Source organism: Rhipicephalus sanguineus, chromosome 2, assembly GCF_013339695.2.
Source record: "Rhipicephalus sanguineus isolate Rsan-2018 chromosome 2, BIME_Rsan_1.4, whole genome shotgun sequence".
In the NCBI taxonomy this organism is placed as follows: Eukaryota; Metazoa; Arthropoda; class Arachnida; order Ixodida; family Ixodidae; genus Rhipicephalus; species Rhipicephalus sanguineus.
In genome coordinates, this window is record NC_051177.1 from 37,320,545 (window position 1) to 37,454,580 (window position 134,036).

The following is a 134,036-nucleotide window of genomic DNA, read 5'->3' on the forward strand; positions in this document are numbered from 1 at the left end:
TGCAATACGGGGGTGTGATGAGGTGAAGCATACTGAAAATCTAGGGGCCACTTCTAATCGAACGTTGACGGTCTCTTGGCTAAGTTCGACCGTAACGGAGCTTGAAAGGCAGCTTTGCCGCAATACAGGGGTGTGATGAGGTGAAGCATACTGAAAATCTAGGGGCCACTTCTAATCGGACGTTGACTGTGTCTTGGCTAAGTTCAACTGTAACGGAGCTTGAAAGGCAGCTTTGCCGCAATACGAGAGTGCAATGAGAAGAAGAATATCAAAAATCTGAAGGGGTCACTTTCAATCGGACATTGACTGTATTTGTCTTTGGGAAGTTCGAATAGTTCGAATAGTAAAATTCGAGTGCGAATCGAATCGAATAGCAAACACTATTCGAAAAATATTCGAAATTTCGAATATTCGTGCCCTTACTTAAAACCAATCGATGAGCAAACTGCATTCTGCTTTCAAGATTTGTTCACTTATGAAATTTCCTTTGCAGCACTATTTGAGTTGAAGCTAACGTGCGTGGGTGAGCACTTTTTCCACATAATCGTGCACTGTTGCGCAATTCGCCAAGGATGACCAGTACAAACGTTTTTGTACCCAGCTAGAACTGGGAGGTTAAAACACAGTGAGCGATGCAACACATGAGGGGTCATCAATAAAGCTGAATATTTTTAATTGCAGCATTTTCTCGTGCACTGACCACATAAAGCTGCACTTGCCTTGGTGCTCGTCGAAAAGCTTGCTGTAGTTGACCACTTCCTCAGCCTCCTCTGCCTTCCTCTCCTCAGCTTCTTTTTCTGCCTTCATCTTTGCCTCACGCAGCACCTAAACAACGAAGTCAACAACACCTTCAAAGATTGTCAAAAAAAGCGCAAAAAGTGCTTTAGGTTGGAGATGCCAATGGCTTGCACTCTGCCACAGAGAGCTCTTGCTCTTGTTGAGGTAATGGTACTAATAGCAGGTAGTGTTATATGACTCAGCTAAGCGATATGTGAGCATCTGCAAATTTTACTTACGATTGTAAAAGGTTTACTTCGACTTCACACAACAATTATTAACAAAATGACATAGACGTTTCGCTACCTATGCAGATGGCAACAAATCAGCGGAGGTCAATTAGTCCACTAGTCACGTATATCCTTGTAAATGTCCGGTAGGGGGCCGTGCTTGTTGTTGCAAGCCGATAAAATCGTGGTTCATTCGTCGTAACACATCAGCTTGCAACGACAACCGTGGCCCCCTACCGAACGTTTACAAGGACGTATGTGACTAATGGACTGGTCAACCTCCGCTCATTTGTTGCCAAATGCATAGGTGGCAAAACGTCTACGTCATTTTGTTAATAACTGTTGTGTTAAGTCGGAGTAAACCTTTTACAATCATGAATCTACCCTGCTTTTGGAACAATTTTGCCAATTTTACTCAGTCTGCATTTGGCAGTCATAACTCTCGAACCCACCGAGTTACTGAAAATGGAGAAAGAAAATTTTAACACGCAATTTCTAGACGAGAAGGGGAATCTAAGGGCTTATTTTTTTTGTTAAACACAACATTAATGACAACCAACAGACAATCAAGCCAAGGAAAGTATAGGGGACGTCATTTGTAGTAATTATGATATAACTGTGCAGAAATTAAAATGGACAAAAAGACAACTTGCCGCCAGCAGGGACCTAACCTGCAACTTTCGAAAACGCGTCTGATGCTCTACCAATGGAGCTACGGCAGCGGCCAGTCCTCTCATACACTTTATCAGGCATATCTGTGCATTTAAACCTGGGAGCGTTAGTCAGTGCCGCTCGTAGCCATGATGGTGCTGGAAGTGCTGGAAGAACGCTCCCATGTTTAAAGGGAGTGTACCTTTTTTCGAAGGCGAGTTTACTCTGCCATACAAATCTCCTGTATGCAGAGATGGCTCTGAGAAAGTGTGAAGCCCATCAAATGTTTATAAGATATTTTAATTTGATTGTAAAGTCAATACCAGATAAAGTGCACAGGAGGACGACCACTGCTGTAGCTCAGTTGGCAGAGCATCGGACGCGTTATTCGAAGGTTGCAGGTCCGGTCCCTGCTGGCAGCAAGTTGTCTTTTCATCCACTTTAATTTCTTCACACTTACATCGTGATCTACAAATAACATCTCCTATACTTTCCTTGGCTTGACCGTCTGTTGGTTGTCGGTAATCCCAAATAGAGTTTCACATTTCCTCTGCCTGAAGCAGCTGTTCTGCTGTACAAGAGCGATCGGCAAGCAATGCTACCTCGGAGAGACTTGTCTTCCCCTCGAACACGCCCCGTTTTTTGCGCAAGCCAGGGTCTCCTTCGGTCAGAATGTCCATGGTCTTCTTGCCGATCATCTCCAGTGTGTCAAGACCACCGCTCAGCACTTTAGAACCCTGATGCAAGTGCACGTAAACACACAAACAAACAATGTATGAAGACCAGTGAGTGTTTGAAATACGCTTTCTATCATTATCTGAGAGGCTGATTACCAAGATACTGTTAGGCTAATCAGTTATCTATGACATAAAGCAGCATAGTACTTGAAAAACGTGGAGAGACACAACAGAAACAAAGCTGATCAGAAAAAAGCACCCATGCCGTCAACTCCTACTGCATAAAATGTAGGTCTCAATAATGCACAATTGAATGAGCCAATGGAAGGCACAATGCCACTATTTGTTTCAGGTAATGTAGTTAATGTTTGCATTCTAACTGTCAATAATTTCCTTGTTTTATGTACACTACAGAACAATGCTGCTTGAGTACATAAGCCACCTAACAAATTTACCTTGAATAGTGTTCAACAGAATATTGTCTCATTTTCGAAATAACTCTGAATCTCTATCAGCTTTCTTTTCATTATAGATGCTTTGCCATTTGAAAACTCAGAACAGTAACACATAATCTGGAGAAACTACATTTGCAAGAAAGCAACTGGGGTGCCCCTTAACTACTACAGAGTGCCCGACTACAGCTACGGTAATTATTATAGCTAAGATATTTATACATTATGATGGTATTCAATGTCATTCAATGCTTTCGGCTGATCTACACACAAGTCCCTCGTGTTGCCTTGAAATAATTACCCATGTCTGCAAGTGTGAAAATTACCAGTGCTCATGTAATAACATTTGGTATTGTATTGCTATTAATAACATATTCAAGAGATAATTCAGCAAACTAAGCCTTATACGTGGCAGATCAAGTGCTAGACACCTGTAAACTATGCAGTGTCATCTAAGCGTATAAGACCAATAAAGAACGGTGGTTAACAACGGTAATTTGAAATGCAGTACACAGTGTTCACTTACAGTGGCTTCAATGGCTTTGGTGAAGGCTGTGACACCACTGAGGATACCACCCACTCCTGGGCTGTCGTGCTTCTCCTCAGTCTGACCAGCCTTGGACTGATCTGCAACGTGAATTCAAAGAGCATTTCATTTCCATGCAACCAAATTTCAATTTAACAAACATGGATGTAATAAAATATTAATTATAATCAACTAAACCTAAAACTCGTTAACTTTTATTCCATTGATGTTACCATGTATGGCAATAACTAACAATGGATATGACAAGATATTTTCGTGTCAAATACAACGCTGTTATACCAAAGTTCAATATATTGGATTAAAGCATGAACTCTGTGAGGCATCATTTAAACTAAGTTCAAGAGTTAGCATTTTGATGGACATAATCAGTTCTGTCTACATACTGCGTTAACATTTACACGCATGATTGGTGGCAATAAACTTCTCATGTAGTGCGAGAAGTTCCTTTTTTTAATATCAGTGATTAATCATGGCAGACTTGTACCTACCTGTGTCTGAAGTGACTTGACCCAAGGAGGCATCTGGCTGCGTTTCGAGTTTTGCACTTTCCAGTTCCTGAGCAAGTTCTTCTGGATTCGGAGCACCGAGAGTCGACTCCACAGTCTCGATGACAGTTCCAATTCCTTGTGCTAGAGTGAAAGTCCACAGAAGTTGGTAAGCAGCATTCCTTTGAGTATGTTTTACATGTTGGTTAACATATAATCATAGCAGAATCCATTACTCCAGAATCCATGCTACATGTGCTTTAGTCAACTCATGCACTTTATGGCATGTGTGCCCAGTAATTGCCAAACACCTATAATGTGATGATTCTGTCTACGTGTACCATCACACTGCTCTACATGTTTGCAATGCATATCCCTATGGGGACATGGGGATTCCATACAATGCCTGCCGCATGTGCACTTAACAGCACTCAATATCAAAGCATGAAGGATTCACAGCTGTAGTTGTCTCTGTTCTGTGAAACAGGAAAATGATTCTCAAGGTTGCTTTTTTTTTCTTTTCCTTTTGTCCCTTTTGTTTGAACCCCTGATAAAAGAATTGACAGCTTTCTCATGCATGGTTTAATCAAAAGACAGATGAGTACAAGTCATGCTGCCTCTTGTTCACTTACAGACTTGGTTGGTGAAGGTGCTTACGGATGTTGCAGCTGTCGACAGAATGGACGATCCCCACTTTCCAAAACCCCAGTTGATTGGTGAACTCTGCAAAGCAAGTTCATCATAGAATGCTGATAAAGCCATTACATTTGACAATGGCAGCATATTAAAAAAAAAAAAAGAAGCAAGCCAACTGTATAAGGAATTCAGTAATACAGCAATCTTAAGTAAGTAACGTGCCTTTGTTCAGAAAAAAACAGCGATAACATGGAATACTATACAATATCGTAGTCGCACAATTTTGATATTGTTCTTGTGGCCTGTGTTAAGGCATCATTATGTCTGGCTATGTGTACACCGCGATAGTTGAACACTTCATACCTACCTCCTCTAGGCCCAAATGTACATATTAACTAATATAAGTATGCCATCTAGGATCTACCATGAGTTCTAAGACTTTGTCATGTCAAAAATACATGCTCACATATGAAAAACATTCAAACTGCGCTGTGAAGAAGTGTCAGCTAAACCTCAGTACAAATACGTGAACTCTTAGAAATACGTGCGCAGAAAGTAAATAAGCAATTGCCTCATTTGTCTCGCTAAATGGCAAACCACACAAGTTGGAAAATCAGTACGTGTGCACTGGCATCAAGACAACATAAGGATCGAGTCCTCATCACAATTGCTAATCGTGGCCAAAATGCACTATATGTTGTAACCATAATGGGGATAAATGCTCGCGATCTCTAAGAGAGATGAAATAAAATGAATGTATAAATTTTTAGTGTTGTACGAGTTTATCAAAACTCTGTAAAGTGAGATTGTTTTCCTTTCTTATTTCGCTATATACTCGTCTTATGTCTAGTCAATTAACACAAGTCCCTGCTAAACTCATGCTGGAATGACGCCTACAGTTGCAACTATAATGTGGTGTAAATGACACTTCACAATTTCTCTTCCCATCTTCGGACTTCAAAATGAAGATGCGAAGTGAGTTTACCTTCTCATCTCTAGAAGCAACCTGCGCAAGGCGCTCTAGGACGCCCATCTCCTTTGCCGGTGGTGTTTCCGCCGCATCGTCTTTACTCTTCGGTTCGGAGCCAGCCCTGACGTCGGTGTCAGCTGCCGCAGCGGTACGCTCATCGCTGGCACCATCGTTTTGAGCGGAGTCGCCGACTTCGGGAAACGACCCGTCCCCCTTGCCTTTGCAGTCGCGCACGGGCGACTCGGTCTCCTTGATCTCACTCAGCTTCTCGGACGTCGTTCGGCCGCGCTTCTTCGGCTTCGATTCGTCCACATCCTCGTCAGCGCTTTCGAATGCCTCCTCAGACTCGGACATCTGAAACGGAAACGCTCCGATTAAACTATCGACTCCGTCCACCTTCGGCGGATGAAGCGAAACTCAACAAGTGATGCTAAGCATGGCTGCTTCGTCTTCTTCTCGCGTGTATGCACTGAAATCTCGCGTAACACGGGCGAAACGCTCAACGTAAAGTTATTACTCGGGGCAAATAAGCGTGCTGCATAGTTAATCATGTCCAGTAAACCTCATGGCGACACGTCAATTCCAACCTCGCTGCAGCATCCGCAGTTTTTGATTACCGAGCATACGGATGGCGATCGCGGGCGCTCCGCGAAAGGTACGTTAGTGACGATCCTACCTTTCCTTTCGTCTCAGTGAGGACTTCTGTCACAAATGGAGACGAGTACAATAGCGGTTGGACCTGCGAAGCACAGGTCCGTTATTTTCAGCACTTTCTAATGCAGCTCTTGCTCTTCTGCTGCTGCACCAAATGGCGCAGTGCTGCCCCATTACGGATGAAAAGAAAAACAGGCTGCGGCCACCCAGTCCCTGTAAATCTGGTCGGAGATGTGCCGATTTTCTATGATGCATAGCCCGGCTGAGATAGTATGAACATTCGTGGAGGATTTTCATGAAATTGATCAAACCCCACGTGCTCCAAGACAGCTGCGTGCCGCAAGTTGCGGTACATGCGTTTGCCCATGTAACGGTGGAAACCACTCCATGCGGACGCCCGCTGCGCACGTTGCTTCAAATATCTCTGCCTCTTCCATCTCGATGGCAGCTTTAATTAACTGAATGCAATATAGGTCACTGTAGGTAGTGAGATACGTTCAATAATGTCGATCAACTCAGTGTTTCCCGAGGGCTTTAGACACAGGTAACTTAAAACATTTAATTTAGCATGTCCAAACACGGTATAAATACTACAGAAACACAATAGCAATTAAGTGGATAGTAAATAAAGAAAAAAAAAACTTTATATTCCATTACCAGCCGCCCCTGCCTCTGCACAGATTTGTACAGAAAAGCCTGCTTGACTTTCAAACTCCTGGCACATGTAAATGTAATGACAATAATTATCTTGGTTCATGTATGCTTTGCGCATTTCTCGTGTGTATTACGTTGGCTGCAACTAAAACTTGAATATATAATTTACTGACCACTGGCGATTATTTACCAGTGCATGGTCAGTTTCATTGCTCTTGATATGTTGATTATTCAATTTTACCATTTATTCTTGCCACTGTGCTGTTGGTTTGTCTATTTTTATAGCATGAAACTATGGTGTATTGGTTTTACTGGCTTTGTCTACTGGATAGTACAGTGGGCTAATGGCACGTAAAGATCCTACATACACAGCCAGAGGGCCCTACGCACGAGTGTCTTGCTTTGAGTTTCTGAGTAGGTACGGAATGCTGCACATGTGTTTTATGTAAGAGTGCAGAGGATATGGCACACTCTATTTTAATCCTATTCTCACTAGGGTCTGCCAACCATTTTCCAAGTGTATGGTGTTCTCTTAGTCTGCTCTAATACAATCAGTGAAAGTAAAGTACTTATGTGAACTATGTAATACGAGATGCTCCCACCTGATTGTAGTGTTCATATTTGGGTGTTGCCAAATGATGATGCACAAAAGCAAGCGAAGTTTTAAAAAATTATCCCAGCTGGCTGTAATGCCACCTTTAATGCTACAACCTCTGTGATGAACAAATCAAGAGGAAAATATTTTATCACTTTGCATTTGACTAAAACAGAATGAATGAGTGAAACAGACAACAGCAGCAAACATATGTACGCAGTTCTTTTTTTAATATAGATTTCAATGACTGACACTGGGCATGACTCATTGCATACACAAACTCTTTCACACAAATAAAGAATGAAGAGCAATCACACACAATGCAAAAAAGCCAGTTTTAGATCATGCAAGCTGGACAGCTTGAAGTCCATGTCACTTCACAGGTAGAGCATGAGCATTGGTAACACTTCGAGCAGCAAAGGCAGCAAAAATTTGGAATGTTGTGAAATATTTCTTTTTTCCTTCATGGAAGAAGCGTTTTCGCGACACCAATGATATATGAAAACTGCTGCATGCAAAAGCCAAACACAAACCGAGCCACGCAGCGAGAAACGTAACTGTCACTGCTAAATAAATAAAGTCTTCATGTGGGTCTTCTATATAGGTGATGAAAACAATACAATAACTTGAATGGAATATGCTTTGCACACATTTCAATATCATTTTCTTTTGTTAGCAAAAACAAGATTGCACGAGCAGCGCTTGGTGACTGTTTCTGCATGTGGTATGAAAGCCTCAAAGCTATGATTGCAGGTGCGCATAGAAACACCATAAACTATTCATTTTGAGGGTTGGAGCCAATAGGTTGAGTAGTGGTTCTAAGTGCCACAAAGTGTTTGCACATTGTTCATGAGCTGACTTTTTCAATTCAGGGGTGAAAGTGGTTACACATTTCTACGAACCCTGAATAACACTACATTACACAGATCGCCGACATGTTTCATTGTGGTGACTTCACAAAGGTCTTTTATGGCTATCACTGATAACTGGGCTCTTAATACATGTTCAAGAATTTTTTATTCCTGATGATAGATTTTTTTTTCTTATGTAAAAGAGGAAACAACCCAGGTTTCTAATAAACATTGTAAAACATTTGAGAACATTAACACGAGGTAACCCAGACTCCATTGCCAGCATAGAATAACTGAAAAAAAAAATAGCAAGACAAAGATTATGAACACACGCAGTAGAACATTCCTTAAATAACCGGATTGGCAACACAAAATTACTGTTACATCTCTCGTGAAGCCACTTCTCAATAGAAGGAAGCATGTACAATGAAATAAATTCATGTGTTTGCTTGTTTCCCAAAATGCAGCTCATTTGAAGACATTTTTTAACAAAGTAATCTCAAGGAATACTTGAATTTATTGCATGTGGCACAACCTACTCATTATGGCCTAATGCTTTTGGCTTCAATTCTTCAGCTGTCACAATTACACTAATGTTGTTTAAAAAGTTTGTTAGTTAACATTTTAATTAGTTAACTGTTCATGGTGACCGGTATTGTTCGCCAGTTTAAGTAGTCTCTCTGAAGTGATGGAACACTGAAAATCCTCCAGGCATTTGCCACAAGTGACTATGTATTAAAATTTGGTGGACATACTCGCCTCCTCTATAGTGGTTCCCAGCTATTACAATAACGTGCATAGGATGTACACATAGAACAGCCTAGAGGTGGATTTTGTATTCTGCTAATTTTAATAGTACAACAAAAAACCATTAATTTCATGTTTAAGCTATACAAAGGGCGTGCTTTTGTTGCTCGCACTGTAGCTGCCTTTTATGCACATTTTCAGCAGGAATGCTGTAATGCGGCCTGCTTTGCATGTCAGCGTTAAAATTTGTGCCTGCATGTAAGGCTCCATAATAATATGGTAAGTAGTTACTTTTAGTTCAGTACTGTGACGTGAAATAGGCAGCAAACTGAAAGCAATCACTTGCCCACGAGAGAGAAAGAGGGAGAGACCAGCTTTCTTGTAAATGAGTTTCACGTTTTCACAACACTATGAGGCATTGGAATATGAGGTAAAGAAAGGTGTAACAGTCACTTTTTGCAGCAACACCAACTACCCTGAAAAGAAACTGAGATCTCACATATAGACCAGATCTATTGTGGGTGTTTCTTCTATGGTTTCAATGCAAAATGAACGCTAGCCACAGCAAAAAATTTGGTAGGGACAAAACGGAAATAAACAAAAAAGAAATGTTCTATTATATTTGCTGAGGCTTGCTCTGGAACCGCTGCAATCAAAGAGACTAGATCAGCTTGTCACCGTTACACATTGCTATGAGCTAGACCAGCCTTGCATGGTCTATATGGCGATATGCAATCTAAGGGTTTAGGAAAAAACAACGAAGTTATGACTGCAGTATTTCGTAGCGCAACTATTAATAGCAAAAATGTAACAGGTAATAAAAGAAAACAGAAATCAATTGACCTATGTCAAGAGAACAGCCTCTGGAAAATTGTACATGCGGGACTAAACATGAAAACTGAAATCCAGGAACTGCAACTTGCACAGTTGTCATGTTGAGTTCATAGAATTAACTCCAAGCTTCAAAATATGCTTTTCAATAAGAGCAGAAAAATTTCAGTTGCCAATATAGCATAAAAAAAATTATGCCTAGCTAATTACGAAGGATTAGAGCAACCAGACAAATATAAGCACACAAAATAATTTTCAGTTACAGTAATGATATTCTTTCTTAAGGAAAAAAAAAGGGGGTGGGTGGGGGAGGGGAGGATTATGCAGCTAAACTAAAAAAACGACAACAAAGGTGTATAAAAAAGCAAGAAAGTAAGGCAGTAACTGCTATAAATGACACACACTTACATTTTAACCTCTGCCTTGAGACACACAAAATCGAGACTTGGCGAACCTATTCATTAGCCACTTCCACTGGCTTCTGTTCAAACGCTGATAAGTAGCAACAAAAATAGGCTTGCGATCCACTTAAAAATAGTGGGGTAAGCTTGAACATTTTTTTTCTGGGCAACGTGACACACATGTAAAGATAGTTGGAAAGGTTCTGGATATAAAAATAAATAATGACAAGAATAACAAAAACGAAGGGATACATTGTTGACTAACTTTTGGGTCTCACAGCAACAAATACCAAAATTGCACTCAAAATATAAAAATATTGCACTACTAAACCGGCCATGCTGACATGGCCTCAGGGCTGTAACACCTACGAGCAACCAGAAAAGACATGTGCTTCATTCTCAGTAATACTGGCATGTCATTACACAGTAATCAATTTTACTGATGACAGGAACCTTAGTGTGGATTTAATTTATAAGAACAGAGTACATATTACTAGTATGAGTTCAAAGCAAAAATTCAATTAAACATCCCATGCAGGTATGTCTGCATTGCCACTACAATATCTTTCAATCTGTTCACTTTTTGATGTTGCTTGAACTTTTGCAAGATTTTACGATATCCTGGCCATGATAGCAAACCCAAGGGCTTTACTTGTTAGAGAGCCAGCCTGCAATAACAGCACGAATATTAAGGTAACAAAGCGCATTCGTATTGCAGTGCTTTAATTCAAGAACATCCTATAGAACAAAAGTGCTGCAGACGTGGGTCAAACATTTCCACCACATATACTCCTAAATACCCGAAAGAAAACTTAACAAATAGTATATAGTATATTACCTAAAAAGGTATGCTGTGACTTGAGCAGTGAGTATTCTATAAATCAGAACTATATAGAATGGTAAGTAGTAACACCTACATAAAATAACATTTGAAAAACGTTCCAAACATTTCCCACACAAAGAACATTGCCTGCTTGCACATACTGTATACAACACACCTAAAATTTTGTAAATAAATAAAAGAGAGAGGGGAAAAGAGAAATGATCGTGAAACAATGACTTAGCAGTGCTTTCTCTACCAAACCGGATTGGTGAAGCTAAGAGTTTATGATGTTTTTAAAGTGTCCACGCGTCTGACGTATTCGTGCACGTAATAAGTTTATGCACCATCATGCAAAATGCTTCTGCAGAGCGTGGAATGTTGCTCCACATACAATTCAGTAAAGAACAAAAGGGAGAGGAGAACATGAGTCAACAACATATACAGCATAAAAATAAGTTATAACATAACTAGAAAAAATAGAACACCTTGTAGATGAAGGGGAATCGTTACAGAAAGTGAGGCAGCGTATTCAAAGTAACATACCTCCTTGTTCCAGCCTCTCTTTCGAAAAAGAATAGCTTTAGCTTAGCAGGGACATGTTAGTGTAGAGGCATACCAGAATGCCAAAAGTTTTATCTGAGAACAGGCAGTGCTATTGGCGACAGCTTCTAAAATACTGATCAACCACAATGCACCACAACTTTCTTGAATTCCACGATTCCTTCCTCCTCCAAAAGGTGGAAGGGCACCAGAGTACTGTAGCTGCTGACCTTTCAAACTTACTGTTTGTAAAAACCACCCAGACAAATCATTGGAGGAATGGGAGGGGCAGGGGGCAGGAAGACAAGAAAATAGCAATAATCTTTCTTTTTTTTATGTAGGATACGTAATTCGATGACAATGACCTTACCTTAGATGGAGTGCGCAGGGGGTAGTAAAGATTGACAAGCATCATCATTGACAAGTATCATTTAAATCATTTTAAGTTGTGACAGATATACTAGAGAAGTTTTGCAGTTGCCGATTTCGCTCCCTTCAGGAACCTGCATGCAATATAAACGTGCTCATAGTAGGTACCCCGTGGTGTCCAGAAGACTTGCAATGATAGGTTTGAAAAGTGATGAGCACAACTTCACAAACAGAAACTATTTCTTGTAAGACCTGATGCAACATTTGTGAAATCGTAAAGTGAGCCCAAATTCGTAAGCTTTGTGGGAAAAGTGAGTAAATTTGAGTCACTGCGATTACGTCAATTCCAACCCAATTGTACCAAGGGCAGAGTAGAGAGAACTGGCCATATTTCAATTCAAAGTACTATGCACCTCAATTTAGACAGTGTCACAAGATAGTACTTGCAAGGACACTGCTGTTTGCTTTTACGGCTTTTGGTATTCTGATACACGTCGACACTAATACGACCCTGCTACAGGAATACACTCTAAAGACCATTAAAGAAACCTCAAGCTTGGTTTCAATGAGCATAAGGTCATGTGAATCATTAGAGCTCAAAAGTGTCACAGTCAAAGTCAGTGCCTTGCACTATGGTAGTGAACCGTTTCGTCTCCACGGCATTTAGCCAGCCTTTCACACATGAGCAAGCCAATGGTGCAGCTTGCAAACCAGACTTGCCACAAAAAATATACTAGTGCCAACTTGGCTGCATGGTAGACAAACAGTCACACTCCTTTCTCATGCACATTAACGCTAGAAAACTCCCGCTGCACACTATAAGAAACAAATGTTTGCTAATGGAAATAAAGCCTTTTTTTCCATTCCAGACCTACCAACTGTCTCTCGCACAAAATTCCTCATCACACATGTTCATAAAGCTTTTTTTTCCATTCCAGACCTACCAACTGTCTCTCGCACAAAATTCCTCAAAACGCATGTTCAAGTTGAAGCTGTTCAGAGGCTGTTGCACCAGAGTTACAATGATTTGCTCCACTCTGAAAGCAAAGCTTTGAGTAGGAGAAGAGTCGAATGCTGAATGAAGGTCACAGGATCCATAATAGCCTTGATGTAGTGACGGGCTAAACCAACTGTGCCCTTGTCTACCTTTTATCAACACTGGGGCAAAAAACACCTCTGAAATGCTTCCGACATCAGTGACCAAAGGGCAGTGGGTTTGTGCTTCATGAGTGTGGGCAATTTCTTCTCCTGCAACCTAAAAAAATGTTGCTCTTTTTACGGTTAAATATTTGTCCAGCTCCAACAAAAATTGTTGTTGCGCTTGTGGGCCCTTTCCTTTTCTAACAATGCACGCAAAGTACCTCACTGTTAGGAATGCTACAAGTTACTGCACTGTTCCTGATTAGAAGCATTGAGCACGTAAGTTTTGGAGCAAGGAAGGGCCCAAATGAATGATTTCAGTTGTTGAGTAAACTTACACCGTAAAATGTGCAACATCTCTACGTGTACCCCGTTCTAACCTGCAAGCCACGAAGGCTGCAGCAATCCTTTTCATTCAGTGCTTCTAACCTTCTAAAAGAAGGTAGACTGAATGTCAGACAGACACATTCTGGCTGACACACTGTCGTCATCTAAACATGTTGATCTTTTTAGTTTTCTAAAGGTGTGCGATGAAAACGCAAACATTTTACATGTTCACTGCAGCAATGCAGTAGGATGTCGACTGTGTGTGTGTTTCGTATTACTGCTAAAGAAATGCTATCCTGTGTGTGTGTGTGAGTGCTTTTCTTTGCAAAATATGCGCTGAGAGGCGCCTGTTAAAAACCAAGCGCACACATTAGGCTAGACATATTTCCCAGCCTTTAAGGGAAAATGGGGCGTGTAAAGTGATCTCTGTAGCTACACGTTTCACCTTTTAAAAAAAGTAAAAAGGCATGCTCATGAATGCACCGCACGGGTACAGCTTCACACAGTCCAGCGCGTCCTGCTTCATGAGACCGACAACTGCACGCTTGTTCCACGTAATACCAAGCGGGCAGTTTGCACCAACCGTAAAGACCTCTCGAGGGTATTAGTAGCCGACTGCAACATCTACACGTGCTCGAAATGCATGCGAGCACTTTCGAATGTACAAAACCACCGAAGATCCCCCCTGAGTTTCGGGGAGACCTCTGCAGACTAGACAATCAGAGGGGCCTTGGAGTGTGCAGCCCGTACACCTTGCGGTCAATGGGTGGCACATGATTGGTCGCCGAGGGGCCCCAGTCATGCAGGCCGCCCGTGAAGGAGACCCGGTGGGTTAGGCGATGAGCAATAGAGAAGCCACCGCTGCCTTCGAGTTGCGTGAGCACAATAATGCACTTGCCTGCATGGAGAGCAGACAGTGTTTCACTGCAGTGTAAGGACAAACAGTATGTGCAAATATTAGTAATTTTGCATAAGGTTACATCTTTCTTGGTAATCAACATTTGAGAAATTGGTACACTAAGAGCTCATTTAATTTGGATTTCACAGGACTGGAAGAAAATATCCCAATTAACCGAATGCTGAATTATCGAAACTACCAAGAAAACAATAAACAAGTGTCTATCGGATCAATGCATCTTCATTTTCTTGATGTATACGTAAATCCAGTACTTATTTGCATAAGAGCAGTGTAAAAGCCGCAATTTTTGTCATTCGTGTCTCCTTTCGCAATGTGACCGGGGTCACATTGCAAGAGACCTGGGGGTATTGAATACCCCCATGTCTAAAGCCAAAACATGCTCAGAACCCATCCGTTATTACATACTGCCACCACCAACACCACCACGTTGTTGAGTTGAGTTTATTTATCACATACAGTTTTACAGTAAGTGGTTGGGACAGGGAAACAAAGCTGCATGAAAACAGCTTGACAATGCCCCACATCTCAGCTTCTGGCGATAACGTGCACCTGGCGATAATTTTTTTCACCAGAAAAATGGCTGGCAACTGATCGTTCGTCCATCACAATATATAGCAAAGGAGTTTTATGCCAACATGCGGAATACGGCTAAAGCTCTTCATCTTCAACAGCTTCCACCATGTTTCGAGTTTTGTGACACTGCATGCGCACTGCCCGAAGCCAAAACGAAGCTACTGGGTGCCGTATCCGCTGTGGACGAAACTGTGGTCGCTGAAGACACAATCATAGCATCCACGCAGTTCTGAAGGCATGCACGCGAAGTCAAAATGAAACTGCTCAGCGCCGCACCTGCTGCTGGATAAACCTGGCTCACTAATGCACAATCATGGATCGCGGCCACTCCTTTCTGAAGGCTCGCAGCCGTTTCGGCTGTTCACAAATGCTGTTTTCACTCCTTCATGTTGCACATTTGCGGTGCTTCATGCTTGGCGTGTTCTGAGGATCGTCCGAATAAATTGGGTTGTGGCCAAATATGACAGAATTAACGAGAGTTTGATGCCATTAAACAAAACATATGCTTGCTGGGACCAAAGAACATGAACGAATGATCCAATTTTCCGAATTAACAGGAGTGGAATTAACTAGCTTTTACTGTATAGGCAAATAGAGAGTGGAAAAGGTTGAAAGTGCTACTGCTTGATAGAAAAGACACCCTGCCTGAGCGTTCATGACATTTGCTGGGAACGCTCGGCTTAACAGCTTAAGTAGTTTGTTTGAGGCCCACCTGTGCAGTGGTGGTATGCTGTCAACGGTCCTGAGGGTTGCTCTGGTGGAGACGACGTTGACACTTTCAGAGCAGTCGCAGATCACTTGGACAAAGCGGTCGGGCAAACGGTTCTCCACAACCACCACCAGGCCAGCCCAGCCTTTCGTCAGGTAGTACGCAGTCATGCCCTCACGCCCCTGGGTGTACGTAGTATATGCATACAAACATAAAAAATAAAGTAAATGTGATGTGGCAAAGGTTGCTTTGTAGCCATTAAATATACTGTTCATTAGGGGCGTGCGAATATTCGAAATATCGAATATTTTTCGAATAGTGTTTGCTATTCGATTCGATTCGCACTGAAATTTTACTATTCGAACGTCCCAAAAACAAATACAGTCAACGTCTAATTGAAAGTGACCCCTTCAAATTTTCAATATGCTTCACCTCATTGCACTCTCGTATTGCGGCAAAGCTGCCTTTCAAGCTCCGTTACGGTCGAACTTGGCCAAAAGACGACGTCCGATTGAAAGTGGTCCCTAAGTTTTCAAAATGCTTCACCTCATCACACCCCCGTATTGCGGCAAAGCTGCCTTTCAAGCTCCGTTACGGTCGAACTTAGCCAAAAGACAGTCAACGTCCGATTGGAAGTGGTCCATAGATTTTCAGTATGCTTCACGTACGTCATCACACCCAGATATTGCGGCAAAGCTGCCTTTCAAGCTCCGTTACGGTCGAACTTAGCCAAGACACAGTCAACGGCCGATTAGAAGTGCTCCCTAGATTTTCAATATGCTTCACCTCGTCGCACCCCGGTGTTGCGGCAAAGCTGCCTTTGAAGCTCCGCTATGGTTGCAAATGTATTAACTCAAGAAAACGCTGGTTCCATCCAACATGGAGATGAAAGATGTGGCAGAGGTGGGAGCTCAATTAACGCTGTTTTGGACCTGAAACTTGGGCAGGAAGTGCGAAAAAGCTGAAGCTTTTTAGCATCCAAAATTTCAGATGTTCTTATATATCGACGTCTACGAGGCAGATTTGGAACTCCGGACTTGAAGGGAGCAGACCCTTGTCCGCCACATCAGTTGAACTTTCACAGAAGTTGAAAGAGTAGGAGAGGATGAGGAAATTGCATCTTTGCCTATCACGTGTAAAGTGTTGTCGGCAACACTTTGGTTGCACCAAATCATGTACATAAATACAATTCGGCCTCTACATTGCCTCATTCTTGATAAGAAAACTATGAAACCACCCAGCCAGCGCTTTCAACCTAGCGAAAAGAAACTTTCATGTTGCTATCTCATAAGAATAAGCTTAGGAATCCTCTCTAAATTTTTTTTTCTGCAATTTCACTTCGAAGTATTAGAAAAATATTCTAGAAATATTCGATTCGATTCGCACTCACACTTCAATATGCGAATTCACTTCGCACCCAAAATTTTGCTATTCGCACAGCTCTACTGTTCATGCATGCTTGTGTCGCAGACATCAACCAAAATGCACACCCTGTACAGCTTGCATGCGCAATCATCGACGTAATCAACAGACCACGTCAGGGGGCTAACCACCTTCTTTTGTCCTGACTGCAGGCAATGCTTCTGTATTGTCCGAGAAATGAATAAATGAATGAGAATCATAATAAGTCTGCGAAAAATGGCACCACGGAGTAAAAATTTGAGCAAGATACACCTGACAACTAGTTTGTTCACCTGGTTTGCTACAGAACAGGTTTCTTGAACAGAGGAACTTGCACAGAAATATACTTCGACACATGGAAATATACTGCACAGTACGGTAACTCAAGGGACTATCAGTAGAAAAAAAAAGAACCATAAGGTTGCATATTTATGTTATTCTGTATCAGCATGTAAAAGGCATCTTTAGCTTATGGCACTCTGTGCAAATGACATTCTAAGAGCAGATTTACAAAGGTTGGCCTCTTTAATGTGAACATAGAATTGTAATTCTAAGCTAATTCTGTTAGTAACTCAGAAACACCGAAGAAAGTATCGGCAAGATTAATTTTCATTTGAAGTGCTGAACCAGGCCTTCTAGGTTCATAGGACTTGTTTACCATGAAAACTCGCGACTCGGTTACCATCATTATCACAAAAACTTGCGATTGCAATGGCACACCCAAGCAGGTAAACGTCTAAAAGGAAATGCATCACACAGAGTTCTGGTCCACTCTGCCGATTTTTGCAGAGCAACTTTTCCTGCTCAATGGAGTGAGTGCTGCTTTGAATTCATTCCGATTCTCTCACTGAAATATGCGATTTGCGACCTCACTCTGTCATTGGAACAATCTTGCTTCAAAATGAGCAGAAAAGTTTCATGCTGCCATAGTGCCAAGAATCACAAAATTGCCCAAGCTTCAGCTTTCCAGCTAGTTATGCAGCTGCTATGTGCAAGACTATGGGTGCAGTAAACTCGTGGAAGCAGCCTTGTGCAACATCAAATGAACAAGGCACCACTTTTGTGAAAGTGAAACTAAAGAGAAAAATGATTTCACTTCCACAATACCACATTACCCTTCCACAATGCCAAAAAACACCACTCTTGCCAGGAGAAGAGACTTGGTAAGCAAGAAAATGTGCAAAAAAAGAAAAAACTTGCCTTCAAAGAGTAGAACGCGATAGTGTAATCAGGCCCCGTGCGCATCGCCTTCTCAACTGCTAGCCTGGCTTCGGTTCACGGTGCATGCCTCAACCGTGCCGCAAGGAAATGGCAATGTCTGTGCATGTAACATTGACCGTTCCAAACTATCCTAGAATGTTTATGCAATTACAGTTAAGGCAACACACGAAGCTACGCAGTTGCTCACTTTGTTGATGCTTTTGCAGCTGATGATGGTTAAATACGTCTGAGCGCTTTGTAATGGATGGGCCTTTAAAAACACCCACTTGTTGTGTAATTCACATGTTATGACGCCTGGCGTGATTCTACGCTTCTGCCATGCAATATTAAATGCGTTAAGGAGACTCCTTCCCCTACATGACATTCATATAGTGTTTTTTTCCAAAGCAGTTTCAAGCAATAGTGTTGCTCTGTGGTAGAACACCTGCTTGCCATGCAGACGGCCCAGGTTTGATTCTCACTTGAACCTAAGATTTTTGTTATTAATTTTATTTGCACCTTTCTCTATTTTTCGGTCACGGACAAGATGGATGATTTTTCGCTCACAACCAACAACGCCGACGCCGACAACAACACCGGAAATTTCGCGAAACGAGCTCATTTAATGCTATCATGTTAATACAGGTGGTAATGATGCTTTGAATTTCCCCACCAACTTGCCATTACGTTATATATTTTGACGACACCTGCTAGGGCCTACATAATTATTTACCGTTAAAATTAAATTCCCCTGTGTTCTGAGTGAGCCAAAGAGCTATTATGGCAACCTTCAGTACATCTTTTCGAGTCAATGTGCCAAAAAGGAAAAAGAAACAAAGTACCTTAAAAGCTGTAACGTCATGTTGACACTAAGGTACTGGCGTTCCAGTGCAAAATTCAGAAATGAAGCTTTGACCTTCGTTTTATCTTTTAGTAATTGACCTATAATTGCTAAATTAACAACAATAGAGATTTCAAAGAATAATATAGCAGTCTAAACTGATTCAGTATTTTACTTTAGTGTCTTTTTTTTTTTAGGCAAAGGGCTATGTCTGTGAATGCTACTGAATCGAAAGCAAACAAAAGTGGCAGTGTACGCACCTCATGCCTCCTTCCCTTGGCCACAGTCAGGTTTATTATGGCATCAGCCAGTACGTTGGCATGTGGAATCACTGTCTCGACCAGCAGTCGCTTGGAACTGTGAATGGCTAGCAGGAACTTCGGGTAATTGTCGATCTTGTGGAGACTGGTGTGCCAGTGGTTGAAGGCAAGGCACACAACCATGTAGGAACCTGGATCGAGCACTGCGTTGCAGCCAACGAAGCTGCGAACCTGTCTCTTGGAGTGCTTCACCAGTGGGCCCACAAGACCCGCAGCTGGGTCCTGCGCCCGGAACACAACCACGCACAAGTCCAACTGGCAGCGCCTGGAACGCTCGGAGCTCCTGCATGAGATGTCGTGCCACACACATACAGCATCTGCACACACTGCTTGCAGAATCCTAGCAGCTTTCTACATTCATTTATGCATACCATGCACTTGGATATTCATCTTTCCTCTCGCTGCCACTGCTGCTTGCACTTGGTTCGCAAGCACATTCATGAACCATACCATTTTCGGTGCCATCCATGGCATTGGAAATTCTCGTTTGTATGCAGCGAAGTACTCATGGAGCGAAAATCCACTAATGTGCATGTGCATTATCAGAGCACCAAATGCAATTGATTTTCCACTGCAAATATTGTCCACAAATTTGGGATGCCAAGCTGGGGGTGCGGCACTTACACGGCTCTATACAGCATAGTTCACTTGGACCTTTGTTTTGCACATGCATAGTACTTTCTTTATTTTGCTGTATTCAGACAACGCAACAATTAGGTATGATATATTTATGAAAACGATTGGCACATAACCTTGCACAATTGTAGTGTCCCCTGATTTCATATTGTATGTCCACTGATCGTCTAGAGGAAAATAATTTGCCCCGAATTGAAGAGTCCAATTTTTCCACTTACCTTTTCAGTGAAACTAACTGCTCATACATGGCAGGCTGCTCTTCTGCTCAGCCACTGTTAAGCTAGAAATCTATAAACATGTCACATAGCTTCTGCCCAGAAGTGGAAAAATTGGACTCTTCAATTCGGGGCAAATTATTTTCCTCTAGACGATCAGTGGACATACAATATGAAATCAGGGGACACTAATGTATGACAATTTCAGTGCTGGAAGTGACTTTTTACTTTTTGGAGCATATTTCAGAGCTGAAAAATAACCTTTTGGAGCAGCCATAAGAATTTTGGAGCAGAAAGAATGGTAGTTTTGAGCAGCTGTTGGTGTTTTAAAAAACAGATGGCACAATGTGCCGTAAAAGTCCTAGCATTCAAATCATTGCCAAAGCGTCTCGTAAATATTTCACAGACAACCATCAATGTAAATTGCAAGAAACAAAAAACAATTAAAAATATGGTTGGTCATCGCATGCGCCGTGAAATGAGCTATATACTTAAGATAACAGTACTTGGGGCAGAAATGAGATCAAAATGGTAAAGCTGAGCGCAGCATTATAGAAGTAACCACAGCCACATATAATTGTTGCCAAAGCAGCAGTTGATAAATTGTGTGAGATCAAAGCAATCTCTGTCATTTTGTCATTTTCACATTTAACAGGGGTGAGATGGCTGAAATTGATTTGGGAGCAGTTTTTGGAGCAGCAAAATTTTGGTTTTGGAGCAGAAGAACCCTGATTTGGAGCAGTTAGCGGAATTTTTTATGTCATCTAAAAAGCTTGAAAAACAGATTTGTAGCAACTTGGGGGGACAAGTACATATTTAAATTAGCCTAAGATAGACGTAACACTGAAGCAGCCTTTGGAGAAAGTATCACCAGGTATTTGAAAAAAGGTTCTGCCAACTAGGTTCACTTCATGAAAATTTGAAAAAAAAAAACAATAACAAAAAGAATGTGATTGCACAAGAATTGCAGTTACATAGTAGTAGGCCTTTTAAAGATCAGTGATATAATTGAGCAGATTACTGCTTTGGCTTTTATTGCGATAGCAATTATATGGACATTCTGAACAGGTTTTTGCCGTAGGCATCGCAGTCATGTTCGGTATAAAGTCTAAATCGATAACATCCCCCAGCACATCGTATGTTTTACCCCCGGGTAAAAGCACGCGAGCGAGGGCAACAAACGTGGCTGAGGCAGAGATGAAAAGAGCCGACCGATCCCCGTTGCACGGAGGGCGCATGCAATAACATAACACCGCATGGCAGGTCTGCCGTTGATTGCTACTCATGCAGAGAGGAAACGCGCCGCCCGTCTTGAAGGATTACGAAGGAACGCGAGGGGGGGGGGGGGTCGCTCGAGCAGCAACTGTGGACTTTGACTTAAAGAGCGCGGTCCCGATCGCTGGCGCGCGCGCTATCTCGGTTGGCATCACAGACGGCTCGTATACCCTTCTAAGTGATCTCAAAGCTTCTCTCCTTTGAGTAGCCGTATTCTCTTACACCAGCGTTTTGTAGTTACGCGAGATCGGATCCATAAGTTTTAGTTAGCTGCCAGCCTTACTGTATAATATTACAATATGATGCTATCGCATTCATTGCTTTACTTGCGGTGAAAGTGATTTCTTTGTAGATCTGCTTATTTAGCTTTTCAAGCTTCTCCAGAGCTTCCTGTAGGTCAGTGTTTGTAAGGAGGACATCACAATAGGCGCCTTTAGCTCGGCCGCGCGGTAGGCGTAGCGTGAAACCTACTGCACGCTTTGAACAGGCGAGAACAAAGGCGCGCTACCGCCGTTCGCTGACCCCTCGTGCGGGACCGCCTTCAAGAGCGCGGTGCGGGCGCCAAGATACCTCGCCACATTGACTATCTCATAAAGCTATCTTCCACTGACTATCGCGTACCGTACTGCGTGCTTTTATTGGGGAACGACACAAAGGCGCTTCGTATCAGTCCGCCACTGGCTTCGGCGTGAAAAACCGCCAGAGCATCGCGGAGACCCGCAGCATGCAGGAAACTAGTTGTCGCCGCGTTGATGCAACAAGGGTGATGCCTCTCCCGTGCACGGTATGGGCCGTAACGGTACAAACGCTCCCACAGCCAACGCGTGCGTAGGTGACCACATGCAGCAGCTTCGACGCGAAAACCATTGCGACCGGAGGAACACGCTACGCACAACGAAGAACCTGAGAGCCATTCCCGCTACGCATGCCACTTGACAGCGCCAAAAGACACAGCCTAGCGAGAAGCAGCAGCGCGCTCGGGGCACGGCAGAACATTTTTGGGGCACCACACATATTTACAAAAACCCAAAGAAGGTTATGGCAGCATCATGGGAGCCCTCATTAGAAAGGTGCATAGAAACACGGTTCGCGTCTACGCGTTTTGCGAACGTCTCATTTTCTTGGTACCCCAGGCGCTGCTATAGGCGAAACTTGGAAAATCATGTTGTCAACTCAGCCTTTTTCCCACGAAGCTGACGTGGGCATCGAAATTCTGGCTTTCGAGGCTGTTTTGGAGCAGTTCGGCGCAATTTTTGCGATTTTCATGCTGTTGGAGCATCTTGGCGCAGGGAAACGGAATTGTATCAAAAATGCGCAATGTGCGCAGCTGTCTCACCCCTGATTTAACCAAATAGCCTGCATGTCCATATGAAAAAAAAATAATAAAAGAACAGCTAAATGAGCTATATGCTTGATACGCCAGTTCTTGTTGCATAAATGAAATCAGAGCCGATAAAGCTGCGTACTAGTAGCATACTAGGATAATAGTATACAGATTGTTTTCAGTTTCTCTAGGGCTTGCAAGTTGGTCACACATTGAAATTCCTTGTCTAAATTTTTGCAGTTTCAGAGCAAGTTGGGAGCAGTTACTAAGAAAAATCACAGTTTGGAGCAGCATGTAGTAGCAATTGTCTTTTAGGGCAGTTTGGAGCAATTGGTGCAGCACTTCCATCACTGCAATTTCTGCTGACCAGTTTAGCACAGAGCTCTATGCTTACCTGTACAATTGAAATAATGCCTAAGTGCTTGCTTATGAATTCAGGAAGCTTCTAAACAAAAAGATCAGTGAACTCTGCCATAGGGTGCTGTCTAGTATCTATCTAGTGGGTCAATTTCGGAGGTGACAATACTGGTTATGCAAGCACGGAGATCCTGAAACTGACGTGATGAACTTTCAAAAGCTAGCCGCCATAATAAAGAACCCTCACCTCTGGCCTTCCTGAAAAAGGCCAAACTCCACTTCAGTGCCTTCGAGAACAGTGAGCAAGGTGACAGCTTGACTGTCTTTATCCGTCTGTGGTGGAAGCACGCCTTGGAGGCGAACCTCGTTCCAGTCGGGCCGCACTTTGCAGATGTCAATGCAATCAAAAAACCTGCAGATCAAAATAAATTCTCTGTGGCTAGGTGCTTCCTGTAAAACTCAAAAGCTTAGCTCTCCCACTTGAGAGCGCTTGAAGCACAAACAGTCCAGCTGTGTAGTCAACAGCTCGGCGAAAGTACGTCTGGTCAAGCAACATGACGATGAAGAAGTTGCAGTCACTGATCAAGTCAAGGTGAAAAACAAGCTAAGATGTTTCGGGACCTGTACATGTTTCTTGACCACACTAAAGTGGTCAATGCCTTATGCATTTAGCTTTTTAATCATGGATGTGGCGTAGTAAATGGTTGTAGATTTCTATCAGTCCTGCTGAAATATCTGTGAGTGTTTTTTCACCTCAACTTGTTCAGTGACCAAAAAGTCCAGTTGTGTGGCAATCCTGAGTAAAAGCTTACAGCTAACAGACTGCCGGAACTGCATGTCGCAACTGCTGCTATCACGATTTGACCAGCCAGGCTACAACAAGCTAGTCAAAGCAGGACTAAAATTGTTGGCTTCTCTAATGAATAATTTAAAAGAAACTTATATGAATATCATATCAAGATACAAGTGAATGACTCATGCACAGACCGGCAATGCTTTTGTATACACTCTTTACTCTCCTCCTACTAACTTACAAACTTTACTAAGCGTTCAGACTAGGGGTTAATGACCAGCGCATTAGAGGTTGACGCAGCTTGGGCTGCAGCAAAGGCAATGAGAAAAACAAAGGTTGTCAGTTGTTGGTTGATAACCATCCCGGTTGCGTTTGGACTAAGCATAAACGTACCTCGTAAACAGCCTTGTCCTAGTCCCCGAGTTGCTTACAGTTATATCATGTGCAGTTGTTTTGATAAGGTGAAAGCATGCTAACACTGAAAAATAACCTTCCTGTACTCACTTTAGAACATCGCTGAACGACATCCAGAATACACCATCATCAGCCCCGTGAGGCATTAGCGCTTCCCGCATTTCAGGTGTCCAGAGAGGAGAGTTGTCGGACCAGTCACCTCTCCAAGCATAGTGGCCCCATGGATTTCGAAGGCGCACCAGTCTGGAATAGCAAACAGCAATATGAATTATGAATAACAGCAAAATGCACCGTCAGGCGGAGCATCCAGACGACCCCGCATTGTAGTAACAACCTGCGAAAGCACGGTTCGAAAAAATTGCGGGAAGTTTGCACTAAGTCGCGCAAAGCTCGGCACAGCGAAGCACAGACCCGTCGCCGCTCGTACTCCCCGTCGATTGACACGTCTAGCTTTGAGATGCGCGGCTTCCTCCTCGGGAGTACGCAGCCAGGCTATGCACTATAGAGTAGAGGTTGCGCGCGATTTCTCCGTTGGTGGGCGTGGCTTAACTACTGCGCATGTGCGTCTTAGCCAGCTGGTGCAGTATCTGGTCGCTAGATGACGCGATGCTTGCTTCCTCTTTCTTTCTTTCTCTCTCTTTTGCTGATGTTCTCTCTGTCTCTCTTTCTTTTTCTTTCTGCATTTCTTTATCTCTATTTCTCTCTTTCTCATTCTTTCTGTGCTAAGCTTTACTGTCTCCCCTCCTCCTTTCCCTCCTCCTCACACTCACTTCTCTTTCCAACACCCTTGCTACACTATACTATACAAGGCTACGCTATGCTCTGCTAGCGTGCCTGGATAGCCGAGTGGTTAGACACTCGCCTTCGGATCGGGGTACAGGAGTTCGAATCCTGCCTCACAAATAATTTTTTTCAGCAAGAATTTTTCTCTTTCTTTCTTTTTCTCTCTCTCTCTCTCGGTGTACGCATTCTCAGGTAGCCACACAGTGGCACATACCTGTTAAGATGATGATGGTTTTTCTACAATCGACTCACAAGGAACGATTTGCTAACAGCTTCGCTGTTAGAAATTCACCGTCCCCATCCTTCGTCTGCCCCTGAACTGCTTGGAGTGAATTCTTATAGCCTTGTGAAAAACCACCATGCGGTTACGATGAAAGTTGTGCCATTTTAGTGTACCCTTCTGTACTCCCACACTTGATGACCTACTAATTATAATCACGTGTGAACGTTGTGATACCACTGTATCTCTGAACAGTTATGTTATATATGCCTACTTAGTACTCCATTTCCAGCAAATGTGCACCATGTCGTGCAGCTGATTTCAATTATATTCATCACCCTACATCAAGCTACATTGTTTTGAGTCAGACAAGAACTAAATGAACCTTTTCGTTACTGTGCACATATTCCTAGAACACTGAATGCACCTACAGACACTAAAATGGCCACTACAACCCTAAAAAATGTTGACATTTCAAACAACGTCATCATATTTCATGTCGACTGTTATTTTAGTGTGATACTTTATCATTCACACAGTAGGATAAGAATCAGTCTGTGAACAATTATTTTATCGATTAATTTTCACTTATCTCTAATGATTTGAAACACAAGAGCATCAGCAATTTCGTTCACTAACCTATGAAAGGGAGACAGAGCTGAAAAGGTTGTGTATTTATGGCATGTCTGGAAATGGGTGAAGATAGGTAGCAAAAAAGAAAAATTCTCCGTTCTTTCGTGTAAAACTTTCTTTGTGTTGGACAATGGTCCACTTAGCATAGAGAAAGAAAGCCATGTGTACTTTGTGCATCACAATCATCCAGTACAACAAGCAAGAAATTTAACCACTTACATGCAAATTACATGCCTAGGAGGAAGAAAATTTACAGGCGCAGTTATCCATACTGCTAAGGAGTGACAAAGAAAGAGGACATTAAAGTGAAGAAATAAGATTGGACTGATGCACCAGTGTGTTCGTCAGCCACTTGACTCCTCCTGTATATAATGTGTAAATACATGCTTACATACTACCTGCATTTATGTTTACAGTAGAGCTGTGCGAATAGCAAAATTTTGGGTGCGAAGCGAATTCGAATATTGAAGTGTGAGTGCGAATCGAATTGAATATTTTTCGAATATTTCTCGAATATTTTTCGAATACTTCAAAGCGAAATTGCAGAAAAAAAATGTGAGAGAGGATTCCTAAGCATATCGTTATGAGATAGCAACATGAAAGTGTTTCTTTTCGCTAGGTTGATGAAGCACTGTCGGGGTGGTGTTTCATAGTTGTCTTATCAAGAATGAGGCAATGTAGAGGCCAAATTGTATTTATGTACATGATTTGGTGCAACCAAAGTGTTGGCGGCAACACTTTACACGTGACAGGCAAAGATGCCATTTCCTCAGCATCTCCCCCTCTTTCAACTTCTGTGGAAGCCCAACTGATGTGGCGGACAAGGGTGTGTTCCCTTCAAGTCTGGAGTTCCAAATCTGCCTCGTAGATGTCGATATATAAGAACATCTGAAATTTTGGATGCTAAAAAGCTTCGGCTTCTGATTTTTCGGACATCCTGCCCAAATTTCAGGTCCAAAACAGCATTAATTGAGCCCCTAACTCTGCCACATCTTTCATCTCCATATTGGAACCAGCGTTTTCTTGAGTTAATACATTTGCGACCGTAGCGAAGCTTGAAAGGCAGCTTTGCCGCTATACCTAGGTGTGACGAGGTGAAGCATATTGAAAATATAGGGACCACTTCCAACTGGACGTTGACTGTCTCTTGGCAAAGTTCGACCGTAGCAGAGCTTGAAAGGCAGCTTTGCCGCAATACCAGGGTGTAATGAGGTGAAGCATATTGAAAACCTAGGGACCATTTTCAATCGGACGTTGTGTGTTGGCAAAGTTCGACCGTAACGGAGCTTGAAAGGCAGCTTTGCCGCAATACGAGAGTGTAATGAGGTGAAGCATATTGAAAATCTGAAGGGGTCACTTTCAAGAGAACGGTGACTGTATTTGTTTTTGAGAAGTTCGAATAGTTCGAATAGTAAAATTCCAGTGCGAATCGAATCGAATAGCAAACACTATTCGAAAAATATTCGAAATTTCGAATATTCCACACCCCTAGTTTACAGGAATTTCTACAGAGTATAAAGTACTGTTAAGTGCAACTTCGACGGTAACAAGTTATGGCAACAACTGCAACGTCAATGCTTGCGCATGGAGGGCAGTCATAACCAGCTCACCTAACTGCGTCAATGTCTTGGACATCTAGAACTGAGTATGCATGTCGTGGCCGCAGTCCCACCGCGTGGTAGTCCTGGTCATTCACTTGCATATTACCGGAACCACAGGAAGCACCCATCAGAAACCTTTGTGCAAGGCAAAATGCACAATTAGTATGGAGTGGCATTCTTTGGCACTGACTTTATCATAATCTCTCAATTAATTTCAACATCTTAAAAGGCAAGCCATTAGCTGCAAGCTCACAATGACAGCAAATACTCTTTCAAGTGTTTGTTGATCTAAAGATTCATCGTTAAGAACATGCACACACTGCCAGTGGTAACTGTACACTTCATATTGTCATTGTTCTCACCCAGCAGCTCTTGAGCTTAGCAGCTGTGCCCAAATAAGGTCCTCATCAATGCCTTCTTCATTTGGAGAAGATGAGTCTGTAAGAAAAGTTGAACAAGCAGCTTCTACCTCAAACTGACAGCGGGAACACCTGAGCAACTGAGACATAAACCTTTCATACAAGCATTTTTATTTATTATTCAGATTCACATTCACACTGGCGAGCAGTGTGCTGTGATGTTTTCAGGCGCATTAAAATTAGTCCCTGAAGACCAAGTGCAGCCTGACAGAACATGAGAGAATTGTTCTGTATGCTTACAGAATGAAAGTGGGAGAGAGATAGCAGTGACCTGTTATAACTGTAAAGTGAGCACTCGCTCACTTTTGATTCATGAGAGATGATATGCATAAAATTTAGAGAGGGACAATGAAATGAGTTGCCTTTTGTTACCAAAGCATTAAGATTTCTGCTCTCAGTGCATAACTGTGCACACTCCCACTTGGCGTAGTTGCAGTTGCCGGCGTTCACTGAAAGCCAGACTAAAGTCCATACCCATTGCAGGGAAGTGCCAATAAATGCAGTGAGAATATAAAAGAGAACCAGCATGCTGCGGTGAAGAAAGCAATGACCCTTACACATTTATGATGAACTATATGTATGTGTGTAAAGATAACATGACATTTTATAAACTCACATTGAAGAGGTACACTTTCACAAGGTGCTCCGGTGAACGTTGACAGCCCCTCGATGCATCGACCAGACACGAGTGCTTCATAGCAGCCATGAAGCTTGGCTACGGCCTTTTCAATTAGTGGCACCCACAGCTGTTTCCGTTTAGCCTGAGTTCATACAGGTGCAAAAGAAAAGCTGCAAAATCATCACACGCAGGACACTGCATGATTATGCTCAAAATAAATTTGTAAGTCCTTTCACAATTCTTTCGAATATCCGTAGCTCGCTGCACGCCAGCTGAGAGTGACAGGATACCGCTAGCAACACTGTGCTCATTATTTAATCAGAAAAAATTCACAACGCAAATTACGTGGTACATACCAACAGTTATTTGGAAGTAATGCATTTACAACAGGAGTTTCTTATATTTAATGTGCAGCTAAGTGAACAGCGCAGATTGCTTTGAAGGCAATATAGTACAGTAGTGTTGAGGTGTCTGCTACAGGTAAGAATGTCCTACCCTTTCAGTTCAATTCAATAATGAATGTTCAACATAATAAAAGAGATCACTGATATTCTGCTCCTCAATGGGACCTGAGCAGCGTCAGTGAGCAAACCCCTTAGGTGACAAATTTTTAAGAGTATTAGAGTGATTATCGTTTCCTAGCATTCAGATTTCAGCTTTATTGCTTTCAAAAAAGTAGTTACAGGATTACAAATATACAAGCGAGGGTCAAAAAGTAAAAGAACTGTAGTGGCACCATTTCTTTAAAGCTATGCTAGAAAACATCCTAGAATAATAGTTCCATGTATATTTATGTAAAATATGAACAGAGGCTTGATTCAGCACTTCGCGAAAGGGGCATTGCCTGTTGCGCATTTGTGGTGTCCCAGCTAACTTGCGCATTACACTGCACAAAAACGCACACAAGGCATGTGTGTGGAGACGCAGTCTAAATGATGCCAACATAAAGCGCTTAGTTGCTGCACATAACAAAACCACAGAGGTTGTGATCAACCCTTTTCAGACGTGATAGACCCTTTTCATAATTGTAAAGCTCGCTTTCCTGCTGTGCAGTTTGCCCAACTAATGGTGGCTAGGCACTTACTGTAAACAGCTTGGTCAAGCGCAGTTTGCTTGTCCTATGACGTGGGAAATGTAGACTCGGCTCTCTTGACATAAGCCCGCATAACAGACAAGCCGTAGCACGTGCAATTAGGACCTCGCCTCCACTTGAAGCATGACAGGTGCCACCATTAGTTGGGCGAACATGCAGCGCAGAGAAGTGCACTTGCAGGATTATGAAAAGGGTCCATTGTGCATTACCTGTGTGTCTCATTGTGCAATTTTGTTTTGAAAGGTCACATAAGCTCTCATTTGCCTTGATGGCCATTGCTAGGTTAAGCTGTTAAAAGAAGTTATGCTAGGAGCACCTGGGAGTACACAAGGCAGCCCTTGGCGTCACATGGCAGCAGGTCGTCAAGCAGCACCGTCGTCCACTGACCATCCTTGCAAAGCCGCACCTGGTACACGCCCTGGTGACAGATGGCACGAGTCACCATGACGCGCTCCACCAACTCTGGCTGCTCGGCCAACACAGCGAGAGCCGACAGGAGCCAGCAGTTGCCAAGGATGCCTGCGGGTCATTATTGCAGAAAATGGTCACAGAGGGGGCAAAGAATGCTGCGATGCCTCAATGTGAATTAGAGGGGCGCCCGACCAGGTCCGCGGGCCGGGCTCGGGCAGGCCGACGTATTTTCACTTCGGGCCCGGGCCGGGCTCGGGCTACTTGGAGTTTTATCGGGCCGGGCTCGGGCCCGGCGCAAAGCCCGACTCAAGCCCGAAATATAGAGAATGAGCGGGAATTGTTTTCCAGCACGCATTCAGCGCCTTTTCCGCGACCGCCCTTTACCGCTTTTCCTTTCTATTCGCTGCTTTAAACAAAAGGGGAGCAGGTAAAGCACTGCCTCTGTTGCACTCCGACAAGCAGAGAAGTAACAACACCTGAGCTAGTGACGGCGCCACGCGACTGTTCGCGTTAGATTTAAGGCCAAATCCCATATGAGTGAAAATGCATGCGACAGCGACGAGCGACCCGACGCAGATCGCCTTCGTACAAGCTGACACTTGCATGGGCATACCCAAGCGCCCAAGCCCAATACACGTGACGGCTCTGGCGAGCGAACTCCATTGTTGCTGGCATGAGGCCGTCTACTTGTAATTTGTAATCTGTGTAATAGAGACTGTTCGTCGTGTGTCGTGTGATCATATTTGATATGCTCAATAAAATGACAAATTACTGGAAAACGATGTTTTCTTTTCGCAATGAACCTTCAAAAAGCCGGGCCGGGCCGGGCCCGGGATTGTGTTTTCGTACGTCGGGCCGGGCCGGGCGGGCTCGCAGCCCTTTGCCGTCAGGCTCGGGCGGGCCTTCGACAAAGTCAGCGGGCCCGGGCCGGGCTCGGGCTCTGAAATACGGCCCGTGCACAGCTCTAATGTGAATGCAACATGAATATCATTCAGATGAGAAGTACTGTCAATTTTGTTAACCATCTTGTCACAAAAAAGGAATGCAGACACCAGACAGAACTGAAGCAAGAAGCCAGTAGGAGGTAAATAGTTAGCACACAGAAAGATTAGCATGCTTCCAGGGCATACACAGTTCTAACACGTAGTGCATGGCTATTGTTAAGTAGGCTTCCTTACATGTTAATAATGACCAAGAAAACATCTTTACGGAAGCAACAACTCAATGTCATAACCACATTCACTGACAATAGGATGTGCGCATAAAAATAGCAAGGCTAATCTTGTGAGAGTGCAGTTATGAAAGTGGAGAAGCATGTCTATAGAATCAGCTGCTCCACAGCTGGTTTTAAAGGAGTGCAAGGAGACGAGGAGAGAACGAGAGGAAAATATAGTGACACGACCAACCTTGGGATATGTCAGATGGCATTGGGGTCCGGAACACAGTCCACGAGATTTTGGATTCCTTGGGGTCACAGGTTATTTCAAATGGCCGAAGCCATTTGACTGCAATTTCTTCCCTTGGCTCATCGGGGTTGTAGTACAGCGACTTCAGCAAAGGTGGAAATGAGTCATCCACAAAGGGCTCTCGATTCTGCAGCGCAATATGTAGGTAGCAAAAGAAATTTACCATAAATTTTGCTATGGCACAGTTGTTAATACCAAAGGCTAACAGGACATGACTTTAGTAAAACTGGCTTCGCTAGAGCAAATTGGGATGTTTATAGTTTGCAGTAGGGGATAAGTGTAGTAATTTGAGCTCTTCCCTGATTAAGTTTTGTTTAATTATTCTTCTGGAAGACTGCTGGATCTACTAATTGAAAGCAACTATCTAACAAGTGGGATAAAGACATAGCCAGCACATTTCTACAATGCTGAGGGCAGCTTACAGACATTCATCAGACTCTACTTCTAGTATCGTGTTTCTAACAAAAAGTAAATCCCACTGGTTGCTTGAACTGATGTTTCTTAGCCATCTATTATCTCATTGATGTTGTCCTTAATGACGCAATTTTAAGACATGTCTTACTAACAAAGAGAAACTTCAAAAGCTGCGTGGCATTTCTGCACTCACCGCTTTGCAAAATGAGACGATGTGGTCCCACCGCTCTCGTGCCTCACTTTCTTCAATGCGCCGCAACTCTTCCATAAGTTCACTTTCGCCACGCCCCGTGGCACCCCGTGGCCGCGCAGCCTCTGGCCGAAGGGACACCAGACTACGCGATGTACAGCACATTTCACAAGCTGCGTGTGGGCCAGAGTTGAGAAACGTACACGATGGGCACTCCCAAGCATCTTCGCCGGGCTCTCCAAGCAATTTTGTCATGCGTCGGTTGCGAGTACTGGCTCGTGCTGTTCCCACGTTAATAAGTGATGGCCGCTGGGTGCTGCAAGCACAGCACTCGGCGAGGTGGTTTGGGTTACGCAAGGTGCAGTGAGGACACACCCAACTCTCGTGAGGTTTCAGTGTCTGGTAACGTTTCGCTGCGACACTATTTAGCTTGGAACCACCACAGGCGCTGCAAAATCGGTCCTGGCCCGGGTTGATTAATGTGCACTTCACACAGACCCAGCGCGAGATGGTACCACGACCATCAGAGGTCCCACACACTTCACAGTTCGAGGCCGAGGATGGGTTTTGAGTGAATGAGCACCCCGAACACGTCCACGTATCCTCCTTTGGAGCAGCCAGGCCATTACCTATAGCAGGGCTTGACGGAGAGCTCTTGCGTCCGTCCAACGTCTGAGTTCCTTTAACTTCGGAAAGGGAACGACTTCGTCGCGCTGTAAAATGGCGCTTCTGAGAACCCAAAACTTCAGCCAGAAAACCGAGGCTGAATGCATTGCGTGGTAGCAACAGCGGGAAGGTTGCCGCTGGCATGCGGGACAGCCCACAGCCGGGGCACTTTGCACACGATGCTTCATTGTGCCGCGAGCAGCGCTTGCACACCCACGGGGAATCCAGAAGTGTTACATCGTCTGCGGAATGGGCATTGGCAATCGCCGAGACGAGCGCACCACCCTCTGCGCTCAGCCTGAAGAGCCGGTTCAAAGCTCGTCGAATGAGTGGCTGTTGCCTACGTCGTGACGGCTCCTCAATTGTTGGGACAAGAGACGATGGGCTTTCTGGTGGTGTTGCATAATCTGCTGAACTGATCGTTGTGTCACGACCGAGCGTTTTTCCATTTAATGTTCCAGTGGCAACAATGTCATCACAGAATGGCTCTCCACAAGCCACACAAACCTTGTTAGACAAGGAATTCCATTCTTGGCACTGGAAGCAGTACCACTTTTCGCTGAGCCGCGGTGGTGTACCCGGATCGCTGGGTTCATCTTTCTTTGGCTTCTTCTTCTTGATGCACTTGACAAACGTGTGGTCCAGATAGTTTGCCGGTAAGTTTTCGTTGATAACAACTTCACCTGCTACAACGCCATTGCTATTAAGACCACTAGCATCCTCAGACAGGCACTGGGAAAGCTCCACATATAAAGGCTCATCATCTTTAGCAGATTCTCCAGAAGAATCCGTTGTATCATCCGCATCTTCTGGCGGTGGTGGTAGGGGTAGATCGTCGGGAATATCATCTATGACAGAGTCATCTTCGTCTTCTGGCAATCCATGCCAGCTTATGCACCGGGGCTTCTTCTCTGGTTTTTCAGAAGTTGCAGTGTTATCATCACAGGGTAAGTCATAGATGTGCTGTTCAGGGTTCTCACTCGGGTTCCTGATATATATTTTTAGGGGGGAACAAGGAAAGAAAAGAGAGAGAGGGTATAAGGTGTGTGAAGAACAGCTACCGACAGCAAACAAACATGACTGTTCATAATATGCATTTGAAGCGAAAATCTATACTGCGCTCAGTTGCTCCCCAATATATTGAAGGGGCGCTGCAACACTTTTTCAGCATGGTCAGAAAATGCTGCCGAACGGCAGTTGAAGCTCCTGAGAACATGCGAGCCAAACATATTATAGTGCAGCTCACAGCCTGGAATTTACAATTAATTTTCAAAGTCAGTTAGAAATCGTTCCCTCTTTTCTCGACAAATGATGCCCTAAACCCAAATGACCCTGCCATAAACCCAAACTCTACGGCCAATGGCTGATTTAAGCATCGTGAACTGCATAGTTACCGTGGCTACCGCGGCATTATGCCACGTGCCCGCGCGATCACACTGAAAGTAAGGCGCACGTTCGAAGGAAAAAAGGAAAAGAAAGTGCGGTCATGACGCGTGCTGATGAAGGCATGCATCTTCTTGGCCCCTTGTCATCCCTCCCCTCTGCGTAGCTTTCAGCATGCTCACTAGTGCGACAAATCCCTGTAACTCCACTCGTACTTGACGGGTTCTAAAAATTTTTGCTACAGTCGATTTGTGAGGCAATAAGCTCTTTTAATGAAGCATTCGACGATTACTTGTAAATGTGTTGCAGGGCCCCTTTAATTACACTACAAACTACATTTAAAAAAAAGTTGCATAAAGCTTCTGGCACACAATGGTATTGATGCAAAGGGAAATTGATTTACATATACTATTGAATGAAAACATTTAAGAGTTAGCTATAGAAACAATATTATGATGTTAACAAATCAGAAGTTTATACTCTTGAAGTGAAGGGTTGGAATAAGGAGCTATGTGTTCCTTATCACTGCCAATTTTTTTCAACAGACTGCATACAAAGGCAACTCCCACACAATTTGATAAAGGAACATAAGGAACTCTCCCCCTTTGCCTTGGCTAAAATCCTTTCCTGCTATGTCCCTTTTACAAGATACGAGGGACCATGTCACGTTACCGTGGCGACCCCTGCCTTGTTCTTTTTTAAATTTTTTTCTTCCTCCTAACTTCCTGTATCGGGTTCTGGTGCATTTTCAGTGGAGACATTTTGCATCATGCAATAGGTGATTAACTGAAGTCAGGTGCCACAGTTGGTGACATGGCAAGCCGTGCATTTTGCGTCGGGGATTTGAGCACGTGAGTTTCACTCTTGCTTGATGTGCAGCTTTCAAAGGGAATAGCGTGCCACCTTGATTGAAACTTTGACTACTGTCACATCACGCAACTGTTTCATGCTCTGCAGATACAATGGCCATCACGTGACCCATGTGCTGTACTTTTTCGTTTGCAATGGCCAAGCCTGGTGAGGGGGCCATGAAGTAGTAATTTGCAATATTCACCTTTTAGACCTTTTATTCATTTGCCTATTATTAGTATTTGAAGTACTGCCCTTATGGCATCATGTGTAAAAAAGTGGCACTCTATCAGTGATTTCGGCAGCATGGCCCCTATTTCAGAAACAAGAGTTTCTGTGCCTGCGCTGTCAGAACAGATTACAGACCAACTAGGCACCAGAAGACATAAGTAGTCTGTCTTGAGACAGCCAATGAAAATATGTTATGCATAGGGTCCTCCGTTTTCAGGTAAAGCCCAATAACTCCTCTTTCTGCACCTCAAGCAAGTTTAATAAAAATCGGGTTAAAACCGATTTTCATAAAGCTCATGCCCATACGAAGTAAGCACGAATCACCAAGCACCTCTAGCTCTAGCTGTTCTTGGTTTTGTGGCTTCTTTAACTAGAAGTAATGCTTGCAAATGTGAATTTGCACAAATAAGCTTGTCACATTAGTCTCTCTGTCACTGTATTTTCTCATCAGAAATACCCCTTGAGCCCCAAAAAAGACCATTGCATGTAGTATTCCTTTTCGAAAATTGCCACAAAAATTTCGAATTTTTGCTGCCAGGAAACAGAAACCTACATTTCTCGCCAATTCCCCTTTAAAAAAAAAAATATATATATATATATATATATATATATATATATATATATATATATATATATATATATATATATATATATATATATATATATATATATATATATATATATATCTTGAAAACGAGGTATCCTAGTGATGTGCATTCGGAAGAGAGCTTTTCAGAGTCTACTAGGATTTCATTCACTGTTTGGGTGATAGTAATGTCACGTAGGCGAGCTTTTCTCGTGTTTACGTGAAGCGCGGCGCTCTCAAGCGGGCGTGGGCGGGGGCGACGTTGCCGTCCTATTACGATTCCCAACCGTCGTTGGCTGACGCGCGCACGCGTGAGTAATGCATCGTGTCCTTCGTGTCGCCGATACCGGCGTTTGCAAACCCAAAAACAGATACCCGCAGTCTCGCGGTTGGCGGTTCCGCGTGGGTGAGTATATCACCGCCCTTCTATCTGGGAACTCGCCGATGTGAACTACGCACCCGTTTTAGTTTCAACAATTGCTTCTTGACGTGCGATACTGATAGGAAACCGAAAGGACACACGCAGCACGGAAACGCGGAGCAGCAAGGCGCCAAGCATTCCGGGGAGCCGACGAAAACAGAGCCGACTCGGAACCATAGTAAGTTGATCAGCTGTGACGCACAATCGATCCGCTCCGTGTCTCGCGCGTGCGTTTTGTGGATTTTTTTTTTTTCGTTTTGTGTGAGTCTTGTTCGACGGGACATGCGCCCAAGTGCCGTTTCCCCCCGTGCATTTAACTTGCATTGTAAGGTGCGCGATCAATAAGCCGACTACATCAACTGCCTGCTACTGCGGGCCTCTTGAGGAATTGTTTACCGTTATGACGAAAAAAGAAACGCTAAAATAAACGTCTGTGCGTGCGCACTTTGCTTCGCTAGAATACGCAATGCAACATGTAAAAAGCTTTGGTGACGTTTTTTGTGACGTATAGGGCACTGACGGCATCTATGGCTCAGCAGCTTTCAAGCCGAGCTTGCTCAGCTGTTACTACCTGTGACCCATTGCAAGCATAGTGCGTGCTTATTCAGTAGACCCGAATAACTGCAACAGAAATAATCATGCAGTAGTTTTCTCGATACAAGGTTTATTGAATGCGCGATTAGTTCGCTGTATCTTTTATTTATTTCTCTTGAAATAGAACAGTCATGCTGGGTGGCATGCGGATTCGAAGCACTACATTTACGGATTACCTTGCAGGAGCAACGGAAAGAGCTCCGGGCTCCACACGGCTCTCCACGCGACGTGATGTAAGAGTGAATTTCGAGGAGCCGTCCTTGGAGTTTTGGGGCAATGGTTCCCTGGATGCATCGTCGTCTTCGGGCACCGTTCGACTTGCGCCGCAGCGTATGCAGGATCCGCTGTCTGTCGGGTTTATGGAGGTACAGTTTTTGCAGTGCCATTGCAATACGGATGCGTTGGAGCCCATCGCGACCCGACTGAGCGCGTCGAGTAGCGGGTAGGAAAGTTACTACGGAAACGGTTTCCGACGACCTCGCATACAGTAGCCGAACGGGGCCCGCATTCTCTCGATCATTGCAATCTTAGGGCAACTATTCGACAATTTCAGGGATTACACAGCACGACCCATGTTGTATGTTTCGTTGGTTCTCGTTCCGTGCGGTGCGCGTCGCTAGCTCGCTAGTTCGCACACTGCGCGATAGGCGGCTTCGCGTGTGCTGTTTTCTTCTCATATTTTGACTTTTAGAACACAAAATATAGCTCGAATTTCGCATCTATGATTACAGAAATGTTTGACCGGACAATGCTTTTAAGGGATGCTTAGTTCAGCAGATATCGTCGTGATAAATTGGGTGTGCGTGTGTCTTGTGCGTGATAACTTCCGGCATGATGCATCAGAGGGGGCGAGGTGGGCTAGGGGTAAGTTTGCGGGCAGCGCACGGACTGATCGTGGCGCAAATGAACTGTCGGTGCCTCACCGGGCGCATAGAACGCGTGACAGTGCTTCGACGATGAAATACGTGCTCCCTTCGATCCTCTTCACTCACACGAACGATCGATTGTAGGAAGCTCAAGAGCAACAGCAAGAGTCTTCGCACCCAAAACGGTGCCATGGAGGTAGTCTACGAAGGATGGCTCGTGAAATCGCCGCCGGAGCGAAGGATCCGACGTGCGGTAAGCTTTCCGCAAGAACTTCATGTGTTTTTTGCCTGCACCAGCCTTTGTTTAAGCTTTGTTTTTCTTTCAAGTGGTGTATTCGTAGCGTGTTGAAGCCATCGACACTCATCGGCACTCTCGATGGTTCTGTGGGGGAGAGAGCGGAAAAGACACGAAATAACAACTGGTTTCGGTCGGCCCGTTTCGTTCGCGTGTTTGACGTTGTTTCGTCGTCTACGCCTTGTATTGTTTGACGGGCACCTCGTTTACCTTGAAGTCACAGTCGCATACGTCTACACCTCTGATTCATCGCGCTAGCGAACTCGCGCAGTTCGTGCTCCGACTCCGTGGCGGACATGTCAGCTGTTCGTCGTATTGTTCTAATAGGCGAGCTGTCAATCATTTGCAACTTATGCGAGTTATATTTTCACTGTTACAGACAAAAAAACACTGAACGAAAGGAAGCCGCAACAAAATTTTCAATGCGCGCGGCCTTTTTCTTACGTGACAGCTTAATTGTATACATGACAGGTTGTCACCGACTTTGCCAAGTGAAATAAGGAAAGCGCGTGCACTGTAGCTGCGCTTGTTTTCCTTCATTGCTTAAGGTTTAAGTTATGTAAGAACCACTTAGCTAACTTTCCAGACTGCTGCCTTCTCTTCATTATTTTTTTCTTTTTGCTGCAAACTTCGTGCCGATGCGCGTGGAATGCGCACGACGAAGCCGTTAAGAAGGAAATGAAGCGTGCGAGCGAGTTCAGCGCTCGGAAGGAACGGTTCACGGAAACGTCGTTCGGCAAAGGGCCGTGTCGGAACAATAAGTGCCTCCCTGATAAGACAGTATCAAAGCGGAACCATATAGCGGCAGTCTTGACGCGCCGTGGGCGCAACGGCCTGTTTGCGACTGTCGGGGTCTGGGCTAGCGATAAAGCCCCGCAAAAGGAACAGTTTACCCGGCTCTCCGTATCCGTGTAAGCGCGACCGCTTGCGCTATTGCTTACAGACAATTCCACAACGTGGAAAAACCAAAAGGGAAGTGTAGAAATAAGTGGAATTAAACACCGCGTTTTTCCCGTTTTTACTGTTTCCCTAGATTCTTATCTAACTCATGTAAAACAAGTCATGCTACCGACTATTTTTTTTTAAATAAACATGTAGCGAACTTGTTGTTTTGCATTTATATATACATGTCATCGAGTTTTAAAAACTGTTAGGTGGACTTTGATATGAGGCACATGTTGTGAAACATTGAAAGTATTTCGGTTTGCCAATTCTGCAGCAGGAATGATGAGATATGCTGTACATGAAATGACTGTGGGCAGCTTGTTGCTGTAAGTTTGGCAAGCTGTTTAATAATACTGAAACATACTAAGCCCTTAGAACAGTAAGAGGTGTCTGTGTTGTTTCTCCTCATATTTTCTACTGTCCATTGATGTTTGCTTTACATGTTATTGTAACAGTTCATGTGCATGTTACAAATTAAAGAAGCAAATTGTATAAAGAAGACATGCTGATTGTAGCTTTTTTAGTAAATTGCATCACATGCTTTGTACATGACTCATATACTGCGTGTGAAAGAAGTTTGGCATTTGCTTTACACAGTACACCAGTAATGAAACTTTTGCTTGAAAAAACAAAAAGGAGAATTGAGGGGGCAGAACACACTTGTCTCTCATGTTAAATTTCTTTTCTTGATGTGCAGTGTAATACTATATGCCACATGGTTTCTTCATGTGAAGCGAAAACATTTTCATGTCTGTGCACATGAAAAAGTACTGGCATGCTTTCCACCTCCTTCAGAGGCACATGGCAGAAATTTAAATGTGGACATGTGAAAGACCACTATATGCATTGTTGCGTATCCATGTTTGCCAGCAGTTGTAACAGTGACTTGAGCGTGATTGAAGCAAGCAAAAAAAAAAATGGATTTCTTTTAGAAAATAAAATTTTTCGATTTTGATTGCTAAATTGTGCTTCAGAATTCTATTTCTACGTCCAAGAGATCAAAAGATGCTTCACCAGATTGAGAATGCAAAAAATGATACTGAGTCGTGGTAGCTTTAGCAGCTTCATTTTTTTTTTTTTTTTCACTCGTGCTGTACTTATGAGGCTCGCAATCACGAGTTTTGCCTATATGATGAGATTTCCTGGTGTAACAACTAGTGAGCACTAGCCCAGACTGAGTGGGTGCCAGCTTATTCTCCACTTTTCATCAATGCTACGGCAAGGGCTGAACTTCTAGAAACGAAAGATTGACAAGCAAACTCTGAACTCTAGAAGAGATGTCCCAGAGTCAAAATCAAGGTTTGCTTGTGGTAACTCAAGACATGATTTATGTTCTTAGTAGTCCACTTCCATAGCCATACCTTGATTCAACAACGACTTTAAAATTGTGTTCAAGAGTTGGGCATTCTTCCAACCTGGAAGCTGATCACTCTGTGCAATCAGGAGCCGAAGAAGGATGAAAAAAATCTCTAGAACTCCGAGAGCTGTAGCTATATCTCATCATTAATAATAATTGCTGGGGTTTTATGTGCCAAAACCAAAACCACCATGTGATAATGAGGCATGCTGCATTTGAAGACTCTGGAAATTTTGACTACCAGGGCTTCTTTAATGTGCACCTAAACATAAATACACGGGCCTCTAGCATTTCGCCTGTATCGAAATGCAACCACTGTGGGCTGGGATCTAACCCACATCTTTCGGCTCAGTAGCTGAGCACTGTACTACTGCAGCAAGCGTCATAATTGAAGCGCACTAAGGAAACCCACGCTGGAGAAGGAAGCTGGCGAGGGTTCTGGGGGTATTATCTGTGCGGCAGGGGATTTTTATACTTCTATGCTTCCGGAAATACTGGTCTGCATTTTGGTCGCATTTCTTGCAAACTGGTTATCTGCCGTAGTAAAAAGCATCTATTTAGAAGCTTTCAATTTCTATTCTTTCTTTTTCGTTTTTTTCTTTTTCAATCTTGCATAATTTGTACTATCTTGTGCGCAAAACTTCGCACTCAGATGACGCACAAGGATGTGTGGATTAAGAGTATCTAGGCTTCATTGTAGTTTGCTGCAATATTGGTTGTGTGCATTTTAGAGAATTAATCATCAGTATTGTCTCTAAGTAATCGAGAATAAATTTTAAGTGGAGAGAAAATAACATTTAAGGTCATCTGCAATTGTTTGTTTATTATAAAGGCTATCTTTTAACACTTTCTTGGGGGTCCTGCTACGAAGCCCACACATTGCTCAAAACACTCTGTTTTTTGGCAATTTCCTATGACACACAAAAATAACCAAACAATATATAAAAGTGATAATACTTTAGAAAATGCAACAATAAGCTCTATATTAAGCATAAATTCCATTCAGTTATCTCAATTAATAACAAAAGCTTTTCTACGAGATGCATCTACCTTTAAGGCTTCATAATAGGGAGTTTTCAAATAGGGGCCCCAATCGTTTTGGGTCCCCAAAGAAATAGCGTTGAGGCCACTGCACATGCACGAGACCCAAACAGCGTTTGGGTTTGACGTTGTGGACGCTATTTCTCGAATTTAGCGGGAGCCTTCAAAGCCTGCCCCAAAAACTTTGCGTCAGACAAACATGACAGCACCCACTGAAGCGACGGCTCTTGGCCAAGACTAGAGTGACCTAGAATAGGCGGAGCGTCCAAAGCGCCTCAGACCCTATTTGAAAACTCCTAGCTCCTGCTTGACCCAAAGCGAGCACACGCAAAGGGCTTTGGGGCCCCAAACCTATGGGGCCGTTATTTGAAAACTCCCTAATGTATATTTCGGGCTACATCATGCCTAGAAATCAGCTGCAGAATGATTGAATCTCGCACTGTAATGTACTTATGCTTTACACGAGTCCTGTTTGGCCTTTCTCAATTTATTCTGATGTTTATAGCAACTTTTTATCTATTTATTCGTGATACCCTCAGAAACCGAATTCCTTATGAAGCATTATTGAGGGTAAAGGCTGTAATGATTGTTAGAAAATAAAATATGACGTATTAGTTACCATTTATTGCAAATGAGTTCTGCGGAATCCCACAGAGTGGCGGAAGGGTTAAGAAAGGGAAACAGACAACCACATGTTTGTAACCAAGCCACAAGGAAATCCATGTGAAGTAAGTTTTATGGATTTCTTTGTGGCTTGGTGTTACTAATGGGTGATTGTCCATTCCCCTTTCTTAGTCACAGTTTAGAAGCGTGTTCAGAGTGACAGCATCTATGAAAAGAGGACGAGCTGTGGGCGATGGCCTCATGCTGACCGAGTATGACGTCAGATTGATTGAGAGCCGCTTTGTGACATGCGAAGAAGCCGCCACTAAGTGCCCTGATTGCATACGGCTATACTGCAGCTCAATTACCTTTGCTTAACAACTTAGTGTTTGTTTGTCTGGCCTCTCTTCTTGCAGAAATGGAGGCGACGCTGGTTTGTCCTGCGACCATCTGGCCAAGTTCCACAGCAATATGTCCTGGAGTACTACACAGACCAGACCTACAGGAAACTAAAAGGCACCATTGACCTTGACCAGTGTGATCAGGTGGGCCTGTATTGCTTAACATACTGGAGTAATCTGTGGAACATGGTGTCTGTGGCGTGAATATGAAATCATTTGATAGCCAACACATGATGCATCTTGCAATTGAAAAGTGGTCTGTGTACTAGTTTAAGAACTACCAGTTTAAGAACTGTTAGCAAGGTTATTTCATTGCCTGTTTTTTTCACCTTTGCACACTGCCTTTTCTTGCGTGTTTGTTGACTCACCTTAGAGCGAAGACTCGTTCAGTGTCAGGTAACAGCTCACAGAAGCAGCGTGCAGTGCTTAAAACATACAACAGTAATCTGATAGGCATGTTAAAGTAAGAACAGAAAGAAAAATGGCTTTTGTTGCGTGTTCTCATAAGTTAAATAGCCATTAAGGCCAAATTCAATGAAGAATTTGTAGCAGCAGAAAGTCTGAGGTTCTGCTAAGCAAACATCCCATGAGCTTCATAGGGTGTGTGTTTGTTGAGCTTGAAGGTTCCACCTAAATCCTAGTGTTTGGAATAATGGGGACCTCAGATGAGAGATTAACATTTTTTTTTTATTCTGAGAAGTTGACTGTCAGCATTATAAGTGTGAGGTTTAGTTATTTTAGGTGAATGCTCTTTCCTGTTCATTTGTGATGTGTATTTATTACTCCTTCTTTGTGGGGCAAAATATTTAGAGCACTGAGCATTAGAAATTGTGAAAGTAAGTGCCAGTGAGGTTCTTTATATTTCACTATTAGCTTTTAGAATCAGGTAATTACACCACTAAATATGTTGGAATTGTGGAAGATGTTGCTCACTGTTGACTATCCACTTAGTTGGAGTCCTCAGATAAGCACCAGTTTTGACGTGTGTGTACCCGAAACCTGATACTAGCGTGTTGATGCTTCACATGTACGGCCGTCATTAAAGACTGTGGGATTAAGCTATGTCAAATATTTACTGACACCTCCCTGTGCAATGAAAGCAGAATACCGGCATGTTAATTTGATGTGGCATGTGTGTTTTCCTAGTTTTTGCCAAAAAGACAGTTCTGAAAGTTGTCATTGTGCGTGGCCTTCAGGTTGACGCTGAGCTGGAGGTGGTGACAAAGTCCAAGTTCATGTTTGACATCAAGACGTCAAAGCGGACATACTATCTCGTCGCCGATTCTGAAGCCATCATGAACAAGTGGGTCGACTGCATTTGCAAGGTGTGCGGCCTACGCATGCGGGTCGAAACAGGTGAGAATAGTGGTCAGGTCTTGCTTACATAACCGTAGAAAGTGAACCTCAAGATGTACTGAGTTTGGCAAATAGCTTTACTTCAAAAAGGGTGCAGATATATGTAAACAACAGGGGTCTTCATGAAGAAGCATAATATTGTCACACTTACGACGACAACCTTGCGTTGTTCTGCGCGTTGGGCTGGTTAGGCCAAGAAGCGGCTCAGTCCGAACTTCTTTGTGCTCTTCTACCCGTGGGTGCTCACACAACCATGCGGCATTAGCCCCCCCTTTGAAAAGCATCGACTCGATGCTTGTAAAAGGGAAAAAAAAACACTACAACACGCGCAGACGCAGAGAACCAGAGACTGAGCACCAGTAACTGCAGGGAAAAAAAAAAAAGATGACGCACCGACACTTGCGCCATGTGCAAACAGGAAAATACAAAGAAAACAACCACAGGAGTCACATGGTAACAGAAGTAGCGCGAAAGCACAAGGGCTACTGTGTGTAGTACGGCTTGAGCCGTACGACGTGCACGGTTTCAGGCCGAAGTTGTCTACGTGAAGACACTGCGCCGTCCGGAAATACTTCATAGGTGAGGTCACTGACACGTCGGAGAACCTTGTATGGTCCGAAATAGCGGCTCAGAAGCTTTTCAGACAAGCCTGGTCGTCGGATAGGTGTCCACACCCACACTCGGTCGCCAGGGTGGTAGGCGACGTTTCGACGGCGAAGGTTGTAACGTCGCGCATCTTGTTCTGCGCGTTGTTCTGCGTGTTGGGCTGGTTAGGCCAAGAAGCAGCTCAGTCCGAACTTCTTTGTACTCTTCTACCCGTGGGTGCTCACACAACCATGCGGCAATATGTGATGCGCACGATAATAAAGGACATTATAAGACTGCCGGTGTTAGTGATGGCATGCTCATGCGCAAAGGGTCCTATTTTGCTATTGTTGCTGCTCGGTTAATCGGCCTCGCAATGTCTCACGAGGGTTTGTGAAAATGTCTTTTGACTTGTTTCATATAAGGTGCCATTAATTTTTCCGATCATTTCACAAGTATCTTCATATTGATTTATAATAATGCATTGTAGGGTGTTCCTTGATTAAAGCATAATCTTTTAACATTCTAAATTTGATGTTCTATTCTGATTTGAATTTTTCTATGTGAGCATCATTTCTTAACAGGAACATCGGGTTAGTGTTTTAGTAGTTGTACATAATTGCAGTCATTTACGCCACATTTGTGGTTTGGGGGCTCTTGGTTTGTTTCAAGTCAGGGTCGTTGTGCAGGCGCTGTTTCTTGTTTTTAATGCAGAAATGTCCACTAAGTACTTCAGCTGTATTGTTAATGGTCATGGAAATCATATCTCATTCTCGTTGTCAGATATTACAGCCTTTTATTCTTTACTCACATGCCACAGAAATTAAGAAATGATTTCTGACTCTCCATTAATAAGCTAAACTATCTAAAGTTTTTATACCTACTGAACCATTTTTGAATTACTTAATTGTTTCAATTCAAACATGTTGAGGTGATAATAAATTGAACAGAGAATGTTGCCAAAGCGAAAGCATTAACAAGTGGACTCATCTACATCAAGTCGCTGCCTTAACAAATTTGCTTCCTTAAAGGGACACAAAAGAGCAAAACAATTTTTCTCACATTAGTAAAGTAGTCTTCCACGATACCAAAAACATCACGCTTTCTGCGCGAAGACGCTTAATAAGCGAGAAAACGCGCAAAAAGAAAATACAGGTGGAGACGCCACCTTGGAATTCCCACGCCATTTGCCGTGACGTCACATATTTTTGACGGCGCCTGCTTGGGCCTACGTAGTTCCTAATCGGTTAAATCGAAGTACATTGTCCTCTGAGGGGGCCAGAGACTTGATATAACGAGTTTGTGGAAATTTCGTCGAACCAGTGGCGCCAAAATACGTTAAATGCCCTTTGAAGTCTTTTACGTCACGAATTACAAAGTTCGGCGCGAAATTTAAAAATGAAACTTTGAACTTGGTTTTCTCCTCTAATAATAAACTTATGGTGGTGAAATAAACTACACAAGAGTTCTCCAAGCACACTTTATCAATCTAAACCAATTTATTGTTTCTCTTTAGTGTCCCTTTAAAGATGACTCTACTTGTTGAAATGTTGGCTCTAGCAACATGCCTGTTTAACGATTTCTCATAAGTTGTTCTAAGCCATTTTAATGATTAATTATTATGACGGCTATATGGAAGGTGTGGTAACCATGGAAATGACCAAATAACTTCTACTTTATAGAAGTTTCTGTCATCTTAGAACCAAGACCAACAAACTGAGTGGGCTCAGCAACCCTGTTACATCAACTTCTGCTGCATAACTCAATCCCTTGCTGCTACCTGGTGTTGCTGTTCTATATCACACCACAGGAGAACGAAATGTCATATACCGAACCGTGAAAATCCAAGTTGAGGGCAACTCGTACATCGCTTATATTTTGGAATTGCTGTGACCAATAATTTGTGCCCGCATTCTCTAATTACTATTATTCCTTTTGCTCTTGCTTACTCAAAATGTAAAGAATAAGTTTTGAGCAAAAATTGGAAGCAGTGGCCTTAGAAAAGTGTTGCAAGGCCCCTTTAAATAGCTTGCTTGCATCTACTCTCTTTTGCTTTTGCCATAAACCTGTATCAAGCCAACTTGGAATGACAACTGACTTTTTTTTATGTGAAACTTTTCATATGCAGAGGGAGGCTCGGAAGAAACACAAGCTGAGGCATCATCAGAACCCGCCAAGCAGTCTTTGCCAAGTGACGAAAGTCCAATACCTGCTGAGCCCGCACCACCGTCTCTCTCCACAGCTGCGGAGCATCCAAGCAGCCTTTCAAATGATGACTCCAATCCCTATATTCCTATCAGCGAATGCATCACCGGAAAGCCTGTTGGCAACGGACTCCCGCGGTCGTGTCCCGAATCGAAACTGGTCGACTTTTACGACACCCCGCGTTGCAGCACGGGGCGAACGTCTCCAGACCCCGTTATGGACGCCATGTGCCGAATGCCACGACCTCCGGAGAAGCCAGTGCGGGAGCTGAGCGGTGCCAGTCTTCTCGACTCGACCGTGCCAGCTCCCAAAGTCAACTGGAACACATATCCAGAAGATTCTCCAGCGCCGGGAATGCCCGCTAGTGGTCAAGCGCTCAACTACGACCCCGTGCCTCCACTGCGACCTACAAGCAGTCGAGAGGACGTCGTTGAGCCGGCCACTTCTCAGAGCAGTAATGTGTACAACGGGGACACCCTTGGCAGGGCTGGCCTTACCCTGCGTAAAGCGGGTCGTGCTGGAATGTCCGTGCCTCCTGCACCACTTACCAGGCAGAATGCCACCGAAGAATCCTACGACCGGCCACCCGCGGCTCGACCCTCTTCTGCCTGCAATAACGCAGGCAGTACGGCGGACATCACAGGCGACGAAGTCATACCTCCCCGCCCACCAAAACCCGCAAACATCCGGATCCGTCCGGTGGCCAGCGGTTACGACGTGCCTCCACCGCCCTCGCAGCAGCCGCGAATGCCACAGCAAGACTCGTACGACGTACCGCGCTCGGCCGGAGGAATGCGTGACGGTTACAGCATTCCTCCGTGCCCAGTACCTGTGTTACGACACGAGGCTTACGACGTTCCTGCGGCACCATCCAGGGGACCGTACGAGCTGTACGACCTGCCAAGGTCTGCAGAGCCGGTGCCCAGAACGGCATCCGGTGGCATCCCGCTTCCTCCTCGCCTCTCGCTGGATGAGACGTACGACTTTCCAAAGTCTGCTATGAGTCCCGATGGCCTGAACCTATCGGTACCTGCACCAGCTGCGCCAGGTTCAAGGAAGCATGCCTACTGCAATGCTCCTGTAGGGACCTTCAACAGCAGGGAAAACATCTTCAACTACGAGTACCGGCCGTCATTCACAGAGTTTGTGGCAAAGGACGATGGAGATGCACAGCAGGCGCCGCCTGGTGCCTATGCCAATCTGTCGTCGAATAGTCCGAGTACACCCAATCTTGCCGCTGTGCCACCTGCCATCAACCGTGGCCTCAAACCAAGAAAAGCATCAACCGAAGGTACTTCACCAGGTGAGTTTTTCTTACATCTTACTAATATATTAATGATTAATGAGGTTGAAATTGGTGCTTGTTTGTTATAAATTGGTTACTTAAGGGCACGTGGAACATCAACCACTCAGCAAATTTAGCAATGCATGTCTTCTGGTGTTTCTAAACTGCCTAGTTTTGCAGTGCAGTGTCACAGTTGATCTTTCAAGGTCTTTGTGTAATAATTATTGACACATTTTGTGCTACTTAAAACTTGTTGAACTATATATTGGGTTTTGTAGAATTATAGTGCAGTTTTGGTTACTATGGGGGGGGGGGAGGCTGTAGCATGAAGATAAAACTTGTTACTAAGAAGGTGTCGCTAAGATGCGCTGCAAAATGCATCTTGAATTCAATATGTTATGGTTAAAACAAGGCAATGATGCCTTAGCAGTGGCAGCAGAGTCCTCCAATACCTTTATGATGGTGGCAACTTTCTCATGCACATTGTTAGGAAGTATGGGGTCGCACCTCTGGTGCACAGCTGAGTGTACGGGTCGTGGTATCCCAGCCGCTGCCACCACTGTTGAGAACTTGCTAAGTCTCAAGAGTGTTGTAGTGAGCTGCAAGGCTGACGAGCCGATGCAGCTGAGGTCCGACCTTAGCTCTGAGGCTGAACAAGTTTACAGCAGGTAAAAAGTTGGGAGAGTTGGCGGGCGCGACTGCCCTAACAAGAGGCCGGCACTGCCTAAAGTAACATTTCGTCCATTGTCTCTCGTCCCTTCTGCGGCAGTTGGGACGTGGTCCATCCCGTCCTCCCACTTCAAAGAAGTCCTCCTACGTAGGCGGGGCACTGACCGTTCGTTGTGAGGCAGGCACGACATTGCACGGCACTGTCGAAGACAGTCTAGTTCCCACGGGAAAGAAGCCTGAGGAATTCCACCTGCGTAGACAGGGCATTTACAGTTCATCGTAGGCCGGCACAGCACGGTTGAAGAAGGGACCGCAGTGTAATGGCGTTGATGGAAAGGGGATAAGGGTTCACCGAAACTCTGGCAACTGGCCGTTCTTCCCATGGGAAGAAAAGTTGCACGAGGGCAGGAACAAAGGCACAGCAACACCAAGATCCAAGACATCGCGAATGAGTGGCAACCAGCACAGTGATGGCATGGACAGCTGTTGCCTTTACTGTGAGAGCTCTATCACTACTTTCAGCATTAGTTTACTTAACTGTGCAGTAAATGGGTGCATTTGACCTTCTTTAATATTGGGTACAAAACCTGTTACTCAACGTTCAGTCTTATTTTCAGCCTCATATGATACCAGCTTGTATGTGTATTTTGCGACCGAAAGTATGTAGTATTTTGCAACTGAAATGTTCTATTTGGTAACCATGAATTATCAGTTGACGGTAAGAGATGACTTGCCAAAGAGCAGTGTCTGAGTGTTGCTGAAAAGAAAGGGCTTGTATGAGGAAGCTGAAATGGCTTCTGCATTGCCTTGATGCCCTTGTAGTTTTTGCGCTGCTTGTTTGCAGCTGCTTGTAACATTGTTCTAATGTTATTGGCAAACTTTCACCAGGGGAAATGCTTATCATGTTCGAGACAACTGTGGCATTAATAATGCTTAATGCCGGGAAAAAAATTGTGCAGGTGACTTTTGTAGAGAACATAGCTTAGCTAGGGCTCCCTCTAAATGGTGTTATTGAATGTTTCTCAACACATATTCAGTTTTCAGTGCAGCTATACAATTTTTTTTTTTGCATACAATTAACTTAACATTGATCTGCATACAATCGCAAGGACCTCGATTTTCCATATTACTGTTACATTTCTTTCTGGGAAGTTTGGTATTCATAAGATTGATTGAAGAAATTCACAATATTTGCACTTTACGTAAAGGACAAGGTGATCTTTTTTTTGTTATAGTGGATTTTTCCACATTTCATTATTTGTTTATTTGTTACACACATATGCTATGTTTGTTGCATGCGAAATCACCCGTAAATATTCGTAGTTTTACTTCTTTATATCTGTTGGCTCTACATTTTACGGTATTGAGGTATGGCTGTACTATTTGTTAGGTTATGTAATGCATTGTCTCCTGCCGGTACTGGCTGTTCAACATGTGGCTTCTAAATCCATAGCCAATCCAAAAGCTGTACTTTTGTGAGTTGCATGCTTTGGAGCAGATTGTAGGAGCCGAAAACACCTGATGGATGGCCGCCATACTTTACTGCTAACACTACCTGTTGTGTTCAGTAACTGTAACTATTTGTTTGAAGAGCCTTAGTCTGGCGTAGTAGTGCGTGTACATCACATTTAAACTGGTCTGCTTACAGGTGGCCACGTGTTTCCCCTGGCTCCTCCTCCGGTGAACAGAAGCCGCAGCCACACCACCTCAGGCAGGCCAAGGTACAGGGACCGTCTGTTTCAGTTATGATAAATTACTCAGCTCTAGTTGTATAATTTCTCTGTTTCCCTCAACTGCTTTTTTTTCCCTTTTATGTATAGGCAGAGAAGTAAGGGTGACTTGCTAGCTCCTGATGAAGACTGTTGGTCAAATGCAAGCAGTAGCCGGCGAAACTCCACAAATGATGACCCGGTATGTGGTGACAGAACATCTGGGGCCATTTGCCCGGTGTGTTGTTGTGGTCGCCTTGGGTTGTGTACTTGGGTTCATCGCAAAAGTGAGCGCTTGAGAAGTAACGAAAAGCGAAACAGCTATGATTCACTACACGTTCTAACTTCAGTGTCCTTGTTCAGCCAAATTTTCGCTCTTACCAATGTGCCAATTTGAAATGCCTTGCATATATGGTTTACTATTGATGCTACCACGAAGTATTGCTGTCTAAAAGGTGAATATTTCATTTAGCGCACCTGAACCTGAAAGCTTGAAATGTAATTGTTCACGTAAATGATAATGGAAGGAACATAAACAACCAATAACAGTACATCACAGGTGCCCAAACTCACTTGCATGAGCTGAAGTAGGCTCACAACTACAATTTTTTATCCAGTGGGCTGAAGTAGGAAAAACTTATTCTGGGCAAGTGGTATTTGTTCTCAAAAATATTCACACAACGTTCAGAGATACGCAATTGAAAGTTTAGTGAGTGGCAATATTGCCTCTCTGGGTGCTTATGTTTTGCTTGTGCGAATAAAACATTTGACAAAGGCATCATTTCAAGAACACACTACCTTTGTACAGGGCATAAGGCAACCCAGTGCGGGTGCGAAGAAGAAAGGAGAGATCCAGTACCTTGATCTGGACTTGGACTCCGATCCTGCACCAGCGCAGAGCCCAAGATCTCCAGAGCAGCGCACTGGTGGAACTAGCACTGTTTACAGAACAGTAGACTTCGTCAAGACCAAGGCCTTCAACACAACGCGGCAGGACGTTGAAGAGTCCTATCGCAGTCACAAGGATGGTGAACCGTGCAAGTGAAGCACTATTTTGGAGTGTATTTGTTAAGGTGAATTGGAGGCCGTTCCGATCAAAGGTTGTAAATCCCAAAAAGGAGCAGGCTGAAAATGTGCGACGATATTCACAGAACAAACGCGTCTGAATTGAATACTGACACATGACAGACATTGCAGGCAATGGGGTGTGCCATAGATAAACCTAGGTATAGTTTGTTATAAGCGTATTGTGGTTTGGCGTCGTGCCCCAAACGTTTCCTACTCATTTTTTTTTTCCTGTTTTGGTCGCATTTTTATAGTTCAACATCAAAGCAGGGGTCGTTTTAATATAAATCGTGTTTAGCTGACACCATCCTTGCTTGCCCACTTGGCTACCTGCATTTTGCCCATTACAGGTTGGAGTGCATTGATCTTCGCATAATACTTACGCGCATATCTGATCATATGCTCGATCTCTTATTTCAGCAATAATGTGTTGTAACTGTCAGTATACTTGGCCCTGTAAATGAATGCATTTGCTGTTGAGGTTGTGTTACCATGAAGTTACCAGCCGGCCATGAAAGAGCATGGAGGAGGAAAAAAAAAAATCTGTTGTGTTTTTGGTTGCTGCATTTTTTTTCTTGCTTAGAAAAGAGGTTGCATAGCCATGTTTACAGCAGAGACTTCGCGAGTACGTTAAACTCTAAAAATTTATCGAGTTTGTTTATATTTATTTGAAAGTTTCCCTGCATGTTTATACACATATTACGGATGCCATCAACTGCTGCAAAGCAGCTTGTACATAGTACGACCTCTGTTAGGGCAATTGTACAGCCGTTTTCTCCCGCAAATCTGCAAGGCTGGTTTGTCAAGTCACATATCTTTTACACGTGACTACGTTGTCGTTGCCACTAAGAACACATTTAGCATCTTCATTCTCGTGTTGGCTTTATGTGATACTTGCTACCATGTTCATTGTGAGCTGCATGGCATTGGCCACCGATTTCGTGCTTGTGGTGTTTGTGAATATCCTCGGATGTGCCTTAAAACGACGGCGGAACTTTGACTCCGATACAATAATTATGTGGCTGCTCGAGCGCAGTTTAGCACTTGTTGACAGCACTTCAATAAATCTTTAGATCGATACAAGGAGTGATCTGAAAGTACCTGGGAACACGCTATCCCGTCTTTACAGGTGAGAGGTCTGCCGTACTGCATACCACTCCACTTAAAGGGCGCCTCCAGTATGTGTAATGAGCTATTGTGGAAGCTTTTGTTGGTGTAAATAACAACGTTAATACACATTCTGCAGTTTTTAAATAAAAAAATAGTGGAGACAGGCCAAATGCTAACAATGCAAGCATGAAGCCACAGGTCATAGCTGAACTTTTTAATGGCTTAACCGATTCGATTCAAGGATAACATCTGTGGAGGAAGACGTATATTTTGGACACCTTTTAGCAGAGGCACTTGATGCAGACATGGTGAGAGTTTTTGAAAGAATTCACGAACGTTGCCATTTAACTTCTTGCGAGCTTGCGGTTGTTCTTATCACGTGAAACCTGCCATGGAACTTTCATAAGTGAATTGGGAATACACCAGAATCGTAGCAGAACTTAAACCCTGCCTCACGATTACTGAAGAATAGGAGCGATTTCAGTTGTGCATGCAACATAGGCATCTCGCAGGATAAAGCGAAACATTATCAGCGTACCACTGCAAGAGCATATGATTTCTATGCTCATTTCTATGCTAAGAAAAAGAAAAACAAACAAAACTTACAGACATTACTCATAGTAGGAGCACCTTATAAGTATGGAGAAGCGTTTTTCCAGGTACTTTGGGGGTCACTGCTTGCATAGTTTTAATAAATGCAGAGATTAGCTTTCTGCAGGAATATTTTATTTTTGACCAAAAATGCACTGGAACTTGTGCATTCAATGCTCGTGTTTCGAACAAGGTTCATTTGGCTTGCGGCATTATATACCTCATGGCTGTGGTACCTTGGATAGTGTACAAAACTCTGACTGCACTTTTTGGAAGACCTGCAGTTGCTATATTTACTTACAGCTTTTTCCAATGTTGCTGTTACTGTCATGTCCTTACAGAGCCCCCCCCCCTCTTGTGGAAATACTATATACATTACTGCTGCTTGGTCGGATGTTTGTACAAACTATGAACAAATGTTCTTCAGGATATAGTAATAAAGATTTGATTATCATCACAACCTGCACGAGATCCATGTCTTGCATTGCAAATACTGTTTGTTGCTATCATTCAGCCTCGGGTCCCCCCATGGTTCAGCCAAATCTGCTGGGTGGACCCATTTGATTAAAAGTTTAAATGTAGCGTATCTGCAAAAAAAAAAAAACCCAAAACAAAACAAAACCTTACTGACTTGCCATCACTAGCAGTCGATAAACACTGTGGTTGAAACGAGAAAGTACCGATACCTGTTGACAAATCCCAAGAGTTGGCTCACTCCTCAATATGTCAACTGCTTAATAAATTTGATAGCTGTGTTCTGTAGGAACACTGTGAACAGAAAATCTATTCTTTGAATGCAGATTAATGATTTATGCCACAGAAAGGTTAGAATGTTCGTGGCATTTGTTTACAAAACAGCAACTAGTGTGTTAATTCCCTTTAGGACATTAAGCAGATTACGCTAGCCATACTAGTTCCAAGTAATACAGCAGGTCTGCGTAGTCGGGCTGAGAAATCTATTGGAGATGGTCTTGGCCTTTTTATGAAACTAATATGTGCTGTGGACCCGAAGGTCGCGGTATCGAATCCCGGCCGTGGCGGCTGCATTTTCGATGGAGGCGAAAATGTCTGAGGCCCGTGTACTTAGATTTAGGTGCACGTTAAAGAACCCCAGGTGGTCGAAATTTCCGGAGCCCTTTACTACGGCGTCTCTCATAATCATATCGTGGTTTTGGGACGTTAAACCCCAGATATTATTAATATGTGCTGTGCACTGCACTTGAGTAAAAAATCGTAAACTTTGTGTCACCAATACAACGCTAGTAACTAAAGTTTCAAAAGGCTGTCATTTTTACTATAAAATTGCAGAAGTCTCCTGGTTCAGGGACTTCGAGCAACGGTCTTCAGTGCCACGTGTGACAAGATGTATGCTATGAGATGATAACGCAGAAACTGGCCCTGGCTTACTTGGTGGTTGGTTAAACCGCTACATCAGAGAATGCAGTGAGTAGTGCAAGCCAGAACATTGCAATATGTTGTGTTCAGACGTGGCCACTTCTGCATCGCGACACTCATCTCCCGACTAATTAAACCAAAGTGGGATAACTAAAAAAGGGATAAGCAAAACGCAGATACATCGAACTCGAGAGCGATCGTGAAATAGTTCCATATGTGGACATAAAGTATGCCTATTGGAAGCTTTACTGATAACTCTGCCTGGAGACGTGCAAAGTACTTCGGTTGGGTTTTGTGTATGAAGATACATATGAGATGCCATGGCTGCTTCCCTATTTCACAAAAATTATGATTTATAGCGTAGTGGGTTCCGTTAATTTCTTAACGAAGATGAGTGTGTTTTTCTTCTGAATATTTATATATTGGCTTGTAATACAATTTTACCCTGCCTGTATGGGCCTGCAGTAATTTGCAAATAAGTAAATTTGACAGCAGCTCTGAGGCTTGTATATTTTCCTGGGCCTTTCAAGGTATAGAGGCCTCTCAACAGCAGATTGCAGTGACTGCTGTGCACTATACAGCGCTCACAATAACTCTACTCCCTTTTTCCTTACGCTGGTGTTTCGGTAGCAGACAGGATGTTTGCTTGACCTCTAGACTTTCGTGTCCTTGCTTTTGTTATCTCAAGGTTCTCTAGCACTCTTGGTTATTGAAAAACATGCAACATAAAGAGCGTTGTGGAAGGTCCCTAAGCATGCGCTTACTAGATGAGAACACAAAAGCGTTTCGTTTGCCTAGGTTGTTGTTAAGGAGGAGCACCGCAAAAGTCTGTTGCAGGGATTCCACTCCCCTATGCTGCGACTGCAAGTGGTTGCTGCGGCAGTTGGCGCCGGTTCCAATGGGAGAGGTCTCCAAATCCCAGCTGAATGTGCGCTTTTGCCAACCTAGTCGAGAAATGTTTTCGTGTTAAAATGTTGCTAGTATCAATTTTATCTGCCACCCTTTACTGTGACGACATCACTTACCAGCAGTTTTGGGACAGCATACAATGGCAAGAACCAAACATATGACGAAATTAAGTACAGTAAAAAAGCTGCGCACCTCATTTCTCCTAGCCACAGGAAAATGATACTTCTTGGTAACCCAGCATTCCGAGGCACAAGGGCCACAAAAATGGCAATTGAAAAAAACAAGGAGACACGCACCATTCAGTCACACTTTTATTAGTATGCCTATTCAATAAGACTCGTAAAAGACAAACTGCATAAAGCAAGTGAGAGGTTTTTGTTTCAGTAAATAAAATGTAAGCACCTTGTAGAAAAGACAACACCCCCTCACTGACTGTCTAGGCATTGCAAGTAACATCCAACTTGGGAAAAGAAATAATGAAGGGGGCTGCTGTAAGATAAACTACAATAACTTTTGAACAGAGGTACTGAGTCGCCCAAAACACATGCCACTGTAATTTTGTGCCTCAATAATTTTTTTATTACATTCAGTGTAAAAAACGGGTGATTGGTGCGATCTGCAAGTGCGCGAGCGCACTCGCAGATTACAAGGGAGAAGACAAACAGAAGAGTAAAAATGTATAACTGATTTGGGGAATCTCGGAATATTTACAGTTGACTGGATTTTGAGTAACACTGTTGCTCGCTCATATAAAACATGTGCTTATATACAGGTATGTATACTTTTTTTTCTGCATCCAGGTAACAGAACAACAGGCATGCTCGTACAGAGCTGATGTACCTTTTTTTTTATATCTACATTACACGAGAGACACGATGGCAAAAATAAAAAACGTTCAAGCCTATTGGAGTCAGTTCTCTCAACACACAGTGCCTGCTACTGAACAACAATAACAAACAACAATGGAAAGTTGCTGGCACCAAGCAGCAGCTCAAGGCCGAAATTTAATCGCACTTCTACCTCTCTCGTGCTCCTGAGCTTCTTAAAAAAAGGGGGAGGGGGCACTGAATCCCACTGCAGCCAGGAAAGCACATGTACTTTTACGATGACACTTTAAACAGTGGTGCATAAAACAGTACACCTACATGGCGCTAGTGAGTGCTGTGCACAAAAAAAAAAAAAAGCACTGCCAATCACAAACATTGCGCACAAGATGAGGCCTGTTTTCCCCCAAATTATTCTTCGTGACAAATCTGTGCTGCTAAAGCTTTACGCTTGGGCATTGGATGTTGGGCTATCCCGTGCGCGGACAGTTGTGTGCCCTTCTGAGCACAGAGAAACAACGGCTCACTCGTCGGCGTTCGTTTATAACACCAGAATGAGTGAATGTACAGAGGGGTCGATCATCAATTTCGCTTTTGGCTGCTATGGCTTGCCAGTGATGACTCTTAAAAAAAAAGTAAAGGCATGAATGCAACATGAATGCGACAAACTTGCATTGCACAGATTGCTAAGCCTGCAGTAATGTCCTCAAGCCCTTACTCTGCACAAAAGTAAAAAAAAAGTTAAAGGCTTTGACAAAGAGGGGTCAATTCTGTGCAATGATGCTGAACTGCAGCTGCTAACCTTTCCCGGAGAAACTGCTGCAACTGAAACGATCGTGACAGCAGAATTCCCATTGGAAAGTTACATGACAGCGAGCCACCAGCGGTCACAAGTCACGTGCTTAGAGTGAGCAAACTTTTGTACACTCCGTACACAACTGGTATCGTGATGTGCTTAGACACAGCACAAACCTTGCCCCCCTTTGTTGCAAGCCTGAGAATTAGGAAGAAAGTGGAAAAAAAAAGTATCCGAAAGAGACAAGTGCGAGGACAGCTTTCCTAAGTGTTCCATTGCGGGCACCACTACACATCATGCCACTGCCATTTCGCCACCACTCTCTCTCAGAGGCGACGTAGATGGTGGAGGAGGAGTGGGAGGCGTCGGGGACGTCGTCTGCTCCTCCGTCATCTGCTGCTCTTGCGGCTGCTTGTTCTCCTCGGCCGTGTCTCCCTGCCTGTGTGCGTCCATCTGCAGCTCGCTGCCCACCGATGCGGCCACCTCGTGGTCGAAGTGGTAACCTTCCCGAGGGCTCGCAGGTGGCGAAGGTGGGCACGGTAGCGGGGGTCGAGCGCAACGACGTGCCAACTCCTCGTACGGTGCCCCGTTCAGCAGACAGACGAGCACGACAGTCATGTTGTCGCAACCGAGGCCCCCCATCTGGCAGTCGGGTGCCAGGCAGCGAGTCATCAGCTCCTCGCAAATCTGGCACGCGGCAATGAGAAATTGTCGACACGTTAGCCGAATAGTTGAACATAGATAGCACGAAATTGAGCCAAGTAGGTCAACACTTCCCCAAGAAAAATTCCTTGCAGTACAGCACATCCAATCACTTACCATGAACCTCGATAAACACATAAGTAAGTTTTCCTACAATGTGATTACAAGTGGTGCACTATAACTTGATCGAAAACTCTTATGTAGCAGACTGCCTGTCACGACAGGCCACAGCTTAACCCTTTCTGGTCCGTTTTCAGGCCCCTCATAGGGTTGCCACCTGTCCGGTTTTAGACCGGCCAGGCCGGTTTTTCAGATGGCGGGCCGGTTGCCAGTCCGCACCAGCCGCCATTGGCCGGGTTTTTTTTTTTTGTCATAATATTGCGATTATTTTTTGGGTGTTTTATAAGCGTCAGTTCAACAACTACGATGGTAAATATTTATCGTGAATCACCAAAACTCTTGCACTATTAGTCAACCACTTTCTGGGATCCCTTCAAGTCTAGCGATCATTGGAATAGAGCATATTATTGCACGTGTATGGTACATGAATATCAGACATTTTTGTGGCATATGCACATTTTAAGGGGAGATGCTACTCGAAAAATGGCCTTTTTTCTGAAAATTGTCACTTTTGACATTTCACTTGTAAAATTATGTTTGGTCATTAAACTTTTATTTCTCCGAGTATCAAGGCTGAATTCAGATTAGAAATTGGTGAAAAATCTATTTTAATCAGGCAATGTCACTCTGGCCTCAGCCACAACAGGGGCTGAGGCCACATTGTATGGCAAGTTGATGTGGTTAAGAGCAAAGCATGAACCATGTGGCGAAGCACCAAGGCACGGCACTCCATAAACTGCCATTACCACGTCCACATGGAGATAAGTTGAAAAATGATGCAACACAAGAGCTGCAATATTGCTACGAAATTGCAATAACCACCCACATGAAATGTCCAGGAAATGTATTTTGCCATGCGAGCATCCTACTTTAATTCTAGCAACATGACAGGAAGTCACCAATTCTGTTCAGAAGGAGCGACTTCCTGGCGTAAGCACAGGCAAGCCAGAACTCTTTGGGAGTTCGTACCAGATTGCACTCTAACCCTAACGAACGGGCATTGCCTGTACATCCATACATAAGCACCTCACAGATGAAAAGCTCTTGGTTCACTGTCAACAAGGAACGATGCAAGGTGTTGTGGACTTGCTCAGCAGCGAGGTCTGGCTTCTGTGTCCAAAGACAAAGCTCCGATCCTGTACAGCTGTGGACGCTGCAACAATGGCTACCTCATTGTTCAATAAGGGATATGCAAACTTTGAGCACATCGTTCAAGATCTTGATGTACTGCCACCTGAAGAACTTGTCACCCTGGGCCACTTACATGACCAGAAGCGAACCAATATAGTGTCTGTCTGCATGCAAAACAGCTGAGGCATGGGCTCATCATTGCCACATGGTGAAGAGAGTGCACCTTTATGGCTAACTTAAGGGCTGGGAAGGATTAACATATGGATCCGGACGTTTTTAAGTGAACTCGCTGTTTAGAGTGTGGATTGTTCAATGCTCTCACAAAGTTTCACGCTAATCGCACTGTATATTGAAAAATACACAGGTTTATAACTTTCAAATGCGTTTTTCTCAATTTCCATTCTGAGGCAATTCTGACATGTTGTGCACAAACTTTCATGCACTTAAAATAGTTCTATTGTAACGAAATTTGGCACAGAGATTCTTCAGCCACTCTAAAATACAGATATCTATATAAAGTTGCACTACACATTACATATTTTTGGTTTCATAACTTGACATGCCGATAGGGGAGGTGTAAAATATACATTTGGGACCCTAGATTTTTTTTTAAAAAGATAGCAAGTTAAGAAGACATTTGAGGTACTTTTCAGTACTGTACTGCTCATGTGCAGCAAAATGAGTCATCTTAGGATTCTGTGTGAAAATTTTAATAAGCTTAAAAGTGTGCACAAAAAACCCAATATTTTGTTGTCAAAGTTGTAGTAACTCTGGAAATATTACAGTTATCAGAAAACTAATTACAGTTTTGAAATCAGCATCACAAACTCTACTATTACCTAAAATTTCGAAGTTCTAAGTCAAGAAATAAAAAAAAATCTTTTTCGAGTAGCATCTCCCCTTAATGTTCCTTTGTGTCTATAATGCCACTGGCCTGTTGTATTCAGATGCAAAGAAAAGCTTTTTTATGGAAGAAGCATTGTGGTTCTTTTTCAGTGCAGCACATTCAGAGTAAGAAGCGAAGCGTCATTCCAATCACGAGTACGTTTATGTCAACAATTAGGCTAGTTGGTTAGCTGAGTGTGCTGCGTTTGTTTGTGCATTGGGTTTATTTGGTCCAATGAAAGCAATGTTACATTAAATGGCACTGCATGCTGAAGAATTGTCATAGCGTCTATTGTTCAACGTTACTTTAATCTCCTGTTACCCTTCCCCCCCCGTCGAAGGACCGGTTTCTTTTTCGGTAAAAGGTGGCAACCCTAGCCCCTCACAAAATGGAAATAGCCGCAGCGGCCTGCCATCGAGCACCACACGCTCCCCAAATACTATCGGTGAAAAACTTAGGCACTAGGTCAACTGCAAAAATTAACATCCGTTGAATTTTTCTTGCGCAGTTTATTTTTCGTGGTGCTCAAAACTGCAAAAATATTTTCGAACCAGTACGGCTGGAAAGTGGCCAAAAGTTTCGGACTGCAAAGGGTTTAACGGCCACGGAAGGCTGCATTGTGCAAAACATTATAGAAATTATTTTATTATCTATTATTTTTAAACAAAAAGGAGTTGTAGTGGACTTGGCTTTAACATGCCTACCACTCATCAGACAATACTGGATGAAAGCTAGGTAAAAGTGATGGACTACAAAGGGTTAATCGCCACTGAGGGTTGCATCTTGCAAAACATTTTAGAAATTATTTTAGCATGTACTATATCGTTATGTACAAAAAAGTTGTGGTGGACCTGCTTTTTCATTATGTCAAGCACAAATCAGACAATGTCGGATAAAAGCCAACACACGAGTGCAAGAGAAGCATGTGCTAGCCGTGCGCATGATGCAACAATACCACACCTGCTCTGGTTCCATTTTTGCCGCTATCCGCGCACGTACGAACTCGACTACCTCTTCATTGGAAAGTACGTCCCAGATCCCGTCACAAGCCAGCAGTACGAACTCATGATCGGGTGTGAGGTCCTTCACAATCACATCTGGGTAAGCTGAAAATACAAAATTATGCACCCACTTTAATATGGCACTGAGAATACTGAGAACGCGTTGTCTCGGAAGCCGCACCAGAGGGCTTCCCAAGAGACAATTAGGATACGTGACAGCTCTCACCAGTGACTATTTGCTCTTCCGGAGACTTCTTTTCATTCTTTTTGAACACAAAATCCCCGAGGGCTCTTGACAGTGCCAGATTGCCTAGACGGTAAAAATAAAAAATATATGCACGTATATATATTATTACGCCAATACAACCTCCGTCACCATCTCCCACATTTCCCTCGGATCCTTTGTGCTGCTCGTGGTACACAGGCCTGTGCCGTGTGGTCCGTTCTAGACACACATCCTCAGTGTTCCACTGTGACAACTACAGCACAGAACCTCAAGGGACCAGGAAAATGTGTTCCATTTAACAGGAGTTCCGTTTATTGAGAGATGAACAGGGGTGTAGAATTCAAGAATGAAACCAATCATATTAGAGGCAGTTGTTCCATTTAAGCAGCAGTTCTGTTTAAAGAGATTTCCATTCACCGAGAGTCTACTGTATAGACATTGTCCACGTTGCCAAGTTGAAGCCATACATCTCACACTTTTGATAGTTAATGGCACTGGGACTGCACTTTTGCTGCTGGAGGTAATAGTAAAATATGACAGACACGCAGGGCTACTCTTAGGTTGTGTTCCTGACCGTGTGTACACATAATGAAACAATTGTATGCTTCCAGGATACTGTCATGGAGCCAAAAGAGACCATGCCGCCACAGTGAGGAAGAAAACAAAGTGCCGATGCTCTTGACGTGAGCGAGTTTCCAGCTTGGTTTCTAACAAGCCTGCTTTAGTAAATACAGTGTGAACAGGTGATTTCTTTGTGGTTTTCCTCTTGTTACAATATATGCAAGCACACAGCCAGAGGGTGGCCCACCAGACACGTGTTCTTGAAACTTGCTAAGTTCAGGCATGTTTACAGCACAATGTACACTATACTAATCAAGAAAAGTAACAAAGTAAATAAAGCAAGCCACTTAAAAACTCAAGTCTACTGCAAATGATCGCTGTCAAAACGAGAAAAGACCCCGTCACATGTCAACATACTAATGCAGCAGCACACCATGCAGCCGTCCATCTCTTGACTGACACAATTGGTGCACAGGTACAATTGCAAGTGTCCGATTTGTTTAAGAATATCATTACTTTCAATGGTGCTTTTGGTTTTGAGACACTTTCCTAGCATGTACAGTTGTACCAGCAGCAGCTGAGAGAGATATTACAAGCTAATTGGGCATGTAAAAATTTAAGAACAGAGTATTCAGACATAAAATGAATGTATTTTTCTGTTATAAGCATTTCCATGCTACATAATAACTGTGTTCATTACACTGACAGAATAGATTAAGAAACTGCATCTCTATTGACATTACAGTAGGGAAAACCATGCTTATGCACACACACTTGTGTTACAACATTTTTAATGCATCTAATATTGTTCTTGTAATAAGGACATTAAAAAAATATTAAACATTTGCACATTTCTGATAGCGAATGCCTTAACGGCCTTAACACAAAGAATGCAGAAGAGGAATCAGCTTTTTGAAAATTGCATACTTGCAAATGCGCTGCAATAATGGAAGTTGTAAACAAAAAGAATGAACAAACGAAGAAGGATGTCGGAAACTACAGACCATTGACTCTGTTGAATTCGACCCATCCACCAGCTGCAATGATACGGCGCGTCTCCAATTCGTTGCCCGGTTTGTGGTCAAAGGAGAGCTGCTGTACGTGCCCGCCAACAGATGCAATGGCCCGCGAGTCGCCCACATTGCCACAGTAGATGCGACCACCTTTCAGGAGCACCACAACGGCTGTGGTGCCCGCAAGTTCATCCTTCATGGTATCATCTGCAAAACAGCAGAGACTAGGCATGAACACACGTGAACCGGCAGTGCTTTCGCGAATAACTTTTGTGGGTGCTTTCGCAAGTAGCTTTTGCGAGCAACGCGATTGCATGAAAAGGACCTAACAAAAGGGAACAATTTCCCTTGTATTCGCAAACTACCAAAAGCACCACTCTTGCCACAAGAAGACACTCGGTAAGCCAGAAAATGCACAAGAAGAAAGTACAAGTGGAGATACCGCATTGAAGTCACCACAAAAACTCGCCATGATGCTACAGATTTTGATGGCGTCAGCTAGATGCCTATCTTAAATATTTATAGGTAAAAACGAATTGCACTGTGTTCTGAGGAAGCCAGATACTTAACCTGGCAAGCTTTGGGAAATTTCGTTAGGCCAATGAGACCAAAATATGAAAGAAATGACATTGAAATCCTTGGCATTTTTGTCTGTTAGTTCTCATTAATATGACATCACACTGACATTTAATGGCTAGGCTTTCAGCACAAAATTCAAAACCGAGACTTTGAGCTTTGTTTTGTCTTTTAATGAACGTACGATCGCAAAATTTACGATTGAGTTGTTAAAGGATAATCTATCAGTCTAAGCCGATTTAATGTTTCCTTTCAGAGTCCCTTTATAATGAAACAGATATGAAGAATACAGAGGACATGGCACTTAAAGGGACACTAAAGGCAAATAACAATTTATGTCAGAGCGAAAGCTCAATGTATGACAACTTCTAAAACAGCAATATTATCAACAGCAGTGCCCTACTTACCGAGCAATTAAGGTAAATGTATCACATGATGAGCGCCACGAGTGGGACATTTTCGAAGTGATCCCGATGACGTATGAGAGTCTGCCTACAATAAATCACTAGTAATCAAACTAGCAGCAATAAAAAAAAGAACCTTCCGTGCATCAAAAGATGTAATAAAATGCTGTTTGTTTGTTTCCGTTTGATTCATGGAAAAAACCTCTGTGGCGTTGCCATGGGGGAACGGCGCGCGTGGTTCAAAGGTTCCGTTTTCGCCGAAATGCGCTTCGGCCGGCGCCCTGCTTCGGTCACGCGGTCGCGTCTCAGTGGTAGTTTCGGGATCGCGTACTGCCGCGTGTGTTTTGCGAGCTCGTAAAAGTCGCTCTGACAGAAAGTTCGACAAAATGCCGCATGCATGTGATGTTGCCGGATGCCCGAATGGTGCACAACGCCAGTGCTGCAGCAAGGAAACCGATGTGTCTTTTCACTGGGTGCCGCGGAATGAACCCTTACGTGTCATGCCATTGCGCCAGTGTGCTAAACAGTCAAAAACTCTGCGTGCGTGCTCGCTGCACTTTCGTACTGAGGATTACGAGACGAATCGCAATTTGGTCAAGGCTTTCAATGTGTCCATCCTAGCAGCACCGTTCCATCGGTATTTCCCAAGTCCGAGAGTCAGCTCGACACCCTGCCCGAGTTGTCCGCGGGACGACGACGCGGTGAGTTCGACATTTTCTCCTCTTGATAAAGGAAAGTGTCAGCGGCCGCGCAGTAAAGGCGGGCAACGTTGGGCACGGCCCAACGTTGCAGTGACGTATGAAAGTCTGATTTCAGGCGGGTGATTTGAAGCGTGCTAACGCGATGCGGACCACTAAAACATGATTTTATTTCAAAATAAGCACTTCCTTGGCATAAAAGTAGCACTACGAGGTTTCTGGACCGCTATTTCAACAATCAACATCGACTTAATACAGTGAAACCTCGGTGATACAAATCTCACGGGACCACCAAAATATTCGTATCATCCCAAATTCGTATCACCAGAAAGCATGAAAAATTATCATGCGACAAAAAAAAAAAAAAAAAAAAAAAAAAAAAAAAAAAGCTGGCGTACATTTTCATTTATTGTTTTTCAGGGCCGTGGCAATGTCGGGAAGAACTCTGAATGATTGTTAGTTAGGTTTTCAGGTGTCGGCAATCATACCAGCACTCGTAAATATACGGCCTGTAAGCGCGTCTTTGATTAATGAACCAGGTGCGTTGTGACCCGTGACAGCAGTAGCCCCGTCCAAATTCTAGCATGCTTTTTTGGATGACAAAGGAGTACTGCGGCGAGAGTGACGGAAGAAGTGCTTTGATGGGATAGATCAAGGCCACAAAATTTCAGCACCATGGTCCTATGTTATGCTTTTGTGATCGCGGAGGTGTTGGGGATGTTTTTGGGAGATTTACGGCCCTGCCTGCACAAGTGCGACCTCAACGGTCGCGCATGTTGACGTTGTGAGGTCTGACTCTTTCGCCAAGACCGTCCTCGCCTTCTTTCGGTCCTGGTCCTCCTTTCATAGGATTTCTGGTGCACGAGGCAGGCACGTCTTCACACAGTACAACGACAGGAGCCCACGTCGATGCGTCAGAAAAAAAAAAAAGCAGGGCGCCAATGCCCACTGTAAGGTAAACGCGAACGCACACGGAGACCCATTAGACCCTCAAAGATTGGCGCACAAGATCTTGGAGGCCGTGACGCATCTCTGAAAGTTTATTCTGACCGCAAGAAAAGTATTTTTCTTACAACGCGATTCTGACGACTTGGTGGTGCCCGCGCTTGCGTTCCCGCGCTCACACGTGCTTGGTGCGTCTTCCGCGACAGCGCGGACACAGCACCTCTTCGTACCTGGGCGGTAGGGTACATTCGTATCAAACGTCGCGGGGTAAAAATTGGTTCGCAACAACCATACTCCATTAGACTGCAGGCCAATGGGCCTTGGCCGGGACCAAAGAAAAATTCGTATCACCTCGAAATTCGTATGAGCTGTGATCGTATCACCGAGGTTTCACTATATTTGCCTTTAGTGTCCCTTTAAAGGGGCCCTCCAACACTTTTGAAGCACCTATTTTTTGTTTGTGTTTTGCGTAGTCCGATGGCTGGGGATAATTTTAGCATAGGTCTAAGCAACGATATCAAATTATTTAGTATTTTAATCATGCAATAAAGTCACCACATCGCTGCCGACCGCATCGGCGCATAGTGGCGCTCGCCAGTACTATGCGGGCGGAAATGACGAAGATTGGCGCAGCCTATCAGAGGACGAATGTAACGTTAGAAGCAATCGTGGCGTAGCATCAAAATTTGGATTATTACAGAGCTTAATTATTCTTTTCCGAGCTTTTCATTGGTCTTCAAACAGACACCATAGCAAAAACGAAGATCACTACAGCCACCACTACAAAGCGGCTTCCATCTCGCCTCTGTATCCAGCCAGCTGCATCACCGTCCGGCGGTGACGGCGATGCCGTACGGTCGTCATCAACATCTCTTGCTGGTGTCGAATGCGAGTCCGAGGAGTTTGATTGCTGCCTTGGAGTGTCTTTGTAAGGAATGACGCGCAAAGCCTCGCTTCGAAGCAAAAGCGCCTTTTTTTTCCGCCTTTTTCAGGGCGCCCCCGTGCATGCGCTCTCCCATAGCGGAAACGTCGCGAAACGTCTCATCATCTCGGAGGCTTTGCTTCTGGCAATACCGGTTGTCCCGGCGCCTACCAAACCCCTACCAAAACGGCAGAGGGCAGCACAGGGAAATGAAAGAGGCGGATTCTGTCAAGTCTGGGAAGCTCATTTCTACCAGCCTCACCCAGCTGTTCGACCGTGTAAACAAAACGGCGTGGTCAGGCACCCCGCTGCTTGTTGCTATAGCAACAGCGTCATCAATACATTCGACTGAACAGGCAACAATGGTGTGCGAGCTTCCCCTACGTAAGAGCTTTCAACCCATTTCATTGGAGCTCCATCCGACGTCACAGCAGAGAGTGAAATGTGGTCACGTGACCCCGCGAAAATTGAGTTGAGGGTAGGCATTTTTTTTCTTGTATTCCGAATTTTCTAAATTGAATAACTTCATACAGCCTGCCGCTATCGCTGCCGTTCTTGCTGCACTAGTTTGTCCGTACTTCAGTCTACGCAATCCACGAGTAAAAAATGGGGGGTTGAAGAGTGTTAGAGGGCCCCTTTAAGACAACTGGCACCACAGTTAGGGTAAGCAAGTGTGAGCACTTCACAAAGTTCTGTGAACACTACGAGAAGGAAGAGGAGGATGGTGCAATACCAGTCATTTTAGTGGCCTACCTCAAGCTCGCAGGTTTTGTGGTGTACATACGAGCTTCGTTAACCCTTTGAGTGTAGAATTTTTCTGAGAAAAACTTTCCCAGATGGTCAAATTACTTTATTGCGGTTTTTGAATATACGAGACGTATAAAGTCGGGGAAAAAATTGTAAAAAAAATGAGGAACAGTTTTTTGGTGTCAGCATTACTCAGAACTGCAAAACGTTCAATAGTAATATTTCAGAGCATGGTATTCCTTGAAACATGGGTCTACACACAGCGCCTTATTGCCGTCTACACACATAACATGCGTGTTTGTTCTCTTCTCGGAGCGACCAGTCGAGCTGGAAAACACACAGCATCTTCTCTGCGTGTGGCTGCCTTGGGCAGAATAAACACGGTAATCAAGGAGAACAAGAATACCTCGTGAATGTCGGTCATAAACAAGTTATGCGCAGTGCCAATAAAGATGGAAATCAACTTCCACAGCTCCTACAAGGGAGTGCTGACAAAGATAAAAATCAAGTTTCGCGCGCCTCAGTTGCGATCACGCAGCAAAGCCGAAACTACAAATGACGTTGCCCATTGGCATTGCCGCAGGCTGTGCGACGCAAATCAGTTCTGTTTATCTCCACAAGAAGGTAGCACAATCATTTCCAACACTTCTTGTAAGTCCTAGGAGGTGGCAGCACCTCCCAGTGAGCATGCATTGTCATTAAAACATGAAATTTCAAGTGGAGGGTCGAAAACGTACCCGTACCGCAAAGACATTGCGGGAGAGAAAACCGCTGCTGTACACATGTACGGCAAAAACACCTCAAAGGGTTAACAATGATTTACTCTCAGATGCAGCTCACTAGTGGCAGCAAACATGCAGTAAAGAATGACAAAAAGCTACATTAGATCCCAGTGAATTTTTCGGAAACTTTGCTCCTGCTGCAATTTGCCTAATCAACTGCTCTTTTGGCTTTCATAGGAAAAAGAAATATTCTGGGGTTTGGCGCACCAAAACCATAACATGACTATGCTGATTACGCATGCCAGAGCATGGTATGCTGGAGTGGGGGACTCTGGATTAATTCTTACCACCTGAATTTCTTTTAACATCCCACAAAACATAAGCACACATGTGCTCTTGCATTTCACCTCCATCAAAATGCGGCTGCCGTGACTGGGAATTGAAATCGCGCCCTCTTGCTTAGCTGCACAACACTATGGCCACTAGGCTACCATGGCTGGTCGCGTAACTTCACCATAAAAAGACTTGCAATCGAGAGTTGGAAAACGAATGAGCGTAACTTTCTTCTGAACAAAACTTGTGTTTCACAAAATTTGAAACATTATTCAAGTTATGAGCCCCAATTTGATAACACTAAGAAAATTAAAGAGAGCTTGTCGGTATATTTGTACAGACTACAGTAGCGATCAATCTCACTGCATCAAACATGTCCGAATGTGGCTTTGAAGGTTAACCTAGCAAAAGGAATTGGTTCAGCGTTTCTCTGCAGAGCACCTCTTCATGCAACACTTAGCACAACAACACACAGTACAGTGTCAACAACAAGTTGGCCAACCTCACCTTTAAGCATGTCTGAGTCAATCTCCAGAAAACCTTTCTTTATGGCGTCTACTACATCTCCTCTTTCTGCACCACAGAGCAAAGTTGAAATAAAAAAAAGAAGCATGAACATCACTTGGTCGAATAGACAAAACATAGACATGCAACAAGTGACACAGTTTGTCACTGTAGTGATGAGTCATCACCATACATGGGAGTAACTTATTTCTTATACATTTGCTGTCTCAGCAGATTAATTACGTGTAGCTTTTAAAAACAGTGTAAAAGAGCTAAAAAGACCCAATTTTCTTTGATTCTGTTTGCACAAGAAGACATGAAGAACTGTGTTGTAACCACCAATTAGCTAAACATAGCATTAACATTTTTATCAATTACTTTAGTGAACAAGTTCACTTCATTATGGGTGTAACAGCCCGACAAAAAGTAGGACACCAAAAGAAAGACAGGTCACTGCTCTGGGTGCACCTACTAAGCAACAATTCTGACACTAACACCAGGTTTGAGGTAAGGTTTTTATAATATTACAGCTTATGCACCACTGGATAAAGGTGCACGATGCGCCAATCTGTTCCATGGCAGGTTTTCAGAGTGGATATGTTGAAACCAGTGCTGGTCTCGAGCATATGCCTTGAGTGCCAACCAATACTTTGGGCACTGTGCAGTCGCTGGTATATTATTAAGCTACAGAAGGCTTGTATGTATCTTCACTTGACCGGGGAAAAATAAAAAATAATAAAATAAATAATGTCAGAAGTCCCTTAAACAACCACTCCCGAGAATACTCTTGGTTATGCGAGATGTGCAGTTCTGATCAAAGATGACCAACACTAGCAAAATGAGCTGTAAAGCTTTCCAATTGTTCTTCAGCAATCTCACAAAGCATCAGTAGCCACATTGGTCAGCAACTTGTTAAAGAGCGCACCTTTGAAAGTAGCAAAGGAAGGCACGTGCTTGTAAAGCGCCCAGGTCTGCGAGCATAGTCTGCTGGGCAGTTACAATAAATCTGGCATAGCTTCTGCTGTTTATCAGCACATTATCATTTGCAAATGCATGTTGTAGCCATTGTGCATTCATTTGCATTAGAAAAGAGTGAGCAACAGTGGCTACGTGGAGCCTACAAGAATAGCAGAACCAGAACACCTGTACAAGAGCACGCCCGTCGATAATTTCACAGCTACACTAAGTAACATGGTGCTGCCCGCAGTGATGGTCGACGCACCACGAAGATTACCGATCTCAGCGAGAGCTGCATCTGTTTCAGCAAAACGTAAAAGAGGTTCACATTTTGCTTGCACATACATTTCCCTTCAGCTTCCACAATAAGCAAGATGCTGAAAACTCTCGAGAACAGGTATACAGCAGCATGTGTATAGCACATGCATTTCTGCAGCCTACCTGTCACTGAATGCATGATTTACAGCCTTCATCAAATACTTATCAGTCACTAAGACCAAGGCATCACTGCAAAAGCAGTGGGCATTTCTATGTTGCTTACAACACACACTATAACGGAGTGCTGACAATAACGGCTACTCTGAATCTCAAGTTGTTTAGTACATGGGGAAGCAGTAAATGGCCCAACGTCACACGCGATACAGACTGCACGAAACTGAAAAAGGTACATGCCTCTGGACAAAAATAAGCAGAGCAGAGGTACTCTAGGGGTGACAAATAATTCGTACTTCTGTCTAGCTGTGCATAACAACGCAACCTATACATAGCTTGCACACACATTTCCAGAGTGACTTCCATAACCGCGTCTGTCGTGACCATCTGACCCTGCAGTGAAGCGAAGCCGCACGGACTAGTGCACACATGTATTACCATGCCAAACGGCCATGTGTGTCAGTCACAGATGTGTTGTAGCACACAGACAACAAACTAAGACCCAAGCAACGCAGTAATGGTGATCGAAGGGGCGTAACAACAGATGTGATGTACTTACATACTACGTATATGGCCATGCACAGGCACACTTACACTTTGTGCCAACTAGATCTTACATTTAATTCACAGGTGCATGTGTACTTGTGTGCACCTCCATGTCATTCGGTATTTGAATACTGGGCATGCAAGTAGGCTTTCTCGTATTGTGAATTATAAACTCCTGTGAACCTCGATGCTGCATTCAACATATGGGAATGCTCCACTTACGATACGATGGCTGAGAGACAATCTTGCGATGCACATGGCTTCCGGCATATTGAGCCACTTTAGCGCCCCCATGGCCATCGTACACAGCAAAAAATGCAGCATCTTTATCCTCAGAGAGGCTCAGAAGATGAGTGTGGGCGTCTTCCATGTCTGGTAAGTGATCTGTCAAGGAATCTCTCAAAGAAATAGTAAAACACCAATAAATGTCAACGACTGGGCATTTGTTCCACTATGCCCCAAGGAAATAAGGTCACTGGATGCTAAATTCGTTATTATTGAACACCGACAGCACGACAAAAAGATGATGGTCTAACAAAATGCGGTCAGTTCTCGCACTCGGAGCCAACATGCTAAGCCCCGCTATTTATATCCTACAAAAGGTTTAGAAGCTTAATGAAGTGAGATGTATTCTTTATGTACACATTTACAGTAAAAAACAAATGAGATTCAACTTTCTTCAAGCATTGTAATTAATAAACTTGATCACAGCGGTCCCAGTGAAGCGATCAATCTAACATTGCACAAACATTTCGAAACATGACGATCAGCCTAAGGAATAAAGTAACAATGAAAGATAGGGTGAATTGAGACATAAGAATGTCCTGCTTTCTTCTGACCATTTCATTCCCAACTACTTCTGTGAGTTCCCAGACGATGCAAAGCTAAACCAACTTGACAGTAGCGATGTTGACCACGGGTCATGAGCTACAGCAACCTTAGCAAAAGATGACAGCAGCAGTGCACTAGCAGAAGAAACGATCAGCAGGCAGGAAAAAATTCAACACACAGATTCAGCTTCAAACAAAGGATACTTATACGCCATCCTTGCATACACGATGCGCCCACTTTCACTTGGTCGTTCATACAACTTGACGTCTCTTTTGCCGTAACCGGCTCGGAAAGCGTTTGGCCCATTATGCCTGAAAGCAAAACAGCGGCCGAAGAGTCATGCGCGCTCGGAACAGAATGAACACATCGATGACGCAATTGCACAGGAAAATAATCTTCACTACCACGACCGCGATGCCCGAATGGTAATGAAAGATGAAACACTGCATCGCCGATCAGCACAGTTAAAGGCCCAGACAGGGGCATTTAACATCTAATACACCTATCCGGTCTGATGTGCTTATGCTGCGCTACGGTTGACATCAAAGGGGGGCCTTCCCTCGGCAACGTTTCCTTTCAACCTCCTACAACTAACAGCGTCTCCAACAGCTTACGCAAGCTCCAAATCGTCACGCCGAAGTTAACCGGTTTACAGAGGCAGGCCACTGTGGCTCTCAAACGTGCATTTGTTTATCACGCACCAAGGAGAGCCCCCGTATCCGCTCACCCCTTCGTCTTTTAATAACCTAGGCCTATTGCTCGCTACGAGTGGGGAAATAGCGCCGATTACCGCACAAAACTCAACTGTCACCTCGTAATGTGAGCAGGAATGAGAAGAGAGGCAATACCGGTCACACCGATAACCACCACACGATAAATTCAATGGGCGTGCTGTGCGCTGCGCACATCGAACGATAACTCGGGATGCCCACACGGCCGATCGCAGGACGGTGACTCGCCTTCGCAGAAAAACTGCTACGAAAGGAAACAATACTTAGGACTATTTACATGACGTGAGAAAAATCAGAAAACGTTTCCCGGCTCTGAAGAAAGCGTAAATTCGACACAAACAATATGGCACACTCCACGGACGCATCGCAATGCGCTCACCTCCTCTTCGGGCGCGCTTGCTCGACTTGCTAGCTGCTCGCTGCGACGGCGCGTTTTTTCCTCAGCAAGGAATCATCCTGTCCGTGGACACACGACCACGAGGAGCAGGGTCAAATTTTTAGGCCCCCCCCGAAACACACGCGTTTTTCGACCGTAATTAATCAGCGATTCATTCGCATAAACTTGCCTGCTCGCCGTTCACGCACTAGTAGTTGACACGACAACCTCCAGGGGCGCTTTCTCAACAACGCGAAAAAAAAAAAAAAAAATTCGTTCTTTTCCAGGCAGCTCTTTGAACGGTCAAAATAAATGTCCAGGCAGGAAAGCAGCCAAGTGAGGACCCACCCAGTCTATGCTTAATTTTGAATCGCTTGTTTTTGAAAGGTGGCGTTGAAACGGTGGGCGCGTTCGGACGCGTTAACTGTTAACTGCTACTACCGCTGCACAAGCAAGCCACAAGCTGACAAAATACCGCGACTACCTCACAGGTAGTCGTCGCAGTAGTAGCTACCACAGTTCACTCAGTACATTTGAAGTAGCAATGAAGGCACCTCGGAGGGGAATTCATGCGGGAGTTCTCATCGGAGGGTTTGTGACTGCAGTGGTGTTGGCGTTGTACCCGATCGTCATTCACCCGTACCTTTTCGTCCACGAATACAGTACGAAAAGACCCCCGTTGCCGGATAGTTCGGCTTTATTGCACTTCATTTTTTCAGAACAAATCCAGAAGCATACGAGGAAGGACATTGATCAGGAGTCCGTGCAACCTGGAGGTAAAGTCGGGTTTTCGGCGCACGTGTTTACTACGAAACTCCCCAATTACCGGTACGTTCTTTTGCAGGCATGAAAGTTTGGTCGGACCCTTTTGGGAGGAAATGAAGCACTTCACTGTCAGCAGGGTAGTTCCAAGGACTTGTGTGGAAGCAGACATGTGCGCTTAATGTGCAACTGTAGTAAAAAAGTTGTCATAAAACAGCGCGGTATTCTTTTACTGCACTCTCGCTTTCAGACTTGTCATTGGTTTCGTAAACTCGTGGGCCATTGGAGCGGCAAGAAGGCTGAAGCTACTAGCTGCTGGAGCAGCTGAAGTTTGCTACTGACCTGTATTATATCGAAACAACATTTGTAAAAACCTTTCTTCCTGCTCCACAGTTGAGAATACAAGTTTGCATGGTTGACGGCGGCGAAGTAATGTGTCCTTATATTAGGGCAGCTGCTATTTTAATAGGATATCTGGTCTTGCATCTAGTCGGCCAAGTGAGCATTCACTTGTGCAGAAAAAATTTACTATTTGAGCGACTGCAATAGTATACTTTTTAGTTTGTAAAACTAATTTGTGAAGACAGCTCCTGTAGGGAAGAGAACTGTGCAGTTATAAATATCATGTAATATAGGCAACACGGTTTTTGTAGGAAAAAAGAAATCACTTATTTTTAAAATCAACCTGTCATGACATTCAATTACCTAGTTCTGGGTGCATTAACCTTACAACTCGCCATATGGTAGTCATTAAATGTTTCCGGAATATGCTATTTACAAGCAATTGAGATGCTCACGGCTTGCTATAAACATATCTTTGACTAGTGCAACGAAAAATAGTTTCTATGGCGGTAGATGCAAAACCATGTTTTAGCCTAAAAAGTGCTACAATCTGTACATTGTCAACATGAACATGCACACAAAGCTATTCAATCTTGAAGTGTTGCTCAGTTATTGCTACTGTAGCAAGTTATGTGATAAATTACTATTCTTTTGACAATGGTGTAACATAACCACAGTGGTGGCAAAACTAATGTATTAAAATGTTCCACAAGCATATTTATGTGTACAAATGTTACCATGGTGTGTAAACCACAAGGAACACCACAAATGCACCGTTACAAGGTTTGTCACTAGTCAAAGTCCATTGGAGGGCTCTCTTGCGGTGGGTTGTTGTTAGGGCTGCCTTTGACACAACGAAAGGCTGCTTTCGCTTTGGCAGACGGTGGAGTAGCCCAGAGCGATATTGGTGCCAATGCCGTATAACGCTCCAGGAGAGCTATTTTTGTGCGAACTTGCTTCGATACTGCATCGGCAGGTGAACCTGGCTCCACTTCAATTCTTCTCTTTGGCAGTAAAAGCCCATCAGTGTCATCTGATGGCCTTGGCTCAGTGGGAGTTCTTGAAATAGCACTGGGCACCCTAACGGGTACAGTGTTGCTAGGTGTCGCAGGCGATGTTAGCTTTGTAATTTGTCGAGGCGCACACTGCGGTCTTGGCGTGACCCGTGGACTGTTGATGTGCACCGGAGCCTGCAGCCTGGCCAAGGCGGTGGTGGCAAAGTCCGATGGATCCTGCAAAGAGAGAGCATTTGATCGACAAAGTGCATGCCTGCCATTCACAGGGGCTTGAATCAATCAACTTGGAAAGAAGCTCTGAGCACACTCACCCTCAACACTTTTTTGCAACCTCTGTATTCCAAACACTCCAGATAGTCAGTTGCCTTGCTGATTTTACTGTTTTGAGATTAACATTACAGCAGACTCTCAATAAACAGAAATCTCTTAAAACGGAACTGCTGCTTAAATGTAATATCTGCCTCTAATATGATTGGTTTCGTATTTGAATTCCGCACGCCTTTTCCTGGTCCCTTCAGGTTCCGTTTAACGAGTCTACTGTATTTGAGTCTTGAACGAGCCACTGTGCTTTTAGGGATGGTAAAATCGATGAACGATTAATCGATTAAAGGTCTACAATTATTCAATTAATTGTCGTCGATTTCCACCTTTCGATTAATCGAATTAATCGACTTAAAGCTATTCGATTAATCGATTACAGAACCCCCACTCCCGCCCCCAACCTCGCCCCTTGGTCGAAGCGCATGACTGCGACGCGCGCTATCCTGAGACGCAGATGCCATGCACATAGCCCCTTTCACTGCTTTCACTACGGCGCATATTTCTGCGCTAGCAAAACGAGCCTGGAGCTGGCGGCCGCCATACCCCATAGAGAAAGATATGAACTCGCCCAGATCTCTGTCGCGTACGGCGTCCAACTCCAAGCACTCCCCAATGCTTCAAGCCCCGGCAGGGGGCGGCTCCACCCCATCGAGGCAGAAATGAATTTGCCCGCTTCTCTCCGGCTCACAGTCTATTGCTGCTACTGCCTTCACCTCCTCTCCCTTAAGCTAATTGAGCGTCACCTGAGTATATGCGGGGCTTGCGTTGCTTGCGTGTTATATTGTGTAATTATTACACATTGGTGGTTACACTGCATCTTTGCGATGTCATAATGCCTGGCAATCGGAAGAAGAGTGCAGCGTGATCGTTGTTCGCTGAAGATGAGAAAACGAAGGCTGCAAGGTGTAATAAATGTGGCAAGCACTCCTTGAAGCCAGCACTTGAAGCACGAAAGTTACTGCCATTAGTTCAGAGAAAATGTAGCGCAGGAATGTGTACTCGAGAATTGTGAAAAGGGTCTTAAAGACCCTTTACGTAATCCGCAACTTTACGCGTCGGTTTACCGAACGTCTAGCATCCAGTGCATTACTCTTGAAGAAGTGACCTTGTAGCATTTAGTTAAACTGTATGGTCGCATATTTAGGGAGAAATACAGCTTTCAGCTAGAGGCCTCTGTCTCCTGCTGCGACAGGAAAGAAGGACAGCTCGCGAAATTTATGCTGTAACGTCTGATACACTAGATAGCGCTCACAGTTCAGGCTGTACGCATGAGTGAAAAGATGCGAGTGGCGCCGTGTTAAGGCAACAATCAGATGAAACGTGCGCAGTATACTCACGCAGCTGCTGTTTATTCTAGCCAGGAGACAGAAACTCGTGTCACTCTATTTCCCGCAGTTGCCTGTAGCGATGGTCTGTTTGAGGCCAGTATGTTTCTGTGTAATCTCTGCATGTGTGACGAAGTTGTCTCTGTTTGGCGGAGTGGAACATGCCAAGTATAAGACGTACAAGACTCCACCAAATAAACCCTACGCTGGAACTCCAACCTCCATCCGTACTTCGTTGACGTGAAGCTTCGCTTCTTTGTCGGCTTTGGTTTGGAGTTGCCTTCACGAAGGCATACACAACATTAATTGGAGTGACCGACAGTGCGGCATGCGAGGTCTGCAGCACTGAGGAAGACATCGATCATCTGCTATGCCGCTGCCCTCGATTTGCCTCTGAAAGACGAACTCCTTCTGATGCGATGCGACGATTGGATGATCGGCCGCTCTCCGTGCAGATGCTGCTGGAGCACCGTCCCCATCGCTCGGCGGCCCACAAGGCAGTTAAAGCACTCTTGTGCTTCTTAAAGGGCCCCTCACCAGGCCACATAGCAAATTTTAGTTAGACGCTGGAAGTTGTTGTGTGCCGAATGAAGTGCAGTATGCCGCAAGAATTTTTCAAATCGGTTCATTACGAGCTGAGAAAAACAATAATTTGTAGCGGCGCGAAACCATGATGCGAGGAGGCGAGTTTCAAACCCTTGCCACTCGCCCCGTCTAGCCTTTGCAAGCCAAATCCCTTCCCTGCCCTCTTCACTTGACACATACGCATGAACACGTCATGCGCATGCATGGTCACGTGCGCATGACGTGCCCGAGCCAGCCGGAGCACGCGAGCGGCGTTGCACGGCCGCTACCTTTTCTTTATGTAGCGGCCATGGGCGTTTTGTCGGCGTTCTCTGTGGTGTACTGCCTGTCTCAGAGAATATACGGCTCTGGCCTGTCTCTACGGGACGGGCATGAAAGTTGAGACATTTGTACGGGCACGTGAGTGGAGGTATCATGAGCCAGTGCTGCATTAACGTTTCCTTGAACGCGGTAGAATAAATGAGCATAATGAGTGCTCGAACGCGCCTGAACATTACTTTCGTTTCCAGGGCTGGCGTCTCCTCGATGCGCTAACCGCGGGGACACGAACGCATGGGAAAGGGAGGCACATTAGCCCCGCATGTCGCTGCAATTCACGAAAAAAAAAATGAAAAAGACGCACCTCCTCACCACTGCCTTGCACCCTCAACTCACAGACACCCTGACATCGCCGGCGATCGCAGCGCTCTCATGAGCGCACTCGACGGTTTGAGCTTTGCCCAGTCATGGCCTCAGATATTGTGCGCCGACGGGTTGCACGCAGTCTTCGAGGCCCAACAAAGACAAAGCTCGCGGAGTAGTTGATATCTGCTCCGACAGGTGCCGCCACACTACCAGCAGATCTTATTTTATTCTCCTGTACGGCGACAATCTGCAAAAGCATGCGGACAAACAAAAATAGTTCGAGTACGATCACCGATAAGTGTAAACTCGGGCAATTTGGTTGTGTCTTCAGGGGTGAAATTGCAGCCACAAAAACGTGGATCGTGGCGTTGAACGAATAGCGTGAGCGCGACGCTCATTGCAGCGATGAGCTGAAGGAATTCCGCTCGTCAAATGCCTCACGAACATTGCACGATGTCGCAGCTTTACAAGTCACCAATTGCTAGAAATTGCTAGATATGTGGTACACAACACGGCTAGGGAAATTAATTATGTCCAAGAAAAGAAACCTCGAGATAAACACTGTCGCTCAGCTCACGTTAACACGGAGTACGCTGTAACACAGGCAGACGACGTTTGCTGCCCACAGGAGGTTCAGTGACGTGTACTGGACATATCCAATCAGATCAGCCGCCTGCGTGACGTCACGCTTCCAATACGACACGCACTGGAAGTGGGCGGTTTGAAAATGCGTTTGGCTGAGCTGCTGTGATCGGTGGCGATTCGCAGCTTCAAAGCCTTGTAATAAATTACACAGTTTACGCACAGAGCTTAAATCGGTCTGTAAATTATCCTTAGGACTTGCTCTACCGGCTCAATGTGTTCGTACAAAATCGTCAAAACCGTTTCAGGGTCCCTTTAAGGACTATGGGCCTTTGTGAACGCCTATGACTGTTGTACAGTGCCACCGCCACATACATGTCAGCACATCTATTGATCATTTCCTTTTATTTTTCTTCTCGCTCCCCCCTCTCTCTCTGTCTCTCCCATCTTTCCACTCCCCTTCCCTTTCCCCCGGCGTAGGGTAGCCAACCGGACTGCTGTCTGGTTAACCTCCCTGCCTTCTCCCTTTTGTGTTCCTTACTTTCTTCTGCATGGGTGACCTCAAGGAAGAGATCGCGTCAGTCCGCAATTATAGTATTATGCAGGGCTTCCACAATATCTAACCGACAAATCAGAGAAAATATGCCGTGCTTACGAGAGCGAGCGTCTTATTTAATTCCTCTTCCTCCTCGTATCTCTGTTACCTTTCTCGGGATTTCCTCACCCTCAGCCACACTGCATGTTTCACCTGTGACTTTCCAACCAGTGTGGTCCCCGAACACGCCTCCGGTTTCGATGAGCTCAAGTGGGCAGCCTTCGAGAAAATACTACCTGCTGCCGAATAGTCCAGGGATGATGGCCACAGATGCTTGAATCCGCGACATCAACCAACGACGACGGGCCCCTTGTGTCCAGTGTGTGAAAGTGGGAATTTTCGCATACTGGACACAAGGGTCCCTTCGTCGACACTTTCGAAAGTGGGAATTTTCGATCGTCAGCGCGTCTGATAAAAAGATTTGGGTCCATATCAAACACGAACGATGCCTCTCAAACAAAGAGATATCGGTTTTAAAGCACCCATGAAAAATGACAATTAATTTAAAACATTCCACCGAAAGCGATTAATCGATTAACGATTAATCAATTAAAAATTTTAATAGACCATCCCTATGTGCTTTCGTTTCTTCTTCTTCGCTCTAATACTTTTAGCAGTTCATAAAGCCCATAAAGTTTACAAGTGAACACTTAACTATGCATAAAAAAATACTAGAGCCAAAATGCAATTTTGAAGCTTTAACCCTTTCAGACGTGACCTATGAAGAACTGTCTATAAATGTGTGAAACTTACATAACGTTATTTCAAGGCACTCTGTATATTCTATTGCAGATGAAATAATGTCACAGTGCATTGATTTATGGGTATTATAGTAATTAATCTTAGGTCGTGGTTAAATATTATTTATGCGGAAGTCACTCATGTTGTTTTTACATAAATAGAATGAAATCTCACTAGAAATACAATTTAGTTTTTAGTTACATTCATTTTGTGCAAAGAAAAATTTTAATTTTGATATGGCTCATAGATGTAATGCATAGAACATGGTAGTGCCTTAAGCAAAGTGATCATAGCAACAGTGCAATGCAAAATCAAGTTAAATGAAGACACATTTATTACACACAAGGTTCAATTAATCCAAACCTCAATGTACCTTTCTCTTTCTTAGCCACTAGCCAACACAACTAGCAAAAACAAATTGTGTACACAAAAATGTACAAAGCGTTGCAAAGGGTTAACGAAATCTACATACCCCATGAAGCATAGAAATGCCCGTTTTTATACGTGTTGCGAGTGACGAACCATGAAGTACTATGAGCAAATAATAAAGCCTCTGGATCCATATCACTTGGTATTCACATCAGGAGGCGGCACAGAAATGCATTCCAAGCACCTGTATGGAGGTCCTAAGAGTTGACAGGGCATGCTGAAGGCTGCTGCTTGCAGGTGAAGTCGTCAGCACTGAGAACTCGGTTGTCTCTAGAGTGGCAATTCTGTCTGCGTTGCCCGTCCTGAGCGTGACGTCCGTCGCAGAGAGAAACTCGCCTTTCATGCTCTCTTCTGTGGCCTGCACATTCGAATAATGCCCACACAAAATGCAAGAGTCATTTTGTACCAATAAACTTTTATTTTGCTCCATTATACCTTCCCATTCCCGTTTATTTACCTACGAATGTAAGAGAAAACAAGGCTGCCCATTCACAATATGGCTAAATACTCTTCAGGGTGCAGTAAAGCATCTGAAATTTCGGATGCTAAAAAGCTTTGGCGTCCGATTTTTCGAACTTCCTGCCCAAATTTCAGGTGCAAAACAGCACTAATTGAGCCCCCACCTCTGCCACATCTTTCATCTCCATGCTGGAACCAGCGTTTTCTTGAGTTAATCCATTTGCGACCATAGCGGAGCTTGAATGGCAGCTTTGTCGCAATACGGGGATGTGATGAGGTGAAGCATATTGAAAATCTAGGGACCACTTCGAATCGGACGTTGACTGTGTCTTGACTAAGCTCGACCGTAACGGAGCTTAAAGGCAGCTTTGCTGCAATACGAGAGTGTAATGAGGTGAAGCATATTGAAAATCTGTAGGGGTCACTTCGAATCTGACGTTGCGTCTTGGCTAGGCTAGACCGTAACAGAGCATGAAAGGCAGCTTTGCCGCAATACGGGGGTGTGATGAGGTGAAGCATATTGAAAATCTGTAGGGGTCACTTTCAATCGGACGTTGACTGTATTTGTTTTTGGGAAGTTCGAATAGTTCGAATAGCAAAATTTCAGTGCGAATCGAATCGAATAGCAAACACTATTCGAAAATTATTCGAAATTTCGAATATTCGCACACCCCTAATTAATACGAATTTACAAAGCGATGCCTAATGAATCTAATGACACAACTGCGTAAGAATGGACACCTACCACAGGAATAAAAAAAATGCACAGCTGGATTACTTGGAGACCTTTTGGTATGCTACGGATTTTACTAGAAAAAAATTTCCATATGCAAATTATTTTTGCGATTGGGCTTAACTTACGGGTATAATGTAAACCAGCAATGGTTCATTTGTGGAGTTAAACCTTTTAGGTAGCATGCCTGCACCACTTGCCTCCAACACTGTGAAATTATCAGAACATGTACAACAGTTTTCAACAGGGCATGCCATGCATTTCAGCTGTCGCTAAGGGGCTAATTTCTTTTTCTTTATTTTATATCAAAGTTGTCGCCAACATCATTCAGCAATTACTAGTTAGTCCAGTAGTATAACAGCTCTCACCGATGCTTTCCTGCCAACGACCAGCTGCACGAAGTTGAACCTGGCATCTGTGAGGGTCAACACAGTACCTTCTTTTTGGTGGCTGACACGAAGCACGAAACCAACAATGTCAACAGCTCGGCCTTGTGAGCCGCTCTCTGTGAGCAGCACAGGAAAACTGGTCACCTGTAAACAATCACCGTCATCAGCAAGCTATTCATGTCCAGTGCAGAGCTAAGGTTTCTCCTAACAATCTCTGATCGCCTCTGCCTGGCACTAGGTGACCCCCATCCAGTGCCTGCAAAGTTCCCACATGCATCAGGCTGCTGAATTCTCTGCTGTCTTCAAAGGTGCTTCCCTTCTCTTGGTATCCATCCTGTTACACTAATAAAACACCAGTCCATTACATAGTCTGCCCGCGGCCTGTAAACAATGTCAGCTGGCTAGATAAGTATGGAATTTAACAGCTTGTTTACTCAGGATCATTCACATGCAAGGAAATTGGAAAAAATAAAGTAAGATTCTATCATAAGCCAACTAGACAGAACAAAACATACAAGCTCCATATAGGAGCCTTCTTCCTTTCGATCATATGATCGTCGTAACACTGTCGTTGCATGCAGTTTATTTACACAGGATAGCAGGAGCTTTCCAGAATGCTTTGGACACTGGAGGTGTGTGGAGGAGTAAATTCTGCGGCAGTAAGTGAGTTTAGGACTAAAGGAATCGCTGAAGTCGGTAGATTTTTTTAGAAATTAAGCAGGTATCAATGACTAACAAGTACATATCAAGGCCAACCAACAAGGTGCATTCGATGAAGGGAGCAGCCCCACATGTCTAGAGCAGCTATTCACTTATGGGCAAACATAAAGCATATGTTATGATTGCCCACAGAAGCTGTACTAGGCTGTCTAAAGGTCCCAGTCTCAAACATGCCATGCATTCACTTTGTTGGAAGGAAAGCAGATGTGCTCCTCTCACTAACATTTGTAACATAACAGTGTTTAATAAACCATATCTAACGAATTAGCTGACGGTGCACAAATACTTGACACAAGAGCATAAATCTTTTATGTGCACATTTAGGGGTGAATGTGCAAGTTTTTTGGGTAAGCAGCGTGGAGAGTTGGGCGTGTTGGTACGAGTTCATTCTGGTCGAAACTGCGCAATGGGATGGGACACAAAGAAAGGCAAGACAAACGAGCGCAGACTAACAACTGAGTTTATTGAACGATGAAACCAGCCTTTTTAACAGCCTCAGCCCATATGACGCGTCCCCCTAGGAGCTAACACAGGAACCGCTAAAAGCCATGAAAATAAGCACGTTAAGGAGTTATCAATGAAACAGCTGAAAAGCTATCATAAAGACACGTGACAGGCTATAAAACCATGACAAATAACTAGAGCTGTACGAATAGCAAAATTTTGGGTGCGAAGCGAATTCGAATATTAAAGTGTGAGTGCGAATTGAATCGAATAATTTTCGAATAATTTTCGAATATTTCTCAAACATTTTTCGAATACTTCGAAGTGAAATTACAGAAAAAAATTAAAGAGGATTCCTAAGCATATTCTTATGAGATAGCAACACGAAAGTGTTTCTTTTCGCTAGGTTGATGAAGCACTGGTGGGGTGGTGTTTCATAGTTTTCTTATCAAGAATGAGGCAATGTAGAGGCCAAATTCTATGATTTGGTGCAACCAAAGTGTTGCTGACAACACTTTACACGTGATATAGGCAAAGATGCCATTTCCTCAGCCTCTCCTCCTCTTCCAACTTTTGTGGAAGTCCAACTGATGTGGCGGACAAGAGCTGCCTCGTAGACGTCGATATATAAGAACATCTGAAATTTCGGATGCTAAAAAGCTTCGGCGTCCAATTTTTCGAACTTCCTGCCCAAATTTCAGGTCCAAAACAGCACTAACTGAGCCCCAACTCTGCCACATCTGTCATCTCCATGCTGGAACCATCGTTTTCTTGAGTTAATCCATTTGCGACCATAGCGAAGCTTGAAAGGCAGCTTTGCTGCAATATGGGGGCGTGATGAGGTGAAGCATATTGAAAGTCTAGAGACCACTTCGAATCGGACGTTGACTGCGTCTTGGCTAAGTTCGACCGTAACAGAGCTTGAAAGGCGGATTTGCCGCAATACGAAAAATATTCGAAATTTCGAATATTCGCACACCCCTACAAAAAATATGAAAAAAAAAAAGACATGAAAAACGCATTGCAAGAGAACGATTGTGCGCACATGGAAACAACCAACGTAGACTGAGGTGATTACGTGCACGTGGAGCAGAGATATGCGTACTCTTTGTTAGTAAGAATAATCGACGGGTGGCTGATGCATCCCTCCCCTTTCCTCCCGATATGGAATGCCTCGATAATTCTGCGGTCTATGAACTTCCTTCCTTTCGAGAGAACTGTCCCGTCTTCGAAAACTGCCTCGCACCCGCACTGCCGGCAGTGCGCTGGTAAATGCAAAGCTGGGGCGTTAGACAGTGATCTCTCAGTGCTCCCTTAGTCGCATGTTAATGCATCTCGCGCTCTCCCCTATATACGATTACCCGCATGTTAATGGCACCTGGTACACCACACCGACCTCGCAAGTTACATACTTATTCCTGTGATGAATTACGCACTCACTTTGACATGACTCACTCATATCTTGCTTCCTCTTACTAACCATGTTGCACACTTTGGAAAGTTTACCAGGTGCGGAAAAAACTACGTTGACCCCATATTTATTCCCGATCTTTTTTAAACCATGGGAAAGGCCGTGAACATACGGAACAACGGCGAACTTGTTTACCTCTTTCGGCTTTCCGTTAGCATTCTGTCACATGCCTTTTTCTTTTACCAAACGGGCGAGCTTGCCGCAAACTGTGTCCATCAGGTGGCTCGGATACCCAGCGTTCCTTAGCCTTTCCACTTGCTTTTCGAAGCTTTGCGTCATCTTGTGGACGCAGGATTTTTTGTGTCAAAGTGAGTGTGTAATTCATCACAGGAATAAGTATGTAACTTGCGATGTCGGTGTGGTGTACCAGGTGCCATTAACATGCGGGAAATTGTATATAGGGGAGAGCGCGAGATGCATTAACATGCGACTAAGGGAGCACGAGAGATCACTGTCTAATGCCCCAGCTTTGCATTTACCAGCGCACTGCCGGCAGTGCGGGTGCGAGGCAGTTTTCGAAGGCGGGACAGTTCTCTCGAAAGAAAGGAAGTTCATAGACCACAGAATTATTGAGGCGTTCCATGTCGGGAGGAAAGGGGAGGGATGCAGCAGCCACCCGTCGATTATTCTTACTGACAAAGAGTACGCATATCTCTGCTCCACGTGCACGTAATCACCTCAGTCTACGTTGGTTGTTTCCATGTGTGCACAATCGTTCTCTTGCAATGCGTTTTTCATGTTTTTTCTTGTTGTTTGTCATGATTTTATAGCCTGTCATGTGTCTTTATGATAGCTTTTCAGCTGTTTCATTGATAACTCCTTAATGTGCTTATTTTCATGGCTTTTAGCGGTTCCTGTATTAGCCCCTACGGGGACACGTCATATGGGCTGAGGCTGCTAAAAAGGCTGGTTTCATCGTTCAATAAACTCAGTTGTTAGTCTGCGCTCGTTTGTCTTGCCTTTCTTCGTGTCCCGTCCCATTGCGCAGTTTTGACCAGAATGAAGTGTTTTGGCACTTGCGATTCTTGCTTAGCTCTGTGCTGTAAGAGTTTGGTAGTGCTCCGCATCGCCAAAAAAAGAAAAAGAAAAAAGTTTGCAAATTCCTTTTGTAGACATATAACAGCACATCAAAGACCTTACTTGGTACTCGAGATGCACTGTGTAAAGGCCATGTGTAGCAGCCACTCACCTGTCGCATGTAGTAAATGCGAATGTGATCGGGGCACTCTGCTGGCTCGAACTGTGTCATTTTTGTCGTTGTCAACTCCACTGCGCTGTTCTGGATGTCGGGCAGTACCTTCCTGAACAAGGCCAATGACACATCATATTTTCGCACACATACCTAAGCCACTGCTATAGGAGCTTAACTCGAGTGCAAGTGTAAATTATACGCAAATATCTTTAGATGCAGCTTCGCGGTCCAGAACTGCTTGCACTTGCCTTGAACACGTCACGTTGACGTTGTAGACGGAAAGCGCTTTGCCTTGCTTCAGCAGTTCTCGGGTGTCGTCTGTTGGCCTCCACACACACATCAGGCAGCCTGAACAATGAGACGACGATGCAATGTCGGCAAGACTGCATTTGCACAAAGTGGCTGGTCCGTCAGCACTGGCACATTTCACTCACAGATGTTCTTGCGCAAGTCTGCCTCATGAATGCCGCCGAGAAGCACTTTAAGAACAGGTATCACAACTCTTTCCTTGGGGCACTGAAAGAGGAAGTGGACAAACAGAATAAGGAAATCTCCTGTGGGTGTTGGGTCTCAAACTAAATCAAGCTTGCACACGTCTTGCCCGATCCTAGGGAATGAAAACAATGCCCCATTGTTTCAATTCTGGCTCGTTCAACTGTGGAACCATTTAGCAGGTTCGATAAAATATTTATTATTTTCCACATATAAATTATCCACGAAAGCATTATTTACAGATTAACTTAAACTTGTTTAAATGTTGCCAGTTGTTCATACAATTTTTATCTGCAAATAAATATTGTAAGTCGTAACTTTCCCATTGTTCTATGTACATATTAACTAAACTATTTTTATTCTACATCATACTGCTCAATTATCTTCTTTTCAGGTTGCAATGTTTACATTTGTTTAGTGAATCATTCTTTAGGCTGCTTGTTCATTTTATATATTGTAATTGTAGATGTACAGGTAGGTGTCGGTCCAACCTCTGCTTATGGGGCACTGATCTATACACACCATTTTCTTCTAAAAGAGCCAAGTTCACTTTAAAACTGAGAAAAATGCAGTTTTTTGCTAGTGACAATATGGCCGGACCTGCTCCAACAATTTTTTGCCAGTGTGCTCACATCACCAAAATACCTCAAATCTATATTGCGCCTAAAATCTATCGCTGGTATTCAGGAGTAAAATTTGGATTTGGCTCTTACAGACTGGAACGTTTCATTTGAGCTTGGATGAGCTCAAGTTTAAATCGCAGCGAATAAACAATATAGCAATACCTTGCGACAAAAATAACATCATCATTGTGCTTCCGTTGGTGCCATCCTTTGTTGAATGGGCATAATAGCAATGAATAGACTTGTAGAACGGGTGGTCCTCCCAGGCAAAATGCGCACCATTCTGGACTGTAGGCAGTGTTTTCTTGTTCTTCGCATCTATCTAAGGCCTTCAAAAAATGCTTCAGCTCTCCTTCTTATCTCATTTTGTGCTGTGCCATTTCGGATCACTTCTTCTTCTTCAAGGAATAGACCAGTGCCCAATGTCTTCATTTTAGTTGTCTTCTATTTCAAACAAACAGTCTTGGAGCAAAAGAAGGGCATGCTACTGTAGGGTGTGTCCAGATAAGATCGAACACGAGGTCCCGGTCACTATTCCTGATTGTGATGAAATTTACTGTAGGCCTAGGCATTACACCCAGAACAATGGTTTCGCAGTTAGATTTGCGAAAAAAAATTTTGTTCGCCTGAAAAAAAAAATATACAAATTTTGGTCGCAAAAAACGCTTTTCCGCCAATTTCGCGATTTCTGAATTTTGAGCGCACCTAGGGAAAAAACGGTGCACTCCTTCGTCACAATATTTATTCCCCTCAAAGAACAAGTGAAATACAATCTTATTAGTCTATTACTTCCCTTGCTTGTCGAAGCACTTTTGAAGAAAAAAATCACAAACTTGGCAAATCGCACAAAATACCTGTATTTCAGGAATTTATTGCTGCAAGCAAGTTAAAGTGAGGATAATAAAAATCGCTCCATATTAACTTTGATACTCTCGCTCTCTTTTAAAATTATTTGCATGGTTTTATCGCGTTTTCTTTTACTCTATAAGTGGGCTGAAACGTAAGTGATTTACCAAAAACGCCGAAATTTGAAAATGTTTTTCTCAAAAAGGCCATTTTTAATTTTTTTTTAAATCCCTCTGATTGAAGTCAAGGACGTCATCTACCAAAGTGCAGAAAAAAACGTTGCATTATTTTTGTTGCTAACAAGTTATAGTGCGTCAAATGTGACCATGCCAGCCTAGCGGCCGCGTCGTTCGTTATGGGCTGAAACTCGGATATAAATTGCTAAAAATACTTGTACGTGACATAATCACAAATCAGCAGCTCCACACCAATAAATGCGCAGCCCGGTGTCATGGTTCAGCAAGCTTTGTCATGCGATCAGCAGCTTGACAAACCCGCAGCAGCGACCGCTTGATGCTGCGGGCACTCACATTACATGAGTGCCGCTTCGACTGCGGCTGAGCTCCGCTTGAGCGCCAAACTACGCTCAGAGGACAAACGAGAGAAGGAAGGCATCACTGTGAAAGTTAAAGGCCGTTAAGTGCCAACAAATGTCATAATATGCAACGAAAACTCTGCCGTCAATTTCCCAGTGAGCGCCTTCAATACAGCACGGATGTATTTTTTCCCCTTGCTGTTATGCCCGAAGCCGCATAATATCGTGATAAACGCTCGACTTGCGTTGAATATTCTATCTGCAGAGGCACAACAATACAGTATTGTAAAAGCGGTTCTTTAATGAAGTAAAGGACTTGGACACACTTCTTTTCACAGCCGGCTGACACAAGTGTTCTGGCACGAGATGAACAACTGCAGTTCGAGTTGCTCAACCATCGGAAGCACGTATGACAGCTTTCTTTAGATGTCAATGGCTTTCTTTTGTGTCATATGTTGCTCATAGAATGAACCTAATTATCTTTAGGCCATCAGAAGAGAGAAAGCAACACATGAGCGCACTACTGGAGGCGCTCACTGGGAAATTGCCGGCAGAGCTTTTGTTGCATACTATGACATTTGTTGGCACTTAACGGCCTTTAACTTCCACAGTGATGCATTCCTTCTCTCGTTTGTCCTCTGAGAGTAGTTTGGCGCTCAAGCGGAGCTCATCCGCAGTCGAAGCGGCACTCATGTAATGTGAGTGCCCGCAGCATCGAGCGGCCGCTGCTGCGGGTTTGTCAAGCTGCTGATCGCAAGACAAAGCTTGCTGAACCATGACACCGGGCTGCGCATTTATTGGTGTGGAGCTGCTGATTTGTGATTATGTCACGTACAAGTATTTTTAGCAACTTATATCCGAGTTTCAGCCCATAACGAACGACGCGGCCGTTAGGCTGGCATGGTCACATTTGACGCACTATAACTTGTTAGCAACAAAAATAATGCAACGTTTTTTTCTGCACTCTGGTAGATGACGTCCTTGACTTCAATCAGAGGGATTTAAAAAAAAAATTAAAAATGGCCTTTTTGAGAAAAACATTTTCAAATTTCGGCGTTTTTGGTAAATCACTTACGTTTCAGCCCACTTATCGAGTAAAACAAAACGCGATAAAACCATGCAAATTATTTTAAAAGAGAGCGAAAGTATCAAAGTTAATATGCAGCGATTTTTATTATCCTCACTTTAACTTGCTTGCAGCAATAAATTCCTGAAATACAGGTATCTTGTGCGATTTGCCAAGTTTGTGATTTTTTTCTTCAAAAGTGCTTCGACAAGCAAGGGAAATAATAGACTAATAAGATTGTATTTCACTTGTTCTTTAAGGGGAATAAATATTGTCACGAAGGACTGCACCGTTTTTTCCCTAGGTGCGCTCAAAATTCAGAAACCGCGAAATTGGCGGAAAAGCGTTTTTTGGGGCCAAAATTTGTATATTTTTTTTCAGGCGAACAAAATTTTTTTTCGCAAAACTAACTGCGAAAGCATTGTTCTGGGTGTAATGCCTAGGCCTACAGTAAATTTCATCACAATTGGGAATAGTGACCGGGACCTCGTGTTCGATCTTATCTGGACACACCCTGTAGCGAAATACTTTAAAAGAAACACTAAAAGGCAGAAAGAAGTAGGAAAGTTGGCCTCTTACTCTTTGAGTTTTGTCCTACAATATCCTGTCCTTCAGTAAGTACTAACTTGCCCAAGAAAAACTAATTTGGGAGCGAAAGCACAATAGCAAAGTAACTAGGACACAAATGAAACAGATTGCATTCGGCCATGTTGGTTGTTTTGGTCACGATTGTTGATGCAGTGCTGGTTTAATGGATCTGGCTCAGTTTGATTCAAACAGGTGCAGGATTTGGCTCACTTTTGATTTGAAACTGCTGTTTTGAGTCCACGTTACAAACAGGAATTGCCCCGTTTTGATTATAATTGTTTTAGAAGTGAAAGATACTTGGGCGCTCTTTACACTCCCGTGAAATTTAGCCCAGTTTCGGTTTCTGGATTTGGCTCTTATAGAAAAAAAAAAAATGCCACATATATTTACCTATATGTTCTACTTCTGTATTTTAATTACATAAATTAATTAATGATTTAATGGACAAACCAATATGCAGTAGAGAAGTTCTTCCACAATGCAAACAGAATGTACCTTGTTTTCGTCAGTAGCTGTCTGCAAGGCGCTTTCAAGCTTTTGCTGAATAGTCGCCTGCCGACTGCACAGTTGTTCCTCCTGGAAGCTCCTCAGCAGACGAAGTTGCTCTTCACTTAGGAGTCGCTGAAAAATGTAGAGATATTTGCACATGCTGTGACACCAGCGTGCTGCTCTGCCAAAAATAAAACGCAATTTGTGCAAGAGACTGCGGCTGCCCAGATGCAGAAAGACAGAGAAAAGAGGCTTTATAGAGCATACGCAGATCAAAGGTCCTTGAAGTGGCACTGCCCTCTGAGAAATGCTCGTTACCCACCTTGGTGGTCTAGCGGTTATGCTGCTTGACTGCTGACCCGAAAGTTGTGGGGTTCGAATCTTGGCCGCATTTCGATTGAGGGGAAATGCTAGAGGCCTGTGTGCCCAGATTTAGGTGCACGTTAAAGAACCCCAGGTGTTCGAAATTTCTGGAGCCGATCACTACGGCACCTCTCATAATCATATTGTGGTCTTGGGCGTAAAACATTAACAATTATTATTATTATTATTAGAAATGCTTGTTTACTGCTGATCAAGAGCTCCAGCAGCTACATGGAGCACTCACATGTGCGGTTTGGAAAAGTCTTACCTCGATTTCCGAAGGGTCTGAAGAATTTTTTATTGCTTTCCATATATCTCTTCCCGAGTTCAGTCCTTGGATCTGCTTCACTGAATACGACATCCGGATGCCAGAAAGCCGTAGTTCCTCTGCTGCAGAAGATAGGAAGTAACAACTGTTATAGTTTCTGAAATTACATGTAACACGTCAACCTAACCATGTGTATCAAATGGTAGAGGAGATATGTGCCAGAGAAGTTTTTGGCGATAGTGAATGGCAGTTATGACTAGGAGAAAGGAGACATAATGAAGATGCAGCAAGAAAAGTGGTAAGGGCTCTCTGTACATGTGCATAACTATTAATGCATGTATAGTAGGGGTGCGTGAATATTCGAAATTTCGAATATTTTTCGAATAGTGTTTGCTATTCGATTCGATTTGCACTGAAATTTTACTATTCGAACTTATTCGAACTTCCCAAAAACAAATACAATCAACGTCCGATTGAAAGTGATCCTTTCAGATTTTCAATATGCTTCACCTCATTACACTCTCGTTATGCGGCAAAGCTGTCTTTTAAGCTTCGTTACGATCGAACATTGCCAAGAGACAGTCAATGTCCGACTGAAGTGGTCCCTAGATTTTTAATATGCTTCATCTCATCACACCCCGGTATTGCGGCAAAGCACAGTCAACGTCCTATTGGAAGTGGTCCCTACATTTTCAATATGCTTCACCTGATCACACCTCGGTATTGCGGCAAAGCTGCCTTTCAAGCTCCGCTACGGTCGCAAATGTATTAACTCAAGAAAACGCTGGTTCCAACATGGAGATGAAAGATGTGGCAGAGGTTGGGGCTCAATTAATGCTGTTTTGGACCTGGAATTTGGGCAGGAAGTCCGAAAAATCGGAAGCCGAAGATTTTTAGCATCCAAAATTTCAGATGTTCTTATATATTGATGTCTAGGAGGCAGATTTGGAACTTCTCCGCCACATAAGTTGGGCTTCCACAGAAGTTCCACAGAAAAAGGAGGAGAGGATCTGGAAACGGCATCTTTGCCTATCACGTGTAAAGTGTTGTCGGCAACACTTAGGTTGCACCAAATCATCTAGTACATAAATACAATTCGGCCTCTACATTGCCTCAATCTTGATAAGACAACTATGAAACACCACCCCGCCAGTCCTTCATCAACCTAGCGAAAAGGAACACTTTCATGTTGCTATCTCATAAGAATATGCTTAGGAATCCTCTCCTTTTTTTTCTGCAATTTCACTTCGAAGTATTCGAAAAATATTCTAGAAATATTCGAGAAATATTCGAGAAATATTCGAAAAATATTCGATTCAATTCGCACTCACACTTTAATATTCGAATTCGCTTCGCACCAAAAATTGTGCTATTCGCACAGCTCTAATGTATAGATTACTCACACTATACGTGAGGCTTCAGGTGTAATAGTATTTCTACGGGTAATGACATTTACGCTACTGGGTAGTACTATTTGAGTGCATTCAATTTCAAAATTCAAATGAAATGTGAGCCAGCGGTGAAAACATCAAAAGACTACAGATGCAAGAACATTCGTACAAATTGTGATGATATGGCAAAGATATACATACTGTCCGATTTCTCCACCTGAGAGAGCACCTCGGCAGTCAATTTTTCAATGAAAGAAGTTCGCACTTTCTCGTGCTTTGCAGCAACTATCAGCTCTTCCTTTTCATGTCTCATCACACCCATTCCACTTGGCAGCATTTCCAGGTACTGTAATCAAGCAGGCAAAGAATATTTTGACTCTCCCACGGCATTTTTACTGCACGTCAGAGAGACAGAATAATTACAGATTTATGATGTGGAGTGCCAAAACGCCTAACATTCAATACACCCAGCTTGTTGAAGTGCATGCAAATGTGTGCACATTAGTGAATTAAGGCTGTAAGGGAGACTGACCATGACAGGGTAGGCCCGGATGACCAAGCAGTCCACCCTTCCGACAAGGCCACCTTTGGGATGCAGAGAGGCGAGGGAGACGCGGAACGGCCTTGGTGCCACAAAGTAACCCAGCCGAACGTCCCAGCGTGCACGCCGTGTCGAATTGTAACTCAGCTTCAATGCAGCATCTTTTGGTGCCTGAATGAAGTGAGATGCAATGTCTTCCATATTTACAGGATGAGACGACAGAGAAAGAGGCACATATGGAAGCTCAAAACCAACCCGCTCAACATATTGTACTGTGGAGATACAAATTCATCGTGCTGCTTTTACCCCAATTAGAAAACGAGAACAGACAATCAAACAAGCCTGAATACAGTAGACTCTAAGTAAACGGAAATCTATTAACGGAAATAACTGCCTCCAATACGGAACTCCTGTTAACAGAACACATCTTCCTGGTCCCTTGAGGTTCCGTTTAACGAGAGTCTACTGTATACTTAGACAGCAACCATATTTAGCAATCTGTGAATTGTATGATGTGCCAATGTCTTCACGCATTCTTCTGGTGACATACTGCTGACTTGCCCCACGAAGTGTTTTCCCTTCCATAACTTCACATAAAGCAGAGAGCAGTACACAAGCTTGCTTGACAAAGACGTCTGAGCTTGGCCTTAAAGAGTAGAACGCGATAGCGCAATCGGGCCCCATGCGCATCGCCTTCAACCCTGCCACAAGGTAAGGAACATTTGTGTGCGTAACATTGGTCGTTTCAAACTATCCTGGAATGCCCACCGCGAGTACAGTTGTGAAGTGCCCACTACACCATAATTATTCCTTTTGCGAATTGGTGAAGTACCCACTACGCATCCGTAAGGCGCCACACGCATTTGCACACTTTGTAATGGGTGGGCAGCTTTAAACCACCCACTCGTTGCACAATTCACATGTTTTGATGCCTGGTGCGATTCTACGATTCTGCCATGCAATATTACACGAATTAAGGCCCACTAAATGACATTCTTACAGCGTTTTTTTACGAAGCAGTTTCAAGCACTGGCGTGGCTTCGTGGTAGAACACCTGCTTGCCACACAAAAGGCCTGGCTTCGATCCTCACTCAGAGCAAAGACTTTTTTATTATTTACTTATTTGCATATATTTCATATTTTTTCTCACGGACAACACTGATTTTTCGCTCACAACCAATGCAGGAATTTCTGCGAAACAAGCTCTTTAACGCTATCACGTTATCAAGTCGTATCACACAGTAATACCTCTAGAGGTACGCAGGCCTCGGCAGAGCCCACGAGTTCAGCCCCCGATGTCAGAAGCTTGAGGCCAACAAAGAGGCGCCCTGTAGAAGCTAGTCTCAACAGAGGTTCGTCCAACTCGGCACGGATGCTGTACCAGCCGTCAGTGAGTTCCAACTGTACAGCCTACAGGTAGCAATAAATGTTTGGTTGGAGCTATTTGGTTCATTTTGTAATTATATGTGCACAACAGTGCGAAAAGAAACAAAGACAACAAAACATGAACAAAGAAGGGGCATGTCCTGTCTTAGGTGTCCCTTCTTTGAGATAGCAATTGAATTTAATTACCACTCTTGCATTAAAACTGCACGAGCTTTAATATAAGGCCTGCATTACCTTAACATGAGGTTTTTCAAAGAAGCAATGCCAATTTTTACTCGAAAATAAAATAGGGATATGTAAAACTGCCTATTCATAATCCCTTAACCCTATACATAGAGAATGGTTCAGCATGGTAAGGAAGTCTTCTAGAGCACAAGGCATTCCATAAATGATTTCAGCAATGGTAAATACACATTTCTTTAAATCTGATTTCTGACAAATAAAAATGAACCGGCACAATTTCAGCCCGCTGTGTTTACACTGGGTGCGAAAACAGGAAGACATCACAGGTCACTTACGCCGCCTTCCTTGTGCTCCAACGCTGATACACACAGCACCAATGCCTTACTTGGGACATCATCTCTCTCATATATTTTTCGAAGTGCTGACCTGCAGAAAAAGCATGTGCACATGTGTGTCCTACACTCCATGTACAATGCAATAAATTTTATACCGGTTCCACTGAAAATATATTTCATGAGTACATGCAGACCACTCCCATTAAAATGCAAAGAGCAATGCTGTGCCAACATTTCTAAACTATAAAGTTCAACTAATCAGTTATACATACCTTGTTGCATGAAAATAGGCATGCAACTGAGAAATAATATGAACAGATGTACTACTACACACTGCAGTACACAACGAGTTCAAACAATGGTTCCTGAAAATGTGCCTGTTAGAACCTCAACCACTACTACTTGCTACTATGTTATATATCAAAGAATCACAATGAAATTTTTATTTTTAGAGGGTTTGAACGTGAATGTCATGCTTCTTTTCCAAAGTTAGCACTCGGTACAACCCAGCTGTATGTCATACTTTATCAGAGCTATGTGCACGAACACAGCCGTGTGATGCATATCTGCATTACATGCATTGTTCGTACATACACATGTAGATTTACGCGCAAACACACTACAGCTTGAATATAAAACACGGATGTTTCAGCCTTTCACGCCACATGAATGTCCTGCTTCTGGCAATTCGAGAAATTCAAGCCAACCAAAAACTTTGTCTGAATTAGGAACCCATGAAACATATTCAGTACATAATAAGCCGGCCAAGTCTTTCCAGATTTATTTGAATTAACCAAACCACATGTTCAAGAACAAAATTCTGGCTTCACAGCTAACCAGAATTGAGCTTATTCGTGCTAAAACACACTCAAATTGATATGGCATGTGGGAAGGCCAAACCAACACCAAACCAAGCGGTAGCACAAGGAACGATAATAACAAAACCTTACCGGCAGCTGTTGTCAATTTCAATGTCATATCTGTATTTCAGTTGAAGCATAACTTGGTCAGGTGTCAGTGACCTGGAAAAAAGTTAAAGGAAATCAAGTGCGGCGAAAGTTTCGCTGATTGACATGGAGCGCTCGTAATGCGGTTGGAAGGTTGAGTTAACGAAGTGGCACGTTTGATTGTAAACGTTGCTAAACTGAAACCTTTACCAACACTCGATTTTTATGTTTTACCAGTGTAATAAACTTCACTGCACATAAAATTAAATGTATAAACACATGTACATAGTTTCATAATAGAGAGGCAGTATAGAGGCAGTTTCATAGTAGAGGCAATAAAGTAGCACTGTATGTATGCTATCTTCCTCTTCTCAGTACACTAGTGTTTTACGCTGCCGCGTCTTTTTTGTGGTGCCATTGTTCCCAAATTGGTGACCCTGTTATTGAAATAAAAAGATAAGTGAAACATAGACTGGAAGCTTCCCAGAACAATGAAAGATGGCTGTAATGGCCGGTCTACCTTCCTCCAAAGACCTGGGGGCAGTGCTGTTCCATGGATGCCAACTTCCAAACAATCCAGCGGTAATGATTTTCCAGCCATCCATGAGAAACCAGGTCACTGTCCACACCAGGCATGCAGAAAAAGGCGCTGCAACAAACGATAACACAGGAATATGTCAGGAGCTGATTCTGTCTGTTTAAAAAGGTGGTGGCACTACCTCATGGTCGTACTAGTGTTTTTGCTTGTGAAAGCTTCTCAGGCAAAAAAAAAATTTATCATTGTACCTGTGCTTAATTATTCATCTCTACTATACTTCTAGGAGAGTTGCAGACTGCTGCATTTATGCCCAAACCACTGACATATGAAAAAAAAAACATAGTTAAATCCAAACAAATTATGAGTATCGGGAGTAGGAACAACCTATAACACGAAGCTCCTCTTATAAGGGATTCTGTGATAAAGTGATTTTCTGTTATTGGTGTCGTAATTACGCTGTCAATTGTGAACCTAATCATAACTGCAAAGCCTTCTAAAGACTGCAAGCAACACAGGATCACCTGCTGAACTCATCCTTTCCCAAGTGCGCTTCTGTGGACTCTAACTGCATAGTAGCTCCATCTCCCAATATCAGAAGGCGGTCCGAGGAAGAGATATAGAAAACGAAGTCAGCGGCATTTTGGGAATTGACAGCGGTTGTTGAATCCAGCACACCGTAGCCTTTCAACTGAAACAAGAACAATTTCTTAATCAGTTACACATTACAAGGACAGTGACACTGCAAGTGTGCTAACATTATAATAGCAAATATGTAGGGATAGTGTGAAATTGCAACATTAGCTGACACAATATTAGACAACACAACACTAAGCAGATATTTTTTATTGGCTTAGTAGGCTTAAAAAAGAAGTTGTGGAAGACAATGTGTCAGGCATTAAAGACCACATGCTAACTATAGCAATTGTATAGCTGCTTTAGAGTATTAAAAATGTGATAAAAAAGTAATTCAAAACAAAGCTTCAAGCAAACCACAAGAACAAGCAAAATAACTTCCAAAATATTTAAGGCAATACAATAAAAACACGAAAATGCATCATTATAGACCTTTAACGTGCTATGAATATTGTGCCAAACCATGCCCTAAGCTTTACATTACATCCCATGCACTCATTGTCCAAAGAAATGAACGGAATGATAGGTGTCATAGCAGTGTGGTACTCTGGTTCACCTTTGCCTTCTATATTTGCATCATGACTTGCTTTTTGACAGCACCATAGTTAAGGGTGCTGTCCTCCTGTTGTGTTGCTTTATACTGCTAATCCAAACATAAAGAATAATACTCATATGGGAAATTGTTCTATTAAAGGCTACAGTAGACAGCCCTTTCCTACTTTTATAGTAGGTACACTGCACTGTGAAACCACCAGACTAGCTTCTTTATTAAGGTATGCAAATAAAGAAAATTTACCTGATCCAACGAGTAGAACTTTGGATGCTGGCCCTGCAGTGCATCTCTGAGAGACAGCCGAGCAACCTTCATAACCCGCCGCAGGATCCAGAGTTTTCCGGGCCGAATTGCTTTGTCCGGAAACAAAGTTCGTGGACCAGAGACGACTCTTGGTGCCGCCACGGGCGTCTGTGCCTTGCCCAGAACAACCGCCTTGAACGGCGTAACAAAGCTTGTCTTAGATGCAGATTTCATCTTTGAAGAAAACATGGGAGTTCCGACATGGCCAAATCTGCCTGGAGCAGATGCTGGAGTCCTTTTATCCGACGATGCCTGACGTGCCCCAGTGTCTACAGACAAGCGGCCTTTTTCAGTGGAAGGAGTAGAATTTTTTGCGTCCTGATTCAGAAGTTCTTGGTTAGGCTCGAATGCTCCCTGCCCTTTCTTGGAGTTGTTGGCAAGAGCAGGCGGCCTCTGGATGCTTTCACCTTCACTTGATACACTTTGGTCAACGCTTCTATCAGATCCACGAAGGCCGCCTCCAGAGGAAGTGTCAGTGCCATCAATGTTGAGAATGGTCCGAGCACTTGACAGTGACTTCTTTGAGACGGAAACCGCGTTTTCTGATCCTGTCTTGAAGCTGGTAAGCACATGGCTGGAATTTTCGGTGTTCACAGGTCTCATGAGGGAGTTGTCCTCTTTATAGTTAGCCTCCGCAGTAACATTTGACAGAAGGCCTCTTTTTTCGTTAAAAATCACTTCCGCCGCTTTCAGAGATTCTGCCAAAACCTGCACCTTCTTTCCAGAACCAGTAGTGAAAAATGTGGGGATCGCGTTCTGCTGGAAACTTCCCTCATGCACATTGGTGGGAGTTTCGGAGAGAAGTTGATGGGCACAACTAACAGCCCCTTCTTTAACATGTACAGGCTGGCCTTCGGCTGATGAAAAACCTGATGTCAGAGAGCTGTGCTGTTCCTTTGACTTTGCCAGAGAGTCAGCTGAGACAGTCACTGCTTTTCCTGTACCAGTTGTGAAAAGTGTTGGCACACGGTTATCATGCAGGACAGCTCTGGACGAAGCTGTGGGGCATTGAGACAAAAGCTGGTGAGCACGACTGAGTGCTTCTTCTTGTACGTATACAGGTTTCCCGCCAGCAGTCAGAAAGCCCGAAGTGAGTGTGCCAGGCTGGGCCTTTGGCTTTCTTATTGAGGTAATCCTGTCCTTCGCCATCTGTCCTTCACTACCGGCAAGTGGTGCAGATGCAGCATTTTCTTGGGATTTTTCACCTGGCGCCTTACAACTGTCATCAGAGAGTAATTTGCGAGCACGGCTGAGGCCTTCTTCTTGTATGCAGACAGGCTTGCCTGCTGCTGTGTGGAAACCAGTTTTAAGTGAGCCATGCTGTTCCTTTGATTTCGCCAGTGAGTGAACTGACACAGACACTGCCTTCCCTGTGCCAGTTGTGAGAAATGTTGGCCCAGTGTCATGCTGCAGTTTCTTGGGTAAATCTGAAGGAGCTTCAGCAAAAAGCTGTTGAGCGTGGACTGAGTGCTTCTTCCTGCACATACACAGGCTTCCCTCCAGCAGTCGCAAATCCTGATGTCGCTGTACCAGACTGACCCTTAGGCTTTGCTATTGAGTCACCGAAGCCTTTCGCTGCCTTTCTATCACCACCAGTTGGCAGCAAAGATGCGGAATCCTTCACTAATTCTTCACCTGGCATGTTACAACTAGATTCAGAAAAAAATTGCCGTGCACGATCAATGCCATCCTCTTGCAAGTAGACAGGCTTGCCTCCTGCTGTAGTAAAGCCCGATTTAAATGAGCCGTACTCTCCTTTTGACTTTGTCAGTGAATCAACCGAGACTGTCACCGCCTTTCCTGTTCCAGTTGTGAAGAATGTTGGCACATTGTCGTCTTTTGTCACTGGTTGCACCGGCGCACTAGGACCGTCAGCGAGAAACTTACGAGCGTGGCTGAGTGCTTCCTCCTGCACATATACAGGCTTCCCTCTAGCAGTCACAAAGCCTGATGTGAATGTGCCAGGTTGAGCTTGTGGCTTTATCAATGTAATGTTCGAGTCCTTTATTGGATTTCCGCGAGCATCAGAAAGCGCTGGAGCAGGATTTCCCATTGATTCCTTACTTGTCTGTTTGGATCTAGCTCCAGAACAAGGTTGAGCTGTCATGTCCCCCGCTTGTTCAAAGTATGCTGGTGTTTGCATGTTCCCTCTGTCGCAGTGGTTTGCTGTGCTTCCAGCAGAGCTGGCCTCTAGCTGCTCCACAATTTTGTCATTAACAATTGCTTTATCGGTCATTGCAAGCATTCCTTTTGCAGCACCGAGTGAGGATTCTGGTATGGCAACTTGTTTCCCGGACCTGGTCTTGAAGCCAGATGAAATAGCGACGTTTCTAGCAGTGGAATTTGTGGTGTGAGGCTTGTCATCTCCGTCAACATAGTGAAAAACTTTATTTTGTTTTATAGATAATGCCGGTTGGCTGCCATGAGTTGTCCTAGAATGCAATGGTAGTCGCTGCATGCCCGGTATTTTATCATCACCTTTATGAGCTTTCGATTTGACATTGTTTGTGATGCTGCCAGGGTCACTGTCCAACACAGCTTCACTTCCTGAAGACATACATTGGGTGAAACCCATATCAGCTGCCTCTATACAAGCAATTGTGCTTTCAGCCACTTCAAACATCTGGGTGAGTGAAAGTTCCGCTCGTCCGAAGACACCATCGCTCTTGTCCTCAGAAAACGAGAATTCCTTCGATGTGCTGCTGAAAGACTTGTTATGTGGGCTAGAGTCAGTCCCACCTGCAGTATGAGGACTTGTTGCAGCAGTTTTCAAGGCCACCGATGGGGCAGCTGAGACATTTTCTAGCTTCGAATTAGGTCTCAGGCACTCCTTTGTCTGGCACGGCAAAGGCGCCGTGGTTATGATGACAGTCATGTCAGGCACATGATCGTGAGAAGTCCCATTCACTGTCAAGTGATGCTTTAGGCAAGCACTGCCATCATTTAAAGCGACAAAGTCTCCTCGTTTCCCTATTTTAGCATCAAGTAACCTCGACGCACTGTGAGAAGCATGCCTTTCAGGAGTCACTTTCAAAAAGCCATGGTCTGTATCTGTTAAGTAGACTTGTGGTATGTCACAAGAAGCTTCACCGTGCTTTTGGCGATTGTCCTCGGCACCGAAGCCATATTCATTCTGCACCTCCGACTTGTGGAGGGGCACCTCTTTCTCGGGGCCACCAAGTACAGAGTCAAAGTTCTCTTCTCTGTCAGACGAAACATCTTTGAACTCTTCGTCCTCTAAATTGTCTTCATTTTCAGATGACAGGCTTTGCTGGCTTTTTCTTGGCGGATGAAACAAGTTCCTTGGAGCAAACTGTAGGTTCACAAAGAGAAACACATAAACACATTAAGATTTGTTGATGATGACTTCATGGCATTAGAACATGCTTGTTTGCAATCCTACTGATGATGATCTCCGACTTTACAGCTTTACTTAAGTGTTCAAGGCTAGCTCTGCTGAACTAATTCTTGCATATATGCAAACCTGCCACCAAGGACCTCATTGATGAAAGAAATGTGATGTTACTTATAGTGCAGGTTGCAAGGAAAGGGGATTTTAAGAAAAGAAACTCAGGGAAGGCACATTTCTATAAGCATTAAACACGTCACTAATGTATGGTACAATTCAAAATGTGCAGTTCATACATTTCTCCCCAATGCAAGCTCATTGCCAGCAGTGTCGCAGAGGCCACAAATAGGACACCAATATTATCTCTCTAACATCTCTTGCAATCACTATGTATGCTGACATAAAGTGCTTAATAGAAACTAATACTTTTTGATACCGAATATGCATGAAACTCAATACCACCTTAGTAAAATCTTGTTACAAAAGCTGCTATAAGAAATCATTGATGATGAATTGTGTGAATGCCGTTTATATGGTACAGAAAAGAACATTTCTCAAAATGCAATCCTAGTAAGACAGCCTTTACAAAGCCGTGTCACAGGCATTTAGCTCCCAGCAGCTACAAAGTAATGGATTTTACTGCACTTACTACTTTCACATCTTGTTTGCTCCCTGAAAAAGCATAGGTACACATACATAAATACCTTGCAGCTCAATAATGGCGGTCCATAATGAAGGTAAAACTTCAACATACGAGCAGTTCGGTGGGGTGGTGTTTCCAAAGAGGGTGACCAAAGGGGGCTGGGTGTGTTTTTGGTTATCACAAGGCTTTGTGGAAGAGATTTTGGCACTCCTGGGGTTTTGAACACGCTTGTCCTGCGTATTTTAAAGTTACGAGAGCAGCTCAGTAAGCAACGAAATTAGTCGCAATGGACACGTTCTGCCCAGATCTCACCTTTGTGGTACTCGATTAAAAATATCATAAAAATATCGCTAAAAGCAACAGACAAATATGCAGATGATGAAAAAATGAGCCCCGCATAACTGCTCTGTGGTATGCTTACAGCAATATTCCTTATAAACAGTTACCAGATATAGTAGTTGTGAGTGCTGTCTATAACTAGGGGTGTGCGAATATTCGAAAGTTTCGAATATTCATCGAATATTACATTCGAAATATTCGTATTCGATTCGAAAATCGTGCATTCGAAAAGTTTCGAATATTCGGTAACTTCGAATATTCGACAAATTCGAATATGCGATTCGATTATCATCCATAATATAACTCGTCTTCCACATTTCTGCTGCGTTCGTATCGCTAAAAACGTTGCCGAGAGGAGCGATAAACATCGTAAGTACACGGAGGCACGATATCTGCCTGCGACGAGCGCCCCAATACGTATGATTTATTGCTGGTGCATCTCCGATGTGCAGCCCTGTTGGCGATCATGTAACCGTACATTTTCTATATTATGCGGCCGTAACGTGCCGCACTACCACTCGTTCACTATGCGGGACCACTTCTGAAGAAAGACAGTGACCCACGTGACTGGTGGCGGACTGTAGGCACCTTCAGATACCCCAGTCTGGCAAAGCTTTGCCCCATGTAACTCCCTATACCAGCCACTTCTGTTCCAAGCGAGCGTGCCTTTTCAGTGGCAGGGGGGGGGGTGTCTCTGTTAGAAGGGAGCGCCTGCTGCCTGATCATGTGGAGCAACTCATATTTCTTCATGACAACATGTAGTCATTACTTTCATTGTGCCGTGATATTTGCTTGTGTTGTGATGTGCATTGTGCTAGCCTGGACATTGTGTTCTGGAGATAGCAGTGTATGTTGTGTTGCCAGTCAGGCTGTTAATGTTTTTTTTTTTTTTTTCATATAGCTACATATTAAATAAAATATTGTTACTGTGGAGACATTTTTCCTTTGATATTCGATATTCGAAGGTGGATATTCATATTCGATTCGTATTCGAAAATTTTGATATTCGCACACCCCTATCTATAACCAATTGCATATTTTGGGAGCAATATGCGATTACTTAAATATCTAGACTTTCACCGTCACCCTAGGTTGACTGTAGTGACATGCAGCTGAAGCTCCCTTTGACTGCACCTTCTACGCCAAGTCCCAATGGTCAAGAAACTCACACAACTGGCGAAGGCGAAAGGGGAGTCCACTCGAGGAAGCTGGCGTTACGCCGGCAGATGGACGCTGGAGTATTTGTGGAAGAAGCTGGCGTCTCATTTTTGTCGCAGGGCAAGCACGGAGACGCGACCGGAGTGCAAGGGTTCGACGACACACTGCCGCTGCTCCCAAACTCGCTGCACTCCGATATTTGCGAAGCTCTCTCCTTGAAAAACCAGTCCTCGTCTATCGGGCCCAAATCTGAAAAACAACGTTCTTGAAGCGTAAGAACTCCTCAAGCTGCGTACACTTCTCGAGCCTAACGAAAATTGTGCAAGGGCCAGCGCTGTCATACCTTTAGCTGTGTGCGACACAAACGCTTCAAATAGGGACTGGTGTCCGTCGTCGTCGTCATACATGTGGAACCGCGGTTGGTTTCGAACTTCATCGTGGCTCATATCTGCGGAAGACGCGCGTATCTACATGCGCGATGACTGCTAATGTGTCATGTCGTATGCGATCACAAACGTTGCAGTATATCCCGAAATCCCTCTGTGAAATCTGGCGCTAATTTAAACTGTCCCGCTGAAGGAGCTCGCACGGCTCGCACGCGTTGTCAGACGACATGCAAACAAGGAAGTGTGTACCTGTGCGAGTCGAGCTAGTTCACGAAACAAAAGGCAAGACGCTACGACATCACTCCGAAAGGTTGCATAGTATGTCTCAAACAAGGGATCACCAAAGATAAAAGCAGCACATGTTAACATGGAAGGTAAACAAGGTACGACAAGCAGAGAACATCTAACAACAAGTCGTCCAAAGTTGCCGCGACGGGAAAGGGGGAAAGGCGCGGAATGGCAGACCCAAAGTTGCCAACAAGGATGACAGCACACCAACTGCACTGACTGTGCCAACAGCCAGAGACCTCAGCAAAAGGTACGAAATCTCGTGTATGTTTTCTTGCAAAGGATGTTCAAGAAGCTTCAGTTGTGGCAAGGCCTTGAAGGTTGCGACAATGAATACGCGCGACGTTACATAATTGTGCCTGCTTCAGCTAGAAAGCAGTGAGGCGATCAGTACAAGTTTTCTTTTTCCTTCCCTCCTCCTACCTCAAATAAACAACCATACATACTTGTTGTTACAGAATGAAAAAGTAGGGCATCTTCTCCTTTCGCAGCTGATTTGCAGTCACGTTTCGCATCCTCTTGTCGCACGCAGCTGAATCGATCACATTAATTTTTTTCAAAATAAACCATGCGACCACGCAAGCACATAAAAAATGCACAATTGCACATGCAGCAGTGCAGCGTGGCCGTTTCTTCTGATGAGTTGCCACAACGCGGTCCTATTTTCTGATTTTTCTTCTCCGGCGGAGCTAACTTAGAACGGCCTGGAACGGCGGCGGTTCAAGCTAAAGTCCCTAGATTTTTCCCTGTTCTAAACGAAAAATCTAGGGACTTTAGTTCAAGCCAACCAGAGAGGCCGCCCTCTGGGGCAAGCTGAGTTAACAAGATGGCGAAATTAAAGACATGGCGAGTTCTACAGTGTACTAGAATATGGCAGAATTAGCGAAATTCGACCTTCGGCTAAGCCCGGCGAGCCGCTGTGGCCAGCCGTTCCCTGGAAGAGGGCCTCCGTCCGTGGTAATCCAGCTGCTGTTTCATTGAAGTTTATCTCTCACCAGATTAGCACACACACACACACACACACACACACACACACACACACACACACACACACACACGCACGCACGCACACACACACACACACATACACACACACGCACGCACACACACACAAACCAGGGGCGTAGCCAGAAATTTTTTTTCGGGGGGGGGGGGGGGGTTCAACCATACTTTATGTATGTTCGTGCGTGCGTTTGTATGTGTGCGACTACATATACGCAAGCAAAACTGAAAAATTTCAACCCCAAGACGCCACTGGCTCGCACGGGCCGCTTGGTTCTCTCGGATGCTGAGCAAAAGGAACCAGTGTTTGGTAAGTATACAATTTTTAGTAAACTTCCTTTTTTTTTCGTTTTAACAAAATGATCGGGAGAGTAACTGTATATATAGTGTTCTTTATAAGAGGTATTTTGTTAAATGCGGATGGGCTCTATGGGAACCATTATCAATTAACGCGCGGGTCTTCGCAGCGCTGAGTCCGCACATGTCAATCTTCCAATGAAACACAAAGCCTCTATAAAACGTCTTTAAAACGTTTAAAACCTCTACAAACCTCTATAAAACATTTTACAGAGGTTTCGTGTTTTGTGGGTTTGCACTTAATTGCACATCACTTTCTCCCACCAATCGCTCTGCCGCTCCATTTAAGTACAGTGTACTCTAGAACACTGTAATTTAAGGTTCTCCCCAGCGGCCCCACTGAAATTCCCAATCTCCACACTGCAATTCGATATCTAAAATTACGTTCATTTTTTTTTTTTTTTGCGATTTAAAGGGACACTAAAGAGCAAAACGATTTTTCACATATTAGTAAAGTACTCTTTCACGATACCAAAAACACCACGCTTTCTGCGAGAAGACGTGCAAAAACAAAATGTGGGTGGCGGCGCCACCTTGAAGTTTCCGCACCATTCGCCGTGACTAGGGTCCCTAGAATTACTAGAATATTGGCTAGTCTGCCGTCCGCGGAGGAGAGCGAGCACGCTTACCGAATGATGCGGGTGGTGGCGCTTCGAGCAGTCCTCATGCTGGGGAGCGGCGCTCCGCCGACCAGCTACGTGTCGCCGAAGCGCGGGCGCACGTTCAGCATAGTTCAGCTAGACCATTTCTTGCAATATTTTTTTTGCTGCAGCGTAATTGTGCCCATGGCAAATACTAACCGGTTTGATTAACAAGTTCTCGCGTGCTTTCGTGCGCAAAGGCTTGCTTTGCCGAGGCACATGTATCAAAGGAATGCATTGTAGTACGTGTGTAGGTTGTTTCTCAGGTGGAACGGCACCAACTGACATTGAAAGAACCAGTTTACTTTTTTTTTCAAATATTTTATTGGCATGAGCATCAAAAAAAAAAAAACTAAGACAGGGAAACGAAAGTGGTTATGAAAGCAAATAAATATGAAGAGTTGCACAGGTAGGGAAATTATTTACATCTTCTCATTTTCAAATGCTTCAGCTGCTCTTTTTTTGTTGTTCTCTCATTGTTAGTGGGCCTTCACAAAAAAGCGCAGCCTTAGAAGAATGTAAAACTTCACTATTTGGCAAGTAATTTGCTGTGCATGCTCTGTGCATGTTAGCGCAGGCAGCTGTACCCACGTAATGAAATCGGCAAAGTCGAGAATGCTTTGCTCGTGTAGCACACTATTTAATGAGAACTAACAGACAATAATGCCGGGGAAACTACCGGATGTTATTTGTAGTAATTAGGATATAAATGTGAAGAAAGTCCCTGCCGGCGGCAAGTTATCTTTTCGTCCACTTTACTTTCTTCACATTTATATCCTAATTACTACAAATAACATCCCGTACACTTTCCATGGCATTATTTTCTTTTAGAATTCTCATTAAATAGTGTGTTTCACAAAAAAAAAAAAAAAAACGAGCCCTTAAGAGTTATCTTCTTTGCTCGTGTAGCTTATTTACGCTGAAAAATGTCGTGAAGCTGTTCTCAAGGACGGTTATAATATCCTTAAGAGAGCCCGAAGGGTACATCAAACCTCAATTGTGGAAATTTGGTGTGGATTCAGAAGCATGATCCACAGCACCGCGCTTTTCCACAGAGAGCAGCAATGTACACTCATTACAGGAAGTCTTCCTCAGGATCTTTCTTACTGTGTACCCTGCCACATCATAAATAAGCATTTCATGGCTTTTTGCCGTCACAGAAGACGCGTGGTCCGACGAACTGATATTGCGCAAAGCGCTTGCAGTGCATATTGAGCATCACCAAACATTCCTCTATCAATCAAATTATCCAGTACAGCAATCTTGCTTTCCGTTTGTACCTCAGGAAGAGAAGCCAGAGCAGTGATAACTTCTGGGGCACAATTTCCTGATTTATGTGGTTTTGCAATGTTATAAAATGCTAGCGAACTATCACTAAAAATTCTGCTGCAGTTGGATTGTCATTCGTTCCCGGCCCCAGACTGAGGTCCACGTAGTCCAGCAAACACGCCGTTGCAGTTGTGGTCGTAGTGACACAACGGACAATCCGCAGCACCACAACACAACATAACGAACAAGCAGGCGAGAGCAATGAGCGGGTGACATGGATGGATGGATGGATGGATGCTATGAGCGTCCCCTTTATAACGGGGCGGTGACAAGTGTGCCACCAGGCTCGAAAAAAAAAAAAAAACCTTTACTCTTTTTTTTTAGCGTTGGCCTAGTGTCTTTACTTCAATTAAAACTATTTTACTCCAGAAGACAAAAAAAAAACCTTAAGTTTTCAGCTTCGTTCTGTGCCCTTTACGGCAGAATGTCCTTATTTTTTTTTTCCATTATTTATTTTTGTCCTTTCTCTCTAGTTTTCTGCCACCAATACTCTAACCGTCTCTTACTTATTTCAATCGCGGGTGTGTTCAGCTTTCCATTGTCTCTAAAACCCAAGGCGTCATGTAGGCTCGTGCCCAAACGTACACCTGGGTGGATGTCTCCACATTCAATCAGAACATGCTCCGCCGTTTCCTGATCTTCCCCGCAGCACGTGCATTGTTCTTCTTCTTTACTGAATCTCGCTTTATAACTACCCGTTCTAAGGCAACCCGATCTCGCTTCAAACAGTAAAGCGCTTCCCATTGAATTGTCGTAAAATGCCTCCCTCCTTATTTCATTTTTGCCCTTCCGGTAGTTACTCAAAGCCGGTTTTTTCTCCATAGCTGTCATCCAGTAAATCCTCTCCGCCTCTCTGACTTTTCGCTTAACGCTCTTTGTTGACATACTGCTTACACTACCAGCCGTATATTTACTAGTGAGCCTCCGAGTTCTTTTTCTCCACTGTGTGTCCACGCTCTTCCTATACAAGTAACGGAACACCTTCTCTGCCCATCTACTCTCCTTCATATTCCTTAGCCTTTCTTCGAACCTTATTTTGCTCTGAGCCTCCCTCGCCTCAAAACCTGCCCATCCCATATCGCCCTTTACAGCCTCATTTGTCGTCTTCCCGTGAGCACCCAACGCGAGGCGTCCCACAGTCCTTTGATTTATATCCATTCCCGATTGCACCTCTGCCCTCATGCACACCACTGAGTTCCCAAAAGTAAGCCCCGGAACCATTACACCCTTCCACAGACCTCGAAGCACCTCGTACCTATTGTATCCCCACAATGCTCTGTGCTTCATTATTGCAGCATTCCTCTTTCCTTTTGCTGCTGAGGCTTTTTCCTGTACCTCCATGTACCTGTCACCCTCATTTATCCATACTCCGAGGTACTTGTATTCGCTCACTCTCGGTATTTCTTGGCCCTGTATTGACACCGCCTGATCACAAGGGTCATTGAATACCATCAATCCACATTTTGTTACACTAAATCCTAGTCCTAGAGCTTCCCCTTCCCTTCCGCATATATCCGCCAGCTGCTGTATATCCTCTCGACTGTCAGCAAATAAGACAATATCGTCAGCATAAAATAATCCTGGAAGCTTCTGCTCAATCATCACGCCGCCCTGTTTGTGTGACAGATTAAAACCAAAGTTGCTACCTTCTAGCGCTTTTTCCATATTCACCATGTACAGCATGAATAACAGCGGGGACAAAGGACATCCCTGTCTCAGCCCCTTGCTAATCTCAACGTTCTCTTTGCTATTCATTCCTTCCCATTCTATGCAAACTGTATTTTCTCGGTATATCTCCCTCAAAAGCTGTATACAGTCGTCGCCTATGCCAATTCCTTTCAATATATCCCACAAAATTTCCTGATGAACGTTGTCGTACGCCCCAGTGATGTCTAGAAAAGCCATGTACAAGGGCCTATTTTCTATTTTAGATATTTCTATACACTGAGTGAGAACAAACAGGTTATCGTCTAACCGCCTGTCGACTCGAAATCCATTCTGGAGTTGTCCCAAAATATCGTTGTGTTCTGCCCACTTTTCTATTTTCATTTTTACTGCTTGCATCGCCAACCTGTATAGTACCGATGTAATGGTTAGTGGTCTATACGAGCGAATGTTATCCTTTTCTCCCTTGCCTTTATAGATTAAGTTCATTCTACCTTTTCGCCAACTATCTGGTATTTGCCTGTCCTTTAAGCATTTTTCTACAGCTTTCAGCAGTGCTTCTTTAGTGCTATTTCCTAGTTCGTTAATGAGGCTAACGGGAATACCATCTAAACCCGCGGCAGTGCGCTTTGGAATTTTTCCTTCAGCCTTTTTCCAATTGAAATTCTCCAGCACTAGCTCTTCCTCGGTTGCTCTCTCCGCCACACTTTTACTCACCGGGGAAATCCCCTGGACGCTCTTTTTAAACGAATCGGCTGTTACCTTTCGAATGTAACCTAGCGCTTCGTACCCTTCCAATTGATTTCCTCCTTCATCGAGAATATGTTGTTGCGTTGTGACAGACTTCCTACCTAGCGCCTTTATGTGGCTCCAAAATATCCTAGGTGCGGCCTCCTTTTTTTCGTGAATCTCTGTCACCCAGCGTTCACTTTCGCCTTTAATTTTTGCCTCGACCAATTTCTGCACAATGGATTTTTTCTCTAGATATATTTCCCATATTTCGTTGACTTCGTCCTGCGGTCGCTTGTCCTTTTTTGCCCTTCTATGATTCCGTGATGCTTCACGCCGCTTCTCGATCGCTTCCCGGATTTCCTTGTTCCACCAACTTTTTGGCTTCCTCTTTCCTTTCCAGCAAATAGTTTTCTTCTCTCTCCCTATCTCTTTCGTCATTAGATCTAATAGCTCACTGTACTCCCAGTCCTTGCCTGGTATTTTGCCTACTTCTTCCTCGACTCTTGTGGCTATATTTATTATTTGTTTGTCATTTAAATACGAGGTGCCAGACTTTGATTCTATGCTCTCATTTCCAGTTTTATTCCGAAAGCGCGCAGCGCCCCCTGCGGGCTCATTTAGAAAGCGTCAACCCCTCCCCATACGGTGCGCCATGCGGACGGTAGACTATAGCCGTGACGTCACATGTTTTGACGGCGCCTAGGGACTACGTAGTTCCTAATCGGTAAAAATGAGGTACAATGTCCTCTGAGGGGGCCATAGACTTAACGTACCAAGTTTGTGGTAATTTTTTTGAGCCAATGGCGCCAAAATTCGATAAATACACATTAAAATCCGTGACGTCACGCGGCGCGATATTTCGGCGCGAAATTTAAGAATGAAACTTTGAACTTTATTTTCTCCTCTAGTAATAAACCTATGATGGGCGAAATTAACGACATTAGAGTTCTCAGAGCACAGTTTATCGATCTAGGCCGATTCATTGTTTCTCTTTAGTGTCCAATTTGTATGACATAAATTGTGATGACCTGCAACTTTACCATATAAACTGCCCTTAAGTCGATAATTAAAAGGCTAGTTAAAGAGTTTTGTTAATTAGTCATTTCAGTGTAACTCTAGCTGCGGCAAAGCATTTCCGCCTCGACGTAGAGTTCGCGTGCGAAGCCGATAGCTTCCTGACTGTCATAGAATTTTTATGAAAATCTGTATTGTCTAGAAAAAGAAGGGCACCGAGTATACCGATTTTATTTTCGATTCGTGGGCGTCGCTATTTTGGGCTGTTCAGTAAATGTTTTATAAGACATTTTACTAAGCATCCTATAAGTCAGCTTTGGTTTCCTAAGGGCACGCTTCAAAAAATTTCCATGCATATTTTTCTTTGCCCTGCTGAACTCTCTGAGCGCCACACCACGGGGCGGTCGGACGTACAATGTATATATCCATTGCAACGGCGCCAGAAATTCAGTTTGACGTCATGGATTTAAAATAGCTCTTTCGAATTTGGGCCATCTAGCGCAATAAAAGTTTTCAAAACTTATTATGTCAATTGATAGTTTGGTTCCATAGGCACGAAATATGCACTACTATCTATGTATATATAGCTCTACGTAAACGGGCCAAATGTTACACAAGCGCGAAAAGGACACGAGAGGTCAAGCCACTTATCGTTCTCGACAGTCCTTGTTGGTGTACACTTTTGTGCTGTTTCCCCACGGGCGGATCCAGGAGGGGGGGGGTCCGAATGTCCTCCCCCCCTCCCCCCCCCCAATAATTATTGAATGTACACCTCCGAGAAGAGCTGAACCCCCCCCCCCCCCCTCCCTCCTTGGAGAAATCCTGTGTCCGTCCCTCCGTACATAACTGTACCGGGTGTTTCAAGAAACATGTGTCCAAAATCCTCAAAAATCAGGGAAATGGGGTATTTATTCGATGCCTTCACAATTACTTCTTCTGTAGCCGCAGGCATCTTATGATGGCTAAATACATCATTCGGGGCAGTAATTAAGAAAGTTAAATCAATTAACTTTTAAATAGTTGAAGTTAGGCGGTTGTGTCAAAAGGGAGAAGTGAAGTCCTTCATGCGAAAAATCCAATGCAGCTTTGAGATTTCGAAAAAGCGGCCTCCAGTAATAACTGTGAAGTAATGAAATCCAATCAATTTCAACGGCGAAACAGAAGCACCGATGAAGGCAACAAGCAGATGATCAGAATGACGTCACTTTTCAAGACAACGGTTACAGAGCTGTAGGATGCTCGCTGGACGTCTCAGAAGAATACGGCAGTAGCGCTCTTCCGCATTTTGGTTTTGGCTTACCGCTGAATTTGGGTAAATTTCATTACTTCGCAATTATTACGAGAGGCAGATTTTTCGAAATCTCAAAGCTGCGACGTGTTCTTCGCGTGAAGTACTTCAATTCTCCCATTTTACATAACCGCCCAACTCCACTAATTAGAAATATTATTAATTTAACTTCCTTGGTTACTGCCCCAAATCATGCCTACCGCTACAGAAAAAGAATGGTGAATGCAGCGAGCAAATATCGCATTTTCCTGATTTTTGAGGATTTTGGACACATTTCTTGAAACGCCGTACGTATCTGTCATCAACTTGCCCATCCGATCACCACACTTTGCAATATGTACTCGTTTACCACTTGCTTCTGACCGATCAACAATTGACTATATAGACCCAAGAGAATATCAACCGCCGCAACCTAGCAGACGCCGTCGCAATTCATAAGTCATGGCGTGCTGCTACATAAACACCAGGGATACCGTCGCCGCATGTCTTCAGTGTTGTCGCAATTTTTCGACTCGGTGGTTGCGTGTGGCCGTTTTGGTTTCCCAGCGAGATTCCTCATTCATTCATGCACAGATAGCGGTAAGCAAGTATATGTTATTGTCTAGCCTTATCGCGCACTGTATAGTTGACATCGTAAACGGAGAAATAGCAGTCTAATGGCCCGTTCGCGTGCGCAGGTGTCTTCAAATCGACTAACGGAAGCGGAATCCGAAAATCAGGGGGCACCGCGGGGGATATGTTGGCTTCACAGACGCCTAGCAAAAGACGAGTCCTTTGTAGGGCCGAAAGTACGTACAGCAAAGCTTCGGAAGAAGTTGTATGAACAGGAATATATATGTGCCTCGCTCTTTTTTTCTTTTTCACTTTCTTCTCGTGCGGGACCTGCCACGGTGGTCTAGCGGTTATGGCGCTCGACTGCTGACCCGCAAGTCGCGGGATCGAATGCCGGCCTCGGCGACCGCATTTTCGATGGAGGCGAAAATGCTTGAGGCCCGTGTACTTGGATATAGGTGCACGTTAAAGGGACCGACAACTGCCCAGAATAGGAAATGAATTGACTCCACTGATGTAAAGATTGTCCGTCGCATTGACTCAAACCAACCCTGTTTTTTTCGTGAGAGATGGATTTATATTTTTATTTCTTCACTACTCTTTGCGCGGCTGTTCTTACGTCTGTAACATTACCACCGTGTCTCGTTCCAACTCTCCAATGCCAGTCTTCTATTGCGACCCAAGGCTCGAGGATATCGAGCAGCCTCCTACAGATCGAAGATCCTTCCTGTGTTCTGTAGATTACCTTGGGCACCACTCCTCCCATGGCCGAACGTGTTGCAACCGGAGCACTCCGTCGATGATGGCATGCTCCAGGGCAGGCCCGTAGCCAGGAATTTTTTTCGGGGGAGGCCCACTTGCTGAAAACCTTGACTATTTGAGAAAAACACTTTTTTTAATTATTTTTGGTAAAACACCTACTCCACCAAAATTTCACGGGGGGGGGGGGGGCTAGCTTTCCCCCCTCCCCCTGGCTACGGGCGTGCTCCAGGGAGATGGGACGTTGCTGCTACACTCAAATTACTGTTGGTAGGTGTCACGTACGCACAAATCCATGGAGGGCTGTGCTTACAGGTGCTTACCGTGTGCCGTTCAAGGTTCCTGACATCTATCTTCCACTGCGAAGGCAGGTTGGGAACCATTGCGAAGTGGGCCCAAATGGACGGGGGGAAGCTGAACCCCTCTCTTTCCGAGGAGCAGGGTTGGTAGGTGAGGGAGGGGAGAGAATGGAGCTCAAGCCTTTCTTGCTCCCCCACTTCCAAAGTGCTCGCAAATGGATTCTAAAACGAAAGCACCTAATGATAGTTTACGTCGACGACGTACACACAACTGACATGGGAATGTGGGCGGGACAAGCAACTTTTGTTGAACCTCGTGTTGTGCCAGGTATCATCGGTATGCACAACTTCATAGGGGACTGGCGCATGCCCAGTGTGCTTCTAACTCGCCGCCCCCTTCCTGGGAACGCCCAACTGTACATGTTTAATACAAGCAGTTGGTTTTTTTTTTTTTTTTCTTGCGCAGGACAGAGAAACGCCAAGTGGCATTGCAGCGTGCAGGATTTTTATACGAACCCGTTTGCTGGTTCTTACTTGCCACGCACTTATATCCTTCGTATGCACATTAGCCGAAATACTGGATCCACTCAGCAGCAGTTAAAGGGGTAAGTAAAGTTGAAAGTTGGGCGATGTCGTAGCTGTGGCCGGGATTGGAGTAACGGCAGCCAGGGTAACGAGATAACTGTTTATTAGTACATGCTATGCAATCGACGTAATAGCAGTGATGGCCGCGCCGATCTGTGTTCTTCCCGCCAAACCGTCCGCTTCACTTCGTTGCCGCTCGGGGCGCTGCTATCGGTGGCGCCCACGACACCCCCCTTTCTTAAAGGATTGAGTCCTACAAGTCCAGGCGGTCTGGTTTCTTGCAAACACGCCCACTTCTTGTGGAGCTCACGCCTCGCAGAGGTTGCAGGTGCCTTGCCGTGCGTCTTGCAGGCCCTCTGTCAGTTTGCACAATGTAGGCCCTTGGTTGCGGCGCTGACTGTGTTACCACGCCATGTGATGCAGCTCCAGTGAAGATGCGTACAGCTGTGCCCGGTGATAAGCGTCCTCGGCTCTGTGCCTTGTGCCGGGTGTCGTATGTTGCTTTTACTTGCACTCTATAGGCTTCGTTCTTTTTTCTGAACTCGCTGTCATCCCACTTTGGGGCTAGCATTCTCGGAGTGGTTGGTATTGTGGTGTTTAGGCGACGGCCCATTAGTAGTTCTCCCGGTGAAAACCCTTCCACGCCAGGTGAGGCTCTGTAGGCAAGCAGGGCTTCGTTTATGTTCGAGGTCTTCCTCAGAAGCTGCTTTGCTGTCTGCACGGCTCTCTCAGCCATACCGTTGCTCTGTGCATAGTAAGGGCTTGAGGTCGTGTGCGTGGCTCCCCAGCGCTGCACCAGTTCCTTGAATTCCGCAGAAGTGAACTGCGGGCCATTGTCTGTGCGTATTGTCGTCGGAACACCAAATCGTGCAAATATTGGTTCCAGGACTTGGGCGATGTCTTTTGTAGTTGTTCTCTTCAGCTGCTCCAGCTCGATAAATCGGGAGTAGTAATCCACTACCACGACATACTCCTTCCCCTCCAGCGTGAAGAGATCGATGCCGACCGTTTCCCAAGGGTGGGCGGGCAATGGAGTTAGAAGCAGGGGCTCGGTTCCTGGCTTTCTGTGCTCCTGACAGGTTGGACATCTGTCCACGAAGTCTTCGATATGCTTCCCTATGCTTGGCCACCATACACTTTCTCTTGCCCTTGCTCGACACCTTGTTGTGCCCAAGTGGCCTGCATGGAGTTTTTCGAGAACTTCGACCCTCATGTCTGGTGGGATGATTATTCTGTCACCTTTGAAGAGCAATCCATCAACGAGTGAAATTTCACTCGCCACCTCGACATAGCGTTTCAGGTCAGGGGACAGCCCATGCACCGTTGGCCAAGACGTCGTGCAGAAAGTGGCTATCTTGGAGAGTGTTTTGTCTGTCTGGATGCTGGTTCTGATTCTGTTGAGCAGGTGATTTGAAGCAGGGAGCTGTTCAAGCACCAACTCTTCGAACTCGTGCACCGCAGCCTCGAGCTTTCTCTCATCTTCGTTGGCTGGCTCTTTTAACGGCTTCCGTGAGAGAAGATCCGCTGTGTAGAGTTTGTTGCCAGGAGTGTGGGACATGGTGTAGTCGTACTCCAAAAGACGCATCCTAAAACGTTGGAGGCGAGGACTTAGCTCATCGAGACGTTTGGTCGTCAGTAGCGGCACTAGGGGCTTGTGGTCTGTCTCCACATGAAAGGTTGATCCTAACAGGTACTTGCGGAAATGTTCGCAAGCCCATGTGATGGCCAGAGCCTCCTTTTCGATTTGGGCATATCGTTGCTCAGTGTCTGTGAGGGAGCGTGATGCATATGCCACCGGTAAGAGTCTTTGTTGCGACTGCTGTAGTAGTACCGCCCCAAGACCATATGAGGAGGCGTCCACAGACACTGTATGAGGCAGCTGAGCATCGTAGTGAGTGAGAATCGGTGTCCTGCTTAAAGCTTGCTTGAGTCTGTCAAAACTCTGCTGTTGAACTGGACCCCAGTGCCATTCAGCGTCTTGGTGTAGCAAGTCTCTGAGAGGCTTCGTAAAGTCCGCTAGGTCTGGGAGGAATTTCGCCAGATGGTTTGCAGAGCCCAGCAAAGACCTGACTTCTGACGCATCACGTGGTGGGTCGAGCTGGGTTATGGCCCTGACCTTTCCTGGGTCGGCGCTGATTCCTGCTGCAGATACGACGTGTCCTAAGAAAGTTACTTGCGTTTGGCGAAAAGAGCACTTGTCGGTGTTGAGAGTAACACCTGCATCTTCCAGCTTCTTCAGCACCAGCCGTAGGTTGGTGTCATGTTCCTCAGTTGTCTTTCCTGAGATTATGATGTCGTCTTGCAGACAGCTCACACCGTCTAGTCCTTCGAGTATGCGGAGCATCTCTCGTTGGTAGAACTCCGGTGCCGTGGAGATCCCAAAAGGAAGCCTCAGGAACTGGAACCTCCCAACTGGTGTGATGAAGGTGGTGTATTCACGAGAGTCCTTGGCCAGGGGAACCTGCCAGTATCCTGCTCGTGCGTCTAGGCGGCTGAAAACGGTTGCACCAGCAAGTTTTGCGAGACACTCATCCACTGTAGGCATAAGCACGCGTTCACGTAATATTTGTTGATTCAGCTGGCCATAGTCAACGCAGATGCGCAGCTCATCGTTCTTCTTACGTGCAACAACCATTGGGAAACACCATTCGGTCGCATGCTCAATCTTCTGGACGACTCTCATGTCCTCCATCCTTTTCAGCTCTTTCTTCACGAGTGGAAGCAGTGGAAGTGGCACGCGCCTGGGGTAGGTGACTGCGTATGGCTTGGCATCATTTCTGACTTTGATGCGGTACTCTGTCTTCATGAATCCCAGCCCGGAAGTTAGCCTAGGGTAAGATGCCAAAAAGTCCGGAACATCCGTTGCTTGTGCGCGAGTTTCGGCTAACTCGAGAGGGCGTTGAAGAATCCCGAGTGCTTCTATAGCTGGTCGACTAAGCAGCGCTTCTTTGAGTCCTTTAATGATGAAGACTGTTTCTTGGATTTCAGTGTTGCGCCAGGCTACTGTCGCATCGACGTATCCAACAGTGGCTATCGTCGTCTGACCTGGGCCTATCAACAGCTGTTGCGTTGGCTTGATGGGTCCCATGACGTTGCTGTCGTACTGGTCATGTGCGATCGCAGTCACGTCCGCGCCGGTGTCGACCTTGAAGGTGAAAGGCGACTTGTTCAGAGTGGCAGTAATCCGCCACGGCGTATTTGCTTCCACAGTCATTTCACCTAAATATAGCTCTTCTAGTCCTTTAGGCCGTTCTCGGGAGCTCGGAAAATCGTCCTTCGGCTTTGAGAGGCACACACACGCATAGTGGCCCTTTTTCCCGCAATGGTTGCAAGTCTTGTTCGCCGCGGGGCACTGTACCTTCGTGTGGTCGCGCACATTTCCACACCACTTGCAGCGTTCGTCTCCCTTCTTGCCCATGCGTTGCGGGCGTGACCTGGAGGGCGCCTTCGTTTCATTCCGACGATTTTTTGAGTTTGCCTGGCCGTGTAGTTCGCCGACGTCGAGAGTAGACTGTCCGATGGAGCGCATTTCTTTGTGTTGCTGCTTCACGCTCTCTGAATTGCGGGCAGCTGTGATCGCCTTCTCGAGCGTGAGTTCGGGGTCAAGTTGCAGCCTCTCACTGAGTTTCACATCTCGTAGGCCTACTACGAGCCTGTCCCGTATCAATTCGTCTTTGAGAGTTCCGTAATCGCATCTTTCAGCCATCTTGAACAGCTCGGTCGCGAACGTGTCGACATTTTCGTGCGGCTCTTGTTTCCGAGAGTTGAACCGCGCTCTCTCATAGATGACGTTCTTTCGGGGCAGGAAATGCTTTTCGAAAGCACTCACCACGGCAGCGTATGATGACGTCTGTTCGTCTGTTAATTTCAAGGCGGTGAGCACGTCTTCCGCTTCTTCCCCCATGGCGTAGAGTAACGTGTTGATTTGCGTCGTCTCGTCCTGGCCCGTCAGACCGGAGATGAGACGGTAGCGTTCCCACCTGCGATGCCATCGTGTCCAATCCTCGGGCTTGCGGAAATCGAGCTTCGTCGGCAGCTCCACGGCGAGCGGGTTGAACGCCATTCTCGGAGTGCCGCTCGCGCGCTCTCCGTCTCCGTCGTGACCGTCTCGCATGACACCGGATCGGTGTGCGTCCGTTTTATGTTCGGCTCGCTGTCCTCGGCGGCGTCACGCTGCGTGTGTGTGTGTGTGAAAAAACTTTTATTAAAATGAGAGTTTGCAGGCACAAAAGGACCCTTTACATAGGGGGAGTCCTTATTCCGGGACTCCACTGGACAACGCCGCTACCCGCGCCCGTTGGACTAGAGCCCGTTGAGACTCCAGGCCTGAGCAATTGAGTAGGGCTGCCTCCCATGCGTCTCTAGTAGGGGAAGGGTTAGGGGGAATGGAAGGATTCAACTGACATGCCCAAACCATGTGAAAGTTATCGGAGACTTCCCCACAGTGAGGGCACCGCCCATCAACTTTCGGGTCAAAATGTTTCACTATTGCAGGACACAACAAAGTGTTGGTCTGCAGGCGCCTTAAGGTTCGTTCATCGGCTTTACTCAAGCCCTTAGCAGGGACCGGGAAAAGCCGATGGCGTTCACAATAGTGAGCCAGAATTTCTTTGAATCGCAGAAGCGGTTGCATCTCTGAGCCGGAAAAGCCTGGGTGAGGTGCCCGGGGGATAAGCGCGCGGGCGGCCGCGTCCGCAGCCTCGTTACCTCTAAGGCCCTGGTGGCCCGGAGTCCAAATGATGCGTTTAGGTGAGGGGTCCGAATCCCTCTCGGCTCGTTTTAGAATGTCGTAGGCTAGAGGTGAGACCTCGCCCGCCAGGTAGTTTTCACAGGCTCTGCGCGAATCTGTGATGATCACCCTCGAGTTCGTGTCCGAGGCGGCAAGCGCTATTGCTACCTCCTCTGCCCGCGCGGAGTTGATAGCCCGATAGGAGAGCCCATTAACGCGTTGGTCCCGGTGAACTACGGCGGCCGTGTAGAATCCGGTGGGCGACGGCCCTGCCACATCAACGTAGTATACACCCTGCTTGGATCCATATTGGTGTTCGAGGGCCCGAGAGCGCGCCCCTCGTCTGCCTTCGTGTGTCTGCGAGTGCATGTTGCGAGGTAGTGGAGAAACCCAGAGTTTGTGGCGCCACAGCTCTGGAATTCGGAATTCGTTGGTCATCCCGCCGCTGGCACCATGTCGTAGCTGTGGCCGGGATTGGAGTAACGGCAGCCAGGGTAACGAGATAACTGTTTATTAGTACATGCTATGCAATCGACGTAATAGCAGTGATGGCCGCGCCGATCTGTGTTCTTCCCGCCAAACCGTCCGCTTCACTTCGTTGCCGCTCGGGGCGCTGCTATCGGTGGCGCCCACGACAGGCGAGTTGGTGACATTTCATATTTACGTGGGAAGCAGCGCACGGCGACGAGGCACACAAGGAAGACACGAAACGCTTCGCGTCTTCCTTGTGTGCCTTGTCTCCGGTCTCCGTGCGCTGCTTCCCACGTTGCATACCCACCGAACTCAGGCGTGTAAGCAAATATATGGGATAGCCTTAAAAAAATCTGAGGTCGTGAACGCGAGTGAATATCGCGAAAGACCGGGAAAATTGAGCGAAATTCCCCCAATATTGTGACGCATATTAAGAGAAGAAAGAAAGAAAACAGAATGGCAGGGAGGTTAACCACAAACAATTCCGGTTGGTTACCCTACGCTGGGGGAAAGAGAAAGGGGAATATAAAGATGAGAGTAGGAAATGAGAAAATGAGCAATAGATGCGCTGACGCGTACGTGTGGGTCGCACTGCAAAAGTCGAAGGAAGGAAGGGAATACGAAAGGGAGAAGGCAGGGAGGTTAACCAGACAGCAGTCCGGTTGGCTACCCTACGCCGGGGGAAAGGGAAGGGGAGTGAAAAGTCGAAGGCGTTCGCACAGGCCTGTCGTTCCCAGAAAGCACAAACTTCCCATCCAACTTTAGCAGTGAATGAGACCAAAAAATTGGGGGACGCCTAAGCTTCGCCTTTAAGAGTTGAACGCGATAGCAATATCCTGCCCCTAGTGCGCACTTCGAACACTACGAGTGTTTAACAGAATGCGCGCACTAAGATGTGTGCCTTATGTAATGGGTAGCATGCTTTAAACCAGGAGCAATTATGCGCGAGAACCCTTTTCGAAGCTGCGATGCACCCACTACGTGGTCTTAAGGGAACACGCGCAGTAATGTGTGTGCCTTTTGTAATGGGTGGCTGTCTTTAAACCACCAAGTCGTTATGATATTGACGTGGTGTGACGCCCGATGGCAATGTACGCTTGTACCACGCAATATTACTGCCATATTGAATCTCGTACTGTGACACCCGTATACAGGACGCGTATTTTTGGGAAGCATGAAAGTTACTTTCAGTGCAGCTCCAAGCAGAGGCGTGGCTGTGTGGTAGAACACCTGCTTGCCACGCAGACGGCCTGGGTTCGATTCTCACTCGGACCCAACATTTTTATTATTATTTTATTTGCAGCTTTTTCGATTTTTCGGTCACGGACAAGATGATGATTTTTCGCTCACAACCAACGGGGCCGACGCCGACGGCGGAATTTCTGCGATACGAGCTCTTTAACGCTATCGCGTTAAAACCTCGGAGAACCACTAGAGACTGGACAACTTCCCATCTAACAATGTCGCGACTCGCGGCATTTTAATGTTTGCCATGCAGTGAGTCGAAACGCAATGGAAACAAGGGCATAGGAAGAAACGTAACGCTGACGCAGGCTCTCTAAATTTTGTACGTTTCCTGTGCCAGCTGCAGTCTTCTATAGATGGCTTGCACTGACGTCACTGAAACCGCCATGTCCGAATACCAACAAGGTGGGACGCGAAGTTTTGTGATGTCTCGGTAATGTTATCTGTACACCGCATGCCGGTTTATTCATGCAAAGGGGCCAGTAACGTCCGGGCCACGTCTTTATCACATTGAAGTTAACCGTCACGTGAATAAGCTGCATTGACGTCATCAAATCGGCCGTGTTAGAGTGTACCAGTTCGGCAAGAACCTGCGTTCGCGACGTCAAGCTATCAATAGAATGGGAATCTTCAAATTCGCAGCGCCGATTTGCATTCGATGCATCGCTAACTAGCCTGCCAGCAAATATTGCTGATTTCCAACAGAGGTCCACGTGTGCTTGCTCCCCCAACCCCTTTCCAGCACCCGCCTCTTATTCTCTTCAGCTATGCTTTGCTTCTGTTCGGCCGTTGCCCCCCCCCGCAGGGCTGTTCATTTCGCGCTCTCGATCCGCCGTCGCTTTCTTTTTGCAGCTCCTCGATCGACACGCCTTCAGCCGCTGCGGAGAGCAAAGTTATGGATTGCACATACTCCCTTCGTGCTCAAGGTGCGCAACGAGATGCGGGGAGGACCAGTGAGGATGCCGCCAGCTGCACTTGCGTTTCCCCCTCCTCACCCAATATCGGTCCACGCTCTCCCCGCTCTCTTCTAGCTCCAAAGGGCGCTACGTAGCATCTGCCGCTAAAGTTCTTCGAAAGCATCATCATGCACGTTTTCTCGCACGCGGTGACCATGCTGCCACTCGTAGCGACGGAGTTATTGATGGAAGCACGCGTCAGCTAGCTATCACAACTTCTCTTGTGATGTGACACTAATTAGGTATCTCCCGTTTTAGAGCTACGAAGAAAAAAGTCACAGTTTCGCCGCAAGGGCGAAGCAATGAATGCGATAGCAAGAAACTAAAGCTATACGAAGTGAGGCTCGCCAATGGATACTATCAGTTTGAACAGCGCTCCTGTTGCAAAGGCGGCCGAAGCAGCGAAAGAAACTAGCGTGCTCCAAGTGTCGAGCTGTGACACTTGATAGTTCGCGCTCATCTTTTGTTTGTTCGTTTAGCGGCGTCCCTTGAGCACGAGTGACTTTCGTACGCTCCGTAACATGAGCACGGACATCACGGTGAAAGCGTGAAACATCCCTCTTCCCCTCACCACGAGAAAACCGCGCGAGCAGACAGCGGAAGGGCAAGGTTCTCCCTGCGCAAATATAAGAAGAAGCGAGCGAGCTCGCCGACGACTTTTAAATGCTCCCGTCGCGCTCCTAGCGCCATCTCGCTGGTAATGAAGAAACGCTTATAAGCGCCTGCCGTCTCTGAGTCCGTTCAGCGGTAAAGGGTGTGTATATAACGCTCGCCGTTAGCTCCGTGGAGAATCTGCGTTTCGTGGCGCAGTGGTTAGCGCCACTCGCTGCGGAGCAAGATGTCCCTGGTTCGATTCCGCGCTTCGGAAGCATTTTTCTGAATTATTTTTCTTTGGGGCTTTTATATATATATATATATATATATATATATATATATATATATATATATATATATGTATATATATATATTGTAACAGTCATGCGAAAGACAGAGAAGAAAAAGAGAAGAAGAGGAGAACGAAGGGTTTTTGCAAGGCCGCAGCGCGCTACCACCATCATCCATCTCCTGTAAATAAAACCCTCTCATCACAACTCGTTGTAACAGTTGTGGTGGAGGTGCTGGGTACTCGACACCCGAAAACGGAGGCTGAACCGCAAGTTCTTCGACGGAGCCGTCGCCTTGCTGGACTCCCACCGAACTCATCTGGGCTGGACATGTTCCACAACACCGACGGACCACAGCCCCCCTCAACTTCTACGCCGAGCAGTTCTGCTCCACAGCTACGAGACGCCCGTCCCTTCGCCAGAAGGCCGGATGAAGACGTCGAGGCTTGGCTCATCCATTACAAACGAGTGAGTGCCGCCAACAAGTGGGATGTCGCTTCCCAGCTTTCGAACGTCGTGTTCTTCCTAACAGACACTGCGTTAGTATGGTATGAGAACCACGAGGAAAAGTTAACGACGTGGGACAGATTTGTTTCTGAAATCAAAGAGCGTTTCGGTGACTCCACGACGAAAAAGAAGAGAGCAGAACAGACGCTCATGCAACGCGCACAAGTGCCAGGCGAAACCTGCACGACTTACATTGAGGAAGTCATAAAACTGTGTAGGATGGTGGACTCTGGAATGAGTGAAGAAGACAAAGTTGGACACATTCTAAAAGGAATCGCCGAGGACGTTTACAGTTTCCTCATCGCGAAAGACACCCTGACTTCCGTCGCCGATGTCATTCGGCACTGTCGCACTTTCGAACAACTCAAGACGAGGCGCATCACGCCGAAGTTTGGCAGGCTAGCCAATGTGACGACAGTTGCAAGCATAGAGAGCAACCAGCCGCTCGATCTCGCATCAACGATCCGGCAAATAGTCCGTGAGGAACTCAGCCTGTACGCGCAAGTGGCACAACCAAGCAGTCATCACTCCCACTTGCCACTAGAGTTCGAGCCACACGTGGCGTCCTTCTCCTCGCATCAAGCGGCGAAGGGCATTGAGGAGTACGATCTCACGCCTCGACAACAGCCACGTCTCTACGATAGAGGCCCTTCCTATCAAGCTCGAGCACAACGAGAACAGCCGCGTTTTTATACTCGAGACCCTGTGCCTGACTACGTCCCGCTGACACAAGGACAGCACCGACCCTATTACCACGATGCGGCTTACGACCGATATGACGGATTCCAGCGAGCTGCAGAGACCCGTTACCCGCATGATAACGAACTTGCTCGTCGTCCGCAGCGGCCTAGGATTCGTTTCGACGAGCACAGCATGAGCCGCGACCCTCCCGTGTGCTACAACTGCGGTTCCACAGGACACATAGCTCGGTATTGTCGTCAACGCCGCCCATCACGAAGGACACCACCCATGTTCTCGCCACCAGGAACCGGTACATCATATGACCTGCGGACGACCGACTTGTTTCCGAGGGACCGTTTTTCGCACGAGACCAGACGCAGCGATTCCCCAGCCTCTGAGCGGAGTTTGACACCACCATCTAACCGACCCCGTCGCTCGCCGTCCCCTCGGCGTCGTACGTCCCCTCCGCCGCCGGGAAACTAGCATCCGCGGCCGATGGAGGTGAGGTCGCCGGACGGTCTTTGCAAGATATTGTAGCGTATTGAAGAGGGGAAACACAAAGACTCGTTTATTGTAGGCGAACTTGTGCCCAGATAACTAGGTGCAAAATCAAGGAGTCCGCTATAGCGTGCCACACATAAAAAGTGTCCGTTCGACGAACGCACTTCTTCTTCTCGCCCGCTGGTCAACTCACAGTCTCGTGACCGTGCGCGAGAGGCATGCGTTGCGCGGCCACATGAAGCACGAGCAGGCGCGAGACGTTGCGGACGCTAACCCAGCGGGTAGTTTCCTGTAGGGCCGTATTGTAGGCGAAAGTTGCGTATGGCAGGATTTGGTCCCACGTCTTATGCTCAATGTCCACATACATCGATAGCATGTCAGCAATGGTTCGGTTTAGGCGTTCCGTCAACCCGTTCGTTTGTGGGTGGTATGCAGTGCTTTTTCTATGACTGGTATTAGTCATCGTCATCAAGGACTGCATCAACGCAGATGTGAAGGCTGCTCCTCGATCGGTAATGACGACCATTGGGGCACCATGTCGAAGAACTATGTTTTGAACGAAAAACTTGGCAACTTCAGTTGCCGTTCCTCGCTCAAGGCAGCCGGTTTCAGCGTACCGTGTCAAATAGTCCGTCGCGACGACGATCCACCTTTTCCCTGATGACGACATTGGAAACGGTCCGAGAAGGTCCATTCCCACTTGTTGAAATGGAGTCTTAGGAGGGTCTATGGGCTGGAGAAGGCCGGCCATCTTGAGGGGTGGTGCTTTGCGCCTTTGGCATTCGCGACATGTCTTCACGTAATGCCGCACAGACGCAAACAACTTGGGCCAGTAATATTTTTGGTGAATTCTGGCGAATGTTCGACTGACGCCCAAGTGGCCCGCCGACGGTTCATCGTGACAAGCTTCTAAGATTTCAGGCCTCATGGCTGACGGTACAACGAGTAGGAACTTCTCCTTGTTGTGCTCAAAGTTCCTCTTGTAGAGTGCATTAGCTCGGAGACAGAATGAGGATAATCCTCTCTTAAATGCGCGTGGAACTTGGACGTCAAACCCTTCGAGATGCTTTATCAATTGGAGCAGTTCTGTGTCAGCCCGTTGATGCTCGGCAATTTCTGAGGTTTCCATTACACAAAAGAATGGGAAGTCCTCTTCTTCTGAAGGAGTAGAGTCGAGTGGCGAGCGTGACAAGCAATCAGCATCGTTGTGTTTTCTGCCAGACCTATATACAACGGTAATGTCGTATTCTTGGAGCCTGAGGCTCCATCTCGCAAGTCGTCCCGACGGGTCTTTTAAGCTTGCCAGCCAACAAAGTGAGTGGTGGTCGCTGACGGCACGGAACGGCCTGCCGTAGAGGTATGGCCTGAATTTGCTGATAGCCCATATGACTGCCAAGCATTCTTTTTCTGTCGCGGAGTAATTTCTTTCAGGTTTTGAAAGGGTGCGGCTCGCATACGCTATCACTTTCTCTGCTCCATTTTGCCACTGAACGAGGACCGCGCCGAGGCCGAGATTGCTTGCATCTGTATGGACTTCCGTGTCAGCGGTCTCGTCGAAGTGGGCGAGGATAGGCGGGGCTTGCAAACGTTGCTTCAATTCACTAAAAGCCATCTCTTGCTCAGCATGCCAAACGAACGGTATCTCCTCCTTCGTGAGTCTTGTTAGAGGTTCGGCAATTTTTGAGAAATTTTCCACAAATCGCCTATAGTAAGCGCATAAACCCAAAAATCGACGCACCTCTTTCTTGTCTCTTGGCTTTGGAAATCGTGCGACGGCCGCAGTCTTGTCGGGGTCCGGGCCAACACCTTCAGCGCTGATCACATGACCCAGGAATCGAAGCTTCTCAAATCCAAACTGGCACTTTTCCGGTTTAATCGTCAAGCCAGCGGACTCAATAGCCTGAAGTACTAAACGTAGTCTCTCTATGTGCTGGTCAAACGTTGCCGAAAAAACCACTACGTCGTCCAGGTAGACTAAACAAGACTGCCATTTGAGGCCCGAGAGGACACTGTCCATCATGCGCTGGAATGTCGCTGGCGCACAACAGAGGCCGAATGGGAGTGCTTTAAATTCATACAGGCCGTCCGGAGTTACGAAAGCAGTCTTTTCACGGTCTCTTTCATCCACTTCAATTTGCCAATACCCGCTTTTTAAATCCAATGAAGAAAAATATCTTGCGTTCCGGAGCCGATCCAATGTATCATCGATTCGAGGCAAGGGGTATACATCCCGCTTGGTCACGCTGTTCAGTTTGCGGTAGTCGACACAGAATCTCAACGTATTGTCCTTCTTCCTCACAAGAACTACCGGCGATGCCCATGGGCTTTTGGACGGCTGAATGACATCGTCCTCCAACATTTCTTGCACTTGACCCTTTATGATCTCTCGTTCTTTCGGCGATACTCGATACGGATGTTGGTATACTGGCCTTGTTGTTTCGTCTGTTATTATTCTGTGTTTAACAATCTGGGTGCGCCGAACTTTTGACGAGGTGGAGAAACATCCTGCAAAATCTCTTATCAGGTCTTGTATGATTTTCTTCTCGGCTGGCGACAGATTTTGGCTGATTGCAACTGTCCCTCCGACATCATGCACATTTTCTGAGGCAGGTGGTCCTGACGCCAGGCTACTTAAGTCTGTCACAGCTGCAAAACTGTGTAGAAAGGCAATGGCAGTGTTTCTTGCAACATGCTGAATTTCATTTCCGAAATTCGTGAGCAATACATTGGCACACCCACCACGTAACTGAATAATGCCCCGAGCTATGCAAATGCCTTTCTTCAGCAGCAACTCGACGTTGGCATCCGCTATGCCTTCATAGTCGACGAATGCGTCATTCCTTACGCCAACCAGCACGCTGCATCGTGGTGGCACCGTTACGTCATCGTCGATAACACGCAATGCAGGACACTCCGGCTCCTTCGTGTCTATGGCCAGCTTAGTCGAGAAAGAAACGCTAGAATTCTGCAGGTTGATTATAGCCCCGTTCGCCAACAGAAAATCCATCCCAAGTATTACGTCCCTCGAGCATTCTGGAAGTACGACGAAATCAGCGACGTAAATAGAACCTTGAATTCCGATTCTTGCGGTACATCTTCCCAGAGGTGTAATGAGATGGCCCCCAGCAGTACGTATTTGTGGTCCACTCCAAGGCGTCAAAACTTTCTTTAAGTCCTTTGCGATAGCATAGCTTACGACTGAATAATCGGCACCTGTGTCGACTAAAACGTTCAATTCACACCCGTCTACGGTAACGCGCAAGTCCGAAGAAATTTTTTCTTTACTTATCTTAGTCCTCGTATTCTGCTCGTCGCTGCTGCGCTGGGGCCTTGACGGAGGATCTTCGCTTTGTCGGACATCAGCGGCCTTGCCTCCCCAGGTCGCTGGCTTCAGTTTTCCTGACGGGGACTCATTGAACGGCGCCTTGTTGAGCTTGAAGTTGGTGAACTTGAACGCCGAGGGCTTGGCGATCGATAACGAGCAGGCGCTGGTGACCTTGGCTCGTGCTGGAAACTAGCAGCTGGAAATTGATGCCTTGACAAGTAGTCCTCGATTTCGACGGGTCTTTCACCATTTCGGGGGCATGGCGCATTTACGGAAAACCCGCGGAGACCGACTCTTCGATATGGGCACATTCTGTAAAGGTGTCCAGCTTCTCCGCAATGAAAACAAAGCGGCGTCCTGTCGGGTGTGCGCCACACGTCGCTTTTTCGTGGCCTCAGATCTCCTTGAAAAGGTGAGCCGCTCGAAGCCGATGGACGGCCACCGGGGGCTGCAAACGAAGCACTGTGCACGACGGGTTGGCGCAAAGCGTCGGCGTACGTTGGTACTCGACGTTCCTGCAATGGCTGTTCGAGTCGAACAGGTTGCGCCTCGGGTTCCGCTTGCAGAATGGCGTGACGAACTTCATCCCGAATAACAGTGGCAAGAGTTGAGACTGTCGGCGTAACTTGTGGGTGCAGAAGCTTTCGAAGCTCTTCCTTTATAATGGATCGTACCATTTCCCTCAGCGCTTCGCTGTTGCTGCCCATGCTTGTCGAAAGGACCTCTGCAGGTACACTACTGGCATCACGGTTGTAGTGACGAGAGCGCTGCTGCAATGCGCGCTCTATGGTCGTGGCTTCGCTGCGGAACTCGGCAACGGTGCGTGGTGGGTTGCGAACCAACCCTGCGAATAAGTCCTGTTTGACTCCTCGCATCAGGTGACGCAGTTTTTTCTCTTCGGTCATGTTCGGATCGGCGCGTCTGAAAAGGCGGGACATATCCTCGATATACATGCCAACGCTCTCGTTCGTGCGCTGGTTTCTGGACTGGAGAGAATTCTCTGCCTTCTCTCGACGATCGGTGCTGGCATACGTAGCGACCAGATGTCGTCGAAACTCTTGCCAGGTCGGTATCACCGCTTCGTGGTTTTCATACCATGTTCTCGCTGCATCCTCCAACGCGAAGTACACGCGGCTCAGTTTTCTTGCCTCGTCCCAGCCGTTGATGTTCGCCACCCGCTCGAAGTGTTCCAACCAGTCCTCCACATCTTCGTACGTATCACCGTGGAAGGGCTCAGGCATGCACGGTGGAGACACGATGAGTTCGGATGTCACCGGGCTGGTCATCGTTCTTTCGTTGGCAGTGGACGATGCCTGTGTTGCCGGAGCAGTAGGGAGCGGTCCAAATTCAGGCGGGTCTCCTCGGAGGCGGCGGCTTGCACGCTGGTGTACTGGAGTCAGTTCACCAGGCTCCAATCGCTGAGGGTCAGGGCTCCGCTCTCTTGCACCCAGGGGACTTCCAATCATACCCAGCACCTCCACCAATATACTTCTGCCTGTTGTGATGTTAAAAAACAAAGTGAATGTGTTGATTGACGGAATACCGACGATGGCTTTAGTTGATACTGGGGCGACTGTGTCTGTGATGAGCCTCGCCTTCAAAAATCGGCTAGGCCACAAAGTTATGTTTTCTTGGACCGACGCCATTACCTTTCGTGTTGTAGGCGGCGAGTGGCTTCATCCCCTCGGTGTTTGTGCTGTGAGTGTTTTGTTGGCTGGAAAAGTGTTTGCGTCGGAATTCCTGGTTCTTCCTCGTTGTTCGCACGATGTGATTCTTGGTATCGATTTTCTTGAGCAATGCGGCGCTTCCGTCGACTGTGGCAGTGGCGAAATATCGTTAAACCAGTTATTATACCGGCACTTTCTGAACAAAGTTCACGTGGCGAAGACAGGAACACACTCAGTGTGATCGATGAAGTGATAGCACCATCTTGGTGCCTGACATCCGTTCGTGTCTCTTCAAGTGCCGTTGATGCTGCTTGTGTTGACCTTGTAGTTGGGCCTCTCAGCATAAACTGTGCTAAAAAGAATATACTTGTGCCCTGTTCTGTCGTGTGCATGGCGAAAGGAGTCGCAACATTGTGGGCGCTGAACTGTTCCGCCACGCCGGTTGTGCTTCCTCGCGGTATGAAGATCGCTTTCTTCGATGAAGCCTCATGCAGCTCAATAGCAGCACTAACTGCGGACCCCGCCACAGCTTCCTCTCCTTGCGATAATCGTCATCACGATCTAATGCTCGGTATGATCAGTAAGGCTCTCAGTACAACGGAACGGCAAGCGCTGGTACAGGTCCTTTCCCGGCATATTGCTGCATTCGACTTTGAACATGGAGATGCGCCACTTCAGCTACCGTCATCCCGCACTCGCCATAGAATAGACACCGGCTCAGCACACCCCATCCGCCAGAAGCCCTACCGAGTGTCATCCTCCGAGCGCAAAGTTATTGCCGAACAAGTAAAGGACATGATGAACAAAGGTGTCGTTCAAGAGTCGTCCAGCCCGTGGGCAGCCCCGGTGATCCTTGTCCGGAAAAAAGATGGTTCCTGGCGATTCTGCGTGGATTACAGGCGTCTAAACGCAGTGACAAAGAAGGACGTCTATCCCCTACCACGAATTGACGACGTCATTGATTGCTTGCACGCCGCTTCTTATTTTTCAACACTTGATTTGCGATCGGGTTATTGGCAAATACCTATGGAACCTGAAGACAAGGAGAAGACTGCATTCGTGACTCCAGATGGCCTGTTCGAATTTAATGTTATGCCTTTTGGCCTTTGCAATGCTCCTGCCACTTTTGAAAGATTTATGGACACAGTACTGCGCGGTCTAAAGTGGGAGATATGCATGTGTTACCTTGACGACGTTGTAATCTTTGGCCGCACGTTTGAAGAACATAACAACCGTCTCAGCCTTGTCCTCGACTGCATCGAAAAAGCCGGGCTGGTTCTGAATTCCAAGAAATGCCGGTTTGGCGAACGTCAAACACTGGTTCTAGGACACTTAGTGGACAAGGATGGCGTCAGACCCGATCCTCGTAAGATTGAAGCAGTGAGCTCCTTCAAACCACCGCAGTCTGCACGAGAACTTCGTTCATTCATCGGCCTATGTTCGTATTTTCGTCGTTTTGTTCCCCGGTTTGCCGAGATCGTCTACCCACTCACAAGTATCCTGCGACAGGACGCAGCCTTCAACTGGACACCAGACTGTGACGCCTCATTCTCCCAACTTAAGTTTATACTAACGTCAGCACCCCTCTTACGTCACTTCGATCCATCTTGCCCGCCCGAGGTTCACACTGACGCTAGTGGTATCGGCATAGGAGCAGTGCTTGTACAACGTCACAGTGGTGCAGAGCATGTCGTCGCATACGCCAGCCGTTGCCTGAGCAAATCTGAACGCAATTATACGGTTACGGAACAGGAATGCCTGGCAGCTGTTTTCGCCGTCCAGAAGTTCCGCTGTTATCTTTACGGGCGACCATTCAAGATAATTACCGACCACCATTCCTTATGCTGGCTGATCGGTTTGCGTGATCCCTCTGGTCGCCTCGCACGTTGGGCGCTGCGCCTTCAGGAATACGACTTTACGGTGTCATACAAGAGTGGCCGTCGTCACGCTGACGCGGACTGCCTCTCTCGGATTCCTCTTGCCACTACCGACTGCGATGCTGATAATTTTGACGACTGTCTCGCTGCAGTTACTAGCACGTTTCCCGACGCGGCCGACTTTCAGCGAGAACAACGCAACGATCTCACCCTCGATCCGCTTTTTGTCGCCGCCCGTACTTCCCACGGCAGCGGTCGCTTTACTGTTCGGGACAAGTTGCTCTACAAGACTAACTACTCTAAGCCTGGAGCGCGTTTTCTGCTAGTTGTCCCCGAGAGTCTCCGCTCCGATGTTCTACGTGCCATGCATGACGATGCCACATCCGGCCATTTCGGCTTCGTGCGAACGCTGCACCGCACACGGGAACGCTTTTATTGGCCGAAGATGTACGAAACAACCAAGCGCTATGTCGCTAGTTGCGAAACGTGCCAACGTCACAAGCGACCTGCCACCGCAGCGCCAGGCCCCCTTCAGCCATTGACACCACCCAGTACGCCTTTCGAACAAGTAGGAATTGACCTTTTGGGTCCATTTCCTTTATCTAACAATAGGAACCGCTGGATAATCGTCTGCGTGGACCATCTTACACGGTATGCGGAAACAGCAGCCATACCCTCTTCCACCGCTGCTTCCGTGGCGGTCTTCTTGCTGCACTCCGTGGTCCTGCGCCATGGCCCACCGCGTGTCGTTATCAGCGACCGTGGCCGCCAGTTCACTGCTGATGCTGTTGAAGAATTACTTCGTATGTGCACTACACAGTTCCGTCATTCAACACCGTACCATCCGCAGACAAATGGTCTCGTTGAACGGACAAACAGAACGCTGACCAACATGCTTGCCATGTACGTTTCCGCCAATCACAAGAACTGGGATGACGTGCTGCCTTTTATCACTTATGCGTACAACACGGCGAAACACGAGACAACGGACTTTAGCCCATTTTATCTCCTGTACGCCAGGTTACCGCGAAGCCCTCTGGACACTTTCTTACCCTTCATTCTGCACAATGACGATTCTGTATCGCAGACCTTGTGCCTCGCGGAAGAAGCGCGTCGAATAGCTCGTCTTCGGACTCTGGCCTCGCAACGTCGTTCGAAGGAGCGGTACGACGACCGTCACGAACAAGTATCGTTCGAAAAAGGCGATTTGGTGTTGCTTTGGACACCGCAACGCAAGCGTGGATTGTGCCAAAAGCTTTTGTCACAATATTCGGGCCCATTTGTAGTCGTGGACCGTCTCAGCCAACTCACTTACGTAATAGCTCGTCTCCTGAGCAATGGTCGACGATCAAGCGGAACGCAGCTCACTCATATTGCTCGCCTCAAACGGTTCGACCCTCCTTGACCATCTTGACTCGCCCTACGGGCTTCGTCCGCTTGCGGGGGAATGTAACGGTCATGCGAAAGACAGAGAAGAAAAAGAGAAGAAGAGGAGAACGAAGGCTTTTTGCAAGGCCGCAGCGCGCTACCACCATCATCCATCTCCTGTAAATAAAACCCTCTCATCACAACTCGTTGTAACAATATATATATATATACATACTTATACATATACGGTGCATGACGACGGCGACGGCAAAATTCAGCCGAGACTGTCCATATAATTGCTGTCGCAATAAAAGTCTTAATAAACTGGGTTGCAAGTCAGTAACTTTATTGTGCAGATTAAAAAAAAATCCGCGCTACTTCTGCATTCATCCTTGCAAGTTAAAATAATCATCATGTTTCATTTTTAATGGCGAGCCTTTATTTTGTGGCACCTTGTAAGGCCCATCATGGATATTATTTGTTGGTCGTCAAAGACGATGTGGCGGTGCGCCGAGGTGCTCGCTGCAGTTGATCGTCTTCACTGTAAATATATGCTCCCTATACACATGTTAGAAAGAGACTTGGGACGTTTTCTCCTCGGATGGTCGTCTCAACGATACAAGAGAAGTTATAAATTTTTTTTTCTTGCGTTAACGACGACAACTACACGCGCGGATACTCTTGCTATCCAAATGTTTTGTGATTTCCTCCACTACTTCGCATTCCTAGCTGTTAGTAAATTCTTGCATCTAAGACTTAGGCCGTTAGGATGTGTATTGTAGACTCCCGCTGAGACGATGCTGTTTGAGGCGAATGTCCGAACACCGAAACCATCCGTGAACGTTTTGTGGAGAGATATAGGTGGAGGGAAAGAAGGCGACCACTAATTTTGTAAAGCCGAAGGTCCGCAATTGCAAACTTGATGCATGTTCGGCGCTTTCGAGGTAAAACAAAGAAATAGAGAAAGCAAGACAGAGAGGACGCCAGCGTCCGCCTTGTCCATAGGTGGGCAAAGTCACTCGTGAGTCGACTCACTCAGACTCAGATCGAGCCGTGAGTCTTAGTGAGTCCGGGTGAGTAATATTTTGGTGAGCTTGAGCCCGAGTGAGCCCGAAGGGCAAAATATATTGCATGAGTGAGTCTGAGTGAGCTCCACATTTTTTGCAGACCTATGACCTTGTCTGTTTTCTCTATTTCTTCCTTTTTCCTTGAATGCGTTGGAAGTGCATCATTTCACATATCGAACTAACCCTGCTTTATGCCAAAAGTTCCACAATTGCCACTGACGCCTGTTACTTGACTCAGAAAGGAGGAGGGAGAGTAAGATGGACGGACATGGAGGCTAGCCAGTTCTCAGACCGGCTGGCTACCCTGTGCTGGGGAATGGGGTAAGGGGAAAAGACGATGATAGAAAAGAGACGTTCCAGAGAAGGCGGAATGGACAGCGTCAGAGGAGACGAATCTGCTAGCTACACGAGGAGCAAGCAATGCGAGTTTTCCAAGATAAGAAAATACGGTTCCGAGGCATCAACGATCACGTGGAAACCGGTCGGGTAACGTCACCGAAACGAAAATTAACGAGGTCCTTAATGGGGTACTGCTGCTTGGCAATTACAGGTGAGGACACAGCCCGCAGAAGAAACCGGAACCAGCTTCGCATGTACGACTGCAGCTGATAATCTGGTGCATATTTTCAACAATACGAAGAGCACTGAAAACATTTTGAGCAAGCTATAGGTGGAATGACCGACGACTGACGTATATTCGCGAAAGGCCGCCAAGCAGCAAAACCTCGCCAGCAGAATTGTAGGGGTGCATAAAGTAACAGTTTGTATCCACGTCAGTTAAGTAATATAAATCTCCGTTTCCACGCGTGCGGTTTAGATTTAGTACTGTTTAATTGTTGTTTTGAGTTGGGCATATTCACCGATGGTCAGTTAGAGCGACGGAAAGGCACCAGGGGACTGAAACCCAGCCAAAGACGGCAGAGGGTTAGGTGGGGCGATGAAGTTAAGAAGTTCGCAGGCATAGAATGGAATTAGCTCGTACAAGATAGGGTAAATTGGAGATCAGTCCTGCAGAGGACATAAGATAGGCTGCAGCTGCTATTGCTGATATTTCGAGTTATTTGGATAACTACTGTGAACACGAAATTCTCATAACACGACCAGATTCCCACGCTACATTGGGGCTTGTCTTGACGGCAATTCCTCTGTGGTGCCCGGATTTGTAGCTATAGCAGGTTTGTGACTCACCGGTCACTCTGTGCCTGCACGCACAATACGTCCACGCCGCATCTACTGGGGACTGTACCGAGATTGTCGCCAAAACGCAAGCCATGTGCT

General features: G+C 45.2%; 6 protein-coding genes and 1 long non-coding RNA gene across 7 annotated transcripts in view; 2 read left to right on the plus strand and 5 right to left on the minus strand.

The window, feature by feature from the left end:
• Nucleotides 1-6,295, minus strand: part of LOC119382767 (protein FAM114A2) — a 14,795-nt gene extending 8,500 nt beyond the window's left edge. Inside the window, exons 1-7 of the mRNA XM_037650612.2 lie at nucleotides 6,102-6,295; nucleotides 5,441-5,779; nucleotides 4,452-4,542; nucleotides 3,823-3,963; nucleotides 3,314-3,414; nucleotides 2,261-2,395; nucleotides 720-825 (exon numbers count right to left, since the gene is read on the minus strand). Coding sequence (XP_037506540.1) covers nucleotides 720-825; nucleotides 2,261-2,395; nucleotides 3,314-3,414; nucleotides 3,823-3,963; nucleotides 4,452-4,542; nucleotides 5,441-5,779 — 913 coding nt within the window. The 5' untranslated portion in view covers nucleotides 6,102-6,295. The remainder of the gene's footprint in view (nucleotides 1-719; nucleotides 826-2,260; nucleotides 2,396-3,313; nucleotides 3,415-3,822; nucleotides 3,964-4,451; nucleotides 4,543-5,440; nucleotides 5,780-6,101) is intronic.
• Nucleotides 6,296-36,286: 29,991 nt separating this feature from the next.
• Nucleotides 36,287-53,456, plus strand: LOC119382770 (GRB2-associated-binding protein 1). The gene is made up of 10 exons (XM_037650617.2): nucleotides 36,287-36,304; nucleotides 36,403-36,497; nucleotides 37,097-37,278; nucleotides 37,924-38,032; nucleotides 42,437-42,565; nucleotides 43,618-43,777; nucleotides 46,491-47,870; nucleotides 50,170-50,242; nucleotides 50,342-50,432; nucleotides 51,039-53,456. Exons 3-10 carry the CDS (start codon nucleotides 37,190-37,192, stop codon nucleotides 51,273-51,275), a joined length of 2,268 nt encoding a protein of 755 aa, XP_037506545.2. The 5' UTR covers nucleotides 36,287-36,304; nucleotides 36,403-36,497; nucleotides 37,097-37,189; the 3' UTR covers nucleotides 51,276-53,456.
• Nucleotides 53,457-55,592: 2,136 nt separating this feature from the next.
• Nucleotides 55,593-72,536, minus strand: LOC119382773 (probable protein phosphatase 2C T23F11.1). The gene is made up of 8 exons (XM_037650620.1): nucleotides 72,288-72,536; nucleotides 71,381-71,488; nucleotides 70,569-70,718; nucleotides 68,415-68,480; nucleotides 62,552-62,767; nucleotides 60,987-61,070; nucleotides 60,720-60,865; nucleotides 55,593-57,607 (listed from the first exon to the last, which is right to left on the minus strand). Exons 2-8 carry the CDS (start codon nucleotides 71,481-71,483, stop codon nucleotides 57,215-57,217), a joined length of 1,158 nt encoding a protein of 385 aa, XP_037506548.1. The 5' UTR covers nucleotides 71,484-71,488; nucleotides 72,288-72,536; the 3' UTR covers nucleotides 55,593-57,214.
• A 278-nt stretch (nucleotides 72,537-72,814) lies between these two features.
• Nucleotides 72,815-73,554, plus strand: LOC125757130 (uncharacterized). Its single transcript, XR_007415065.1, has 2 exons — nucleotides 72,815-72,946; nucleotides 73,004-73,554. It is a non-coding gene; the product is annotated as an uncharacterized LOC125757130 (long non-coding RNA).
• A 42-nt stretch (nucleotides 73,555-73,596) lies between these two features.
• LOC119382771 (breast cancer type 2 susceptibility protein homolog) lies at nucleotides 73,597-98,243 on the minus strand. Its single transcript, XM_037650618.2, has 16 exons — nucleotides 97,035-98,243; nucleotides 96,127-96,293; nucleotides 95,588-95,716; nucleotides 95,071-95,142; nucleotides 94,121-94,211; nucleotides 93,465-93,626; nucleotides 92,208-92,387; nucleotides 91,877-92,021; nucleotides 90,285-90,406; nucleotides 89,660-89,785; nucleotides 85,449-85,530; nucleotides 85,263-85,362; nucleotides 85,012-85,123; nucleotides 81,167-81,331; nucleotides 79,791-79,964; nucleotides 73,597-74,620 (listed from the first exon to the last, which is right to left on the minus strand). Exons 1-16 carry the CDS (start codon nucleotides 98,241-98,243, stop codon nucleotides 74,180-74,182), a joined length of 3,477 nt encoding a protein of 1,158 aa, XP_037506546.1. The 3' UTR covers nucleotides 73,597-74,179.
• A 279-nt stretch (nucleotides 98,244-98,522) lies between these two features.
• On the minus strand, nucleotides 98,523-103,430 carry LOC119382772 (uncharacterized). Its single transcript, XM_037650619.2, has 5 exons — nucleotides 102,927-103,430; nucleotides 102,595-102,832; nucleotides 101,198-101,319; nucleotides 101,093-101,115; nucleotides 98,523-100,407 (listed from the first exon to the last, which is right to left on the minus strand). The coding sequence occupies exons 1-5, from the start codon at nucleotides 103,027-103,029 to the stop codon at nucleotides 98,533-98,535; spliced, it is 2,361 nt and encodes a 786-aa protein (XP_037506547.1). The 5' UTR covers nucleotides 103,030-103,430; the 3' UTR covers nucleotides 98,523-98,532.
• A 10,303-nt stretch (nucleotides 103,431-113,733) lies between these two features.
• LOC119381543 (uncharacterized protein K02A2.6) lies at nucleotides 113,734-117,543 on the minus strand. The gene has a single exon (XM_037649318.1). It carries the CDS (start codon nucleotides 117,541-117,543, stop codon nucleotides 113,734-113,736), a length of 3,810 nt encoding a protein of 1,269 aa, XP_037505246.1.
• Between the last annotated feature and the right edge of the window lie 16,493 nt (nucleotides 117,544-134,036).

Coding starts and splice junctions, on each gene's coding strand:
- LOC119382770 (XM_037650617.2), top strand. CDS start 37,190: ATGGTTCCCTGGATGCATCGTCGTCTTCGGGCACCGTTCGACTTGCGC. Junction 50,243..50,341: donor ACCACCTCAGGCAGGCCAAG/GTACAGGGACCG, acceptor TTTTATGTATAG/GCAGAGAAGTAAGGGTGACT. Junction 50,433..51,038: donor ACTCCACAAATGATGACCCG/GTATGTGGTGAC, acceptor ACCTTTGTACAG/GGCATAAGGCAACCCAGTGC.
- LOC119382773 (XM_037650620.1), bottom strand. CDS start 71,483: ATGGGCCAAACGCTTTCCGAGCCGGTTACGGCAAAAGAGACGTCAAGT. Junction 68,481..70,568: donor TGTCTCTCAGCCATCGTATC/GTAAGTGGAGCA, acceptor TCTGTGGTGCAG/AAAGAGGAGATGTAGTAGAC. Junction 60,866..60,986: donor GGAAGAGCAAATAGTCACTG/GTGAGAGCTGTC, acceptor TTGTATTTTCAG/CTTACCCAGATGTGATTGTG.
- LOC119382771 (XM_037650618.2), bottom strand. CDS start 98,243: ATGGCGAAGGACAGGATTACCTCAATAAGAAAGCCAAAGGCCCAGCCT. Junction 89,786..90,284: donor CAGACCCTTCGGAAATCGAG/GTAAGACTTTTC, acceptor TACATTTTTCAG/CGACTCCTAAGTGAAGAGCA. Junction 85,363..85,448: donor AGACTTGCGCAAGAACATCT/GTGAGTGAAATG, acceptor CTCATTGTTCAG/GCTGCCTGATGTGTGTGTGG.
- LOC119382772 (XM_037650619.2), bottom strand. CDS start 103,029: ATGAGCCACGATGAAGTTCGAAACCAACCGCGGTTCCACATGTATGAC. Junction 102,833..102,926: donor TGTGTCGCACACAGCTAAAG/GTATGACAGCGC, acceptor GTTGTTTTTCAG/ATTTGGGCCCGATAGACGAG. Junction 101,116..101,197: donor ACCACCCCACCGAACTGCTC/GTATGTTGAAGT, acceptor ATGCTTTTTCAG/GGAGCAAACAAGATGTGAAA.
- LOC119381543 (XM_037649318.1), bottom strand. CDS start 117,543: ATGGCGTTCAACCCGCTCGCCGTGGAGCTGCCGACGAAGCTCGATTTC.